Source organism: Phyllobates terribilis, unplaced genomic scaffold (assembly GCF_046119375.1).
Source record: "Phyllobates terribilis strain yellow unplaced genomic scaffold, ASM4611937v1 Scaffold_9__5_contigs__length_417890890, whole genome shotgun sequence".
NCBI classification, from domain to species: Eukaryota; Metazoa; Chordata; class Amphibia; order Anura; family Dendrobatidae; genus Phyllobates; species Phyllobates terribilis.
In genome coordinates, this window is record NW_027362769.1 from 285,399,518 (window position 1) to 285,543,696 (window position 144,179).

Sequence of the window (144,179 nt, forward strand, 5' to 3'; positions counted from 1 at the left end):
GCCTGCACGGTATGCCCTTTGATGCCGACGGACAATAAGATTGTCCTCCCTCTTTTCCCAACACAGATCCCGTTGCGTGACTATTGCAACTGCAAAACAAGGAACCTTGTATATGCGATAGTATGCGGATGCCCAAAAATTTAAGTGGGACAAACAACACAGGAGCTAAGGCGGAGGATCCAACAACACCTGTCTAGTATCAGCACGGCCAAAAGAGACAAGGAAAAGGGTAAGACCCTTACCTCAGTAGCTATGCACTTCTTGGATACACATGCATAAGGTTACGTATAATTGGTTTGGAAAGGGTTCATATGGACATCCGGAATAGGGACGTGATCCCGGAACTTTTACGCCAAGAATCCAAGTGGATCTTTAAATTGAACAGTTGTTCCCCTTGAATGAAGATCTCCTTTTTACCGGTTTCTATAAGGCTGTTTGGTGTCCGGTACTTATCCTTGTCCTTTTTTCTGTCCACACAGGTCTGCCCCTCTGGATGTATTTCTTTATGGCTGCCAATTGAAAATCCAGGACTTTGAATACGGGGGATTCTTGCTTTATTTGTTCCTCCTTGCAGAGCCTTTTTCATCTTTTTTATCCTTACTATGCTGCTGACAATTGGTTTTGCCCATTTGCACTCTAACCACCATGCTATTGACATGATCGGTCCCAACTATTATGCACTTTAACCATTAAGCTGCTCATACAATTTTCGCTTCTTTTTCTTGGGCTATATTGGCCAACAATAAAACTGACTCATTTACCTAGGAAACTCGGCTCCCATGTAGTTGAATGTGCCATTCTCTCACAAAATACTGGCCACTTAGTTATTTGACATTTTGTGTTGTTAAATGAGATGTGTACTAAAATCATTTTAATCTAATAAAGAATCTTTTTGTAAACCAAAACTGATCCAGCAACTCCGATCTAGTGGTGTCAGTGCTGGACTGTCTACATCAGTGGGAATTTTTTGAGGCCCTCACTCCAGCAACTCCGATTTAGTCTCCTCAGCAGTGAAGCGTCTATATCGGAGTGGCTAAAGTGAGGAGAACAAAAAATCACCTCCGATCTAGACACTTCACTGCTGAGGAGACTAGATTGGCGTTGCTGGAGGGACTCAAAAAATCACCTCTGATCTAGACTCAACCTTGCCGGGAGCAGCATTCAAATACATGAGCGGCGCCAGCAGTTAGTGAATGCGGTGCTGCCCCTGAATGAATAGCAGGATCACACCCCTATGACTGAATACAGCAGGTAGGACAAAGTGTATATAATTTTATAAAATCATTATACCAACACCAATTTTAATGAAAAAAGCTTGTTAGTGATGCACATTGCATCACTCACAAAGCAATGGGAGCAGTGTACATAGCAAGTAGAACGTGACAGGTTCCCTTTAAAGGCATCTGAATATGGTTGATACAGTTTATATAGGGAAAATATGGTGGCAGTAAATAGTTTTAAAAGAACCTATTTGTAACTATTCATAGTGAAACATGGAAGTGAAGATGTTAAGCCGTGTTCACACGTTCGGTATTTGGCCAGCATTTACCTCAGTATTTGGAAGCCAAAACCAGGAGTGGGTGAAAATGCAGACGTGGTGACGTGTTTCTATTATACTTTCCTCTGATTGTTCCACTCCTGGTTTTGGTAAAAAAAAAACCTCCCCAAATACTCATGTGCACCTTCATGTGCTCGTGCAGATTAAGGATGGTTGCAGGCACTGACTGCAATTGTAAGCACTGTCCTCTTTCACAAAAATTATAGTAATTTTTTCAAATTTTTCTAAAATGAATATGGAAAATTGCTCATATGCACTAGCACATTAACTACCACTAGTCACACAACACAATAACCAAAAATATACTGATCTGAACCCTGCCTTAGAAAAATAAGAGTCTTAATGTAGAATGAAATTTCATTTGCTATATCAAATTCAACATTTTACCAAATTTCTTGCAATGAAACATACTTTAATGGAGAACAGTTTTCAACTTATTTTCATAAAATTTTACAACAGCAAAAATCATATTGTGTTGCATATAATGCGCAATTGTTATACAACCATGTAATGCAAATACAAATCTACTTTGTGTAATTTAAACAATCTAAAGTATCCCCAAAACTTAACAGCAACACAGATCAATACAATCATTAAAAACTTACATGATTGCTATAAGACTCTAATCTAGGTCTATGCTTTTAGAACCTGTGCCTTGAGGTACATTTAATAGCCTTTTACACAAGCTATCATTCTGGATTAAGTTTTATCGCATTGGCTAAGTAGATGAAAATATTTGTCCTCCTGAGTGGATAACACATTTAAGAGATCTGCATCTAAAATTGGTTGTGCACAATATATACAGACACTATATTGAACAAAAGGAACTATTATAGCCATACATGCTAAAGGTCTGACATACAATAAAATATTTGTAGTTTGAAGCCAAGTTTTCCCAAAATTAATTTCCTCTGCATTAAAGAGGTAGTCCCATGAACAAAACTAGGGTCCATTAAAGGGAATCTGTCACCCTTTCGGAGTTATCAGACCTCTATGGCCAATACAGGTTATAGAAAGGTAAATCTATACATACCTGTATGGCCCATAGTAGAGGTTTGATTGCAGAGAAAAGTGTTTTTATACACTTTGTTTTCCACAGGCTTGGCGCCCTGGGGACGCCAAGAAATCCCAGCCTGTTTATTATTCCCCGAAATCCCCGCCTATATGCTTAGTTAGCATATTCCCCCATCCCCTGCACGGGCCCTGTGACGTGCACTATGCTCCCTGATTTCCTGGGCATGAACAAAGCACCGCTCACATAGAGCGCGCTTTGCTTCCTCCCGGCCCCGTCTGTCCGTGCACTGCGCCGCAGGGTCCTGTTACGCAGGCGTCGTGGAGTCACTGTCACTTCCCGGCGCCTGCGCAATAGAGCCTTGTGACGTGCAGGGGAGGGGGAGAATATGATAACTAAGCATATAAGCGGGGATTTGGGGGAATAATAAACAGGTGGGGTTTTCTTGGCGTCCCCAGGACGCCAAGCCTGTGGAAAACAGAGTGGATAAAAACACTTTTCTCTGCAATCAAACCTCTACTATGGGCCATACAAGTATGTATAGATTTACTTTTCTATAACCTGTATGCCCATAGAGGTCTGGTATATCCCAGGGGATGACAGATTCCCTTTAAATAAATGGATTATTGGGCGCTTTCACAATTGGATGAGCTACGAAAATGTTGTTGTGCAGATAAACTGAAAATGCTGCCCCTACGGTATCCCGTGTAGGGCTTGTGTCTGGTCATGTAAAAGGCGTTTTAGCTATTAGTCAGCATGTACTGTTTGTATTGGTTCGACATAAGGAGGAATGATAAATTAATATTCCCTTGTGATGCTGCTGTCAGGGGATATTCTATTTTATAACGTTACTCCTTCCTGCTTGTTCCTCTCATAAGTTACCCATCTTATCTGACATAGCAGAGGACCTTTAAACTCACCTCAATATATCGCACCCAACAGAACGAGAGCTCAGTAGAAGAACAAAAACTAAAAACAATAGGATATATGTCCAGCTAGTGGGCTCATTGTACTGCACTTGTGTGATTTATGGAGGAGAGTCCAGAGGTCCTCAGCTATAGCACATACCATCTCTACTTAGATGAAAGGAACAGGCAGATTAGAGCAAAAACATATCCCTTGCCAGCAGTATCAGTAGAGAAAATTCACTTATCCTCCCACCTTCCTTGTGAGGGAACAATACAAAGAATGTGCTGACCAGCAGTTAAAGCACCTCTACAAGATCAGACATAAGCCTTACACAGGATACAGTAGTAGCAACATTATCAGTTTTACTCTGAAAAGCAACATTTAAAAAAACCAAAAACATCCAATTGGGAAAATGCTTCATTTTGAATTATCTGTCAATTAAACAGCACTTTTGTTCATGTGACAACCCCTTTAAAATAAAACCACCATTTAAAATTTCAAAATGAAGAAAATCATAATGAATATTACAGATGCAATTATGCTTCACTTTCTCCAGCAACCAGTCTTTGAACTTCTTCCTCCAAGATGGGAACAATTAGATTATCTTTGGACATCAAATTGTACTTCATAACAAATTTGGTGAAACGATGACACAAGAAAGTTTCATTCTGCAAAAAATAAATAAAATATAAATAAAGCAGAGCTATTAGGATATCGTGTTTTAAAAATAAAAAAAATCATAAATAAAACATTACATAGTTCAATTTAATGCAAGGTTATATGGATGTAAGGCTCTATCGAGGCACCAAAAGGTCTATATTTTGACTCCATTCACTACTGCCCAGTTCAAAATCTCTAAATGTCTTTGTTCTCGGTCTCTGCATTTTGTAAATTAGAGCTGCTGACTGATAATTGTAAAATAGCCATATGAGGATTTGTTTTTGAACGACAAGTTGTAGTTGTAAAGGATAACATTAAAAAAATAGGTGATGTAAAATAAAAACAAACAATTCTGCCACTTTTGGGTTTTCGTTTTTACATCATTCATTGTGGAGTAAAAAATCATGGCGACATGATTCTTCAGGTCAGTACGATTATGGGGATATGGATAGACTGTTTAGATTCTTTTTATATTTTAATGGCTAAAAAAATATTTTTTTTTTACATGGAGACCTTTAACTTTTTTTTGTAGATCTTGATATAATCATATGCCAATTACCAATTACTCAATCACTTTTCCCTATGCCATAGAGAAAGGGAATATATGGAAACTGGAGAAAGGTGGAGGTAAATTCGTACTGCCAAAAGGCACAAGGTGCAGAAGGAGACTGTAGACGGTCCTTGGAAGCAACATGCTGAGAAGCTGCGAGATGACCATGAAGGTGTGCTTCGAAACAAGTTGATAAATAAAAACCACATTGACATCTTTATGGTCTCCTACTGCATCTTAAACTTTTGGCAGCGCGGATTTACCTCCACCTTTCTTCAGTTTCCATATGGTATACAGTTTGTCGATCTGCAGCAGCCAAGTTTTTCAAGCTAACACATGGGTTGTGCCTTTCACAACCTTTTCAGGTGAGCATTTTTCTCTGCCTCTGTTCCTCATTTTAATTCAGCTAAGACCATATTGCGCTCATTATCTTTCCAGTTTTTATTACAATCATTGAGAAAGGAATTGAGTTTCATAGCTATATATGTTGCAAAAAGACACGGGTCCATAAAGTTCAACCTTCCTCCATCAGTTATACATTCTTTAGCACTAGATTATTTATAGCCCACAATGACATTTGTTGTGAGAAAATCATCCAGCCCTTTTTTAAATGCTGTTATATCGGCCATTACTACTTCTTGTGGTAAGTAGGATATTCCACAGTCTGACTGCTCTAAGTGTAAAGAACCTTCTTCCTATTTAGCTGCCGGAATCACCTTTCTTCCACCTGTAATGAGTGCCCCCCTTGTCCTTTGTAAGATCTTTGGAAGGAATAAGTCATGTGCCAGTCCTTTGTATTGGCCACACAAGTATTTATTCATATAAATGAGATTTCCTCTGAGGCATCTTTTTTGTAAGCTAAACAAGCCCAACTTTTCCAACCTCTCATTATAAGAGACCTTCTATTCCATGTAATCTAATAGCCCACTTTTACACTAACTTCAAAATATCCTTTTAAAATGTGGAGCCCAAAACTGGATCCCATATTCTAGATGTGGCCTTACAAGTGATTAATAGAGTGGTGCTAATAAATTGGAACCACAGGATATTCTCTTTTTCTTTTTTTAAACACACACCCTAAAATCTTGTTTATTTTTGTGGCTGCTGCTTGACATTGAGTGCTGCTGCTCAGCTTAATTATAACCAGAACACCCAAGTCCTTCTCCTGTTCTTGATATTCCCAAATATATCTGGTTTACAGATATTGGGACCCAGCAAATATTGTCAAAGAATAAGATATGGATGCATAGAATTACTGGGAATGGTGACGGAAGAGCAGTATATACTGTGGAACACTTTACCAATTAAGAAGGAACCATTAACCAGGAACCACCATCTGCACATACTGTATATGAACTCAAATCTGAGCTGCTGTTTCTGGAACTAAGTGGAGCTGATAACTGATATATGGACTACTTACTTATTCTCATCGTCAAGGATGAGCAAGAGCCCCCTATATAAATAATTGTCATGCTTTACAATTTAAAAATTGCAAAATAGAAAATGGGCCTATGCAGGGATAAAATAAAGTTCTGCTCCTTCAATGCGAAGGGGCTAAACATTCCAGAAAAAGGAGACAAGTGCTGTATTCCAACCACAAACAACATGTCTCAGTATTAATGCTCCAGAAGACACATTTTAGAACAGGAGCCATACCCAATTGCGTGTCAAGGTATTACCCCAAGTGGTTCCATAGCTCCAATTCAGACTCTAAATGTAAAGGGGTAGCTTTTCACAAATCCTTCATCCCTCAGGTCTTAGAATTGCTAATAGACACTGAAGATAGATACATATTCTTGAAAGTATCATGGGCTACACGCAAACTTGTCATTGCTAAAGTTTATTTTCCTAACCAAGGTCAACAGAGGTTTGGCTCAGAGTGCAAAAGGCTTTTAGAAGGGTTCGCGGGCTCCTCTCCTGTGATACTGGGAGGTGACTTCAACCTCTCCATGAACCCCACAATGGATGTCTCCTCTGGTAAGTCTTCCTATCCTTCTTCTATTGTAAAGAAACAGTTGTTCAACATGAGATAGGCCTATATCTGGAGGGCTCTTCACCCAAACACTAAAGACTCTAGATTTTTCTCACAGATTCACAATATAGCAGAATCGACTATTTTTTTTCTCATAATTTATTAGATCTCCTAATGGAGGCAGAGGTGGGGTCAATATTGAGCTCGGATCATGCTCCAATATTTTTCTCGATTCCATTAGAATCTTACACAAGATCAGGCTTTTCATGGCGCCTAAATGAAAACCTGCTCCAGGACTCTATGTGAGTCAGAAGTGAAACAAGCAATTAATTTCATGATCGACCACGAGGGAGACCCACCACACCTTCAATTAAATGCAAAACTTTAAAGAGTATCTTGAGAGGCATATTTATATCCCATAGATCAAGTCTTAAAGAACGAGAGGCTGAAATAGTCAAACTCTCTTCACAAATCTCCAAACTTGAAGCACAACACAAACAAGACTTATCTGTAAACACTTTCTCCCACCTCTCTACAGTTAGGCAAAAGTTACTTTCAGTAATAGACCAAAAACGCATTGTCTTAGAGAACGGGTTAAAAGTCGCTTTTACAACCTGGGCAATAAAAGCAGCAAATTGCTAGCCAGAGTGTTATGCTCTTGCAACCCAAACTTGTATTCCTTTTATTAAAAACTCTGAGGGGAAGAAGGGTCATAGTACGAGAGACATACTCACGAGCTTTATTGACTACTATAAAATCCTTCTATAATATCGCTGGTTACTTTAAGGATCTACCTCGAAATAAAATTCAATCTTACATACGATTAAATAGGTTGCCCGAAGTGCCAAAGAAGACATCAGATTTGGGAAAAAGACTTCACATTAGAAGTTACTACAACCATAAAAGAATTAAAACAGGGGAAGAGTCCTGGCCTCGACGGGTACACTGCTGGTTTTTATAAACAGTTCTCAGACCTGTTAAAGTCCCATATTCCTAACTATGTGTAACTATTTCTTCAGGTGGTACCTTCCCAACCCAGGTTCTAGCAGCTCGTATCACTGTGATCCCGAAATTAGGAAACGATCCATCAATATGTAGTAGCTACCGTCCCATTTCCTTAATTAATATCGACATTAAATTATAAGCAAAAATGACCTCAAAAAGACTGTCACCTTCTTCCAGGCCTGATAAATCATGATCAGGTGGGTTTCATTTCGGGGAGAGAAGCGAGAGACCACACCATAAGGACTATCTCGCTATTAGATGAAGCAGAGAGGGGTGGGGAACCCATGTGTATCCTGTCGATCGATGCTGAAAAAGCGTTTGACAGGGTACACTGGGAATTCATAACCGAGACGCTCAAAGGAATCTGTTTAAAAGAAAATATGATAAGTAGAATAACTGCTCTATATACACTCCCATCTGCACAAGTCAAAGTTAATGGTTCCCTGTCAGGCTCGTTCCCAATTCGGAATGGTACAAGACAGGGGTGTCCCTTATCTCCCTTATTATATATTTTAACTATGGAGTATCTAGCAACGGCAATCCATAGCAACCCCTCGATTAAGGGAGTGAAGCCCTGATCTGAAGAATATAAATTAGCATTATTTGCTGATGTCCTCCTAGATATTACGTCCCCGATTACTAGCATACCAAACATTATTTTGGAACTACACAAATTCAGTTCTTTGAGCAACTTTAAAATGAATTCCCATAAATCTCAGATGATGAACATCTCACTACAGCAATCATTAGTGTCTCAGCTGTGTGCATCCTTCCCCTTTAAATGGCGCTCTAATTCGATCACTTATTTAGGCATAAAATTAACTGCCAAACCATCCCAGTTGTACGATGCAAACTTTAAAAACGCCCTAAACAAAGCAGGGCTTGATCTGGAGAAATAGGATAAACTACAACTATCTTGGTTCGGCAGGATCAATGCCATTAAAATGAATCTTCTCCCGCGTCTTTTATATTTTTTTTCAAACAATACTACTATTTCTTCCAGCTTCCTTTTTCTCCAGACTCAATAAAGCAATAATTAGATTCATTTGGTCTCAAAAGCCCACGTTTATCTTACTTTTTGTTAAGTAGATCCAAACAGGTAGGTGGTGTGAGCCTACCGGACTCTTGATATACGAGTAGTTATGCCTCTCTGGGAACATGCATTTTAGACTTATTTCAGCATGGTGGTAGCAATAAATGGGTTGGCTTGGAAAGGGATTTGTCCAGCTACGACCCCTTGGTGGTCCTCTGGACCACGAGGTCTGCAGGAGAGGGAGGGAGATCCTTCCCCTTCCTCACCAAAAATCTCAACCTTTTTCTTAGGAAGGGCAATAGATCTTTACACTTATCATCCATACCAGGCCCTTTAACACCAGTTTTCGACAGTCCAGCTTTTCCAGCAGGTTTTAACAAAACGATCTTCCTAAAAAAAAAAAAAAAAACAAGACTCACACCCCATTGTCTATGATTTTATAAATCAATCTTGAATGAGACCATTGCAAGACATCTACCTCGGAAGAGCCTCCTGCGGGTTCTTGATTTTTCTATGAACAGCTAAAAAGTTACATCAATTTGTTAACTAAACAGACATTCTCAGACCTCTCACTCCATTTGAAACCCTTTGCATATCTAGGAGCCCTATGGACCACGCCATTTCAGCACTTTATAAATGATATCAAGAGAGCCAACCAGCTCCACAAAATTTTCCCTGGTTTTTAAAAAATGGGAGAGAGACCTCGGAAGACCTTTACCACTAGAGGATCGTTCCAAAATTCTTTTGTTCACGTTTAGGTCGTCTCTATGCTCAGTATCACAGGAGAGAAAAGTTTTAAGGTTCTTTCAAGGTGGTACAGATGTCCTGACACCATTCACTCTATGTACCCCACAACTCCAGATACTTGTAGGAGGTGTCTTGAAGACAAAGGTTCATATACACACATCTGGTGGTCATGTCCACTTATCAAGAATCTGTGGATGGCGATATTCGATCTCTATAATAAGCTTTCAATACATAGAATTAACCCCACAATAGCGGTGGCTCTATTATCGTTAAGTGAGGTCTCAATTTCCAGATTTAAGAAAGGCTTGCTTACACATTTCCTCACAGCAGCTAGGAATCTTATCCCGAGGTATTGGAAACAAGACAGAACACCACCACGCTCGGAATTTGTGTCCGAACTTAACATTTATAGAATGGTACTCTTGATAGGCCAAATAGAGGGAAACTCAGACAAGATTTATAGAACGTGGGCTCCGTGGTTCGCCTTTAGAGAAACCCAAGATTAAAATACTTGGCTGAATTGAACTTTGACATGCGATGGAGAGCAAACAACATTCTGTTCTCTATTTTAGTTCTATCATATTTCACAATTGGTCATCTCAATTAATAAAGTGGCTTAGCCTCGTCTGGGGCAACCTGAGCGGCCTTCTCGGAGGAGAGATTCAACAACGCAACCTCCCACTCCCCTCTACCTACCCCCGCATTTCCCCCTTTCTAATATTCCCCTCTTCCTCTCACCTCTTTTCACTTTACCTCCCTCTGAGGTTACTTTTCTTCTTATACATCATTATGTTGACATTACTGTTCTAATCTAGAATATTGATAATTCTGAATTATAAGTGTATCCAATTGGTTATCTAATTACACGTGACAAACCGTGTTTTTGATTATATATGTACAACCAGTAGGAATGTAACATTCTTTTTCTGTAATTGTTCTTCAATTAATGACTGTTAATCATTTTTCGATAAAGTCTTGATTTACGAAAATGGTCCTACGCAAAAGTTTGGGCAACCTTGGAGATTTGTGTGCTCAGATAACTTTGACCAAGGTTTCAGACCTCAATTAGCCTGTTTAAGTTACGGCTTGTTCACCATCATCGTTAGGAAAGGCCAGGTGATGGAAACTTCGCAGCTTTATAAAAACCCAGCCTCCTCTAACCTTGTGCCAAAAAAACACAACAATGGTTTCTTCTAAGCAGCAGCCTAGAACTCTGAAAATGAAATGGTGGAGGCCCACAAAGCTGGAGAAGGAGTTTTAAAGTTGTCCTTTCCTCAGTTCAAAATTAAATTAAGAGATGGCAGTGAACATCAACAGTGGAGGTCAAGATAAAGTCTAAGACCAAGCAAAATTTCAGTGAGGGCTGCTCGTAGAATTGCTAGAGAGGCAAATCAAGGCTCCCGCTCAACAGAATGACCTTCAGAAAGATTTAGCAGACTCTGGAGCTGTGGTACATTGTTCTATTATTCAGATACACCAGCACAAATATGGCCTTTATGGAAGAGTTATCAGAAGAAAACGTTTGCCCAATGTCAGACACCAGGGACGACACCAATTATTATTATTCGCTGCCACCACCCTGACCGACTGACTGGGGATCCAGCTTTCTGATCACCCTGACGGGTTTGGGGTACATTTTCCCCACACCTCTGACCGGCTATGGCTACCTTCCTCCTATACTCTTGACAGACAGGGGGACAAACCTTTCTGTTACCTTGCCCGGTTGTGGGGCCTACCTTTTCACCCGTCATTGTTACCTTGGGAGCTGTGCTCACTATGGGGAGCTAAGACCAGCCATGTCACAGTCCGTCATGACACCAGTTGGCGGCACGGGACCACTTTCCCTATGACCCCCGTGTTTCTCCTCATTCTTTATCATCACCTCTGGAGCCGTGCTAGTCATGGGCAGCTACCATGACCATGTCACTATCTGGCGTGACACTGGTCACCTGCGCGGGACAACCTGCTTCCTGATGTTCGTGCCTGCTCCCCTTCCCCATAGCACTTATACTGGCTCGCTTTAAGGGATCCTCAGCAGCATCACCCTACGGGGTGAGGTGGCCGAGTTCCCCTTTACCACAACACACACTTTTATTATACATCACATTCACATTTGACAGTGGCAATATATGACATATCAGATCTGGGAGGGTTGTCAGGAATGTATCGAGCAACCAACCGTCCCAGATCAGTTCCCAATAGCACATTAGTGGGGACATTCTCCGACACCCTCACTTCCCTTAACCCCCCCTCCCCGCACCCCAGTCCAGGAAATCGCTGGGGCCATCGGTATGGGACAGTGAACACCCCCAAACCTGGTGACAGGGTCTTCCCAGGAATGAGTTCTTCGGGTAACAAGAACTCAGGGCGGATGAGGGTGCGTTCTGCGCCAGTGTCCTTCAGGCCAACAGTAACTGGTTGTAAGTTCTCACGGGCACGGTCAACCGCTTCACCCACAAAAAGAATGGCTGCAGTAGGCCCCGGTGCCTCAGATGTGGGGTCCATCTTCTGCCTCTCTGGGCAGACCAGGCTGATGTGACCCGTTTGGTTACTAGTACTTACGGGAGTCAAATGCAGGCCGGGTGCTGGAAGATGAGGCAGGACCCACTGAGGGCCGGCTGGCTGGAACACTGGGGGTGGCTGTCGGCGTAGCTCCTTTCCAGCTGGCGGCGCTAGACTTCTGCACCTCTGGTGTGCAGTTGGCCTCATAGGCAACTGCGATCTGGGCTGCTTTGGCGGCCTCTTTTGGCTCCCGGTCAAGCACAAACTGTCTCACCTCCACAGGGCAAAGAAGAAACTGGTCCTTCACCATCAGATCCTTTAGGTCCTCGAAGGTGGTGACTGACAGTCCCTGGACCTACTGCTCAAAGTTGGTCCTGAGCTCATCCACCACATGTGGTCCACGTTGGAGGGCTCTGAACTTCTTCCGGTAAACCTCCGGAGTCAGCTAGTACTTTATCAGGGCCTGCTTGACGGCCTCATAGTCTCCATCTTGGTCTCAAGGGAGAGAAGCAAACACCTCCAGAGCTTTTCCTCTGAGCCCTGGAGTTAAGCACCTGGCCCACTGGGCTTCAAGCAGCTGATACAGTCTGCAGGCTTTTTCAAACAATATATGTCCAAGTCCCCATCCTTTTCCACCACAGGGAAATTCTCAGGACGGGGTTTAAAACAGTTGGCACTGTTGGACTCATGGGTCTGTGGGGAGGATGTCTGCAGCTGGATTCGGGCTAAATCCAGCTGGTACCGCTGCTCATCTTGCCACTTTCGCACAGCAGCCTCAGGGTCAGCTTGGGCCTACCGCTCAGCAGCCTCACGGTGAGCTTGGTCCTGTCACTCCTCTTGGTCAGCTTGCTCTGCTCGCTCCTGGAATTTCAGGATCAGCTGCAGTCGTCCATCACAGTTGTCTGCGACGAGCTGCTCCAAGGCCATCGGCAGGTCGAGGTCCACACTACCCTGGCTGCGGGTATGGCTGGCAATCACTGGTGGGACCCTTGCAGCAGAGCCATCCGTGCTTTGGCTGGCCGCCCCATCGTCAGGGCTCTGCTGTAGGACTGGCTCTGTGGCACCTTGCAATAGTTCAGCAATCAGTTGAGCCTTGTATTTGCCTGTGGGGTCAATCTGTCGCAGCTCACAGAGGGCAGTGATAGTGGCCTTCGACTGCTGGTGATACCATAGCCATCATTGCCAAATAAAAGTTAAGGACAGAAAAACAAGAGAAGGGAGGGGATGCAACTGCTACAGATACAGTAATGTCCCAGATAAAAATATTAAAACACTGGAGTCTGATTTGTTAAAACTTTGCACAGAGTGCAAGCTTTCAGTGACGGAAATGATTGCTCAATCCAGCCACTGATGTTCTATAATATCCCACCGCTGCCTCCAATTTGTCAGGGATTCGGCACACGCACAATCCATATTACTCACTACGTAGTTATCAGCAAGCGAGCAGTGAGCGTATAGCGTACACACCTCCGAATTCCAACGCATGGAATATGTGTATATGCCCCCGTACGATCACTGCCAGCTTCACGATAACCCAATTAAGATTATTCACTGCCACCACCAATCAATTCTGGCCGACTGGACGCCTCATAGGTAGTGTATGGCTTCGGGGGCGGAACAATTACAGGACAGAAGAAACAGAACTATTAAATTTTATATTTAATCCAAAGGGAGGCAGTGTTTGTGAAAAAAATATACTAAAGGTTTTACAAAGGGGGACAATACAATACAGAATATACAGTTACACAAAATAAAAAGGGATTAACAGAAGAAACTTACTAGACAAATCGCAGAGACGATTCAGTTTAGCTGGAGGGAGCCGCTCCAATGGACAGTTATCGAACGGGAACGGTGCTTACAAAATATGTATCTCCTGGAATGAGTACGGACCCATCTTCAGTTGGATCTTTTATGCCGAAGGGGGGCCCTGCCCACACACTCCCCTCTGATGACCTCACGTGGGCTGGTCTCCACCCTTCATGGTTTTAATAAAATTTCTAATTTCTGCAATAACTTCGCTGGTTGATTGCAGAAGTTTGCAAGTGATAACATTTTTTATTACAAATTTACCTTTCTTTAGAGACCAAACATGACCTGACTGCTGTCTGTTATTTGGTACTTTTGCGTTATAGCTCACTGGTGGGGGCGTACAGATATGGAAAAATATGCGTATTGTTCCTTAGTTAACCCCGCCGCTAAAAATGTGTGTCCAACCACAATCAGAATTATAGAACTTCCGATATTCCATATTTCATGTTGGAGCCTGCGAGACTGCAGATTTAACACATATGCAAATGGGGATGTGTGGGGTAGGGTAGATTTCCTTTGAGGCTTTCTTTCAATCTTTGGCCCCTGTGTTCGGGTGTCTATTTATCACAGGTCTCTGCTAAGATCTCCATTTGTATTGTAATTAGCCTGGAGAATTGAGTTTACCACCTTTTTTGTACACAGCTATATGCATAGTAGCAACTGGCTAGAGTGAGCTCTAGCTCCTTGTAGGATAGGGGAGGGGGAATGAGGGGTTTGGAGGAAGATGGATTCCAGAGGAGAAATTCCTCATATTTTTTATGACAGCCACCATAACAAAAAAGTTTAATCAAGGATTTTTAAGGTTTTAAGAAAAAAAAATCAGTTGCGCTATAAAATGTTTGCTTAGACTTCAGCTTAAAGAAGGGAGAAAAATTCAAATCCGCCTAAAATCTGTATGGTTTCTTTATCATAAAAAATGCTCTCTTCTACACCATGCAATACTTTAAAATTACTATACATACCTCATATTCATCAAATGTTTGTCGATGATGGAAATATGCATGAGAAAATATCCTATAGATTCTGCGGCATACGGATCCTAATTTAGCCACAGAAGATTCTTTTATGCTAACCCTGTAAAAAAAAAGAAATTTTCTTTTAATATAAACAATTGGTACATTTAGATATACGTTGAATATCAATATTCTTTGCTGATCTGCTGGAGTGGTAATATCATGTCTATAGTGTTTGTAACGGCTGCAGTTAATCACGAACCTCAGTGCCTCTGCCAACAGACTGCACGAGCCACTAAACCCACTGCTTAGCTGTAGCTTATGAGTTTTGTAAATATGATGTCATCACTGTAGGCAGGCAACTAGATTACAAGGGATGGAAGGCTTCCCATATGATGAGAGGTTGGAAAAGTTGGGATTGTTTAGCTTACAAAAAAGACGCCTCAGAGGAGATCTCATTTATATTTATAAATATATGTGTGGCCAGTACAAAGGACTGGCACATGACTTATTTCTTCCAAAAACAATACGAAGGACCAGGGGGCACTCATTATAGGTGGATGAAAGGCGATTCTGGCAGCTAAACAGGAAAGGGTTCTTTACAGTTAGAGCAGCCGCACTATGGAATGCCCTACCATAAGAAGTAGCAATGGCAGACTGTATAACAGCTTTTAAAAAAGGGCTGGATGATTTCCTCAATACACATAACATTGTGAGTTATAGTTAATTTAGTGACAAAACGTATAATTGGTGGAAAAAGGTTGAACTCATCAAACTGAAATCATCACACTGCTGTGCTCTGACTCCGGACTGGGACTGAAATTCAGCCCTGGTATTTTCAAGAACACAGGCCCACTTCTTTTAACTTCGGTAATCTATGCTTTCTAGATAGTGGAACTACAGCTCAGCAGCATACAATGAAAATGATGTGTATAGCTAACAGCCACTGAGTTATGGCCAGGGCTGTGGAGCTGGGATAAAATGGACCGACTCCTAAAATATATAATAAATTGGGTACAGTATTTCAATGCAGTATGTGCCGAATATTTTTTTATACGATTTTGGGAAAGGGTTTCTAATGCACTATATAAGAGAGAGTAGAGAATGGTAAGTATTCATAAATTCAGTAAATAGCAACGTGCACCAGATGGAATGTGTAACAATAGTTATCAGGACTTGCTTACCCTTACGCGCATTTCGTGTGATAGCTTCTTCCTCTCTGAAGAATAATTACCATTCTCTACTCTCTGTTATATAGTGCATTAGAAACCCTTTTGATATCTTGTGGTGGGGGCTCTTTTATGTGATTAATGCAGTGTATCCAGCATTAATTGAATTGCTACCTGCATGCTGGGCGAGTACCTGTATTTGTCTGACATACTTTGTGGGTACATAGTATGACTCCACTAAAGGGATTTGATGAGTAAATAGATCTATACCACACAACTGAATGATCATATGTCCTGTATAAGTTTTATATTTGCACTGAGCACTTTACAATAACCCATATTTGGGAATTTATTATAGTGTTGACTACATACTACTGGTATACTGCATGTTTCCACCAGAGGGCGCTAAAGATTAGGGAATTAGATATCTATTTTTAATAGCCTATATGTAATGTATAAATTTTGCATTTGCATAGAGCACTTTATAATGACCTATACTTAGGAATTTGTTGCATAGTGATCCTATACACAATAATCTTATTGCACTGGCAATACTGAGGTGGTATTGTATCCTTCCATGTGGAGTGTGTCAAATCATACATGATAATAACAGGATTATTCTCACCAGGACTTGTTCTTTGGCTGTATGTTCTTTTTTGCATTTTATTTAATGTTTTAACTTGTTTGTTATTGGTATACTAGCAGCCTGAGTTTCAAAACAAATAAGTTTCGGAAGCTAGAAATAAGTGTGCTCTACATAATAAAAACGAACTCAAATTACCCATGTCTATTCACTTTCAGCCTTTTTACACGATAAACAACAAAGTTGTCATAATTAATAAATTAGTAAATGGCATTACGGAAAGAAAAAAAAAATAGAAGATTACAGAGACGTTTGCGAATTCAAAAAGTGATTTTCCCACGGCAGATCGCGTGGAAATCTCTGTATTCTGCTCCTCTGGCCTACTTAAGTAGACGTATGCATGCCCCCCCTCATCCCCAATCCCGGCACGCATGCCCCCCCCTCATCCCCAATCCCGGCACGCATGCCCCACCCCTCATCCCCAATCCCGGCACGCATGCCCCACCCCTCATCCCCAATCCCGCCACGCATGCCCCACCCCTCATCCCCAATCCCGCCACGCATGGCCCCTTATTCTCAATCCTGGTACGCATGGCCCCCCATCACTGCACAAATTAAAAAAAAAAAAAAACACTTTACTTATACTCAGCTTCCTTCCTCATCTCTGCTCCAGCGCTGCGTCCTGTCTGCCAGCAGCTCATGTCAGCCTCTGAGTAGCGCATTACATCACTGCCATACGCCCTCAGATGCCGAGGTGAGCTGCGGGGATATTCACTCCTCTCCACACCGGGACTATGTGCATAGAGAGGAGTGAATATGCATTTTCTTTCATAGCGGGCACTGTCAATCGCAGCCGCAGCTCAGCGCTCCTCTGTGCCCACTATTAAAGAAAATGCATATTCACTCTTCTCCATTCCCATGGGCGTGGAGAAGAGTGAATATTCATTTAACTTTAGCAGCAGGCACACGTGGTAGCTGCTGCAGCGGCTACTGCCTGTGCTCGCTCCTCCGCCGCCACAACCCCCCTCCACCTCACCACTATCCACCACTAGAACATATATACTCGAGTATATACAAAATATATACAATAAATGTGCTGAAAAATGGTACAATGTCAGGTGATGTTTTTCTCGGACTCACCTCAACATTAAGCTCTTTATGTAGTAAGATAAGTAAAAATATATGCTTATTAAAGTGTTTTTGAATTTCCTCTTATTCTTGTTCATATGGGAGGCTCTTTTTTGGTTTATTAAATACTGACCAAATACTGATAGTGGGGGCATGGCCTAAGCCGCATATCCGATGTGTTGTTAAGAAATCATCTTTTATTATTTAATGTAAATGAGCTCTTCCAGGCTATGAGGAGGACGCTGTCGGGGAGATAACTGCGCCTCCTGAGCATATTTTACATGAAGGAGGAGTTACCAGTGTGAGACATGGAGACAGGAGAACTGAAATTTGTCTTCTTGCAAACACATTTTTGCAGCTCTTGATCTCTGCTGTATTATAATAATATTGTAACCCTGTCTGCCTGTGAGCTGGAGGCTGGAGCTGAGAGGAGCCTGCAGATGTGTCAGGTATAATCACACACAGCTCTGCAGTGAGATCAGGAGAGCAGAGAGCGGCCATTACACATCACACTGGGAACTCCTCCTTCATGTAAAATAATCCCTGGAGGCGGAGTTATCTTCCAGGTACAAAATAGAATTGATTAAAGCGCTTTTCTCTGCAATCAGACCTCTGCTATGGGCCATACCGGTATGTATAGATTTACTTTTCTATACCCTGTATGCCCATAGTAGAGGTCTGATAACTCCAAAGTGGTGACAGATTCCCTTTAAACTTGAAGCAATAAAAAATGAGATTAAAGAACGTGAAAGGGACAAGTTTTTATGAGATAAATCAGATTTGGACTTGGATCTAATATTCACATGGAAGTCGCAACAAAAATTCTAGACGCAAAACAAGAGGATGCAGAGGAAGATAACACCCAAAAATGAATGCTGAATATTGGACCACAGATTCTGGATCTGATTTGAGTCCATCAGAGAAGTCAGGACCATCTGGACCAGGGACAAACTCATACACAGAGGGCCAAAATTAAAAACTTGGACAAAGTAGCGGGCAAACCTTATTATTTATTGAAAAAAATGTTTAAAATTAAGGATGTTTTTCCTCATCATTCTTTACAAAACAGTGAACCCACATAGTCAACCATACAGAATCGTGAGGCCCACATAGTCAACCATACAGAATCGTGAGGCCCACATAGTCAACCATACAGAATCGTGAGGCCCACATAGTCAACCATACAGAATCGTGAGGCCCACATAGTCAACCATACAGAATCGTGAGGCCCACATAGTCAACCATACAGAATCGTGAGGCCCACATAGTCAACCATACAGAATCGTGAGGCCCACATAGTCAACCATACAGAATCGTGAGGCCCACATAGTCAACCATACAGAATCGTGAGGCCCACATAGTCAACCATACAGAATCGTGAGGCCCACATAGTCAACCATACAGAATCGTGAGGCCCACATAGTCAACCATACAGAATCGTGAGGCCCACATAGTCAACCATACAGAATCGTGAGGCCCACATAGTCAACCATACAGAATCGTGAGGCCCACATAGTCAACCATACAGAATCGTGAGGCCCACATAGTCAACCATACAGAATCGTGAGGCCCACATAGTCAACCATACAGAATCGTGAGGCCCACATAGTCAACCATACAGAATCGTGAGGCCCACATAGTCAACCATACAGAATCGTGAGGCCCACATAGTCAACCATACAGAATCGTGAGGCCCACATAGTCAACCATACAGAATCGTGAGGCCCACATAGTCAACCATACAGAATCGTGAGGCCCACATAGTCAACCATACAGAATCGTGAGGCCCACATAGTCAACCATACAGAATCGTGAGGCCCACATAGTCAACCATACAGAATCGTGAGGCCCACATAGTCAACCATACAGAATCGTGAGGCCCACATAGTCAACCATACAGAATCGTGAGGCCCACATAGTCAACCATACAGAATCGTGAGGCCCACATAGTCAACCATACAGAATCGTGAGGCCCACATAGTCAACCATACAGAATCGTGAGGCCCACATAGTCAACCATACAGAATCGTGAGGCCCACATAGTCAACCATACAGAATCGTGAGGCCCACATAGTCAACCATACAGAATCGTGAGGCCCACATAGTCAACCATACAGAATCGTGAGGCCCACATAGTCAACCATACAGAATCGTGAGGCCCACATAGTCAACCATACAGAATCGTGAGGCCCACATAGTCAACCATACAGAATCGTGAGGCCCACATAGTCAACCATACAGAATCGTGAGGCCCACATAGTCAACCATACAGAATCGTGAGGCCCACATAGTCAACCATACAGAATCGTGAGGCCCACATAGTCAACCATACAGAATCGTGAGGCCCACATAGTCAACCATACAGAATCGTGAGGCCCACATAGTCAACCATACAGAATCGTGAGGCCCACATAGTCAACCATACAGAATCGTGAGGCCCACATAGTCAACCATACAGAATCGTGAGGCCCACATAGTCAACCATACAGAATCGTGAGGCCCACATAGTCAACCATACAGAATCGTGAGGCCCACATAGTCAACCATACAGAATCGTGAGGCCCACATAGTCAACCATACAGAATCGTGAGGCCCACATAGTCAACCATACAGAATCGTGAGGCCCACATAGTCAACCATACAGAATCGTGAGGCCCACATAGTCAACCATACAGAATCGTGAGGCCCACATAGTCAACCATACAGAATCGTGAGGCCCACATAGTCAACCATACAGAATCGTGAGGCCCACATAGTCAATCATACAGAATCGTGAGGCCCACAGTCAACCATACAGAATCGTGAGGCCCACAGTCAACCATACAGAATCGTGAGGCCCACATAGTCAACCATACAGAATCGTGAGGCCCACATAGTCAACCATACAGAATCGTGAGGCCCACATAGTCAACCATACAGAATCGTGAGGCCCACATAGTCAACCATACAGAATCGTGAGGCCCACATAGTCAACCATACAGAATCGTGAGGCCCACATAGTCAACCATACAGAATCGTGAGGCCCACATAGTCAACCATACAGAATCGTGAGGCCCACATAGTCAACCATACAGAATCGTGAGGCCCACATAGTCAACCATACAGAATCGTGAGGCCCACATAGTCAACCATACAGAATCGTGAGGCCCACATAGTCAACCATACAGAATCGTGAGGCCCACATAGTCAACCATACAGAATCGTGAGGCCCACATAGTCAACCATATAGAATCGTGAGGCCCACAGTCAACCATACAGAATCGTGAGGCCCACATAGTCAATCATACAGAATCATGAGGCCCACATAGTCAACCATACAGAATCGTGAGGCCCACAGTCAACCATACAGAATCGTGAGGCCCACATAGTCAATCATACAGAATCATGAGGCCCACATAGTCAACCATACAGAATCGTGAGGCCCACATAGTCAACCATACAGAATAGTGAGCCCCACAAAGTCCTCCATACAGAATAGTGAGCCCCACATAGTCCTCCATACAGAATAATGGGTCCCACATTAACAGCTTCCCGACCGCCCACTGTACATAAACGTTGGCGCTTGCTGGGCTCCGTGCCATGGCAATGTTTATGAACGGTTGGCAGTCTCCCAGCGCTCAGGACCCCCTGAGCATATGGAGTCCGCAAACTATTCTACAATAATTTATTCTCCAAGAGTCAAATAGCGCTCCGTCCCTCCCGGGTCTCGCCGTATGGCTAAGCGGTACTGTACAGCCACATATGGGGCATTGCCATGCTTAGAAGAAATTGTGTGACACATTTGGGCACCATTTTTACCCATTGCCCTGTGTGAAAATGTAAAACCTGGGGCTAAAACAATTTTTTTGTGGTAAAAATATTTTTCTTCACAGCCCAATGGTACAAATTTCTCAGTCACATGTGGTGTCAATATGATCACTGCACCCCTAGATGAATTCATTGAGAGGTGTAATTTGTAAATTGGGGTCACTTATGGGGGGGGGGGGCTTTCTGCTGTTCTGGGACCTCAGAGGCTCTCCCAGTGGGTCATGTCACCTGCAAACCACAACAGTAAAAGCACTGTATTATGGCGCTTCTTCCCTTATGAGCTTTGCAATGTGCCTGAAAAGTAGTTTTCGACCACCAATGGGGTATTGATATACTTAAGAGAAGTTCTGTAACATTTTCTCTTATTACCCCTTTTGAAAATTGCAAACTTGGGGTCAAAGCAACATTTTAGTGGAAAAAAACAGTAATATTTAATTTACTCAGCCCAATGTTATACAAGTTTGTGCATCACCTGAGAGTTAAAAAATACTCACTACTTCCCTAGATGAATTCCTTGAGAGGTGTAGTTTACAAAATGGGGTCACTTGAGGGGGTTTCTGCTGTTTCGGCATGTCAGCGACTCTTCAAATGTGACATGGTGTCTGCCACTTATCCCAGCCAACATAGCACTCCTTCCCTTCCAAGCCCTGCACCAAAGGAGTAGTTTTCCACCACATATGGGGTAACAGCATACTCAGAAGAAATTGTACAACAGTTTTTGGGGTCCATTTTCTCCTTTTACCCTTGTGAAAATAAAAAATTTGGGGCTAAAAGAACATTTTTGTGAAAAAAGTTAGATTTTTTTATTTTTACGGCTCAATATACATAAACTTCTGTGAAGCACCTGGGGGTTCAAGGTGCTCACCACACATCAGGATAAGTTCCCCGAGAGGTCTAGTTTCCAAAATAGTGTCACTTGTGGGGGGTTTTTCCCACTGATTAAGCACATCAGGGGCTCCCCAAACGCGACATGGCGTCTGCTAATTATTTAAGCAAATTTTACATTCAAAAAGTCAAATGGTGCTCCTTCACTTCCGAGCCATGACGTATGCCAAAAGAGTGGTTTTCCCCCACATATGGGGTATCGGGGTGCTCAGGAGAAATCGCACAACAAATTTTGTATTCCGTTTTATTCCTGTTACCCTTGCGAAAATTAAAAAATTTGGGTTTAAAGTAACATTTTTGTGAAAAAAAGTTAAAATGTTCATGGTTTTCTTCCACATTCTAAAAATTCCTGTGAAGCACCTGAAGGGTTAATACATTTCTTGATTGTGGTTTTGAGCACCTTGAGGGGTGCAGTTTTTAGAATGATGTCACTTTTGGGTATTTTCTGTCATAAAGGCCCCTCAAAGTCAGGTGTATGAAGAAAAAAAAAAGGAAAATTTCAGCCTACCATACATATGCCATAAGGGTCCACTGGTGCACAGAAATCATTGGTAGCAAATCCAGGGATGAGAAGCAGTAAGAAATAGATTAGAAAAACTCCAGCACCTTCTCCATATCCATCACAAGAGATGTAAAGTTAAAACGTCCATTTTATTAGTTCCATTAAAAAAGCGCCATATGTAAGGCAGACCTTACGTGTTTCGAACCAAACAGGGGTTCTTAATCATAGATTACATTGCTATAGTTAAAAGACATATATATACATATGGACTAAAAACAAAAGAGAAAATAGGATGGAGACCAACAAAGAACAGGAAGTTCATTAGTGAATGAAAAACCTCCTGAGGATAATTGCTCAGTAATATGCATAAATTAAACTTATGTGCATGGTATGCTAGCAAATTATCTACACCATTAGAAAAAAGTATCAAAAAATTTACATTAGATCATTGCGAAAATTGAGACCATTGGGAATGCGAGAGTTAAGTTTAAGAATCCATGAGCTTCTCTGACTAAGAGAAGCTTGCCTCCATCTCCTCCATGCATTTGTCTTTGCACCTTATCTATACCAATAACCTTAAGGCTGTGTGCCCACGATGCGTTTTTTAAGCATTTCCGCAGCGGCAAAATCGCTGCAGAAACGCTTGAAAAACGCATATTAGGCCTGCCATGTTCCCCAATGATAATCCACATGTGCTGTGCACATGCTGCGGAAATTTCCGCTGCGGATTATCATTGCGGAAAAATACGCAGCACTACCAATTATTTTGCGGAAGCGCGGCGTTTTCGCTGCCATTGACTTGCATTGAAATGCATGGATTACACATCACTGCATATGTAGATGCGCATTCCACGCGTTTCAATGTGCGGATGGTACCCGGGTCTAGAGGACAGGAGACTCCCCTCCGGACCTGGATACCATAGAACCTGTGAAAAAAAGAATAAAATAAAAAATAAATATTACATTTACCTTCTGATGGCCCCCGATGCGCTCGTCCTCCCATACCGGCAGATCGCGGTGGACTGAAGGACCTGCGCTGACGTCATAGTCATGTGACGGCAGGTCCTTCAGTGTAAGACTGCGGGGGCCATCGGAACGTAAGTATAGATTTATTTTTTATTGTTAACCATTCTTTAAGGTCACACTATATAAATCCATGCCGTTTGCATGGATTTATATAGTGTGACCAAGTTGTCAAGCACTTTTCCAAGTGATGCTAAAATCGGTTGGAAAGCGTTTGTCAACCCGCATGCGGAAATGCATGTGAAGAAAGCTTCACATCCGCATGTCCCTGGCAGGAAAACCGCATGTACAATCCGGATGCGTTTTTTTCTGCCAGAGAGATGCAGAAACGCTCAGGAAAAATCCAGAGCATTTCTGCATCGTGGGCACATAGCCTTAGGCTGTGTGCCCATGATGCGTTTTTTTTAAGCGTTTCTGCAGCGGCAATTACGCAGCAGAAACGCTTAAAAAACGCTTGGTAGAAGGCCTGCCATGCTCCCCAATGATAATCCACATGTGCTGCGCACATGCTGCGGAAATTTCTGCTGCGGATTATCATTGTGGAAAAATCCGTAGCACTGCCAATTATTTTGCGGAAGCACTGCATTTTCGCCGCCATTGACTTGCATTGGAACGCATGGAATCCGCATCACTGGATCTGTAAATGCACGTTTCAATGTGCGGATGGTACCCAGGTCTGGAGAGGAGACTCTCCTCCGGATCCAGGTACCATAGAACCTGTAAAAAAAAAAAGAATAAAATAAAAAATAAATATTATACTTACCTTCTGATGGCCCCCGGTGCACTTGTCTTGTCTTGCCGGCAGATCGCGGTGGACTCAAGGACCTGAACTGACGTCACTTAGTCATGTGATGTATCACGCGACGCTGACGTCGGCAGGTCCTTCAGTGTACCGCGAGCTGCCGGCAAGCCGAGACGCATCGAATAAAGACTCTGGGAGCCATCAGAAGGTAAGTATGATATTTATTTTTTATTTTTTAACATTCTTTCGGTCACACTATATAAATCCACGCTTCACATCTGCATGTCCCTGGCAGGAAAAACGCATGTACAATCCGCATGTACAATCCGCATGCTTTTTTTCTGCCAGGGAGATGCAGAAACGCTCAGGAAAAATCCGGAGCATTTCTGCATCGTGGGCACATAGCCTAAGTGAGGAAAGCAGTGAAAAATCAGCAAAATGTTTGCCGATTCCTGACATGGAGGACTCACTGCATTAGGATTCGGAGTCGCTCCAGCAACATGCTCTGCAATGCGTCTTTTGAGCATGCGGCTTGTGCAACCCACATAAAAATTTTTGCAAGATGTGCACAGTGCTTGATAAATTCCATATGTACTAGAGCAATTAATAAAGTGCTTGATATTATATATTTTGCCTGCACTGTCAGTAAATGTCTGGGTCTTAAACATAAATTTGCAAATGTTACACTTAGTGACTCCACATTTATAGGATCCAATAATATGAAGCTATGTGTCTGACCTTGGGCGTTCGGTGGACAAAAAACTTTGGGGAGATAATAAATTTCCTATATTGGGGGATTTTTTAGCAACAAAATTAATGCCTTCCTTAAAGATGTGCTGAAGTGCTTTGTCCTGATGTAATATACAAGCATATTTCCGAATTAAATCTGTAATAGCCTGATAGTCTGTACTATAAGCTGTGGAGAAAGTAACTTGTTGCTTATTTCTCTTACATACCGTGTTATTCTCCTGTAAAGATGTTTGTGTTTTGTGAAAGGCTATATTACGGGCTCTGCAGATATGTGTATTTGAGTAGCCTCTATGTTTAAACCTGCGCTTCAATATGTCACATTCATGAAAATAGCTCTCATCTGTAGACATAGACGTCTGGCTCTAATATGTTCACCTTGTGGTAGGTATTTAATAGTATGTGCTGTGTGACAGCTGTTTGCCATCAACGTCGCATTGCCACTGGTTGGTTTTCTGTACAGACATGTATGGATGCAATTATTGCTGCGGTCTCCAGTTTAATATACATCCAAAAAGACGGTCTCATTGTGACAGATGTTAATGGTAAATTGTAAATTAAATGTATTGTCATTTAAAAACTGTAAAAACGTGGATAGCATACAAAGTGCCTCATCATCAGGGGTACGCCAGATCATGATGACATCAATGTATCTGGCGTACCACCTCATGTAAGGCAAAAAAGGATTGTCAAGAGTGTGAATATGAAATAATTCCCACCAAGCTAGGAATAAATTAGCTAGTGATGGGGAAAAAGACGCACCCATGGGGCAACTGCAGGTCTCCATTAAGGTAAAAAAAAAAAAAAAAACTGTTTTCAAGTAAGAATTGTATCAAATTTAATATAAACTCATATAATTCTTTTGTATAGATTGGTATGGTTAAGGTGATAGGAGATAGATTGTAATGAGAGATGGTGCGGGATGCTAGTGTATAATGACACAATATCTGTGGTAACCCATCTATCATTACATTCCCGCTCAAAAGATTTCACAGCAGATAATAAATGCTTGCTATCCCTGATATATCCTGTAGTGGCCAAAACTATAGGCTGTAGTAGCTGATCCATCCATGCTGCAGTTCTTTCAGTAAGTGAACCAAATCCTGCCACAATGGGGTGGAATGGGGGTGGAAATGTTTCTTTGTGCAGTTCAGGAAGGGCGTGCAGTATTGGGCACACTGGTGACTCAGTTAATAGATATTCATACAATTTTTGATTAATGAGTCCCTTTTGCAAGCCTCCTCTTAGGATAAAATCCAATTTTCCTTTTACGTGATTAGTTGGATCTTCTGCTAGTTTATTAGGTTTTTACATCCGATAGCATGGAGTTAATCTCTCTGATGTATAATGCCTTATCAAGGATTACAAGAGAGCCACCTTTGTCGGACGCTCTAATAATAATATTGTCATTGTTTTTTAACAATTTCAGTGCTTGTCGTTCTTTGGTGGTCAGATTATCCGTTGTGACTGATTCACTATCCAGTATATTTATCACCTCTCTTTCAATCATATTTTGAAAACTGTCCATCCCAGGTGTTCTAGAGGCTAATGGATAGAATAGTGGATTTGGAAACAATGTTGCGAATGAGTCATTTGGCATATCTGTTACAAAATCAGCATCCAAAGATTCCAACTTTTTACTGATATTTGTTCAAGTAAATTCCTAGATAGGTCAATGGGAGGTGCTGTGGGGAAAGATTGATCCACAATGTGTTGTTTTTTATCCCTGTTCGCTACAAAGAAATGTCTCTTGACTGTCAAAGATCTTACAAATCTGTTGACATCCGCAATAGTTTCAAATAGATTTGCTCTAGTTGTAGGAATAAATTTATTTCCTTTGCTTAATAACCGTAATTGAGACAGAGAAATAATATTCGTAGAGAGGTTAACTACAGCAACCTCCTCATTGTTGATTTTCATTTTAATTTTCTGCTTGGATACCTCCAATTTTTTTGCAGATTTGTGTTTCCTTCCCGCTCTATGAAGCCCCCGTTTTTTGACAGGTTTCTTTTGGAAATATCAACAATCTGTAAATTCTCCTGCTGTATCCAAATCAGCCTGTGGAAACCCAACCTGTTTTTTCTTATTTGGAGTTTTCAGTTTTGATGCTGGAGTCTTTTTAAGGATTGACTTCGGTTTGTGCAATTTCTAGGTGTAGACCTGGTTAGACTCAATCTGCACAATCACGAGCAAATTTTTTTTTGGTCTCCATCCTATTTTCTCTTTTGTTTTCAGTCCATAAATTTATATATGTCTTTTAACTACAGCAATGTAATCTATGATTAAGAACCCCTGTTTGGTTAGAAACGCGTAAGGTCTGCCTTACATATGGCGCTTTTTTAATGGAACTAATAAAATGGACATTTTAACTTTACATCTCTTGTGATGGATATGGAGAAGGTGCTGGAGTTTTTCTAATCTACTTCTTACTGCCCCTCAAAGTTACTTCAAATATGATGTGGTCCCTAAAAAAATGGTTTTGTACATTTTGTTGGAAAATGAGAAATCAATGGTCAACTTTTAACCCTTTTAACTTCCTCCCTCTACCCTCCCCACCGTCCCATTCCTTCCCCCAGTCCCCAGTTGCTCTAGTCTCTGCAGCTCTTCACTGCTTGACACAGTGGGCACGAAATCCAGTTGGGGGTGCAATGCCAGCGCCGCGGGCCAAATATATTCACCCTGCGGGCCAATTTTGTCCCACAGGCCAGAGTTTGACATATGTGATCTGGATTAAATAGTCAGGATAAAACCCACAGCAGAATCAGTCCTCCTTTTAGGCTCCACATTCGCCAAGGAGGGGAAGGAATAAGAGGAAAAAAATCACTTGTCAAGAGGGAGTATGAAATGGAAACAAGTCTCCTAGTGCAAATAGAGACTCTTCACACTGAAGGTAGTATAGGAAATAATGTCATTAATTTAACTGATATTAAATTGTCCAATGACTATCTCTTCTCTCTAAAGGTTTAAATTACTAACTAATAACTTTAGTGAAAATAATTATTGATTTAAGTACATCTTTACACAAGTTAAATCTATAATAAAATTATAAAAATAAAACGGACCCTGTTGGTAGGGACTTATTAGATGGTGATATACCAGGCTACATTGGACCACTTGGTACTAATACTACACCTGAAGACCATCATACTTTCATAGAATTGTATGAACTATTGATGAAAATTCTGCTCATGATCCCGATGTAGGGCGACCAGATAACATTTTTAAAAGGTAGTGTGAAGCCATCTGTGTTCCCTCCCTTGTCACTGGGTAGAGCTCTGGATAACTTTTCCAGAGCTGTAACCAGTGAAATAAAACCCCTTTTGTATCCTATATCATCTAGTAATATTACAGAAAGAGAAAAACGGGCATTGAAATGGTGAAAATGCATAAAAAATTGATTGTAAAACCAGCTGACATGGGAGGGAACATAGTGGTTATGGCTATGAGAAGAGATTATTATGAGTGAACCTATGCTTCAATTACAGGATAAATCCACATACACCAGATTAGCTAGCGATTCCACTTTGTTTATACAGCAAAAATTACATACAATTTTACGAATAAGTTATGAATAGAATATTCTCCCTAAAAGTTTGTCTGAATGTTTACTTCCAAACAACTCTTCCAAACCTGGTATTTCTTGCCAAAAATTCATAAAACTACTGAAAATTCCCCTGGCTGACCCATAGTAGTGGGGTGTGATTCCATAACAGAGCCGCTATCCTGCTACTTGGATTGGTATTTAAGACCAGTTCTGAAAATTGTACCTTCATATCTATTAGATACAAAAGATATATTGCGTAACCTAATAATAATAACAACAACAACAACCACCTAAAAATAATCTATATTTAATTGACAAGAAAGAGATAAATTGGCCACTACTGATGTGGTCAGTTTGTATACTAGGATTCATCACAAAGATCATATTTCTGCCATTAGAACCCTACTACAGAGATCTGGTAAGAAAAATGTGTGGATTTTATTTGTGATGGCAGAGACTTTGTTCCGTCTCATCACACTTAATTTTGGTGACCACTGCCATGCCCAGAGGATTGGAACAGCGATGGGCACGCCAGTGGCGCCAACTTTTGCAAATCTTTTTTTTGCCAGTTTGGGAGGAGGAATATGTTTAACATCAAAAATCTGTTTGTATGTTATATACAGTACTGGTAAGCAGGGCAGAATAGCTGGGCGTGTGTGTTCAAAAGCACTCAGGTAATTAGGTGGACATGCAAATTGCCATACACTCAGAACACAAGGTGGTAACATATAAAAATGTAAAGTAATACCTTTTCAATGGATCATTTTTTTAACAGCATGAATTATATGTCGAATATATATTGGTTGGACAATGTCTTAATCATATTTTTTATTTACTTAGTTTATCCTCAATTTTATGTTTATTCCGTATTTGTAGAAAGATTGGATAACATGATAACATGTAGTCCTGTGCATGCAGATTCGATAAAACGTACAAAACTTACCTGCTAGGAAAATATTTATTGCTATTCAAAAGACATGCAGCACCATCCAGAGTGTGTCTTGTGTAATCTATAGCGGGGCACTAAATAAAACAAGAGGAAATATCATATTTGTAAGGAGAAGAAAAGCGTGCTTAGTCATGTACAAAAAAACCCAAAACATATATGGATATTCATATATACTTGTATTCATGAGAAAAACTAAGTGACCCACTGAATTCTAAAGACTTTACATATCACGACTAGTGATGAGCTGAAGTACTCGTTACTAGAGTTTGCCTAGGGTGCTCTTGTACGCACAGAATATTGCGGGTACTCGAGTGACATGTTAAGAGTCTCCGCGGCCGCATGTTTTGCGGCTGTCAAACAACCACAAAACGTGCAAGGATTGCATGTATTTGTCAGGCAATCCCACAACGTTTTGTGGCTGTCTAACAGCCACGAAACATGAGGCCGTGGAGACTAACATGTCACTCGAGCACCCGCGATACTCTGTGCATACCAGAGCACCAAGCACTTGAGCTCATAAATCACAACTTAAAAAAACATGTAGGAGCTGATTCATCAAACTTTTTATACCAGAAAACTTTAGAACAAGAACTTTAAAAGTTGCAACACTTTTGAGCAAACATTGAGCGTTTTTAACACCAGTTTGAAGCAGAGTCATCAAAAATGGTTAAAACTGGAAGAAGCTGAGGTTGAACAGGGAGTGACAACGCCCAACCAAATTCATTTTCATTCAGTGCAAGCATTATGCCAGAAATGCTATTCCAGTTCTCAACTGAAGTAGCACTTCTGGCGAGGCGCACACACCACTGAAAAGATGCACCAGATTCATTAAATGGCGTGCACCTCATACTGAATTCAGCGCATCATACTCCATTGAGCCCTTCATTAAAGCTTGCGTGCGAAACGCTAGGCTTAAAGAGGTTGTCCACTACTTTTACAATGATAGACTATTAAGATAGGTCATCAATGTCTGATCGGCCGGGGTCCAACACAAGGCACCCCCATGATCAGCTATTATGGGTGTCGACCGCCGGCGGAAATACTCACTTGCCAAGCTTCTCAATCTACTTGTAGTGGCTGGGGCTTGTTACTGCACATCTGCCCCCTATTGATTTTAATAGGAGGCAGATGAGCAGTACCAAGACCGAGTAGACTGAGCAGCTCGGCACATGACTACTTCCTGGCAGCGGCCACTGCCGCCAACACAGATAACAGCTGAGCAGTAGAGGGTGACGGACCCCAGCCGAACAGACAGTGATGTCCTATCCTAAGGATAGGCCATCAATGTAAAAGCAGTGGACAACCTCTTTAATGAAAGGACCCCCAGTCCTTCAATAACGTTAAAATTCAATAAATGCAATCTTAGTTGAACAGCAGCACATCACAAATTACACTGTGTAATTATTTAACAAAAACTAATCAGATGGAGAAGCAGGGAGTGAAAAATTAAGTACACCTTTACTGCACCCATTGGAAATAAGAGGATGTGTTGCAGCTAGGTGCTGCTAATAAAAATGTCCTTAATTAAATAACCAAGGATGCCCATCTCTATAAAAGCAGAAGTTTGGGAGTTTGCTGGTCTGTAACATTCAGGCATGTGTTAACACAATAATAAGGAAGAAACACATCAGTAATGATTTTAGTAAAGACATTCTTGATACCCATCAATCTACTAAGGGTTACAAGGCTGTTTCGAACCAATTTGAAGTCCATCATTCTACAATGAGAATGATTATTTATAACTGAAAAACAAATCAAGACAGTTGCCAAAAGTTTTCGGAAGTGGACAGTCCCAGAAAATTCAACCCAGTGTTAGACCGTGCAATGCTCAGAGAAACTACAAAAAAAACACAAGAGCTAAAGCTCTGACTCTAAAGCTATAGCATGATAAATGTTCAAGTTCATAACCGTACAATCAGAAATAAACTGAATTTGAATGGCTTGTTTGAAATGGTTGCCAAGAGAAATGAAGATTTTGGTTCTTACAGTAAAATCTCTCTCTACCTTCATTGGGGAACACAAACAATGGACTAGTCTGCTGCCACCTGAAGACGGACACCAACAATAAATCTTAACAAAATAAAGTAGGCTCCTCCCACTGGAGACTGCACCTAGCCTGCTAGCACCAAACCTGCTCCGTTAATGAAGAGGCAGTAGGAGAAGCAAAAGAACGAAATAATGAAAGAGTAATCATCCTGAGAGAGAAGAAAAACTTTAATGCACACCCAAACGGGCAACCAAGGGAGGGTGCTGTGTCCCCCAATGAAGGCTACGAGAAAGATTTTATGGAGAGTACCAAAAATCGTAATTTCTCGCTGCTTCATTGAGGAAAAACAGGAACCAGAAGAAGGCCTAAAGTAGTTCCTGGGATGGGGATAACATAAAAATACTATATATTATACTAGACTGTTATGACAGAAGTATTCACTTTTGCTTAGGACTTAGCGGGAGATTCCACAAAAAACAAGATTAACAACTGAGTAGCCAAGAATCAGTGGTAACTGAAAGAACAGATGTAGGTATTATGGAGTGTCAGGAAAATATGGAAGAACATCTTCCTGACAGGCTGGAGACCGGCCCACATGATGTCACCACAGTGGGGCGTGTGGCCAGATCTCCCCTTAGGTATAAGAGAACTCATGGACAGTACAGACTCACTCATTGCCAGGGGAAAATAAGAATTATAAGCAACGGGTCCTGATCGATAACAGCATAATCAAACTGGGGAGCCCCTGCTTCATCTATACTGAGTCGTCAAACTTTATAGTGTAAGTTTCACCTTTTTATCCTGTTTATTTTATGTAACTGCATATGTACAGTATTTTTAATGTCTCTTTTGTAACATACTTGTATATATCTTTCTTAAACACAGCCTCCCTTTCGGATTAAATATAAAATTTAATAGTTCTGTTATCGTTCCCTTCCCCGAAGTCATACACGCTACCAATACGCAGGCGTGCGGCCAGGCCTGTATTATATTCCAAACTTGGCCGGTGGTGGCAGAGAATAATAATTGGGTTATCGTGAAACTGACAGTGACCGTACGGAGGGCTTAAACATGGAATCCAGGCTTTGGAACACAGAGGTGTGACGCCATACTCTCACTGGTCGCTTGCCGATATCCATGTAGTGAGTAGTCGGGATCGCGTGCTCGCGATTCTGGATAAAATACTGACAGTATGTTAGTGTTACAAAGTAGCCATTAAAAATACATAAGCAGTTACATAAAATAAACAGGATAAAAAGGTGAAACTTACACTATAAAGTTTGCTGCGACGACTCAGTATAGGTGGAGGAGGGGCTCCCCAGTTTGATTAAGCTGTTATCGATCAGGACCCGTTGCTTATAATTCTTATTACCCCCTGGCAATGAGCGAGTCTGTACTGTCCATGAGTTCTCTTACAACTAAGGGGAGATCTGGCCATAAGCCCCCTGTGGTGACATCATGTGGGCCGGTCTCCAGCCTGTACATTTTTATTAAAAAGGCTAACTTCTGCAATAACTCATTGCTCATTGATCGCAGAAGCTTGCAAACATTTTTTTCCCTTCATTTAGAGACCACACATCGCATAGCTGCAGTCTGCTATTCTGGTGTTTTTGAACTACAGCTCTAGGTAGCGTTTTTCAGTGCCAAAAAAATATCCGTATCATTCCCTAGTTGATTCTATCTCTAAAGATATAGGTCCCGTTATTATTGAATGCATGGACCTTACAATATTTCATATTCAAATTTTGAGGCACGGGAAGCAGCCTCACGGTTACACGCAAATTAGTGCAAGCCTGCGCTTTAATTACCTCCTGCGTCTTTCAGGGAAAAGATGCTTGCTTCCTAACGAAGTTATAATACTACTTGGCGGGCATTTGTGTAAGCCATTTCTCAGGATTGGGGCTTTTGTGCTGAGCCAAAGGGAACAGCTCGGTGCTGACAAGTGGTGAAGGGAATAAGGGAGGGGGGTGAATATCTATGTCAGGCAAATATGGAAGAACATTTTTCCTGACATTAATATTTCCCTTACATGGAGTAATATAATATAATGTGTAGATAACAAGAAGGTCTGAACATCCACAGGATATTCATTACATACAGGGTAAAAAAGATAACAGTTAGCATAATGAGAATAAAAGATGATCTGTACCTGATTGCCCAAGAGAAACCTTTTAGCTTAGAGTACTAGCGACAACTGACTGGAGGGACTCCATCGTCAAGTGACACAGTCAGACCTTCACGTTCAGAAGCCTTAGGTCCAGAAAGTGCCACACAAAGCAGTCCTTTTTGGGTATGATGAACAGTTTTGAGGATGTCGGGCACCCACCTATCTGCTACTGATGACCTATCCTGTTTATAGGTCATTAATACCCATGCCTGGGCAACTGCTTTAATCTGACAGCATTGAAACAAAAAAAGAGCTCACCTCTTTTGGGGTCTTGTGAGCAGCGCAAAGAAATATCCATTGTTCTGTGGCAGTCATCTGAGTGCAGGTTTCAGGGTGACATTCAGCCTGCAAAAAAGAGAAGTTTTGCAAAATTTTCAAAAAGATTGTTTTAACAGTTTGATTTCCGCTGTGTATTCACATTGCGCAAAACACTCAACTGAATGAGGTGTTGGAGGGGCAAGAACATACTTGGAAAAAAATATATACTAAAGGAGTCCGGCAACTAGTATACAAATTTAGATAAAAACATTATTTAAATATCGAGGTATAAAAATAATAAAAAACAAGACATCCTGGAAAATGTAGTGATGAAGAGCAGTATGACCTAGAATGCTGTAACATGGACTACAGACTGAGACAAAGATCATATTCTGATCTAATGAAAAACAAAGCTGATTTTAAAATCTGTGATAATTGCTTGTTTGATGACAAGAAACAATCTAAGGAGAATGTACATCAGTCCAGAGTTACATTTTATTACTAGTTCTAGTCAGGATTTTTACATCATAGTTAATATTGCCGAAAAAAAATTTACCAAGTCAATACACAGACTGGGATCTAGAGGAGATATTGAAACCCGGATATTTCTTTATTGCCAAGAGAGATGTTACTATAGGCAACACCATATCACCCAGTTTATACCTGACAACTAAAAATGAACAGGATAAGGCCTTTGTGCTGATGGCACATCAAACTAAAATATTTAACCTACACCAACATAGAAGCACAAGCCATCACAATATAAATATATCAATCTTTATTTCATCAAATTTAAATATAAAACTATATTAAAAGGGGAAAACATAGCAGAATTAACTAATCAACTGGCAATACCAATTCATTCCACAGGAGGGAGGTCAACCTCCATACAAAAGCTACACTGACTATCAGGACAATGAATCTTAGTAACTACCAAAAGGTTAGTATATCAAGATACTTCAGAGTAACTACAGTGCTGCTCACCATTATTCGCACCCCTTCATTTTTTTCATAAACTGTACAATATCTTCAGAAATAAATGGGAATGTACCAAAGTTATATCCTTGGGATTTTTTAATTAGTGGTTCAAAGTAATATAACAATAAAATATTGTTTTTCAACTTCCATGTTGCAATTTTAAAGAAAAAACAGAATAAACAGCATGTGCAGCAATAAAGGCAACGCTAATACTTGGTTGCAGACCCTTTGGCATTGCTGACAGCCTCCAAACGCTTTTTGTTGCCATCTATAAGCTTCTTCCACTTCTCAGCTGGAATTTTCTCCCACTCTTCCTTTGCAGTTTTTGTTCAAGCTCTTGAATGTTTGCAGGGTTCTTTTTCCCAACGGCAGATTTCAGCTCACCCCAAAGATTTACAATGGGATTGAGATCAGGACTCATTGCAGGCCATTTTAAAAAACAGTCAGTCAATTTTTTTTCTTTTAATCATTCCTGTGTACTTTTGGATGTGTGCTTTGGGTCATTGTCTTGCTGGAGGACCCATGATCTTTGACTCAAACCGAGATTTCTTACACTGGGTAGGGCATTTTTTGCTCCAAAATCTGTTGATAATTCTCCGTTTTCATGTTTCCTGTGATACGGTCAAGGCCTTCATTACCAGACGCAGCAAAGCAACCCGACAAGCATTATGGATCCTCCACCATGCATAATTGTTGGTAAGGTGTTCTTTTCCTTACAAGCTTCATTGCGCCATCTGTAAACAAACTGTTGCTTTGCATTGCCAAAAAGCTCTATTTTTGTTTCATCTGTCCACAGAACATTTTCCCAGAAAGATTGTGGTTTGTCAAGGTACTCTTTGGAAAATATCAGTCGTTCCTTTTTATGCCTTTTCTTCAGCAATGGATTGTTGCTTGGTAGTGTTGAGCAAGTATGTTCTATTAACCCTTTCGCAGAGTATGCTCGGGCCGAGCTCCGAGTATTTATAGCTGCTCGGTGATCAGGTTGAATCGCTCCCGTGTGCATGATTTGCAACTTTTTGACAGTTTTATTACATGTGAGGAATGTCTATTTCTTACACATTTCTCACATGTAATAAAGCTGTCAAACAGTCGCAAATCATGCACACAGGAGCGATTTAACCTTATCACCGAGCAGCTGTAAATACTCGGAGCTCGGCCCGAGCATACTCGGACAGAACTTACTCGCTCAACACTATTCCTTGGCCTTCGCCTATAAGGCTCTGCCTGGTTTAGTGTGAGGCGTATGGTACTTCTTGAAACCATGACCCCAGACTGTTCCAGGTTGGTCTTCAGGTCTTTGGTTGTTTGACGTGGTGTTTTTTTCCACCATTCATACTAACCTTCGAAGACATCTCCTGTCAATTTTACTCTTTCCACCACATCTAGGGAGGTTCTTGACAGCTCCATGCTTACGCTTAGCAAACTTAACTTTGCGCACTGTTGAAACTGGGATACCAAGGTTTTTTGAGATCGCTTTATACCTGCTAATAATAGCAGTTCTGATGTCCTCAGACAGCTACTTTGTCTACACCATTGTGAAAACGGAACAGAGCCTACCATGTGGATTTTTAAGACACTGAAGTCATCATTCATTGGCTAATTCATGTCACATGGGCACCGACAATCACAGAAGAATCTCTTTTGTGATTTACCACAGGCAAGGCAAAATGTGTTTTCCATACTAAATTAATGTAAAGGATGCCACTACCAGTAACACAGCAAGCTTTAGGTTCATTTTCCATCCCATTGTTTTTGGCTTTAAACTGTTTATCATTTGCGCTTTTGTATTTAACACGAGTGCTCTATAGTTTTTTTCTATTTCACTTGATTCATTTTTTTTCCCAGAGATCATAGAATCATAGAATGGTAGAGTTGGAAGGGACCTCCTGGGTCATCTGGTCCAACCCCCTGCTCAAAGCAGGATTCACTAAATCATCTCAGACAGATGTCTGTCCAGCCTCTGTTTGGAGACGTCCATTGAAGGGGAACTCACCACCTCTCGTGGCAGCCTGTTCCACTCATTAATCACCCTAACTGTCAAAAAGTTTTTTCTAATATCTAATCTGTGTCTCCTCCCATTTAGTTTCATCCCATTGCTTCTAGTCTTTCCTTGTGCAAATGAGAATAAAGATGATCCTTCTACAATGTGACAGCCCTTGACATATTTGTAGACAGCTATTAAGTCTCCTCTCAGTCTTCTTTTTTGCAAGCTAAACATTCCCAAATCCTGCAACCGTTCCTCATAGGACATGGTTTGCAGACCAGTCACCATTCTGTCACCAGTCATCAGTCAGATATTCCACATTATGTAGTTAAACTTCATGGGTGCCAAAAGCGATGAGCAGGACTGTACATCCCAAATAGAGTAAAAATATAAATAAAGTTCATATGTGCAAAATTATATATTAAACAACCAAATCCATAAGGTTATGTACACCAAAGGAGTGCATAAGTATAGGAGCAAGCTGTGCCCAATTATACATGTATATTAGAGGAAAAGGAGATCCAAGATGCTTACGCGGATAATCAATCCTGCCATCTGTAATAAGGAGTTTTACCTAGGTATGCATCATATTATCGCACATTACAAAGTGCCTAGCACAGTGCAAAAAATATATATAATAGAATGCAGATATGGTGTGCACTTTGCATGCTATTATATACACCACCTTATGGATCTGGTTAATATATAAATTGGCACATATGCACTTTATTTATATTTTTACTCTATTTGGTATGTATTTACTCTGTGAAGTATCTTGATATACTAACCTTTTGGTAGTTACTAAGATTTACTGTGCAGACAGTCAGTGTAGCTTTTGTATGGAGTTTGAGCTCCCTCCTGTGGAATGAATTGGTATTGCCAGTTGATTACATATTTATTATTGTGATGGCTTGTGCTTCTATGTTAGTGTAGGTTAAATAAAAGATGAACAGGTAACATGGCTGAATACATAGGTTTCATTTGTTTGTTTGGTTTTTTTAACTATGGTAGACCCAAATATGTTCATAAAATAATTTTTGTCTACAAAGTAAAAAACAATACAACATTAGGCACTTCATTAATTGCTGTTCCACATGACATTTACAGTGCTTTGAAAAAGTATTTATATCCCCTGAATTTTCTACTTTTTTCATGCAACACCCAAAAACCAATGTATTTTACTGGAATTTTATGTGATATACCAACACAAAAAAGCAAGTATTTGTAAAGTGTAAAGACAAAGATACATGGTTTTCTAATTATTTCAACTGTTTAGCGACAGAGAATATTTTAACCTTAAAGGGAACCTGTCACCAGGTTTGACTGATATGAGATACAGCACCTTTCAGCCCTTATATGCAGCATTCTATAATGCTGTATGTATGCCCCCGATCCGACCTGCAAGACAAGAAAAAAAGCTTTTATTATACTCGCCTGCAGGGCAGTCCGAGGGGTGTGGCTCGTCTCGGTCCAGCGCCTCCCTCCTTCTTGTGACACCGTCCTCCTTCTTGCGGATGACGTGCCCCTACGTCATACACACAGGGTCCCAAGCATCACGCTCCTGCACAGGCGTACCTCTCTACTTTGACTAGGGCAGCGTAAAGTACTGCAGTGAGCATGCGCTGGGGCTCTTTGATCTTTCCCGGCACCAGCGCACTGCAGTACTTTGCTCGGCCCTCATTAGGGCACAGAAGTAGGCCTGCGTAGGAGAGTGATGCTGGGGACGGTGTCACAAGAATGAGGGAGGCGCCGGACCAAGACGAGTGACACCCCTTGGAAAGACCACCCTGCAGGTGAGTATAATAAAAGCTTTCTATCTTGTCTTGCAGGTCAGATCAAGGGATTATATACAGCATTATAGAATGCTACATATAAAGGGCTGAAAGGTGGTGGCCGTATCTCATATCGGTCAAACCTGGTGACAGGTTCCCTTTAATGACCAAGCCTCATTTTTATGTGGTAATAACTCAGGAACACTTCTATATATCCCAGTGATTTTGAGATTGTTTTTCATAATAAACTGTACTTTCTTAGCGGTAAATTTAGGTTGATAAGTTTTTCAGGGGGTTTTTTTTGTGAAAATATCTGAAACGTCATAAAATTTTAGAAAAATTTAACATTTTCAAACTTTCAATGCTTATAACCTTAAACCAGATTGTCATACCACACAAAACAGTTAATACATAAATATTTCCCATGGCAAGAAAGATTTATCCAGCACAAAATCCAAGGAATTAATTAAAAACTTGAAATTCATTTAAGCATGATTAAAAAAGGGCATGTTAAAAAATGCTCTAAACAGCATGTTATCTTCTAACAGCATTCTGTTTAGAGCATTTTTTAACATGCCCTTTTTTAATCATGTTTAAATGAATTTCAAGTTTTTAATTAATTCCTTGGATTTTGTGCTGGATAAATCTCTTTCCTGCCGTTGATCTACCCTGCTGCCAACACAGGCTCTCTCAATCCCTGCACGTCCTGAGGAACAGGGCAGTGGAGTCAGTAAGCCAAACCTCCGACCTCCTCATACATGGCTCATGTTTAAGTGATAAATTTACTGCAGCACAGATTCATCTCAGCTAAAAGTCTAGACCCTTAGATCAGGAATAGGACAGACATTTATAGGACATTTCATAACTTTCCCAAATTCTTATGAAAACATTTACAGCACATCTTGCATTGAACTACTGTATCGAATATTTTAGGAGTTGGAGTCGGTCCATTCTATACCGAATCAACAGCCCTGATTTGCAGAGCCCCCAAGTTATCAAAAAAGCAGAAGTCACCAAAAGTGACCCCATTTTGGAAACTAAACCCTTCAAGGAATTATAATTTCCATGATGGGCAATAAGAGAAATGGACAGGAAAATTCATTATGCAATTTTTACCAAAAGTGACAATGCCCCATAGGTGTTTGTACACTCCCGTTTGAGCACACAATAAGGATTGTATGGGAAGGAGCTCTACTCAGCAGCTGACCCCCAAGGGACAGGTAGCTGGAACGGCTCGGTAGGAGAGTACAGCTGATACAGGCAGGCATGGCAGGAACCACAGATGCAAATGGGTCCAGCTGATATACAGACTGGCAAGACTGGTGAAGGCGGATCCGGCTGACATGGGACATGGGAAACATTTCTATTGAAGAGTGGATCTTCTTGAATTGACAGGGAAGATCTCAATTAAAACGGCACAGAGTAGGTCCCAATTATTTCTGGTGCACAGGATGTAAAGGACCCCCAAAGCATTATGCAAGATGTAAGCATGCCTGCGCTTCTCAGTGTCTGCGGCATGGAAGCTGGATGGCAGCTTTCGGCTGCGATCCAGCCTGTCATGTGAATGTAGCAGAGCTGGAGCCGTCCTGGGAACCATGGAAAGGTAAGGATGAGGTTGCTTTATTATTTTACTTTTACTGCAGAAGACATTGGCTTCAGCTGGCATGGGCGTGACGGTAAGTATGGTTTAATTTAGAACAATAAAGAATTGTGTGTTTATTTCAATTAAAAGGACTTTATTCTGGGTGTTTGTGGGTTTTTTTTTACTTTGACTATGGGGTTAGTAATGGAGGTGTCTTATAGACGCCTCTCCATTACTAACCTGGGCTTGATGTCAGCTGGCACTATAAGCTGACATCAACCCCAGCCCTATTACCCCCTGCCACCGCTACAGGGCAGTGGGAAGAGCGAGGCTAAGTGCCAGAATTGGCGCATCCTATGGATGCGCCATTTCTGGGGCGGCTGACGGCTGGTGTTTCTAGCCTGGGAGGGGGCCAATATTCATGGCACCCTTCCTGGGCTATTAATATCAGCCCCCAGCTGTCTGCCTAGCCTTTGCTAGCTATTAAAATAGGGTGGACCCCACGTCATTTTTTTGGGGGGTCCCCCATTTTAATAGCTAGTAAAGGCTAGGTATTCAGCTGGGGGCTGATATTAGTAGCCTGGGAAGCTCCGTGGGTATTACCCCCTTCCCAGGCTTCAAACATCTGCCCCAGCCGTCTGCTTAACTTTCGCTAGAGACTAAAATTACGGGGAACCCCACGCCAATTTTTTATTTTTAATAAATCCTTTATTTTAACACTAAATGACAAGTACAGTAATCAACACTGTCCCTGTACTTCATATATATGTGACTGACATATTTCTATCTATCTAATGTATGTGTGATGCTCTATTCTTTCTGTTCTAAATTGTCGGGTACCGGTGTATGCCGCTGCTGAATTGCCGGCTTTTCATGTTTCACTGTGAGCACTGTTCCCATCGATTTGGGAAACCACTGTAATGCCACAACCACCATGGCTGTGACATTACAGTGAGTGGCAGACAATCCCTGCATGATGTGAAAAAATCCAGTTACGCTTTTGGTGCACGAACAGTTATCGAACATAACCTCGAACAGCCGCATTTTTTGCAAATCGTTCGTGTTCGTCGAACGACTCGAACACCGCCCAAAACAGCTCGAATTTGAGATTGGCGAACAGTTCTAGTCGAACACCGCTCAACTCTATTCACAACCCTTGCATCTTCGTTACCCCACAACCCCAAACAGTTATTCAACACTTAACTCCATCCTCCGCACTACCTCATCACTGCAGAAAACTTCGCTGCACATTCAAAAATAAGGTTGAAAAAAAACTAAACAAGTTTTTACTGCCCATCCACCACAACCCCTTTGTATAAAAGGCCACTTATGCTCTCCCATAACCTTCCTCCCCACCATCACTGAATGAAAGCCAACTCCTCTCCTTTTGAAATCGCACCCCACCACTTATGCACTTGACACCATCCCATCTCCTCCCCAATCTCACCACCACACTTATCCCAGTCCTAACCCATCTTTTCAACCTATCGCTAACGTCTGGTACTTTTCCCACTGCTTTCAAACATGCCACTATCACAACTATCCTAAAAAAGCCCTACAGCAACCAGACCTCTACGTCCAGCTGTCACCCCATATAGCTGCTTCTGTTCACCTCCAAACTCCTCAAACAGTATGTCAATGCTGAACTTTCCTCCTCTCATTTAACTCATTAAGTTGGACCGCATGCAGATGACATCCAGGTTTGGTCCGATTTTCATGGACTATCAGAATGAAGAAGGGGGGGGGGGGGGGATTTTTAAAAATTTCTTCACGTATGAGAAAAATCGGATGGTACTCATAGCACACGCTGATCAAACTCTGATCAGAGTCTGATCAAAATAACCAGTCCGATTTTCTCATATGCAAAATAAAAAAAAAACACATCTGAATGACTTTGAAAATACCATCCCCACTATCAAACAAGGTGGTGGTAGCATGCTGTGTGGATGCTTTTCTCCAGCAGACAAAGGAGAGCTGATCACAATTGATGGGAAGATGGATGGAGCTTAAGACAGAGAAATCCTGGAGGAAAACCTGTTAGAGGCTGCAGAAAACTTGTGACTGGGGCGTAGGTTCACCTTCCAGCAGGATAAGGTCACTGTCCTGCTGGAAGGTGGACATACTGCCAGAGCTACACTGGAATGGTTTAGATCAAAGCATATTCATGTGTTTGAAAGGCCCAGTCACAGCCCAGACCTAAATCCCACTGAGAATATGTGGCAAGACTTGAAAATTGCTGTTCACAGACACCCCCCCCATCTAATTTAACTGAGATAGAGCTAGTTTGCAAAGAAGAAAGGGCAAAAATTTCAGCCTCTAGAAGTGCAAAGCTGGTAGAAACACTCAAAAAGACTTGCATCAGTGTTTGCGGTGAAAGGTGGTCCTACAAAGTATTGACTTGGGGGCTGAATACAAATGCACATTGGAATTTTCAGATTTATATGTTTTAAATATTTAAAATAACCTGCATCATTTCCTTTACACTTCACAATATTAGGGATATTCTTAGTCCCAAAACACATCTGCAGCATCACAACATTTTGTACAATAAGATAACAGTCATTTAAACCATTTTAGGGTCATAGACAATTAAAACGCTACCAGACTTATCAGGTGGGGTAATTGGTATAGAAAAGTCCATAGTAGGCAAGTCATTTGGATTCTGAATGGAATTCTAGATTTCCCAATGGAATGAATCTTCGTTCAGATCTCGCACGAATATATTGAAATAATTTTTCTACGTAATTTTGCATAAAATTGTATATACACACATATATATTTTATATATATATTTTTTATTTTTTTCACACACACACATTATATATATACACACACACACACATACACTACCGTTCAAAAGTTTGGGGTCTTCCATGAAAACTCATACTTTTATTTATCAAATGAGTTACAAAATGAATAGAAAATATAGTCCAGACACTGACAAGGTTAGAAATAATGATTTTTATATGAAAGAATAATTTTCTCCTTTAAACTTTAATTTCGTCAAAGAATGCTCACTTTGCAGCAATTACAGCATTGCAGACCTTTGGCATTCTAGCTGTTAATTTGCTGAGGTAATCTTGAGAAATTTCCCCCCATGCTTCCTGAAGCCCCTCCCACAAGTTGGATTGGCTTGATGAGCACTTTTTGCGTACCATACGGTCAAGCTGCTCCCACAACAGCTCAATGGGGTTGAGATCTGGTGACTGCACTGGCCACTCCATTACAGATAGAATACCAGCTGCCTGCTTCTTCCCTAAATAGTTCATGCATAATTTGGAGGTGTGCTTTCGGTCATTGTCCTGTTGTAAGATGAAATTGACTCCAATCAAGCGCTGTCCACAGGGTATGGCATGGCATTGCAAAATGGAGTGATAGCCTTCCTTATTCAAAATCCCATTTACCTTGCACAAATCTCCCACTTTACCAGCACCAAAGCCACCCCACACCATCACATTACCTCCACCATGCTTGACAGATGGCGCCAGGCACTCTTCCAGCATCTTTTCAGTTGTTCTGCATCTCACAAATGTTCTTCTGTGTGATCCAAACACCTCAAACTTTGATTCGTCTGTCCATAAAACTTTTTTCCAATCTTCCTCTGTCCAATGTCAGTGTTCTTTTGCCCATATTAATCTTTTCCTTTTATTAGCCAGTCTCAGATATGGCTTTCTTTGCCACTTTGCCCTGAAAGCCAGCATCCCAGAGTCGCCTCTTCACTGTAGACGTTGACATTGGGTTTTGCGTGTACTATTTAATGAAGCTGCCAGTTGAGGAGCTGTGAGGCGCCGATTTCTCAAACTAGAGACTCTAATGTACTTGTCTTGTTGCTCAGTTGTGCAGCGGGGCCTCCCACTTCTTTCTACTCTGGTTAGTGCCTGTTTATGCTCTCCTCAGGAGGGAGTAGTACACACCGTTGTAGGAAATCTTCAGTTTCTTGGCAATTTCTCGCATGGAATAGCCTTCATTTCTAAGAACAAGAATAGACTGTCGAGTTTCACATGAAAGTTCTCTTTTTCTGGCCATTTTGAGAGTTTCATAGAACAAACAAAAGTAATGCTTCAGATTCTCAACTAACTCAAAGGAAGGTCAATTTTATAGCTTCTCAAATCAGCCAAACCATTTTCAGCTGGGCTAACAGTTGTGCAAGGGTTTTCTAAACATCCATTAGCCTTCTTACACAGTTGGTAAACACAATGCATCATTAAAACACTGGAGTGGTGGTTGTTGGAAATGGGCCTCTATACACCTATGTAGATATTGCAATAAAAACAAGACGTTTGCAGCTAGAATAGTCATTTACCACATTAACAATGTATAGAGTGTATTTCTGATTCATTTAATGTTAGCTTCATTGAAAAAAAATGTGCTTTTCTTTCAAAAATAATGAAATTTCTAAATGACCCCAAACTTTTGAACGGTAGTGTATATACCCACACACAGTTGTGCTCAAAAGTTTACATAACTTGCTGCATTCTGCCGGGGTATCAGCAAATACTGGAGAAAAATTTGCACTCATCAGCCCGGAAGCTGCGCATGGGACGTACTTGGACGTTCCAACATGACAACGATCCAAAACACAAGGCCAAGTCGACCTGTCATTGGCTACAGCAGAACAAAGTGAAGGTTCTGCAGTGGCCATCTCAGTCTCCTGACCTCAATATCATTGAGCAACTCTGGGGAGATCTCAAGTGCGCAGTTCATGCTAGACAGCCCAGGAATTTACAGGAACAGGAGGCTTTCTGCCAAGAAGAATGGGCAGCTTTACCATCTGAGAAATTAAAGAACCTCATCCACAACTACCACAAAGACTTAAAGCCGTCATTGATGTTAGTTGGAGCAATACAAGGTATTAAGAACTGGGGTATGTGAATTTTTGATCAGGGTCATTTAGATGTTTTTGGTTGTCATTAAGATTTAGAAAGAGAAAACACAGTACTTTGACAATAAATGGCTTCACCTAACCAATAACCATGAATGGAGAAAAAGCTTTCTTGTTATCATTCATATTCTCTGAAATAAAGCCAAGAAAGCAAAAATTCTGCCGGGGTATGGAAATTTGAGCACAACTGTATGTAGCTGTGCAGGATCAAGCACTAACTAGCAACTGTAAATATCAGCCGGTCTCAGAAGGCTAAAAAAGAATGGAAAGAAAAAAAAAAGAATCCATAACAAGTATTACACAAAAAGGCATACAGATGATAAATTAAACATTTGTGTTGTGATGCCTGCAAAAACAACAAAATAATAGATACCTGAAGCTTGACAGCAAGTCCATTAAGTTCGAGACAAAATTGCCTAAAAGTAAAAATAAACTGAATTAGATATTTGAAATTCTTCAAAATAAAAACATTTAATAAATAACACAAAAGTACAGCAAAAGTTTTTGTTAAAGACTCAATCTCATCTTATAAAATGATAGTATATTGCTTGCCCATACCATCACATTAAAGGTGGAGGTGGCCTATCTTACCATTGACTGGAGAGTAGGATAACCAGGAGCACTGCTGTTCAGGGATATCTTGGAATAGGATACAGCAATTAAAAGGGAATCTGGCAGCAGGTTTTTACTATCCCATCTCTCTGATTTGAGAGATATAGATCACTTACTGGGCTCCTGGCTACAGTTTTGATAAAATAACTTGTGCTGTAGATCTAGCAGTGCTCTGAATGCTGAGCTGTGAAAATGCAAAAACTGGATTCTTAATGTACCATATGCTAGGTTTCAAGCTTGAGAAAGGCTCCATTGAGCAGGAGCACTGTCATTTTTAACTGAAGTGCTGTCTCCTCTATATTATAAATGTATGTGTGCTTCCATGTGCATAGTATATAGACTAATTACACAGATTAAGCTTATGTGTTATAAATGTCAGTCACAAGGACAATGAACATATGCAAGCCACATACACACTAGATATGTGCCATATACACGCCAGTCACGCACTAAACACATGCACCATAAGCACCAGTCACACACACAAGTCACATATTAACCAAGTTTCTGTGATACTATATAATCCCAGAAAGAAGAAGTAGAAAGAAGCAAGCGAGGTGAAACGCGCATAAGGGTAGAGGGACACACCAGCCTGTCACATCTTTAGCAGCAGCAAAATCCCTGACCATAGGCAATTACGGTATATCATTCACATTTAAAAGGATATTTGTATTTGAGGAAATAGGACTGTTTGGATCATTAACAGTGATAAGCTAACGTGCTCACCACTACTCTGTACTCGCCCGAGCATCACGGTTCTTGACAAGCTCGGAAAGTAATTCCGGGTTGCTCGGGCATGAGCCGGGGTCCCCGCCCTGCATGTTTGGCACTCTTTAGAGAGCCAATAAACATGCAGAGATAGCTTGCCGCGCACTGTAATGCAGTAGCCATGTTGGTTGTGGGCATTGCAGTGATTGGCTGGCAGCATAGAGTCATCGGGTCTATATAAGACCTGGTGCCGCTATGCTCATCTCAGGCTACCCCGGAAACAGGCAGAGAAGGGAGAACTGCAGCTGAGTGCTGAGTCAGGGAGAGATTTGCTAGTTTATACTTAGTAAAAGTATTCTACAGCATATTTATATATCCATCTGAACTAACAGTCCTTCTGAGGACTAATCCAGCTGCATATATTCAGTAGTGATAGCAAGAGTTAGGCAGGCAGGCTATGTGGCAGACTGCAGTGCATATAGTGCAAGAGGGTCCATTAAACGTTCCTGCTGCTGCTGTTCTTACAGATATTTGTAGACATAACCAGGATTTAGATACCTGGGGCTATTTGCTTAAAAAGCAAGGCAGGCAGGGTTTGTGGCAGACTGCAGTGCATACAGCACAAGAGGATCCACTGCACGTTCTGACTCATCCGGCTATTAGATACTTTTAGACATAGCCCCAGGTATCAGGGGCCAGGGCTAATTTTTTTTTTTATCTTAATCTTGATTATTTGCTTAAAAAGCAATCCAGAGTACACCATTTTTCTGCTCCATTTGCTTGTTAGCACTGCAGAATACAGCCAGATTTTTTCCATAATACAGCAATAAAAATCCAGAAATTTGAACTGAATGTGGAAAATATTGGCCTCCATTTCCATTTTGTTGCAGTATGTCGGTGAAGCTATTCACACGAGGTTGCTGTGAAGAATAGTACTGGCAAACTACAGGCCCGCTATTTAAAACCGTGGTTGTCAGTCAGACGTATCACATATAACTGTGGTTCAAATCCAGCCATTTGTAGTGAATGTGGAAAATCTTGTCCTCCATTTAAAATGGGCAAGGTGTGTGGCAAGGGATGGGGGAAGTGGACGTGATGGTGTATGCCGAGGCCGTGGGCAAGCTGAAATTGTGCCACAACAAACACCCACATCTTGTTGCTCGATCTTCCTGTCCCAAATTACTAGGGGACAGCAGAACACCACTATTGAACACAGAGCAGTGTCAAAAGGTTGTTGGCTGGTTAGCAGATAATGCTTCCAGTCACTTTTGCCACCACCACCCTGTCTTCCACACCGTCAAGTCTCAGTAGCCTTGAGTCTCGACCGCATATTCCTCACCCTGATCCACCTTCCTCCCACCATGCCAAGTGCCCAGAGACAACTGATCCCACACTTGGACACTCAGAAGACCTGATCACTTTTCCATTTGTAGATTCGGGCCTCTCACCCGGCCAGCTTCAAGCGGTTGAAGAGGAGAACGCGTGCAGCGATGCCCAAATATTTAAGCACCCACGGTCACACGAAGGCAATGGTGGGTAAGTGCAATTACTGTCACAAGAGGTGGATGATGATGATGAGACAATTGCCAGAAAGTCAGGAGGAGGACCAGGGTGCGGAAGTGGAAGACGAGGTGATGGATGATATAACAACTGACCCAACCTGACAGGGGGACATGCAGAGCAAAGACAGCAGCACACAGGGGTAGGCGTAGCACCACAAAAGGCAGGAAGGAGCAATGTGGTGGCTGCAGACACAAGGCGGGCAACCGTTCCCCGTAACACCAACACGACGGAAGTTGCCAGTACAACTGTTAGGTCTTCCAGAGTCTGGTTGTTTTTTAAAGACTCTGCAGATAACCCCAAAAAGGCCATTTGCAACCCCTGCCAGGCCAGCCTCAGCAGGGGTAGCAAAACTTGCAGTCTGCCCACCACCAGCATGATCAGGCACATGGCAGCAAAGCACCCAACTAAGTGGGCCGAACCCCAGGGTCCAGAAACAGTGTCTGCGGGTGACACCACTGCTTCTTCCGCAGTTGTACGTGCACGCCAATCCCCTGTCCATGGCGCATGCGAAGATGCCTCCCGCCCCTGTCGTTGCACACTCTCAACTAGCACCATCACAAGCATGTCTACGTCCCAGCGCATAGTTCAGTTGTCCCTACCCCAGTCTTTGGAATGCATGCGCAAATACACAGCTAACGCCCCACAGACCACTGCTAAATTTACACATTTCACGAATGCTTGCGCTCGAAATGTTGCCTTTTAGTCTCGTTGAGACGGAAGCTTTCCGCAACCTGATGGCTACTGCCGTACCTAGGTACTCAGTCCCCAGCCGCCACTATATCTGCCAGTGTGCCGTCCCTGCATTACATGAGCACGTGTCCCATAACATTAACCGTGCCCTCAACAACGCAGTTACTGGGAAAGTCCACCTAAACACGGACACGTGGACAAGTGCTTGTGGGCAGTGACTGTACATCTCGCTGATGGCACACTGGGTTAATACAGTGGAAGCCGGGACCCAGTCAGACCTTGGGACGGAATAAGTCCTCCCGACGCCGAGGATTACAAGCCCTGGGTCAATCAGGGTTGCCCCTACATTTTACAGCTCGTGCACCTCCTTTTCAGCCTCCATCTTCGAAATGACCACATCAGTCAGAAGCTGGAAGCACTGCAGCACTGCCTCGGCCAATCGGCGACAGGCTGTGCTGAGGCTAATATGCTTAGATGACAAACCGCACAATGCTGAAGAGTTGTGGCAGCTCTGAAAGAGCAGGCAGATCTGTGGCGGACACCATTGAACATACAGCCAGGCATGGTCATGTGTGACAATGGCCGGAACCCTGTGGTCGGCTCTGAAGCGAGGCGAGCTCACACACGTACCATACCTGGCCCATGTGCTTAACCTCGTGGTTCAGCAGTTTCTCGCAACCTACCCAGATCTGCTTGTCAAAGTATGCCGCATGTGTGCCCATTTTAGAAAGTCAGCTGCAGCTTCCGTCGCCCTTGCCGTGCTTCAGCAGCGTTTGCAGCTTCTGGCTCACTGACTGGTGTGTTGGAACTCTACACTGCAGATGTTGGGAAGGATTTGTGAGCAGAAGAGGGCAGTTGTTGACTACCAGCGTTAATGCGGTCGTCGGTATTCAGTTCAGACTCTAGACATAAGATCCCAGGAGTGGACATGGATGCCAGACATATGTGTGGCACCCCTGCGGGGGATTACCACAGGATCCATAGGTGCAGGGAGAGATGTACACTTGGGCACACACAACACCTTCCACCCCAGGTCTGAGGGGAGGAGTCAGTTTCCAGGGAGACAGCAAGGTGGCAGTTAGTCTAGAGACGGGTAAAGGAGGAGAGACAGAGAGCTGTTGGCTGAGGACCAGTTAAGCCCTGAACTAGGAAACAGGTCTGTGTTGTGAGGCGCCCTAGAGAGAGGGACGGAGGCTAGAAGGAGAAAGAAAGAGATAAAACTATTATCCCTTTAGCTCACTCGGACACCGGAGTCCGAGATTGCTATTAATTCAGGAATAGCATAGAAAACCCGGACAGATCAGGAGGATCTACTACCCCTGAAGAAGAAGGGGAAATAGTTGCCAAACTTGACCAAGTATAGGACCAGGGGCCCAGAAAGAGAATTGGTAGCCCCAAGGAAAGGTCCTCATTGTCAGTTGTGGAGAAGGACCCCAAAGAAAGTGAAGGTGACACGTTCAGCTTAAGGCAGGACTGATCCCAAACAACGCACACATTGTTAGAGGAGGCCTCACAAATCTCCAGAGTGAATATCTCTACCTGCACCGGAAACCTGGTTACCCTCCTGAACTGTACCTGTTACCGGACATCAGTAAAAGAAAGGTACTGAAACAAAGACTTAATGTGTGTGTGTGCCTACTTTGACATTACTGCCTATAGCGTTCATACAAGCCGTATGTCGATCACCTCAGCAACCATACACAGTGCTGGTAACCGACTTTACCAGTTACCACAGGAGGCGTCAGGACACAATTCTCCCATCATCCTCACCCCCATCCCTTTACTGACGGTCCAGGGCACGGAACCGGGAATCGACCAACCGTGATCCCCACAGAAGTAACCCATCCATCCCGGTATCAGAGTACCCCTACCCCTGTCGGCCGACTCAGTTTGGCGTCAAGAACAGGATACCGGGCCCGATAGAACCGGGTACTGTGTGCTTAAATTGGACTTTATTGGAAGTTTGTGTACTGTAAAAAGGGCCGTCATTACTGCGTCATAGAGAAATTAAACTGCATCACAGAGCGGAGAGAGTCGCGGGGGCGCGGCTAAAGGAGAGCGAGGATAGCCCCGCCGTTTTTGGGTTTTTTTAGTCACCGGTTACTGAAGGAGTTAATCGTAGCGACTGGCAACGGTTAACTAGGGGAGCACCGTCACGAGTGAAAGAGATGATGTCCGAGACCTTGAGGGAGGGGATGCCCAAGACGCAGCAGCAGCCGATTCCTCAGCTGGTGAGGGAGCAGCAGCATCTGGAGCGATGGCCCCGATAATGCCAATTGCCTTGCCGTATGTACCGGGGGCCAAATGGTTACCGACGTATGAAGGTAAACCCGGTACCTTAGCAGCTTTTAAACGTAAAATGTGTGCGGTGCTGGACATGTATGCAATGACAGGAAAGCAGCGAGCCTCCGTTGTGCAGGGACAATTAATAGGTGCAGCGGAGCTAGAAGCTGAGACTTGGAGCGATGCTGATGGAGACTCTATAGAAAATGTGTTTGATAAGCTCAAAGCAGCTTTTGAAAAACGCACACAGTCTGAACTAAGGATGCTATTCTACCAATGCAAGCAGAGACAGCAAGATACCATCAGAGACTTTGCCCTACGTTTACAAGCGGCACTCCGTTCCATAAAACAGGTAGATCCAGCAAGTGTGCAAGAGGAGGATAAATTGCTTGCAGAACAGTTTATGAATGGGTTGAGATCAGACTTTCACAGTCAGCAGGTGCACATGTGGGTCCTAGATCATCCAGATGTTGATTTTAATACCTTAAAGGACCGTGCTATAACTGTACTAAGAGACCCATTACCTGCAAAACCTGCAATTCATCCTGGCAGGTTAATACCTCTCACATGACCTTAGAGCCTACCCCTAAAAACTCTGTAGAAGCAGTAGGACAAGCTGTCTCACCCGAATCTGCTGATGACCTACGTAATCAGGTGTTACAACTAACCAAAAACATGGACTACGTGCTAAAACTCTTGCAAGCCAGACCGGAGGCACAATCACCAAGCAAAATCCAGTTAGCGGAATCCCCTGAGGATGTTCCGTGGATGAGGAGAAAGCTCGTGTCGCCCATGCAGGGGACCAACGCACCATTCCGACGCAGAGCCATGTCGCCCGTGGAGGGGTTCAACAAGTCGCCCGTTCAGGGGACCAACGCACCATTCCGAAGCAGAGCCACCGACCACACGGATTCTTCAGGACAACCTGTTTGCCTTCGTTGCAACAAACCGGGCCACTTTGCAAGAGGATGTCATTTAAACCCGAGATTCCTGGGTCCGCGGGCCAATCCCCAGGAATAAAACGGCAGGGCCCATATGACTGGCATTGTCGGTATGTGGGAGGCCGCCCGTACCTCAACATTACGCTAGAAGGAATCCCCACATCGGCCCTATTGGACACTGGGTCACAAGTCACCACTATCCCACATATCCTTTACAAACAATTTTGGTCTGATGCTGATCTTAGCCCCCCAGACTCTAGTCTTGTCATTTTAGCAGCTAATGGTCAACCACTGAATCAGGTGGGGTTTAGAGAAGTGACAAAGCTGGGGAGGGTGGAATTGAGAGGCCAAGGGTTATGTGTGGTAGAAGATGACCCCAATAACAAATGTCCTTACATGGTGCTTGGTACTAATGTGATTGAAAACTGCCTTGAAGAAGTGATGTTTTTACTCCAACAGATTACAGAGACTGCTGGCATTGGGCAGAGGAGAGTCCTTCAAAGAGAAATCCGTGCCTTAATTCACAAGCAACAGGTAAATCTGTCTGGGGGGGGGGGGGGGGGAGATTGGCGGTGCGCGGGTAACAGACCAGTTTCCCATTGTATTACCACCAAACAGTGAAATGATGATATGGTGTCGAGCAGCTATGGGTATCAGAAGAAAGGAATACCAGGCAATTGTAGAACCGGTATATTCAGAGCATAGACCTACACTGCTGACAGCTAGAGGGGTGGTGGATGTACACAGGGGAAGAGTACCAATCCGTATGTTGAATTGCGGGGAGGAAGAAGTGAAACTACCCTACCCCGGTATGCTACTGTAGCAAAGCTGTACACTGTCAGTAATAACAACATACAGACATTAGAGCCCTTGCCCCCGTCAAGTCAGGCGGAGGACAACAACCCCAAGGGACAGCTGGAGGAGTGGTGTCAGCAGTTGCACATAGGGACTGATGCCACTCCCGACCACCAGAAGCAAGGAGTTTACCGGGTAGTACAAGAGTTTAGCCAAGTATTCAGTAAGCATCCATTAGATTTTGGGAGGATAAAAGGGGTACGCCATCACATACCCACAGGAGATCATCCCCCGATTAAAGTGAGACATAGACCCATCCCACCAAACCACTACCAGTGTGCTAAAGAGATGCTGCAGGACATGAAGGAGGCCGGGGTTATAAGAGATAGCTGTAGTCCCTGGGTGGCCCCCTTAGTCTTAGTCAGAAAAAAGGATGGCACTATGAGGATGTGTGTGGATTACAGGGAGGTCAATAAGATCACTCACAAAGATGCTTACCCGTTACCCCGGATAGAGGAGTCTCTTGCTGCATTAAAAACTGCTAAGTATTTCTCCACATTAGATCTCACTAGTGGGTATTGGCAGGTCTCCGTTGCAGAAGAAGACCGGGAGAAAACAGCATTCACAACACCAATGGGCCTATGCGAATTCAATAGCATGCCATTTGGGTTATGCAATGCACCGGGGACGTTTCAGAGACTCATGGAGTGCTGCCTGGGACACCGGAATTTTGAGACGGTACTTTTATACCTGGATGACGTCATAGTGTATTCCAAAACCTATGAAGAACATCTGGAACACCTGGTGGAGGTATTTACAGCTCTAACAAAGTATGGAATGAAGCTCAAACCATCTAAATGTTACCTGCTGAAGCCAAAAGTCCAATACCTAGGGCATGTGGTCAGCGCGGGTGGCGTAGCACCAGATCCGGAAAAAGTGACAGCTATCCAGGACTGGCAGAGGCCGACCACCGTCAGAGAGGTACGTCAGTTCTTTTGTTTCAAACTGAGTCGGTCGACAGGGGTAGGGGTACTCGGATACCGGGATGGATGGGTTACTTCTGTGGGGATCACGGTTGGTCGATTCCCGGTTCCGTGCCCTGGACCGTCAGTAAAGGGATGGGGGTGAGGATGATGGGAGAATTGTGTCCTGACACCTCCTGTGGTAACTGGTAAAGTCGGTTACCAGCACTGTGTATGGTTGCTGAGGTGATCGACATACGGCTTGTATGAACGCTATAGGCAGTAATGTCAAAGTAGGCACACACACACACATTAAGTCTTTGTTTCAGTACCTTTCTTTTACTGATGTCCGGTAACAGGTACAGTTCAGGAGGATAACCAGGTTTCCGGTGCAGGTAGAGCTATTCACTCTGGAGATTTGTGAGGCCTCCTCTAACAATGTGTGCGTTGTTTGGGATCAGTCCTGCCTTAAGCTGAACGTGTCACCTTCACTTTCTTTGGGGTCCTTCTCCACAACTGACAATGAGGACCTTTCCCCAAGGAAATTGGGGCTACCAATTCTCTTTCTGGGCCCCTGGTCCTATACTTGGTCAAGTTTGGCAACTCTTTCCCCTTCTTCAGGGGGAGTAGATCCTCCTGATCCATCTGGGTTTTCTAAGCTATTCCTGAATTAATAGCAATCTCGGACTCCAGTGTCCGGGTGAGCTAAAGGGATAATAGTTTTATCTCTTTCTCTCTCCTTTTAGCCTCTGTCCCTCTCTCTAGGGCGCTTCACAACACAGACCCGTTTCCTAGTTCAGGGCTTAACTGGTCCTCAGCCAACAGCTCTCTGTCTCTCCTCCTTTACCCGTCTCTAGACTAACTGCCACCTTGCTGTCTCCCTGGAAACTGACTCCTCCCCTCAGACCTGGGGTGGAAGGTGTTGTGTGTGCCCAAGTGTACATCTCTCCCTGCACCTATGGATCCTGTGGTAATCCCCCGCAGGGGTGCCACATATGTACCATCCTCCAAAACTTTGAGGACTCCACCAAGATGGTGAGCGGCAATCAGGGCTGTGGAGTCGGAAAGCCAAACCTCCGATTCCTCAATTTCCATGTCACCGACTCAGACTCCACGACTCCCTCATACATGGCTCATGTTTAAGTGATAAATTTACTGTAGCAGAGATTCATCTCAGCTAAAAGTCTAGACCCTTAGATCAGGAATAGGACAGATATTTATAGAACATTTCATAACTTTCCCAAATTCTTATGAAAAAAATATTCCCCACAAACTGCATTGAACTACTGTACCCAATTTATTATATATTTTAGGAGTCGGAGTTGGTACATTTTATACCGACTCCACCAAAATAGGCACAGACTCCCGACTCCACGACTCCGAATCCACAGCCCTGGTGGCGATGACGTCATAATTAGCATCACCATCCCGCTTCTCTGTCTTCTGAAATGCAATTGAGCTCAACAGTTCAGCTCAACTCTTTAATGCCCAGGTTTACCCCCTCTGGGTTAGATACATTTATCTAAAGACATATGTTTTTCTCGAGTCGCTCAATTCGGGGCTTTATATGGGACCAGAATTTATTTCATGATGAGGTCAAGATCATGACCTGGGCCCCATTTTGAGTGACACATGATGGTGTGCATTCTGTATAACAGCAGGATCTTTCTTGAATAGTTATTATAATGTGGGTGTACACACATTTGATGAATGGGATCTGGTAAAGGTCTAAAAAAAAAAAAATTTACTTTTACTTTACATATATATTACATGTAGATTTAACTTGCCCTGTCTTTTCCCCCTTCTCTTTCCTTCCCGCATATAATGTACTTGGTTTATTTTTTGTTGTTCCTACCATGTGTCGGGGTTAACTCTATATATTGAACTGATGGTATCGATGATTTCCAAACATGTATTGAACTGTCACTAACCTTGTCCCGGTACCTGGTTAAATGGCGCTGCCCAGTGGACTACTTGAAAATGGCGCCAACACTCACATGCGCACTGCGCCCGTTGTCCGGACATCAGAGAAGGCCTCTTACCAGTTCTGACGTGTGCCAGTGACGTCATGGGGGCATTCCCCTCAGCGCATGCCGAAAAGGAGTGCCGGATCTAGATGAAATCGGGACCCGGGGGCAGCGGTGACATGCGCGCATATGGTTGGTGCAAAAGTGGCAGCAATATAAAGGTGGGATACCGGTGAGTTAAAGACACACTCCCCTTGAAAAAGCACGCTAAGCGAAACGCGCGTCGGCGATGGTGCCATGTGAACATGGGTAGGTGATGAGGGTTCTTCCCTTCACTTGTATTGAACCTTATGTTGTTTTAATACATCTATTCAGGTTTGACTATGCATTTGTGTGTCAGATGGATAATAATTTGTGCTGAGCGAGTATGTTCGGTTAACCCTTTCGCCGAGTATACTCGGCCAGGCACCGAGTATTTATAGAATGCTCGGGCTTTAAGTTTTCGTCGCTCCGTGAACATGATTTGCGACTGTTTGACAGATTTAATACATATGAGGAATGCCTGTTTTTCCAGCATTTCTCACATGTATTAAATCTGTCAAATAGTTGCAAATCATGTTCACGGAGCGACGAAAACTTAAAGCCCGAGCATTCTATAAAAACTGGGTGCTCGGCCGAGTATACTTGGCGAAAGGGTTAACCGAACATACTCGCTCAACACTAATAATAATCATGTGCCTGACTCCGTAATGATTACTGGATTATTGGTTTCGTTTTTGTATGTTTTATAGCGAGTCCGTAATAAAAGTGGCGTAATACTCTGACAACATTGTTCAGAGCAGTGACCTGGGAATCACAGATGCTTCAAAGGGTCTCCCCCATGCTGTTCCCATATCATTTGAGCACTGTTCCCATCGATTTTGGCAATTTTTAGGCCCTCTGCAGACTGCCGTAGGGGGGCCGCCGGAAAAATGCCAGAGTTTCCCATAGACTTACATTGGGTTCGTTGCTCGGATCGAGCAGTCGAGCATTCTAATTTGCTCAACCCGAGCAACGAGAACTAGAGCATTTTAGTGCTCGCTCATCACTAAACATTAACCCTTTACCCCCGAGAGTGGTTTGCACGTTAATGACCAGGCCAATTTTTACAATTCTGACCACTGTCACTTTATGAGGTAATAACTCTGGAACGCTTCAACGGATCCCGCTGATTTTGAGATTGTTTTTTCGCGACATATAGTACTTCGTTATATTGGTAAAATTTCTTCAATATGACTTGCGTTTATATGTGAAAAAAAATCATAAATTTGGTGAAAATGTTCAAATTTTGAACATTTTCAAATTTTGAATTTTCATACCCTTAAATCAGAGAGATATGTCACACAAAATAGTTAATAAATAATATTTCCCACAATGTCTACTTTACATCAGCACAATTTTGGAACCAATATTTTGGTTATAAGGGTTAAAAGTTAAAAGTTGACCAGCAATTTCTCATTTTTCCGCTTTCTCTGAAGAGGCAATTTGCATATTAAATTTCCCAGAGGAGCATTACACTGTGAATATGTTTCTCCACAAGGGGAAACGTTACCCCTTAGACCTCATTTTTCCAACAAAATTTACAAAACCATTTTTTTTTTTAGGGACCACATCACATTTGAAGTGACTTTGAGGGGCTTTTATGACAGAAAATACCCAAAAGTGACACCATTCTAAAAACTGCACCCCTCAAGGTGCTCAAAACCACATTCAAGAAGTTTATTAACCCTTCTGGCGGTTCACAGGAATTTTTGGAATGTGGAAGAAAAAAAATGAACATTTAAATTTTTTCACAAAAATGTTACTTTAGACCCCAATTTTTTTTATTTTCGCAGGGGTAACAGGAAAAAATGGAATTCTTCCTGAGCACGCCGATACCCCATACGTGGGGAAAAACCACTGTTTGGGCGCACGGCAGTGTTCGGAAGTGAAGGAGCGTCATTTGACTTTTTGAATGTAAAATTGAACACCATGGACACCATGTTGCGTTTGGGGAGCCTCTGATGTGCCTAAACAGTGGAAACCGCCCACAACTGACCCCATTTTGGAAACTAGACCGATCAAGGAACTTCTCTAGATGTGTGGTGAGCACCCTGAACCCCCAGGTGCTTCACATAAGTTTATAACGTAGAGCCGTGAAAATAAAAAAAAATAAAAAAAAAACTTTTTCCACAAAAATGATCTTTTAGTCTTAAAATTTTTTATTTTCACAAGGGTAAGAGGAGAAAATGGACCCCAAAAACTGTTGTGCAATTTCTCCTGAGTAAGCCGATACCCCATATGTGGGGAAAATACACTGTTTAGGCACTCAGCAGGGTTCAGAAGGGAAGGAGCACTATGACTTTTTGAACGTAAAATTAGCAGGAATCGAGAGCAGATGCCACGTCGCGTTTGGAGAGCCCCTGATGTTCCTAAACAGTGGAAACCCCCCACAACTGACCCCATTTTGGAAACTACACCCCTCAAGGATTTTATCAAGGGGTATAGTGTACATTTTGAACCCAGAGGTACGACACAGAATTTGATAACATTAGGTCATCATATTGAATAATTTGTCATTAGTCTTTCGCGCAAGTGCTCGCTACTTGAGTTTGCATCGAGTACTCTGTTTTGCACCAAGTATTGCAGGTGATCAAGTGACATGCTCGAGTCCCCGCCCTGCATATTTCATGGTTAATAGACACTCCAAAAAAAAGCATGCGGGGATCGCTCACGCATGGCAGGCAATCCACGCAAGGCTTTTTTTTGGCTCTATAACACCTGCAAAACAGGCGGAGGCTAGAGCATGTCACTCGAGCACCTCGGTGCATACCCGATCACCCGATGCATTCTCAAGTAGCGAACACTTGTGCTCAACACTAGTCGCCATATCGTCATTTTTTTTCTTTAATTTGAAAAAATCCCAACCCCAACCCTAGCCCCCACCCTAACCCTAGAGATCATTTTTTTAAGCCTTTCCTTGTGTGGTATAAGTGATTAGACGACGTTATTCTTCGAGTCGGAGCGATTACAGCGATAACAGATTCATATTGGGTTTTTATTATTGACAGCTGTCACACACTAAAAAAAACTTTTTTTTGCATCGCCATATTTTGAGCGCTATAATTTTTCCAAATTTCATCCGACAGTCATGGGACGGTTTGTTTTTTGCGGGACAAGTTGACGTTTTTATTGATACCATTTTCAGGCACGAGACATTTTTTGATCGCTTTCTATTCTGATTTTTGGGAGGCAGAATAAACAAAAAAACAACAATTCAGGAATTGTTGTTTTTTGTTGTTTTTTTTTCATGCCATTCCACATGTGGTAAAATTGATAAGACAGCGTTATTCTTCGGGTCAGTATGTTTACAGCAGTACCACATTTATATAGTTTTTTTATGTTTCGGCGCTTTTATACAAAAACTTTTATAGAAAAAATAATTTTTTTTGAATCGCTTTATTCTGAGAGCTATAACTTTTATTTTTCGGATGATGGAGCTGTATGGCGGCTTGTTTTTTGCAGGACAAGATGACGTTTTCAGCGGTACCATTTTTATTTACATTCATCTTTTTTATTGCTTTTATTTATTTGTTCGGCGGTATGATAAAGCATCATTTTTTGCTTCGGTTTTTATTTTTTTTTACAGTGTTCACTAAAGGGGTTAACTTGTGGGACAGTATTACAAGTCATGTCGTTACGGATGCGGCGATACTAAATGTGTACTTTTATTGGGGTTTTTTTTCATTATAATCTTTACTTATGGGTACAGCATATTTTTAATTTTTGGATCATTTATCCATTTTTTTAAATATTCTTACAATTTTTTGATATTATTTATTTTTTTGTTTTTTAACTTTTACACTTTGTCCCACTATGGGACTTTCATTTTTTGCAGTCTGATTGCTTGCACAGCATAAGGATGAAGCATTATCCCCTATGCTGTGCAGGCTGTCAGCCCCTGCACACACAAGCTAGGTAGATCGTGCTCAGTGCGCAATCTACCTATCTTGCTGATGCCTGGTGACTCAGATGTCGTCATGACGGCATTGAGTCACCATGGCAACTATCTGGACCAGACATGCACAGCGCGGGACGCCGGATAGAAGGCAAGAGGGGGTGCTGGGAACAGTGCGCGATCGCTCCTAGCACATAGCTGATCGTCACAGCTGACACCTGGTACTGACACCTGGCGGTGATCGCGCCAGCACAGCCTCTGTGCTGGCGCGATAGCCAGGGCATATAAATACGCATTTGGTCCAATAGGCCCAGGGCGCAGATATGTATTAATACGCGCCACGTCAGAAAGGGGTTAATCTAAGTTGAGACCCTGGCCAACCAAGAGTATAATGGAATGGATATAATGTTCTTTATATGCACCAGCATTATATTACCCTGTACCTCCTAAAGGCTTAGCCAATTGGTCTATACTTTTGTTGTTATATACAGGCTTTTTTGGTGTCCCTCAACTACAGATGCTCCTTGTTTTACATAATTAAAAAACTATGGTTTTATATTTATTCTCAATAAGCTTTGAGTTTTTTTAACCATCTCATAGATCTCCTCTTCTTTCTGGGATCATATAGTATCACAGAAACTTGGTTTACATGCCTCATTGAAGTGCTATGCGTTATCAACATTAATGACATTAGACACATATATCATACGCTGCTCAACTAAGCCCCATCTCTCCACAATTAAGCTCCGTCCAATCATCTGCTAAGCCCAACCCACCTCACCTAGTGACTGCATACATATTTGCACCGTCCTTTAGTGGAGCCCTCATTAAGTTAGTTGTGATATACACTACCGTTCAAAAGTTTGGGGTCATTTAGAAATGTCATTATTAGGTATATAGAGGCCCATTTCCAACAACCACCACTCCAGTATTTAATGGTACATTGTGTTTGCTAACTGTGTAAGAAGGCTAATGGATGTTTAGAAAACCCTAGAAAACCCTTGCACAACTATGTTAGCCCAGCTGAAAACGGTTTGGCTGATTTGAGAAGCTATAAAATTTACCTTCCTTTGAGTTAGTTGAGAATCTGAAGCATTACTTTTGTTTGTTCTATGAAACTCTCAAAATGGCCAGAAAAAGAGAACTTTCATGTGAAACTCGACAGTCTATTCTTGTTCTTAGAAATGAAGGCTATTCCATGCGAGAAATTGCCAAGAAACTGAAGATTTCCTACAACGGTGTGCACTACTCCCTTCAGAGGTGAGCACAAACAGTCTCTAACCAGAGTAGAAAGAAGTGGGAGGCCCCGATACACAACCGAGCAACAAGACAAGTACATTAGAGTCTCTAATTTGAGAAATCGAAGCCTCACAGCTCCTCAACTGGCAGCTTCATTAAATAGTGCACGCAAAACGCCAGTGTCAACGTCTACAGTGAAGAGGCGACTCCGGGATGCTGGCCTTCAGGGCAAAGAAAAAGCCATATCTGAGACTGGCTAATAAAAGGAAAAGATTAATATGGGCAAAAGAACACAGACATTGGACAGAGGAAGATTGATCCGTCTGTCCATAAAACTTTTTTTTCCAAAGTCTGAGGTGTTTGGATCACACAGAAGAACATTTGTGAGACGTAGAACAAGTGAAAAGATGCTGGAAGAGTGCCTGACGCCATCTGTCAAGCATGGTGGAGGTAATGTGATGGTGTGGGGTGGCTTTGGTGCTGGTAAAGTGGGAGATTTGTGCAAGGTAAATGGGATTTTGAATAAGGAAGGCTGTCACTCCACTTTGCAACGCCATGCCATACCCTGTGGACAGCGCTTGATTGGAGTCAATTTCATCTTACAACAGGACAATGACCGAAAGCACACCTCCAAATTATGCATGAACTATTTAGGGAAGAAGCAGGCAGCTGGTATTCTATCTGTAATGGAGTGGCCAGTGCAGTCACCAGATCTCAACCCCATTGAGCTGTTGTGGGAGCAGCTTGACCGTATGGTACGCAAAAAGTGCCCATCAATCCAATCCAACTTGTGGGAGGGGCTTCAGGAAGCATGGGGGGGAAATTTCTCAAGATTACCTCAGAAAATTAACAGCTACAATGCCAAAGGTCTGCAATGCTGTAATTGCTGCAAAGGGAGCATTCTTTGACGAAAGCAAAGTTTGAAGGAGAAAATTATTCTAAGAAAAATCATTACTTCTAACCTTGTCGATGTCTGGGCTATATTTTCTATTCATTTTGTAACTCATTTGATAAATAAAAGTATGAGTTTTCATTGAACACACAAAATTGTCTGGGTGACCCCAAACTTTTGAACGGTAGTGTAGGTGATGTGGGGAGTTCCTCAGTCACCCCTAACAGATGCTTGTCCCTTTCCAACACCACTCATAACCCCTAAATGACTTTGCTTCGAATAACTTAAATAGACAGTGGTGGCTTTTGGGGGTCCTTGTGTAGTACTGGTGGCCGAGCCTGCCTAACATTCTACTTACTGACACTGCGATGCAGCAGCACAAATCTTCTTGCATCTCCCTCAGGCAGCAGCACAGTCCACCTCCTGACCTGAACTGAGGGGATGGAGCAGAGAAAATGCAACCCTAACAATGATTGGCTATTTTACAGCCTATCAATGTTAGGCTAAATAATGGCAGCTGTACCATTCACTAGGTTTTTAGCAATCAGGTGGCCAGAGTAGGCAGCCATCTGCTCAGTCTGAAGTGAGCTACAGCGGTTCAGGTTTCATAACTGCAGCACCGCTCTCGTGGGTTGTCAGGATAAGAACAGTGAGCAAAGCGAACGGAAAGTGAATTGCTGCAATAAAGTGACTGCCAAGGTCCTCCTGTGGGTCAGTCCGATGCTGGTTACATACTTACCTCATCTGTTGGGGTCATACACTGCTCAAAAAATAAAGGGAACACTCAAATAACACATCCTAGATCTGAATGAATGAAATATTCTCATTGAATACTTTGTTCTGTACAAAGTTGAATGTGCTGACAACAAAGTCACACAAAAATCATCAATGGAAATCAAATTTATTAACCAATGGAGGCCTGGATTTGGAGTCACACCCAAAATTAAAGTGGAAAAACACACTACAGGCTGATCCAACTTTGATGTAATATCCTTAAAACAAGTCAAAATGAGGCTCAGTATTGTGTGTGGCCTCCACGTGCCTGTATGACCTCCCTACAACGCCTGGGCATGCTCCTGATGAGGTTGCGGATGGTCTCCTGTGGGATCTCCTCCCAGACCTGGACTAAAGCATCCTCCAACTCCTGGACAGTCTGTGGTGCAACGTGACGTTAGTGGATGGAGCGAGACATGATGTCCCAGATGTGCTCAATCAAATTCAGGTCTGGAGAACGGGTGGGCCAGTCCATAGCTTCAATGCCTTCATCTTGCAGGAACTGCTGACACACTCCAGCCACATTGAGGTCTGGCATTGTCCTGCATTAGGAGGAACCCAGGGTCAACCGCACCAGCATATGGTCTCACAAGGGGTCTGAGGATCTCATTTCGGTACCTAATGGCAGTCAGGCTACCTCTGGCGAGCACATGGAGGTCTGTGCGGCCCTCCAAAGAAATGCCACCCCACACCATTACGGACCCACTGCCAAACTGGTCATGCTGAAGGATGTTGCAGGTAGCAGATCGCTCTCCATGGCGTCTCCAGACAGGTCTGTCACATGTGCTCAGTGTGAACCTGCTGTCATCTGTGAAGAGCACAGGGCGCCAGTGGCGACTTTGCCAGTCCTGGTGTTCTGTGACAAATGCCAAGCGTCCTGCACAGTCTTGGGCTGTGAGTACAACCCCCATCTGTGGACGTCGGGCCCTCATACGACCCTCATGGAGTCGGTTTCTAACAGTGCTCCTCCCGTTCCTCCTTGAACAAAGGCGGATGTAGCGGTCCTGCTGCTGGGTTGTTGCCCTCCTACGGCTCCCTCCACGTCTCCTGGCCTGTCTCCTGGTAGCGCCTCCAGCCTCTGGACACTACGCTGACTGACACAGCAAAACTGCTTGCCACAGCTCGTATTGATGTGCCATCCTGGATGAGCTGCACTACCTGAGCAACTTCTGTGGGTTGTAGAGTCCGTCTCATGCTATCACGAGTGTGAAAGCACAACCAACATTCAAAAGTGACCAAAACATCAGCCAGAAAGCATTGGTACCGAGATGTGGTCTGTAGTCCCCACCTGCAGAACCACTCCTTTATTGAGTGTGTCTTGATATTTGCCAATAATTTCCATCTATTGTCTATTCCATTTGCACAATAGCATGTGAAATTGATTGTCAATCAGTGTTGCTTCCTAAGTGGACAGTTTGATTTCACAGAAGTTTAATTTACTTGGAGTTATATTCTTATGTTTAAGTGTTCCCTTTATTTTTTTGAGCAGTGTACATTATACTCATACTTCATGTCACAATTTTACATCACATGTCCACTGTAGGGCTATGTTCACACATATTGGGTTTTTTTCAGTGTCACAAATCTGCAGCAAAACCCAACTCTGACAGAAAATTTTTTTTTTCACAGAACTTTATGTACATGCATAAATAAAGACAGAAGGACAGTGGAAAAAACGCACAAAAAACACACAAAAAAACACAGTAGCACCAGGTGCTACTGTGTTTTTTTGTGTGTTTTTTGTGCGTTTTTTCCACTGTCCTTCTGTCTTTATTTATGCATGTACATAAAGTTCTGTGAAAAAAAAAATCTCATTCAGGTTTTGGCATAGTGGGGGAAGTGAATTGTTCAGGAATAGTTTATAGACACTACCAATGCATTGAGTTTGTATGACACTATTTATTTTCACACTATGGGGTCTGCCATTGAGTTGCACAGACATTGTTCAATTTCACACCTCAATGAGCCACAGGTAGCTCAACCAATGTTTAAACTGTACACATCAATAATTTAATTAAACACTCCTAATATAAACAACCATCTCAGTGACCAAGACAAGATGGTAAAATCCCAAAAATACTGCTGTACTTGCTTACTTTCACTATAAACGAAGCAAAACCTCATAGCTATGTTCACACATGATGTTTTTTTCAGTGTTTTTTCACTACCCATTACTTCCACTGGGTGAAAAACGCTGAAAGAAGTGACATGCTCTATTTTCCAAAAACCCAACCAAGGCATAAAATACGCAAAAAAAAAAACACAAGATGTGTGAACAGAGAATTCTGGGTTTCTCATAGGATTTAGCTGGTACTGCAAAACGCAGCTGAAAATTTTCATAAAAATCTGCAGTAAAAAACGCTGAAAAACCCAACATGTGTGAACACAGCCTAAACCTAAACTTCAGAAAACAAACTAGAGCCAAATTTATCCAAACATAATACCTACCGAAGATGCTCATACTTCCAAACCCCCTCATCTTGACCTTCAGGAGGTTCTAGAATTTTATCAGTGTTGGAACAATCTGTTCTTATATTCTGCTGGATATACTGCAAAACAAAAATGATAAGTATCATGAGGCCTATGCAAAACATTATGGAAGCAGAGTTAGATTTTTAGCGTTTATAGGGAACCTGTCAGGTCCTTAAACACGGTTACACGACCACCATTATGTTGTTCTACTTTATTCCAGCAACTAAACAATTTCCTTCATGTTCCAAATACACAAATAAGTGCCAATATAGCCTATAAACAATTTTTCTGGAGAAATGCAGATGTGCCCATTTGGTGCCCATACATTGTGTCCAGCTTGTGCTTCTGGAGACACGCACCCTGTAAATTGTTAAAGCGCACCTGTCAGCAGGATTGTGCTCAGTAAACCACATACACTGTCAGGTGGGCGACATCACCCTGATTAAAATAACTTGGTTGATGAAATCCGTCCTATGGTTCTTGTGTAATCTTTACAGTACTGCTGACAGATGCACTTTAAGTGCACTCCCCACTACAATAATGCCACACATGTGGCCGCTTACTGCGGGTTTAGGCGCAGTGGGGCTCAGAAGGAGGGGGTATTTGGAACTGGGAGCACAGATTTCACTGAATTTTATTTGTGTGGGTGGGAGACATGTTGCATTTCCAGAGTCTTTGTTCTACCAGTAATGTGGAAAACCCCTTATTTTTACAATGAGAGACCTCAGTAGAGGCTTGTTTAGTTTGTAAAAGTTAGGGGTTTTAACGGTAACATTTTGGGGTACGTAACATTTTCAGTATATGGCTATGATCATATTCTTGTGTTCTATGCTGAGCACTTGTGTCTTTTATATTTTGGAGGTATAATACAATAAATAGTATCTTTTTTTTGTTGCCATATTCTTAGAGCTGTAACTTTTTTACAATTTGGCAATCAGCGCTGTAGGAGGGCTTATTTTTTGTGGAACAAATTGAACACTTTTTTGGGGTAAGAAAGGAAACAAGCATGACACCAATTAAACAAGCAAAAAAAGTATATATACATAGGTAGTAAAAGGAAAATTACTAGAATAGTATATTATAATATGCAGGGAATAAATATGCAAGTATATCAGTTAGTTTCAAGGAATAAGGATACTAAAAATCCCTGCACGGTCCAAAGTATAGTGGAGGGCACAAAAATCAACCATATAATAGTCTTGAAATAAAACATATGTTAAGCAACCCCCTTACATACATCGAACATCACTATGCACAATGTGAAGTAGCCAGGAGTCCCTTAACCATGATAATGGTGTATGTCTCACATACACAACATAGGGTTGTGAGGCATATGCCTTTATCATGGAAAGGAACTCCTGGCTACTTCACATTGTGCCCAGTAATGCTCCATGTATGTATGCAAGGGAGGAGCTTAAAGGGAACCTGTCAGGTCACCCATGCCCTCCAACCCAGCAGCATTCCCATATGTATGACTAAAATCCCTGCTCAGCCAGCCCTGTATAATGGTATTCAGTTAAATCAATGTTTAAAAACAGCATTGATAAGGTCTGCTTTTTCTATGCCAATTAGGGCTTTGACAATTTGCAGGAGCCAGAGTCATTTATCATCTTTAACATTGTGTGTGCACACTTTTTTCCCTTACAAGCTCGCTCTTCTGACTCGATACTTGCCCATGCAATGTTTGTCTAGCACCCCAAGTTATTTGCAGTGCCCACCTTTTTCTACCACGCAGAAATTAGTATCTGCCTCATGGGGTTTTTGTCAACATGTTAGGCTATGGGTTGAACTAGATGGACTTATGTCTACCGTCAACCTTAAAACTATGAAATGTTCTAAAATTTAAACACCCTCATATCAACCTAGGTCAACATTTTTTCTTTCCACTATTCCTTTTTACATCTTCATATTTTATTATTTTACACACTATGTATATCATCCTTTTTTAGGTGTTAATCATCCTCTTCTGAATGACACCACTGCTCTTCAGACTCTCCGGGTCACGTGGTTATGCTGCACTCTGCGTGGCCCAGAAATGACTTTTATGCTATGTGCCCACGATGCGTATTTCATGCGTATTTTGTGCGGAAAATTCCGCAGCGTAAACGCATGAATTACGCATGTTAGCCTTCTGCCATGGTCCCCTATGGCATTCCGCAATTGTAATGCCCACGATGCGGAATTTTCCGCAGCGTTTTGTTGTGCGGAAAATTCCGCAGCATGTCAATTCTTTGTGCGTTTACGCATGCGGAATTGCCATCTACAATGCAGTAGAAAACGCAAGGCAATTCCGCATGTGCAAAACGCGCGAATTACGCGCGAAAAACGCATGACAAATTCCGCATGCGTTTTCCAGGAAAAAGGACATGCGGAAATGAAGCGGAAATTTCCGCTTCAAATACGCATCGTGTGCACTTAGCCTTACAACATAAGTCTATGCAGCATCAGAACAAGGCTCCATAAGATTACATTGTAAAAGAGCCTTTTGCCTAAGCCACTGACACCCCCTTACAAATGTAGCAAGACTTTCTTTCAGGGTGGATAAAAATCAATGTTTTTTTTTTTAAAAAATAAAAAAAAAAATCGGATTTTTTTGATTTAAATCGGATTTTTTTCAATAAACTGCTTTTTGAGGAAAATATTTTACCATCCAAAGGTTCTTCCATCATGAGATAAAGCTGAGTTGTTTAACTCAGTAGAATAAAGGCTGTATATGTGTAACATTCACAATGCCATGCTCTTCCAGAGGTTTCTGTAGGATTAGTGGGCAGTTTCTCTCCTATATTATCACAGACGCTCGCTTTACTTACGCAGTTCTCAAAACTGAATTTGACTCCGCAGAGGTCCCAGCCTCTTCTTCACGGCAAAAATGTTACAACATGAACAGAGTTGAGAAAAAGACCTTAATCCTATTGTTCTACAAACCTATGAATACAGAATCAACCCCTTCAGTGCCAAGTCCAAGAAGTTAAGGCCCCTTCACACATAACGAGATCGCTAGCGAGATCGCTAAGGAGTCACGGTTTTGGTGACGCAATAGCGATCTCGCTAGCGATCTCGTTATGTCTGACAGGTAGCAACGATCCGGCCCCTGCTGTGAGATCGCTGATCATTACAAAGCTTCCTGGACCATTCCTGGGTCGTTGCGCTCCCGCTGGGCAGTGTGCATCGCTGTATTTGACACCTAGCCAACGACCTCGTTAGCGATTCAGAACTGAGACATGTAGGCGTGCATAAATTGGACTTTTCTGCGCTCCTCGTCCCCGATTGGTGGTCGCTACTGCGTCCTTGTTTTTTTCAGATCCCACCAGCGTTCTCCGGCTGTGACTCCACTTTGAAGAAATCAGGCATCTTTAGCGAGGTAGGTATTGTTTGGGGTCTCAAATATGTTTCCATTTTTAATGGAGACGCAGTAGAGATCCCATCTGACCGGAGACGCAGTGTTACACCAAGGCCACCCAATCAGAACGCAGTAGCGTCCACCTATTGGAGATGAGGGGGGTGCGGAAAAGTAATTTTATGCACGCCTTTCTGACACAATACAGTCCCTATCAAGGTGTGGATCGTTGAAATAGCTGCTGTGTGAAAGCATCCAACGACCGCCGAGATCGTTGGTTAGATCGCTTGGGCGGCCGAGAACGTTGGAAAGTTCTGCATGTTTGACATCTCCCCAGCGATCCCAAAACCGTGACGCAATAACGATCTCGCTAGCGATCTCGTTATGTGTGACAGGGCCTTTAGACAATATGTTTCTGATTGTTTGGAGTGGAATAGATCTGCACAGCACAAGAAGAATGTGAATCTAAGTGTGAGGAGGAGGAAGGGCAAGCAGACAAGAAAATGAAAGTGAAACTTTGAGCACAATACTGCAGCATAGCCACAGACAGACAAGTCAGGATCTGTTTGTGTGTACGATCTGAGGTTTATTACATTCTTTCCTTATAATGGCAGCAGGCCGTAAAAGAGACCCAGTTTGGGAATATTTTAATGAAGCTCCTTCGCCTATCGGTAAGGCAGGCATGCGTGCAAAATGCAAACGATGCAACAAAGAGATGCAAGGCCTGGTGGCGCGAATGAGGCAACATCATGAGAAGTGCGGTGATGAAGATGACCAAAGAAACACTTCTGAACAGGCAGGATCTGTTGGTAAACATTTTTATTGAATCCTATTTCTAAAGACTGAACTGTCATGTGTGAGAAAAATTATATTTCTTATTATTACTGCATGTTACTGTCATTTGGTACAGTTATGAGGAAAAACAAATATTCCTTTTGGGGCAGGGGCAGTGATGTGTTGTGTACAATAAGCAGAAATTGTATAAACAATAAAATAACAGCATTGACTTTTTTTGTTTAGGGGAATTCATGGATTCTGGAAACTATCCACCTCCAAGATCACCATCATCCTGTTCTACAGTTTCAGAGTTATCCATCCAGGATAGTGCTTCATTAGCAGCAGCATCATCATCAGACACCCACAGCCACATATCACCATCACCCAAAAGGAAGAAAAAACCTTTACCTCCTGGAACCACCATAGATAGGTTTGTGATAAGAACTAGCAGATTAGAAAAAGAGTTGATTGATGAAAAAATTGCCCAGTTTATTTATGCAACAAACTCTTCTTTCCGTCTGACTGAGAACCCACATTTCATTAATATGGTTCAGTCACTGAGACCAGGATACAGTCCACCCAGCAGAGCTGATGTTGCAGGGAAACTGCTGGATCAAGTGTATGACAGAGAAATGGAGCAATGTGCAACAGCTCTGGAGGGTAAAATTGTTAACCTAAGTATTGATGGGTGGAGTAATGTCCACAATGATCCTATTGTATGTGCTTGTATAACAACAGAAGAAGGTAAAGTCTTCCTTGCACAAACAACTGATACGTCAGGAAATGCACACACAGCAGAATACTTACAAGAAGTGGCAGTAAAAGCTATAACAACATGTGAACAAAAATTCAAATGTCTAGTACACAGTTTGGTCACTGACAATGCTGCAAACGTATCCAAGATGAGAAGAAATTTAGAAGAGCAGGGAGGGAATACAAAGCTGCTAATAACATATGGTTGCAGTGCTCATTTGCTGCACCTCTTAGCCAAAGACTTAAGTGTTCCAGAAATAAAGGCTAATGTTGTTGAAATTGCTAAATACTTCCGTAATAATCATTTTGCTGCAGCAGCTCTGAAAAGGATGGGTGGAACCAAGCTAACGCTCCCACAAGATGTTAGATGGAACTCTGTGGTGGACTGTTTTGAGCAGTATATCAAAAACTGGCCTATTCTGATGACACTTTGTGAAGAAAATCGAGATAAAATAGATGGCACTGTCACGGCCAAAATCCTCAACATTGGGCTTAAGAGAAATGTTGAACATATGCTGAGCTTCCTGAAACCCATCTCTCAAGCTTTAAACAAAATACAGAAAAATAGCTGTTTTATTGCGGATGCTGTTGAAATTTGGAAGGAACTGAGTGAACACTTAAAAACAGAACTACACATGGACAGAATTAAATTACAAGCAGTAAACAAATGAATGGGACAAGCACTGACTCCAGCTCATTTTTTGGCAAATATTGTCAATATCCAATATCAGGGTCAAAACCTAAGTGCTGAGGAAGAGGAGTTAGCTATGACATGGGTATCCAGCAATCATCCATCTTTAATGCCAACTATAATAAACTTCAGAGCTAAGGGGGAACCATTCAAGAAATATATGTTTGCTGAAGATATTTTAAGGAAGGTCACACCAGTAAACTGGTGGAAGTCACTTAAGCGCTTGGATTTAGAGACTGTTCAAGTAATGATTTCACTTTTAACAGCAGTAGCTTCTTCTGCAGGCGTTGAAAGAATATTCTCTTCCTTTGGACTCATTCATTCTAAATTGAGAAATCGGTTGGGACCCAATAAAGCAGGAAAGCTTGTTTTTCTTTTCCAGATTATGAATAGGAACAAAGAAGATGATGATGAAGATGACGACGAGTGAGCTACAGAGGACAGCAGGGACAGTAGTATTTAAGTTTTTCATGTGTCGGCTGGGCTGACAGTCTAAGTTTCTTAAAATATATATATATTTTGTTTAGGCAAATTAGCTAACAAACATGGATGTTTGTTTAAGCAAATAACTTATGCTGTAATGTTGTTATTGTTTCAGTTGAATAAATCTATTTAAATTGTTATTAAGGTCAGGATTATTTTTCTCCTTCCTAAGTACAACAGAACAGTGGTGTCCAAATATGAATGATTAACCCATTAAACTGGGGAGAAAAAAGTAATATAAAAAGTGATTCTAAATGTCTTCATCTACTTGCATGTTAAAGTAGCAAGAACTAGTTTAGGTAGAAACTTTGATTTAAATCACTGATTTAAATCAAGCCTTACTGACTAGTGATTTAAATCAGTTAGATTTAAATCAAATCCACCCTGCTTTCTTTAAATGGCAATCTTGTTTTTATCCTTAGAAAACATCTTTTTATATTCCCTCTCTTCGTACAGCTTCTCTCATTATGGACAAATTCATTTACTAATTTCCAAGGTATGGGAAGAATAAAAACAAAAGCCAGCTCCCCCAAATGTCACATACACCTTCTACACCCTTCAGCAGAGCTGACAGACACGTTACCAAAGTACCAGATCTGAACACTAGATCTCCTTTGCCTAACCTACCCAAATCGGACATAAGTGCAAATCAAAATCTGCAAATCTATCAACAAAGTGATTCCTCCAAATCTCCTGAAGTCAAGAACACGCCTGAGGTATCCGTAGCACAAGAGGGCACTCACCTGATTATGCCTCTTCGCGATTAAAAACTTGATCTTTTGCACACTACAACAAACAATTCCCTCACACAAATTGCGTCAGTCAAAAAAATAAATGAAATGGAAAATAGTGTTTGAAATAGAAACCTCTATGGACTCGCACCAAGACAAGCTGGCCTTCCAGGAAGACACCACCAGACTCTTACAAGAAAAGATTGATGACCTGGAGAACAGATGTAGACAGAACAATTTTAGATTCTTAGGAATTCCTGGTTGAGATCGGTGAAAGGAAACAATCTCATCCAGTTCATGACAACAGAAATTCCTACAGCTTTAAACATATATCTAGCCCTTCCTACCATGGCTACAGAGACAGAACACAAAGACCATCGATCTCCACCCTGTCAGGTCATAGCAAGATCTTCTACTTTCAAATGAAAGAAATCCTGCAAGCAATTACAAAACACTGCCTTTTCTTGGAAGTACAAAGCCAGTGAATTCTAATTTTCCTAGACTACTCAACTTTAGTTGCTCAAAAAAAAAAAAATACACGCCTTTCCTCCAATCTGCAAATTCTTGATCGTGAAAAATCTATGGATTCCAGCTTCAGTTCCCGGCTAGACTCAGATTGACAAACCATTAGTGTTTGACAACCCATCAATGGCTTGTAGAGATTTCCACCTTCCAGATCCATGAATGGAACATGTTCTAACGATACTGGACGGTTTCACACAGCCGTCCTACCTACAGTCACCCCACTACACTCTTGTCTAAAACTTGTTATTGATTCTATTTTTCTTATTTCAGATGATGGGCCCTCATGACCACAAGTTCAAATCTAACTTTATTTTTTCTTCATTCCTAATTAGCCTAACCACTCCTTCCATTGTTCACGAATTCTTACTCATGTGATGCTTCACCTAAGAGACTGCTCTTCTTGCTTGCTGGGACAGGTCTGAGTAGTCACCACACCAACTCACCTGCCCCTCCCATTACCGCTTTTGCTGGAAAAAGGATGAGTACTGACTGCCTTACAGGTGCTCCCACAAGCATTCACCTACTTTCATGGAATGTGGCAGGAGCGGTGTGATGGCTTATTTTTTGGGATACCATCTTCTGATCAATTGTGCTATATACACACACAATGATGCCACAGCATCGCTGTATATAATAGAAATCATGGTTTCCTTTGAAGCCCGGCATCATACTGCAGGTACAGTGCACCATTGGGCACATGGAATGACACCCCCCCATGCCGCCACATGTTAAATGTCGCTGTCCGTTTGATAGTGGCATTTCACAGGTTAATTGTGGACGGGGCTTCGCTCCACCAGCGATTGTTAGAGGCAGGTCCTAGCTGTAACACAGCCATGACCTGCTGGATATGGGGTGAGCCCGCTCCATACACCCACTTCAGTGCGGTAACTCCACATTGTTCACTGAACACATGCGGATTTGCCTGCGTGATTAAAACGCAGCGTTTTGGAAGCAGCAAAAATACACCGCTATATCCTGATTGTGGGCACATAGCTGGCATCTGTCTCTAAGGCTATGTAATACACAGCCAGCATCTGGCCAGTGTGGAGCACTGCTTCTGAGCCAGCTCCATACCTGTTATGGAGCATTAGGCCACAGCCCCACTGTCAGTATTTGGTCAGTATTCGGTCAGTATTTTTCTCTGGAGTAGAAGACAAAACCAGATGAGGAACAATCAGAGAAAAGGTATAAAAGAAACAAGTCACCAATTCTGCATTTATCACCCACTCCTGGTTTTGGCTCCCACTCCTGAGAAAAAATACTGACCGAATACAGATAGTGGGGCCGTGGCCCTAAAGTATTGTGCAACGCTGTTTTTTAACTCTGTAGACACAGTGGGGGAAAAGTCCCCATCGATCCCTGAGAGACACCAAGATGACTCCAACATTTTTAGTTGCTTGGCTATAAGAATTTATGCAGACAACACTTGAGAACATCTCAAAAAGTTAGGTGGCAGTATTTGTAGGTTTATTGGTGTCCTGGCTCTTAAGATTTGACAAAATGTAAAATGTTTTTACATGGACCACACGATTTAGTGTTCCTAAGCTGAAAGACTTAGCAAAGCAAAGTAAAAAAAATAAAAAAAATTCCTCCTGCAATAGCAAAATTCTATCGGCCTCTACGTAGTTTCTTTATCTCCACACTATAAATTTACCAGTCTTGCTTTACCTGTTGAACTGCAAGTGTACTGTCCATTTCGTCAAAGGATTCATCTGGCCAGCTGTAGAAGTCCTAGAGAGAAAATAAAACGATAAAAATCAGAAAACAAACAAATTTGATACACGTTTATATACTCCTAATTGGGCCTTTCAGACTATTCATGCTGCCCAAACCGCAGGCAACAAATTGAAGGGATATTATGCTCTGAAACGTTTTGGAGAAAATATACTTTTATGACCGTCCGTCTCTTCCCAGTGCTGCTGAAGATGATTGACAGGTCTTTTCTTATGTATACACAAGGGATTAATCTGTCTATCATCTGCAATGGCACTGGAAAGAGCCAGCCGGGGTATTTCAGAGAATATATGTCTGGCTGCTATTGTGCAGCCAGGCTGCGATACATGCTGCCCACAGACTGGCATGAATCGCCTGACATGTTCCCTTTGAAAAGTCAAATATTAGAAGACATTTAAAATCAGCAAAGTTTGTATTTTTTTATGTAAAATTCATGAAAAACTTTAGAAGTTTTTAAATTTCAATGTAGAAGTACAATGCATTTAAAAATGCAAAAATACAGACCACATACGTCAGTAACGTCTCTGCAGACCATCATGCACAACACAGATGTGAGCAGCGTGTAAACCGCCTTCAGCTCTTCAGTACTAGCAGGACTTGTGCCTACACCAGAACTGCTCCTCTGTGCAGTTTTACTTTGCCACTAGCGGTTCCAAGTCTGACCATCCTCAACAACTGTCGTTACTGGGATTTTTATACTAGATTTTTTTCCCTGTGAAGTACATTTTCACCTCCTGTTCTAGTAATCTTTCTTTAGGAGAGAATCCCTTCTCCAGCTTCAGAGTGACGCTTGCTGTCTCTAAAGCATAACATCTGCAACCAGCCACCAAGACGGGGACGTAAACTGTAGAACTAAAAGTCCCTCTGCTCTTGAAAACAGAGAATATTTTTAATAAAAGGCAAAGTTGTTTAAGCACCTGAGACAAAACCCTTACATTTATAATTTGTATAGACACTCCCCAACACAATACACATTTAAAGAAACTACAAATGTACACCTGTGTCTTAGGCTATGTTCACACACGTGTTTTTTTTCTGCTGCTAACTTTTCTCCGGCAGGAAAACAGCTGCGTTAAAAAAAAAGGAGGTTTTGGTGCATTTTTGCTGTGTTTTTTTGACCATCCATTACTTCCGATGGGTGAAAAAACGCTGCAAATACGCAGGTGTGTTTTCTGCTGCAAAAACACTAAAAGAAGTGACATGCTCCATTTTCCAAAAACACAACCAAGTCACAAAATAAGCAGCAAAAAAAAAAAAGGCCAACATGTGTGAACAGAGCATTCTGTTTTTTCATAGACTTTGATGGTACTGCAAAACGCAGCTGAAAATTTGCATAAAAATCTGCCGCAAAACCCAACGTGTGTGCACATAGGCTTGGACAATACTGAAGTGAGTTTATGTTATATAATGAACCAAGTTTCCACCTGACCATGACCGAGCCATGCGGTAAAGGGAACCTCTGGTAAATTATGATGCCCGTGGAATAAGAGACAAGTTCAATCAATACAAATATTTAAGACTTAAACAAACATACTTTGAACCGGAAGATGGGAATCCGGTAACAAACCGAGCTGGGTCCTCACCAATTTCTCTCCACCCTACTCAACTGACCTGTCCATAATCCCCCAAATTTAAGTGTGTAATCTGTGTGACAATAATCCCACAGTTGAATCCTTGAGTGCCCCTCTTTCATGGGAGAAAGGTTAAGTGGGATTGTAGACTTGTGAATGCCCACATTGATCACAAAGAGCACTGAGGATTCTCCAATTCCAACATGCGCGTGATTTGCATACATGCAGTCACATGCCGACTAGACGTGTGTAGACTTACTCAATGCAAGTGTATTGGGCAAGGCTGGAGAAATCTAGTCGGAATGTGGCCGGAAGCATGCAAATCACATACATTCGATCACATGACCACGCACTCACGGCACTGGTGAATCCTTAGCGCACGTAATCCGAGATGTGAGAATTCACAAGTCTGCAGTCACATAATAGCATCGAACTCTTCAAGTGTCGGTATAACAACATGCAGCACTGTACAAAAACAGAGAAGACTCCAATGGTCACTAACTGTAGAGGGCCCCGGTACTGGATCAGGGTGATTTTTTTCCCCAGTGAAATCCTCAAACTGTGTAGCTATTATGTCTTTCCCTTTTGAACACTGCAGCATTGCCATTTGCAGTAATCTACGAGTACCTATAAGAAATTCCCTGATGGTTGTACTTACTAAAACCCTCCTGCTTTGAATTCTATGGTTTTACATATTAGGAAATAATAAAACATCTGGTCCCTAGAAGGTATTAAATGGGAATCTGTCAGTACGTTGAACCCTCCTAAGCAGTCTATATGGCCAATCAGGTCAAGGAAGCAGCATAAAATGATACCTAGATATATGTAATCCAAAATCTTATTCCGGAGAATTCACCTTTTTTTATATATGTAAATGAGCTGTTAAGAACTATGGTCCGGAGATGGATCTCCTTTAGAATCTGCCTTCAGAGATTACATTTTAAATAGATTTATTTTAAATAAAAGGAGGAGTTCCCAGTGTGATGTGTAATGGCCGCTCTCTGCTCTCCTGCTCTCACTGCAGAGCTGTGTGTGATTATACCTGACACATCTGCAGGTTCCTCTCAGCTTCCATCTCACAGGCAGACAGGACTGCAATATTGTTACAATACAGCAGAGCTGTAAGAAATACAGCAAATGTGTTCGTCTCTTTACAAAGTTCATTTCTACTGTTCTGTGTTCATTACACATCTCACACTGGTAACTCCCCAAGAGGAAGCCCACGCGAAACGCACATCAGGGCTGTAGGCAAGAGGTCACCATGAGGAGATATGGGTAAGAGATAATCGTATCTTACTGTTGAGATCTGTTTCTACTATGATGTTAAAAGTCTTTCATTGCAGCATTACTATGTTCTAGGCTATAGGCACACACCAATAGCTGCTATATATGGACTGCTTCCATGTTTTGATTTCTTGATTGGTAGATGGGAATATACACACCTCTGTTTTGCTGCTACATATTACCTCAGCACAAGCACTTTATCGCATTTTGTTACTTGCAATTTGATACACTCTCGCTTCTCATTATATATGTCTAGACCACAAGCCACTACTACCCAAGTCTATTTGGCTGCTGATTTTGTTTTTATACATGTAATTCTTTGCCAACTTTTTGCTATAAACTAAAATAAAATCTATCAAATATACATTGATGGACTATTGACGCCCATGTTTTTCAGTATTATATAACATATGATATGCATGGTACACCGGTTAAAAAAGATACTTTGATAAGATGGCATGAAATGGATAGGGATGATGCAATCAGCACCTTAAATTGTGGCTGGAGAAAAGTAGAAATAGCTGCAATACAGCGCAAGCTGTGATTTGTGCAATGATGCTGTGCAGTGTCTGCTGGATGTCAGGCAGCGTACTGAACACTCCCCTTTAAATTGTGAGTATTGGCCAGAAGTAACGTCACCGGCCAGATGCGGGTCATAGCGGTTGCTACTGATGCAAGTGGCTGTGTGGCGCACGTCACCAAACAACGAACGTGCCGTGGGTGGGGTAGTGGGATGGTGATTAGAGTGGTGGAAGCTGCAATGAACTGAGCGTATCAGCAGCCCAGAGTATAGGTAGGAGGCGAGTACTAACATGAAGGTGGCATACAATGATGCAAACAAGTTATAAAGTAGGGGACAAGAAGAGTAGTGGAATGATTGTCTTTCTGCACCGAATATAGAGGACACATAAGACAGATGAGCCATCATCCCTTGACTGGAAGATAGGATTCAATGGGTCTAAAATATAGGCTCTCACATTAGTCTCAATGTTTATATGATATATCTATAACAATAAATCATTCTCTATTGAGACCTCATGGTGATGGACTTTGAAGGGTGTGTACCCAATAGGATTCCCTCAGTTCAAGCACTCTCACGGTTACCACCCTGTCTCGCTCTTGGAATCTCAGTGTGACTTGCTTCTTTGAAATGGTGTGATATTGGTAACCATGTTTTGCCATAGCATATGGTAGATTTGTAGCTAGCAATTTCGGTCTGTAATGTGTGGTGTAGTCTCACCTACATACAAATAGGCCACAGGGGCATCTTATTAGACAGATCAAGTAATTTGTCTTACAAGAGAAGAATGTTTTAATGCGTTACATTTTATCAGTGTGAGATATTCAGATTTGATCACATTGGATCAGCTGAAGCAGTGGAGACAGGGGTCTCTGGAGACACATTAGTTTGAGACTTGTATTCTGGGATTTGGGGATATGCCCTGCCTAGTAGAGGCCCGTGTATATGGATGGTATGCGAAATGGATGCTACAGTAGGATGGTATGCGTGGACACATGGAATGCAGGCTTCATTATTGGATGGCGGTTTTTGAATATGGAGATTAGTTTTACTTTTTTCAAAAAATACGTGAAGGGGAACTTGTAGCTTGGAATTTATAGGATATTTCACCCAGTCTAGTTTGTCTAAGGCTGTGTGCCCACGATGCAGATTTAATGCGTTTCCGCGGCGCCATTTCCGCTGCGAAGACGCATTAAAAACGCATGAACTTTGAACACATTTTATAAGTGGTCATAAACTTGTAAAAAACTCCTGAAAGAATAAAGTTACATTAAAACCAAGCACATCATTGTTTTTCTTATGAAATTCTCAATAAGTTTGATGTGTCACATGACCCTCTTCCCATTGAAAGAAATAAAGTTGGATCCAAAATGGTCAACTTCAAAATGGCCGCCATGGTCACCACCCATCTGGAAAATGGTCCCCCCTCCCATATACTAATGTGCCACAAACAGGAAGTTGATATCACTGACCATTCCCATTTAATTTAGGTGTATCCATACAAATGGCCCACCGTGTGTGTGTGTGTATATGTATGTATGTATGTATGTATGTATATATATATGTGTGTGTATGTGTGTGGGTATGTGTGTGGAGCATAGTGTGTAATACGTATGTCAGGTTGAAAAAATGACTGAATATATATTTATTTTCATATCTGCAGGAATATGTAATGTCAAACTATCTGTAATACCTTTATAGAGAAACACACACACATGGAATAAATATAAATACAAACATTCTTGCCAGCGTATACGAGTCAGACCAGACTGCTGTATGTACAGTATTCCTATAAGATCTTCAATGTGACGGTCAGAGTAATGCACATAGAAGCAGATTGCTGGTTTACAGTGAAGAGGCAGTAATAAAAAAAAATATGTCAGCAGGTTTACGCTATGTAATATGAGGGCTGCATGAGGTAGGAGCTGAGACCTTGATTTCAGGGATGAGTCACTTATGTTATGTGCTGCTGTTTCTATACAATGAGTGTTTTATCAGCAGATTAACAATGCCCAGATGCATCCAGCACTGATTAGCAGCTTATTGTCAATACACAGAAAACAACTAACAAGGGGGCTGGACGGGGCTAGCTTTTGAGCTCTGCTACATCTAAAAACTGATAGTTTACTGGCTGCAGCAGTTGTGATACATCACTGGAATCAGGGTCTCTTTTCCTATATTATACTGCTCTCAGATGACATATCAAAACCTGGTGACAAATTCAATTAAAGGAGTCCAAGTGGAGGTCATGGTGTACAGTAGAGAACCAAAACAGATATACCAGTAATATATTTTCTATAATCCCTTTTGTCTCTCTCTCGCTATAAATGAAAGGGATAGGGGACACTTTTAAAGCTACACTCCTGAGTTTTTATCCCTTTGTTAGGGATCATGTATGAGTGTAATGCATGTAGTCACATTCTCACCCGTAATCAGCCCCGCTCCGGCACCATATGAGTGCAGTTGTGACATGCCAAATCACACAGTGTTTGCTGTGTGAAAAGGAGGTCACATTTTTAAAATCTTCATTTTGAGTCCCATAGACTTGTATTGAGAAAAAAAAAAAAAACTACTGGAACACACAAGCGATCCGGCACCTTACAAAAGCAGTTAAGTGGTCCCAGAGCGACCGGAGCAGGGATGAAAATAGATGAAGACACTGACCGGTGAGTATATACCGTATTTTTCGGACTATAAAACACACTTTTTTCCTCCAAAATTTTGGAGGAAAGTGGGGGGTGCATCTTATAGTCTAAATACTATACACATGGCTGTGCGTGGTGGTGGTGGGGGGGGGGGGGGGGGAAGGCAGCGGGGGAACAGCGGGGCACAGGAGGCAGTAGCCGCCTGCTGCAGACTGCGCTGTGCACGTTACTAAAGAAAATTAATATTCCCTGCTCCCCACGCTCATGGGCGTGGAGAGCAATGAATATTAATTTTTCTTAATAGCCGGCACACTGGAGCCGCAGCACGACTCCTGCTGCCGCTCTGCAGTCTGTGTCTCCGCTATTAAAGCTCATGAATATTCTCTACAACCCACTCCCAAGGGGGTCCTTAATAGCAGGCAAACTGACCACAGAGCGGTAGAAGGAGCCGCGCTGCGGTACAGTGTGCCGGCTATTGAACAGACTAAATGGTCACTGCTCCCCACGCACAGAGTCAGCGTCTCACACTGTGTAAGGGCGCATGGCAGCGAGGCCATGCGCGCCCTGCCATGAGCGGCTCACACAGTGAGAGTGTCGGCAGCAGAGCGGGACAGGGCTGGAGGAGAGAGGAGGCGAGTATGATTGTTTATTTTTTTTTTTTTTGTAGGCAGCGTGATGGGGGATAAAAGGGGTGCCGTGCACACCAGGATGGGGGATAAAAGGGGTGCCGTGCACACCAGGATGGGGGATAAAAGGGGTGCCGTGCACACCAGGATGGGGGATAAAAGGGGTGCCGTGCACACCAGGATGGGGGATAAAAGGGGTGCCGTGCACACCAGGATGGGGGATAAAAGGGGTGCCATGCACACCAGGATGGGGGATAAAGGGGTGCCATGCATACCAGGATGGGGGATAAAGGGGTGCCATGCATACCAGGATGGGGGATAAAGGGGTGCCATGCATACCAGGATGGGGGATGAGGGCCAGGTATACCAGGATGGGGATGAGGGCCAGGTATACCAGGATGGGGATGAGGGCCACTTATACCAGGATGGAGGATATTAACAGAATTGGGGGACATTACCCCAATACCAGTGTCAGCAGCAGAACCCCTCCCCCATAACAGGGCATCATGACCACATTTTTTGCTTACATTTTTTTTCCTATTTTCAACCTTTAAAACCTACAGTAGGTGCATCTTATGGTCCGGAGCGTCTTATAGTCCGAAAAATACGGTAACCACATGTATCATATTCACATATGTGATCCCTAACAAAGGGATCAAAGAAGAAAAAAAAAAAGTGATGCTTAAAATTTAAGACAACTACCCCCCAGTAGGTTTGTTTCTCCTCGCACAAGGGCTGTGGGAGAGCTCAGTGCACAGTCAAAATGAGTTTGTCATGAGCTGCTGAGCTCTGAATAGAGAGCCTCGGAAATCACAACGCTCATTTCACTATTCACGATTGTGCAGAGTGCAGCAGCCAATGTCAAACACATCTTGACTGCTGTGCTCTTCATAGCAAAATGAAGGAGTGTGTGTGTACACAGCTTCATGAAAACGGAAAAGAGTGGCAGTGATGTCTCACCGGGCGTGCACATTGGTTTCCCTGCAGATCGTAACCATCAGCATGCTTAGAGATGCGTGCTCCTGAGCTCAGATGGGAGGCACCTGGCATTTAGCTTAACCGACTGATTTGGGCAGCAAAGTAACAGGGCAACTTGCAGAGTGTGGAAACAATAGCAAACTTCAGAAGATAAATGGTACTATGCACTACTATTTCACTTATATATTGCTCCTCCAATTGGATTTGGAGAATTATCGGGAAAACATAATACTGGCTGCAAGAGGTCATGTTACTTTCACATTAGCGTAAAGGTGCACAACCTGCAACCAACGTGCAGCCCGCCCACCCTGCACCCGGGCCCCGCCCACCCTGCTCCGCCCATCCTGCTCCCGGGCCCCGCCCGCGCAGTGCAGACTAGAAACAGCTGATCCTGAACCTGTGCAATCTGCAGTTTGTGCGTCACTGCCTGAAGATGGCTGCGGGCTGGCAGTTACGGAGATGCTCAGTAACCAATGGGCGATTTCCTTCACTGCATAGGAGAGCGCTCATTGGTTATTACAGGCTCCTATCAGTGGCTGAGACTCTGTGGCAGTAGCTTGCATTAACCAATGAGCACGCTCCCTCATAATATCAAATGGCTTATTGGTTAGTGAGAGGCTCCCATCAGTCACATCCCTGCACTGTGTGACAGGAGCTCCTGCAGGTACAGAATGCCCAGCTGCTGCTTAATAAGGGGAGGGATGTCCCTCCTCTACTTGTATAATGTCCTGTTCATCCTTATGGTGGGCACAGCGAAAGTGGTTTCTTTTTTCCCCACCCACTCTGCAAGGGGGAGTGGCTTAACGGGCATCAGGGCTGGAAACTGGCAACCCATGGACCTGTTACTACAAAAGGGCAGATGTATATATCCGACCTGCAAGAGAAGGCAGGCAAGTATATCACCGTGACCGAGGGCCCATTTACACTGACCACAAATCAGCTATATGCAGCCTAATCGGTTCCCATTTGTTTGCTTGTTTAAGAAGGCCGCCCGCACTTGCATGGGTACACAACTGATCATTCTGTGGACACAGAACATCATATTATGGGCAGCACAGCACCTGGTTACACAGGATGATGTGCTGCACAAATGAATGATTTATAAATTAAGCCTAAAGCACACTCCAAGGTTTTTGTTTATTATTATCACCGCAGGTCCCGTGGCCAGTCATATACGGTACTCACGCTCTGGCATCTTCACGGCTTTTCAGCGTCGCTCCGGTCCCGCAGCAACATCTTGTGAGCGGAGCTTCTGACTGGCCGCAAGTCAGAAGAGACGTCACAAGATCTCAATGTAGGTCTATGAGAGCCAGAATGAGGCCAGAACAAGTCTCTCATAGACTTACATTGGTATTGACCGCTGCCTCGCACAGAAAACACTGGAGCAGCCGACAGGTCACAAACTGCAGGAGACTGAACGGAGCGGTGGCAAAACCAGATGAAAACACCAGAACCTGAGCATCAGACGGGGAAATGGATTTTAAAGCGAACCTGTCAGCAGGATTTTACTGAGTAAACTACAGGCAGTATCATGTTGGGGCTGCTGCACTGATTAATCTGATACCTGAGGTGAAGAAATCAGTCTTGTGGTTCTCGTGTAATCAATGTTTGCAGTTAAGAGTTAAGAGTTGTCCAGTACTTTTTTCAATTGCCCCAATGTATTTAGCATGTACCCATAAGTGTCTTTGTAATTACCTTTTTTCGTCCTTCTTGCCTGTGAGCGGCCAAGGATAGCGCCGCTCACAGGCAAGAAGGACAAAAAAAAGGTAATCACGTGACCCCCAGCAAATGGAGCGGAAAAATGACGTACTCTTGTGCTGTATCATGCACTGCAGTCTGTCACATACCCTGCCTGCCTTGGTTTTTAAGCAAATAACCAGGATTTACCACTTTACTCTCACTCCCCATGTACAAAACAGATAACCGGAAGTAGTGAGAACTGCTGCCGAACTCCTCCGAATGTCACTTACATCCAAAGGAAGCGAGAGTGAAGCGGCCACTCATTGGCTTAACAACGTCACGTGATCCTCAGTGCCAATGTTGCAGGAATGGCACCAGAAGCAAGTATTAGGGTCAGTCAATAAGCAATGCCTCCTATTTTTTTTTCTTCTTTTAATTGCAACAAATTCAAATGCAATTACATAGGTTGAAAACCACAACATTAACGATTAATTTGTCACTTTTCAATATAATCTCCATCCATTTCCACAGTCTTGGTCCACCGTTTAACAAGGGCATGTATTCCAGCATGGTAAAAAGCATTCTTGGGACCCACCGTGCACAGACTTTTCTGTATCCCAGTTGTCCAATAATTTTCATCACACTGCCTTTACTGAGGCAGATAATGCCACACAATTCATCTGCAGTCACCCGGTGGTCACCACGAATGATGTCATCGACTCGCTGAATGTTACTTGGAGTCACTGCGGTTACTGGCCTGCCACTCCGCATTTTGTCAGCCAACGGTGATGGCCCTTCAGCTGTGTTACAGCGACGAACCCATCGTCTAACAGTACTGACATCCACTGTTGCATCACCGTACACATTTTTCAGTCTCTCATGAATTCGAATGGGCGTTTCACCTTTTGCATGCAAGAATTCAATCACAGAACGTTGTGTAATACGAACATCGATGTCAGCCATTTTGCAAACGGATACAGTCCTGCCACCTGTTGGTGCAGGAAGTTGCAATTGCTGTGGATTGGAGAAGAAGGTTTGAGGAATTGTGTCAAATTCAAATATTTAACATGACTACCTTATTTAAGGAGAAAAAAAATAGGAGGCATTACTCATTGACTGACCCTCGTATATGCTGTTTTTATTCTATACAGGGAATATAGCAATTGAGAAAGGTGTTTTCTGACTTGTGGACAACTCCTTGAAGTGATGTCAGTAAAATGATGTACATCAAGAATTACAAACAACTTTCTAATGTACTACTGATTAAAATATGACATGTGCTATATGTGAGCGCTGCCCATGTCTGACATGTGAGCGCAGCGCTCGCGTGTGTGCATGCTGCCCGTGTCTGATATGTGAGCGCTGTGCGTACCTTAATAGAACAGGACATAAGCAGCAGCAGACAGGGAATAATGAGCAATTCTAAGGGCACAGTCAGACGGCAGTATAACATGGACGAGGAGGGCATCGCAATGCTTGGACTGGCCGGCAGATCTCCTGGCCAGAGCATGGCATGGCCCGTTCATAGAAATACATGCTATCACGCTCGGGTCAGGAGAGCTGCCAGCCAGTATGGAGCGTTATATGCGGGCCATTATCCTGTATGGAGCGATTCGCCGGTTTCTGAGCTATTGTGGAATTTACAAGGGATATCACTCATGTAATGTAAGAAGTGAAATCTTCAGCCTTGTACTAATTTATATATTTATAAATATATATACATACACACACACACATAAATTTATATATTTATATATATATATACATACACACACACACATACATATAAGTTTGGACGCACCTCATTTAAAGATTTTTCTGTATTTTCTTGACTATGAAAATTGTACATTCACATGAAGGCATCAAAACTATGAATTAACACATGTGGAATTATATACTTAACAAAAAAGTGTGACACAACTGAAAATATGTCTTATGTTCTAGGTTCTTCAAAGTAGCCACCTTTTGCTTTGATGACTGCTTTGCACACTCTTGGCATTCTCTTGATGAGCTTCAAGAGGTAGTCACCGGAAATGGTTTTCACTTCACAGGTGTGCCCTGTCAGGTTTAATAAGTGGGATTTCTTGCCTTATAAATGGGGTTGGGACCATCAGTTGTGTTGTGCAGAAGTCTGGTGGATACACAGCTGATAGTCCTACTGAATAGACTGTTAGAATTTGTATTATGGCAAGAAAAAAGCAGCTAAGTAAAGAAAAACGAGTGGCCATCATTACTTTAAGAAATTAAGGTCAGTCGGTCCGAAAAATTGGGCAAACTTTGAAAGTGTCCCCAAGTGCAGTCGCAAAAACCATCAAGCGCTACAAAGAAACTGGCTCACATGAGGACCTCCCCAGGAAAGGAAGACCAAGAGTCACCTCTACTTCTGAGGATAAGTTTATCTGAGTCACCAGCCTCAGAAATCTCAGGTTAACAGCAGCTCAGATTAGAGACCAGGTCAATGCCACACAGAGTTCTAGCAGCAGACATCTCTACAACAACTGTTAAGAGGAGACTTTGTGCAGCAGGCCTTCATGGTAAAATAGCTGCTAGGAAACCACTGCTAAGGACAGACAACAAGCAGAAGAGACTTGTTTGGGCTAAAGAACACAAGGAATGGACATTAGACCAGTGGAAATCTGTGCTTTGGTCTGATGAGTCCAAATTTGAGATCTTTGGTTCCAACCACCGTGTCTTTGTGCGACGCAAAAAAGGTGAACGGATGGACTCTACCTGCCTGGTTCCCACCGTGAAGCATGGAGGAGGAGGTGTGATGGTGTGGGGGTGCTTTGCTGGTGACACTGTTGGGGACTTACTCAAAATTGAAGGCATACTGAACCAGCATGGCTACCACACCATCTTGCAGCGGCATGCTATTCCATCCGGTTTGCGTTTAGTTGGACCATCATTTATTTTTCAACAGGACAATGACCCCAAACACACCTCCAGGCTGTGTAAGGGCTATTTGACCAAGAATGAGAGTGATGGGGTGCTACGCCAGATGAACTGGCCTCCACAGTCACCAGACCTGAACCCAATTGAGATGGTTTGGGGTGAGCTGGACCGCAGAGTGAAGGCAAAAGGGCCAACAAGTGCTAAGCATCTCTGGGAACTCCTTCAAGATTGTTGGAAGACCATTTCCGGTGACTACCTCTTGAAGCTCATCAAGAGAATGCCAAGAGTGCTTAAAGCAGTCATCAAAGCAAAAGGTGGCTACTTTGAAGAACCTAGAATATAAAAGACATATTTTCCGTTGTTTCACACTTTTTTGTTAAGTATATAATTCCACATGTGTTAATTCATAGTTTTGATGCCTTCAGTGTGAATGTACAATTTTCATAATGAAAATACAGAAAAATCTTTAAATGAGGTGTGTCCAAACTTTTGGTCTGTACTAATTATATATATATAGATCAAAAGCAGCACAAGAAAAAGATTTTTTTTAAAAAAAAGGTGCAAAACCTCCCAGGTACACACCAGTCCTTTTAATATCCAAGAAAAAGAATGGAGGTAGCACTCGAATGCTGCCTCCATTCATATATATATATATATATATATATATATATATATATATATATATATATATATATATATATATATATATATATATATATATATATATATATATATATATATATATATATATATATATATATATATATAATTTTTTTTTTTTTTTTTTCTCAGCGGTATCTGTGCATCATGAATCGTGGAATGTGTTAAATGGACCACTGAGACTCTTTCGCCCGGGGCCCACAAAAACCTGGAGCCCGCCCTGGCCATAGTAGTACAACACAAAGCAGTTTAAGTTTTATTGTGGTCCCTTAAAGTAGAAAAAGGTGACAATGAGGTCCTCGTAGTATAAAAGTCTTGTGCCCCCTGGTGTACATAGTGTGGTGCCCTGTGTGGGCACAACCAGTGAAAGCGATCCTTCTGTATGATCTTCTAGCCTGATGCTACACTTCCATAGCTGGCCTGCTTGTCTCCGGACTGCCCTCCCCCTTTTTTTCTGGAAGGAAAAATTCCAGTTTGGTAAAATCTGAAAATTAAAACTGTCTGGCAAGAAGAAGCCAGAGCACAGTGTGTGTCAGGTAACAATTAATGGGTTTCTCAACAGCAAAGATCACAAGTTTTGGTGGCCTTAAAGAAAAAACATTGTTTAGGTTTGTTTTCCATCATCACTTTGAAATATTCATAACTATTTTTTTTCCAGTGACAATTACTAGGACTTGGGGGTTTGTTTTGGGTTTTTTTTTGCAAGATGCCATGTGATGTATGGTTGTAAATGTGGCGTTTTGTTGTGCATTTAGTTTTCTGAACTTTTTTTTTTTTTTTTTTTTTTTTAACTCTTTCTGGGAAGTGGCTCTCCTCCAGTGCATGCACTAGAAGTAAAACATCACAGCTTACAGGCCCTATACACTCTACCAACTCTGGCTCTGAGGACACAACAAAAGCCGCTGCCAGAGACTTGTGTCTTGTCAATTCAACAGGCTGGCTGGCTGGCTTCTGCTCTCCCCCATATTCCCCACAGATGGTGGTGTTACAGCCAGTAGGGGTAGTGCCACTGCACAGCCTCCCACTGCTTCCTGTACAGCCCTGCGCTCCCTCTGTACTCCTCCACAGGCATCAGGGCGACCTCCTCGGGCTCCGCTCCTTGTGGCTGGCGCAGCCTTCACCGTCACACGGATACACACGGCCATACTCTTCTGTAGCAATGGCTCTTGTTACATGGGCAGGGTAGCAAAACAAAGTATGGCGGCCGATACTGTGCAAATGGCGCTTTTCTGCTCCCAGCCGGCTCCTGATTACACAGGAAAAGGCTCCGGAAACCGCAGGAAGCCGCCACACATTCCCGGAGAACCGACACCGAACGCGCCGTGTAGCTCGTACCTGGCTCCTGGTGCCCGGCCTGTTTCTTCTCAGGACTGTAGCTCCCTCCGCCATGACCATAGTGACAAAATGTAGGTCCAAGCAGAGGCACCGTCTCCAGAGTAGGCGGAAGCAATGTCTCTGCGGTCCGGCCCCGTAGTCTGACGCGTCTGCTGTGCGCCTTCCCATAGGTCGGACTGCAGGGCGTCATCCAGCAGGCACTAGGAAGTGTGGATTCACATACAGGGGTTTGGGGAAATGCTCTGTAGAAGTGGAAGGTATCCGACACCACTGGTGAATTCCGTACTGGAGAGCGATGCAGTCAGACGGCTATATAGCACGGAAGGTATAACACGGAGGACAATCGCATCGCAGTGCTCGGACTGGCCGGGGCTCTCCTGACCGGAGCGTGACAGGCTGTACTTATAGTCTCAGGTCAGGAAAGCTGCTAGCCAGTCCGAGCACTGCGATGCGATTGTCGTCTGTGTTATACGGCCGCCATCGTACTCCGTGTTTTACGGCCACCATCGTACTCCGTGTTATACGGCCGCCATCGTCATCCGTGTTATACGGTCGCCATCGTACTCCGTGTTATACGTACTCCGTGTTATACGGCCGCCATCGTACTCCGTGTTATACGTACTCCGTGTTATACGGTCGCCATCGTACTCCGTGTTATACGTACTCCGTGTTATACGGCCGCCATCTTCATCCTTGTTATACGGCCGCCATCGTACTCCATGTTATACGGCCACCATCGTACTCCATGTTATACGGCCGCCATCGTCATCCATGTTATACGGCTGCCATCTTCATCCGTGTTATACGTCATCCGTGTTATACGGCCACCATCTTCATCCGTGTTATACGGCTGCCATCTTCATCCGTGTTATACGTCATCCGTGTTATACGGCCACCATCTTCATCCGTGTTATACGGCCGCCATCTTCATCCGTGTTATACGGCCGCCATCTTCATCCGTGTTATACGGCCGCCATCTTCATCCATGTTATACGGCTGCCATCTTCATCCGTGTTATACGTCATCCGTGTTATACGGCCACCATCGTACTCCGTGTTATACGGCCACCATCGTACTCCGTGTTATACGTATTCCGTGTTATACGGCCGCCATCGTCATCCGTGTTATACGGTCGCCATCGTACTCCGTGTTATACGTACTCCGTGTTATACGGCCGCCATCGTACTCCGTGTTATACGTACTCCGTGTTATACGGCCGCCATCGTACTCCATGTTATACGGCCGCCATCGTACTCCATGTTATACGGCCACCATCGTACTCCATGTTATACGGCCGCCATCGTCATCCATGTTATACGGCTGCCATCTTCATCCGTGTTATACGTCATCCGTGTTATACGGCCACCATCTTCATCCGTGTTATACGGCCGCCATCTTCATCCGTGTTATACGGCCGCCATCTTCATCCGTGTTATACGGCCGCCATCTTCATCCATGTTATACGGCTGCCATCTTCATCCGTGTTATACGTCATCCGTGTTATACGGCCACCATCGTACTCCGTGTTATACGGCCGCCATCATCATCCGTGTTATACGGCCACCATCTTCATCCGTGTTATACGGCCGCCATCTTCATCCGTGTTATACGGCCACCATCGTAGTCCGTGTTATACGGCCGCCATCGTACTCCGTGTTATACGGCCGCCATCGTACTCCGTATTATACAGCCGCCATCGTCATCCGTGTTATACGGCCGCCATCGTCATCCGTGTTATACGCCATCCGTGTTATACGGCCACCATCGTACTCCGTGTTATACGGCCGCCATCGTACTCCGTGTTATACAGCCGCCATCGTCATCCGTGTTATACGGCCACCATCGCACTCCGTGTTATACAGCTGCCATCGTCATACGTGTTATACGGCCGCCATCGTCATCCGTGTTATACGGCCGCCATCTTAGTCCGTGTTATACGTCCACCATCGTACTCCGTGTTATACGGCCACCATCGTACTCCGTGTTATACGGCCGCCATCGTCATCCGTGTTATACGGCCACCATCGTACTCCGTGTTATACGGCCACCATCGTACTCCGTGTTATACGGCCGCCATCATCATCCGTGTTATACGCCATCCGTGTTATACGGCCACCATCGCACTCCGTGTTATACAGCTGCCATCGTCATACGTGTTATACGGCCGCCATCGTCATCCGTGTTATACGTCATCCGTGTTATACGGCCGCCATCGTAGTCCGTATTATACATCATCCATGTTATACGGTCGCCATCGTAGTCCGTGTTATACGTCATCCGTGTTATCCTGCCGCCATCGTACTCCGTGTTATACGTCATCCGTGTTATACAGCCGCCATCGTAGTCCGTGTTATACGGCCGCCATCGTAGTCCGTGTTATACGGCCGCCATCGTAGTCCGTGTTATACGGCCGCCGTCGTAGTCCGTATTATACGGCCGCCATCGTAGTCCGTGTTATACGGCCGCCATCGTAGTCCGTGTTATACGGCCGCCATCGTAATCCGTGTTATACGTCATCCGTGTTATACGGCCGCCATCGTAGTCCGTATTATACATCATCCGTGTTACACAGCCGCCATTGTAATCCGTATTATACATCATCCGTGTTATACGGCCGCCATCGTACTCCGTGTTATACGTCATCCGTGTTATATAGCCGCCATTGTAGTCCGTGTTATACGGTCGCCATCGTAGTCCGTGTTATACGGCCGTCATCGTAGTCCGTGTTATACGGCCGTCATCGTAGTCCGTGTTATACGGCCGCCATCGTAGTCCGTGTTATACGGCCGTCATCGTAGTCCGTGTTATATGGCCACCATCGTACTCCGTGTTATACGTCATCCGAGTTATACGGCCGCCACTGTCGTCCGTGTTATACGGTCGCCATCGTAGTCCGTGTTATATTGCCGCCATCGTCGTCTGTGTTATACGGCGCCATCATAGTCCGTGTTATACGGCCACCATCGTAGTTCGTGTTATACGACCGCCATCGTCGTCCGTGTTATACGGCCGTCATCGTAGTCCGTGTTATACTGCCACCATCGTAGTTCGTGTTATACGGCCGCCATCGTAGTCCGTGTTATATTGTCGTCATCGTAGTCCGTGTTATACGGTCGCCATCGTCATCCGTGTTATACGGCCGCCATCGTAGTCCGTGTTATACGGCCGCCATTGTAGTCCGTGTTATACGTCATCCGTGTTATACGACCGCCATCGTAGTCCTTGTTATACGGTCACCATCGTAGTCCGTGTTATACGGCCGCCATCGTAGTCCGTGTTATACGGCCACCATCGTACTCCGTGTTATACGTCATCCGTGTTATACGGCCGACATCGTAGTCCGTGTTATACGGTCGCCATCGTAGTCCGTGTTATACGGCCGCCATCGTCGTCTGTGTTATACGGCGCCATCGTAGTCCGTGTTGTACGGCCACCATAGTAGTTCGTGTTATACGACCGCCATCGTAGTCTGTGTTATACGGCCGCCATCGTCGTCTGTGTTATACGGCCGCCATCGTAGTCCGTGTTATACGGCCGCCATCGTAGTCCGTGTTATACGGCCGCCATCGTAGTCCGTGTTATACGGCCGCCATCGTAGTCCGTGTTATACGGCCGCCATCGTAGTCCGTGTTATACGGCCGTCATCGTAGTCCGTGTTATACGGCCGCCATCGTAGTCCGTGTTATACGGCCGCCATCGTAGTCCGTGTTATACGTCATCCGTGTTATACGGCCGCCATCGTAGTCCGTGTTATACGTCATCCGTGTTATACGGCCGCCATCGTACTCCGTGTTATACGTCATCCGTGTTATACGGCGGCAATCGTAGTCCGTGTTATACGGTCACCATCGTAGTCCGTGTTATACGGCCGCCATCGTGTTATACCTCTGCCATCGTAGTCCGTGTTATACGGCCGCCATCGTAGTCCGTGTTATACGGCCGCCATCGTAGTCCGTGTTATACGGCCGTCATCGTAGTCCGTGTTATACGACCGCCATCGTAGTCCGTGTTATACGGCCGTCATCGTTGTCCGTGTTATACGGCCGTCATCGTTGTCCGTGTTATACGGCCGTCATCGTAGTCCGTGTTATACGGCCGCCATCGTAGTCCGTGTTATACGGCCACCATCGTAGTCCGTGTTATACGTCATCCGTGTTATACGGCCGCCATCGTAGTCCGTGTTATACGTCATCCGTGTTATACGACCGCCATCGTAGTCCGTGTTATACATCATCCGTGTTATACGGCCGCCATCGTACTCCGTGTTATACGTCATCCGTGTTATACGGCGGCAATCGTAGTCCGTGTTATACGGTCACCATCGTAGTCCGTGTTATACCTCTGCCATCGTAGTCCGTGTTATACTGCCGCCATCGTAGTCCTTGTTATACGGCCGCCATCGTAGTCCTTGTTATACGGCCGTCATCGTAGTCCGTGTTATACGGCCGTCATCGTAGTCCGTGTTATACGGCCGTCATCGTAGTCCGTGTTATACGGCCGTCATCGTAGTCCGTGTTATACGGCCGCCATCGTAGTCCGTGTTATACGGCCGTCATCGTAGTCCGTGCTATACGTAATCCGTGTTATACGGCCGCCATCGTCGTTTGTGTTATACAGCCACCATCGTAGTCCGTGTTATACGGCCACCATCGTAGTCCGTGTTATACGACCGCCATCGTAGTCCGTGTTATACGGCCGTCATCGTACTCCGTGCTATACGTAATCCGTGTTATACGGCCGCCATCGTCGTCTGTGTTATACGGCCACCATCGTAGTCCGTGTTATACGGTCACCATCGTAGTCCGTGTTATACGGCCGCCATCGTCGTCTGTGTTATACGGCCACCATCGTAGTCCGTGTTATACGGCCACCATCGTAGTCCGTGTTATACGGCCGCCATCATAGTGTGTTATACGGCCGCCATCATAGTCTGTTATACGGCCTCCATCATAGTCCTTTTTATACGGCCGCCATCGTAGTCCGTGTTATATAGCCGCCATCGTAGTCCGTGTTATTAGGCCGCCATCGTAGTCCGTGTTATACGGCCGCCATAGCCTCAATTAAATAATCAAATCACTTTTCTTGTGTACTTCAATTAAAAATTCCCTACACTCCATCTCTACTCTTCCTGTCTTTTTTTTAATGTTTTGTTTGTGTCTCGCAGCTTGCACTGGGGATTTTGAAGAGGGCCTTCATCAGGGGTCAGGGCCACGGTCACCACCCTGAATCAAAGCGTCATCAGTAATGTCCATTTCAGGGTCTGGGCTAGTCCCTGCTCTGCTGAGCATACGCCAGTTGTCAGCAGCGACGCACGCTCAGTATCCGCACCCTGCGCTTTATTCCTATGTATGCGCAGTGGCCGGATCTAAAGAGAAGTGATGAGCTGGCAAGAGAGTACACTATCAGTGCGCATTGAAATAGACGTGGCAAGCAGGGAGAACAGAGCTTCCGGACATGGAGGTCACCACTCTGAAATAGAACGTGGTCAATGACGTCTGTTTCGGGAGCCAGGCTGGTCTCTACTCTCCCGGCTTGCCGCTTTCTCTCCTTTTCAATGCGCACTGACAGTGTACTCTCTTGCCACTTTTTATACCCAGCAAGGGAGCACAATGTCAGTGCGCATTCTGAGGAATATAGTGCTGGGATTGCAGTCTGAGCATGCATCAGAATTGACAAGCGGTGCATGCTCAATATAGTATTTTTATATTTTTTATTACCGCAAAGGACTGTTAAAAATACATTCTAAATTGAATACCCATCTCAAACTTTGGGCCAAAATTTTAGCCAATAGAATACACTTAGTATTGGCTGACCTGGTTCACCCTGATCAGGCTGGTTTCGTTCGTGGAAGAGAGGGAAGGGATAATACTACTAAAGTCTTACAGGCGATCTCTTATGCCAGGCACAATCGTCTGCCGCTTATATTACTCTCCACGGACGCCGAATAGGCATCCGATTGCATCAGTTGGCGCTATATGGCGTGCGTTCTGCATAGATTCGCCTTTCCCCCTCCTTTCATAGACGCAATCATGTCACTGTATACCTTCCCTACGGCCCGGGTCAGGGTGAACGGGACTTTGTCAGCACCCTTTAATATCACTAATGGCACTAGACAGGGTTGCCCTCTCTCCCCTTCTTTATTCGTCCTTGTGATGGAATCATTTATTCAAGCAGTCAGGCAACAGCCTAAGATTGAAGGTTTTAAGATCAACCATTTGGAGTTGAAGGCGGCTGCCTTCGCGGACGACCTCTTACTTCTTTTATCCAATCCCAAAATGGCAGTCCCCAAGATTTTTTAACTCTTCTCCTTATTTGGAGAACTCTCCAACTTTAAGATTAATCTCGATAAATCGGAGGCTCTGAATATCTCGGTACCCAGAGAGGACGTACAAATTCTGAAAAGCCTTGCCCCCTTCAAATGGCAACAAAACAAACTTAAATATTTGGGGATATATATAACGGATGATGCTAGCACACTTTTCCAACACAATTTCTCCCCATTGATAGGACAAACGGAAACTCTCCTACGCTCCTATGATACCCCTCTTCTGTCCTGGCTCGGTAGGATTAATGTGTTTAAGTCCTATGTTTTCCCCAAGATTTTCTATGTGATGAGCATGATCCCAATCCAACTCCCCGTTTCCTTCATACGCTCTCTCAACCAATTAATAGCCAAATTTGTTTGGAAATACAAAAAAGCCAGACTACCTTTGAAACTCTTATTACGCTCTAAATGCAGGGGAGGGGCGGGTTTACCTAACCTAGCCTTCTATCATCAAGCCATCCTCCTAGCAAATTGGTTAAAATTAATAAGATGGGCGGAGAAGGGTCATGATTCACACATTGAAATACAAATCTTGGGAAAACTTGCATCGAAATATTTATGGACAGATTGCCCCCTTCCAAGGGAGGGATTGGGGGATATTCTCCTAGCCACTCTACAAATCAGACGTGCACTGATTCCAATCCGAGCACCAACTTGTAATTTTATAGACAAAATTCCAATAGGACTTATCCCCTACCTCTTCTCTCCGGATTTCACAGATCCCTATGAACTGTGGTCATCCCTACCACAAAAACCCATTTCACATTTGCTACAGGGGCAAATTCCTTGTGTTAACGGTTGGCCATTGGAGGCCGGGAAACGCCCACTCAATTATTTACAACATCTACATATTGCCCATTATATGAATTTGACTAAAAAGCTACCTCAACCCCGCTCTAAATGGCTCTGGCTAGAGATTCTAACAAAAGTTAACCATCCTGTTTCGAAAATTGTATCTAAACTTTACTCTAATCTCTCGAATATGGCAGACAATGCTTTACCGTTATTCTTACACTCCTGGGAGACTGAACTGAATATCCATCTCTCTCCACAGGATAAACAAAAGATATGCCTCAATTCACATGGTTTTTCACGTTGTGTGGTATCCCAGGAAATGGCGTACAAATTGCTCTCGCGCTGGTACTATATGCAGGATAAACTTTACCATTTAGGGCTAATTAACTCCCCTCAATGCTGGAGGTGTGAGGGAGCGCGAGGCACTTTGTCCCATATCTTCTGGTTTTGCCCGGCCCTCCGACAATTTTGGTCTGGGGTTATGGGGGTCATGCGTTCTCTCAAAATACTTGAGTCAGATTTGACGGCTGTAGAGGTGCTTTTGTCCCTTCCCACAGATAACTTCCACCCAAAAAAGCATGAATTGGCTCCAAGAATCTCCGTGACTATCTTGTACATAGTCACTATCAAACTGTATCTGGCACGTCTACTATTTTTGGTGCATTGAGTCCTGAGTGTGGTAGTTTTCCGTGCGGTCGATGCGTCGCTTGCCCCAATATGGATAGAACCAATATTTTCTCCAATGCAGCTGGCACTAAAACCTATGAAATAAGGAGCCGCATTACATGTACCTCACGCTTTGTTATTTATTACGCTACTTGCCCCTGTGGGCTCATTTATGTTGGCCTAACAACGCGCCAACTCAAAGTGAGAATAAGAGAACATGTATTGGGGATATCGGCGGCGATCGACTGCGCGGATCCCTCCACACTCAGGACTATACCAAAACATTTTAAACTCCATCATGACTGTGACAGCTCCCTCCTGAGGGTTCGGGGGATAGACGCGTTAAGAGTTGGTATTCGTGGAGGGAAACTGAGCCAATGTCTGGCTCAGCTCGAATCTAGATGGATTTGGCGATTAAATACTGTACATCCCAATGGACTAAATGAGAATCTCAGCTTCGCTCCTTTTCTTTAATCTCTCCCCTGTCACATATTTTGTTGTGGTTTTTATGATTTTAACATTCTTTTATTATTATTTTTTAGTATTCTTCATCATCCATTTGCAATTTACTTCCTCTGGCGAGTTGTGTCTACATCATGGCTGATATTATATGGATGAATATGCGAATAAGAATATACTGAATAATCTATTTCATCCGGGAACGACTACTGTGGTGTATATATATATTGTGGATCTTCCTCTCGTGTTCAAAGATCTTTATATGTTAATGTGTTTAAATGGAAGTTATATCTGGGAAGTTCGCCACCCCTACATTAGATATTGTTTCCCTTGATTTAATCATGATGATATATAGGATGTTGTCTTTTGATGTTCCGCCTACTATGTATTATACTAGGACAATATGGCTTTTCCACATTCCTTTATATACATATGGGATTGAACATGATCTGTATGGGTATCTTGTCATGTTGCTATATATACTACTTGATGTGATGATACATGGTATGCGGATTGTCATATTGTTAATTTTTACTTGGTTGGGATACTATCTTTATCATATGATCAATCTATATATCTATGTGGTGGTAGTGGAAGTATATACGTCATTTAATTGAGCTTATACCTCTTGTTATAGTTCCTGACTATGGGAGGTTTAAGGACCTTACGCGCGAGCGTCGCCGCTCTCTGAGTGCCCCGTGCCGCCTGGCGTCTCTATGCAAGGACCTGCATCACGTGGGTCCATGTGACTACCACGTGATCCCTTACATGACGCCCGCGCCACCGGTTGCTTGGTAGCGGGGACGCTGCGCGCGTTACTGCGGGTCCACCCCCTCCACCTGATTGGCCAACACAACATTTAAGTACACACGCCCCTAGAGGAAGTTGACGCCCCCTGAAGAAGGCAAACGCCGAAACGTGCGTTGGGGTGGATGAGCGGTCCACATGTGGGTGCCCTGACATCGCAGCTTGTGGCCCAGGTAATTCTCCCCTACATAACGCAGCACTTGCTTTTTACTCACCTATCTTCATACTCACTTGGTATACACTCTGGCAACATAACTCTATTAATTGAACCTTCCTAGCCGCCATACTTTGATTATAATAGTGCTATAGTGGCCATTATTAGTGTCCCTTATGTGGCGTTTTGATATGATGAATGTATATCCTAGCTGCTGGTATATGGCACCCTGACAGTATAGGTTTTGAGTTCCCTATGAGCTATTGCCAAATATTTGATATTATTCTTACATATACATTTGTTATATGCACTACCATATGGGTATTACTATGGGTATTATACTGTGGTCATTTGATAATCCTCTTTATTGGTCTGTCATATGAAGGAATATATATATGTTTTTTTGCTGTGGTGCCTCGGACCCTATAACATGTGGACCGGATCGTCCCTTCAGTGAGATGGTCATCCTACATGATATGTGTCTTTCTGTATTGCTGTACTGTGCCCTATATTGATTATGAAGTAACTTTTTATACTATTTATGAATAAAAGTTAATTTTTAATATTATTTTGGGTTGATATGGTCGTATTTTTCTCTTCAAGTATTTAGGTTAGAAGAGCTGACAAGTTGGGACTCTTTGACCCACGATAAGTTCATGAAGATCTGGGCACCGTGGACACAATATACGGGGTGACATCGCCTCTTGATCCCTGAGTGTTTGGGGGACGCCACAGTGTTCTACAGAATAGCCAACCACTATCGGGTGTTGTAGGTAACAATATTAACTTTCCATATACAGTACAGACCAAAAGTTTGGACACACCTTCTCATTTAACCCCTTACTTACCGGGGACTTATTAGTACGCATATTTGCGTACTGCCCGTTCAGTGAGGGCTGCTGCGCTGAGCCCTCACTGAACGGAGCACATGTCAGCTGATTCTTACAGCTGACATGTGCCCGCAACAGCCGCGGGTGGAATCGCGATCCACCCGCGGCTGTTAACATGTTAAATGCCGCTGTCAATCTCCGACAGCAGCATTTAACGCGCGCTTCCGGGTAGCGCGTCATAAGTCCCGCCCACCGGCGACCCCGTCACGTGATCGCGGGTCGCCGATGGGTGGGCATGACAACCCAGGGTCTGCAGCAGACGCCTGTGGTTGTCATGATCTTGTCGCTATGAGCGCCACCTAGTGGTCGGCGCTCATAGCACAGGACCATTTCTGCTGCATGCAGGGGACCTGCTCGTCCCCTGTATGTAGCAGAGGCGATCGGATAGTTGCTGCTTCTAGTCTCCTATGGAGACTATAGAAGCATGCAAAAAGTAAAAAAAAAAAGTTTTTAAAAATATAATAAAAATAAAAGTTTAAATCACCCCCCTTTTGCCCCATTCAAAATAAAATATAAAAAAAAAAAAAAACACATACACATATTTGGTATCGCCGCGTTCAGAATCGCCCGATCTATCAATATAAAAAAAGAATTAATCCGATCGGTAAACAGCATAACGAGAAAAAAATTCTAAACGCCAGAATTACGTTTTTTGGTCGCCGCAAAATTGCAATAAAATGCAATAACGGGCGATCAAAACATCGGATCTACCCCAAATGTTATCAATAAAAATGTCAGCCCGGTGCGCAAAAAATAAGCCATCAACCAGCCCCAGATCACGAAAAATGGAGACGCTATGGGTCTTAGAAAATGGCGCTATTTTTTATTTATTTTTTTTACCAAATTTTGGAATTTTTTTTCACCACTTAAATATAAAAGAATCTATACATGTTTGGTGTCTATGAACTCGTAATGACCTGTCAAATAAGAAGGGCAGGTCAGTTTTAGCATTCAGTGAACGTGGTAAAAAAAATAAATAAAAAACAACTGTGGTATTGCACTTTTTTTGCAATTTTACCGCACTTGGAATTTTTTTCCCGTACAGGATATGGTAAAACTAGTAATGGCGTTGAAAAGTACAACTCGTCCCGCAAAAAATAAGCCCTCACATGGCCATATTGACCAAAAAATAAAAACGCTATGGCTCTGGGAACAAGGGGAGCAAAAACGAAAATGCAAAAACGAAAAATGCTCCGGGGCTTAAGGGGTTAAAGATTTTTCTGTATTTTCATGACCATGAAAATTGTACATTCACACTGAAGGCATCAAAACTATGAATTAACACATGTGGAATTATATACTTAACAAAAAAGTGTGAAACAACTGAAAATATGTCTTATATTCTAGGTTCTTCAAAGTGGCCACCTTTTGCTTTGATGACTGCTTTGCACACTCTTGGAATTCTCTTGATGAGCTTCAAGAGGTAGTCACCGGAAATGGTTTTCACTTCACAGGTGTGCCCTGTCAGGTTTAATAAGTGGGATTTCTTGCCTTATAAATGGGGTTGGGAACATCAGTTGTGTTGTGCAGAAGTTTGGTGGATACACAGCTGATAGTCCTACTGAATAGACTGGTAGAATTTGTATTATGGCAAGAAAAAAGCAGCTAAGTAAAGAAAAACGAATGGTCATCATTACTTTAAGAAATGAAGGTCATCAGTCCGAAAAATTATGCAAACCTTGAAAGTGTCCCCAAGTGCAGTTGCAAAAACCATCAAGCGCTACAAAGAAACTGGCTCGCATGAGGATCGCCCCAGGAAAGGAAGACCAAGAGTCACCTCTGCTTCTGAGGATAACTTTATTCGAGTCACTAGCCTCAGAAATCGCAGGTTAACAGCAGCTCAGATTAGAGACCAGGTCAATGCCACACAGAGTTCTAGCAGCAGACACATCTCTACAACAACTGTTAAGAGGAGACTTTGTGCAGCAAGCCTTCATGGTAAAATAGCTGCTAGGAAACCACTGCTAAGGACAGGCAACAAGCAGAAGAGACTTGTTTGGGCTAAAGAACACAAGGAATGGACATTAGACCAGTGGAAATCTGTGCTTTGGTGTGATGAGTCCAAATTTGAGATCTTTGGTTCCAACCACCGTGTCTTTGTGCGACGCAGAAAAGGTGAACGGATGGACTCTACATGGCTGGTTCCCACCGTGAAGCATGGAGGAGGAGGTGTGATGGTGTGGGGGTGCTTTGCTGGTGACACTGTTGGGGATTTATTCAAAGTTGAAGGTATACTGAACCAGCATGGCTACCACAGCATCTTGCAGCGGCATGCTATTCCATCCGGTTTGCGTTTAGTTGGACCATCATTTATTTTTCAACAGGACAATGACCCCAAACACACCTCCAGGCTGTGTAAGGGCTATTTGACCAAGAAGGAGAGTGATGGGGTGCTACGCCAGATGACCTGGCCTCCACAGTCACCAGACCTGAACCCAATTGAGATGGTTTGAGGTGAGCTGGACCGCAGAGTGAAGGCAAAAGGGCCAACAAGTGCTAAGCATCTCTGGGAACTCCTTCAAGATTGTTGGAAGACCATTTCCGGTGACTACCTCTTGAAGCTCATCAAGAGTGTGCAAAGCAGTCATCAAAGCAAAAGGTGGCTACTTTGAAGAACCTAGAATATAAGACATATTTTCAGTTGTTTCACACTTTTTTGTTAAGTATATAATTCCACATGTGTTAATTCATAGTTTTGATGCCTTCAGTGTGAATGTACAATTTTCATAGTCAAGAAAATACAGGAAAAACTTTAAATGAGAAGGTGTGTCCAAACTTTTGGTCTGTACTGTATATTGCCAAATTTTGTAAGGAGACTCGGGGGCACGTTGCCCTCTAGATGATGGGAATGGATTTGTCAGTTCCTCTTTTTGTATACTCAACATCGGTATACCTCAAGAATTGGCTAAATTTTTAAGGATGTGTTAAAACATCACTGATACTCTCCTGTAATTGGGTTTGTTTTTTGACTTGTTTTGATTTGCATTATTTCTCTGTTTGTTAAGAGAAAATTGTTAAATTCTGTATTTACTGTGTCATAATTGTGTAGCGCAGTAATTATGTTTTCTCTATTAGTGGTTCAAATCTGTGTCTTTGTGTTACGTAGTATCTCTTCTTTGATTCTAAAATAAAAATAAAGAATTGGAAAAAAATACATTCTAAATTGCTGTCCCCTTTCTGTAGAAATTTTTGTAAAAACAACTGGATATATCTGTTTTTGCCAGTGGCAGGGCTAGAAACCAATTTGAAACCAAGTGGGAGCCAAAACCAGGTGAGGAACGATCAGAGAAAAGGTATAATAGAAACAAGTCACCAATTCTGCATTTATCACCCACTCCTGAGAAAAAAATACTGACCGAATACTGATGGTGGGGCCGTGGCCTTAGATTTGTTTTCTTTATTTTTTCCTTGTTTTTTTTACGTTTTCTTTTTTTCATTTATTTAACAAACTGTTCCCATTTCTAAAGGTCTTAAAATACCTTTGGGGAGCCATTTTAACATATTAGTACATTATATTTATTGAGGATTTTCACTAACTGGGGCTGGTATATTGGCTACAGTTTCAGGAGAAATCCAGCCTCCTGCCTGCACAACAGATCTGACTGGGATCCAGCAACTCCTGCTCTCTCCCTACACTAGTGATCACGTGATTACTTAGTCTGGAGGAAGAAGCGCTGTCAGTGCTTCCTAATCTCTACACAGCCCTTGTTCAGTTCTGTGTATACAGCAATCAGGAAGGCAGATGATAATAAACCATCTCTGCCCTCTCTATGGTAGTCCGACCATCTTTGACGGGTTGCCTTTTGCAGCCTCTGTGTTGTACTGTTGGCTGCAGAATGAGTTAGCAAAGTCTGTATAGTGCTGCTACCGGCGCCCCTGTATGGTGTCCCCTTCTCCCCCATGCAGGGACGCAGGCTTACTCACCTCCTTGGCCTTCGGCTTGGTTCCCAGCCATCTTGCAGGACAAAATGACAGAATTTTAGACAAAATGGGACCCTGGACAAAAGTTAGAAGTAGGGCCCCAACTGGTAGTATATTGCACCATCACACATACAAACATGTAAGCTGCATTTACAGGAGCTGATTTCAGACCTATAAATGAGCGGCATCAACTATATTAGTCCCTGAGAGCATCGGATGCGATATGCTAATGACACTCGGCTCCTGCTCTGCTGTCAGTGCTCTGTGCTCCGATCCTCTCATATGAGAGGCTGTCAGCAGTCTGTTGCTGGCATCGGCAGGAATTGCGCTGCACTTGGGTTATATCCGAGTGCAGTGCAATGTTTCACACGCACCCATAGACTGATATTGGTGCGTGCAATTTGAATTCAGCATGCAATCGCAGCATGCTTTAATTTATTTTTCAGTCCGATAGGAGCTAAAAAAAAACGCATATGAGCACACACTCATAGATTTATATTGGACCGAATGCAATCCGATTTTTTTATCGGATTGCATTTGTCCAATTTAATGGCAAGTGAGAGCCCTTAAAGGGAATCTGTCACCCCCCTGGGACCTATCAGACCGCTAATATGGGCATACAGGTGATAGAAATGTGAATCTATACTTACCTGTATGGCCCATATTAGGCTGAACAGCCCGCGCATGCGCAATGCGCCTATAGCATAGCACACAAGACCGCTAATATGGGACATACAGGTAAGTATAGCTTCACATTTCTATAACCTGTATGCCCATATTAGCGGTCTGATAGGTCCCAAAGGGATGACAGATTCCCTTTAAAATTATCATCTGGCGCTTGTGTGCCAGCCTTTATACATATGCTGTATAAGAATGATGGGGTTAGCACGATCACTCTGTCTCCATACATATTATGTTGTTATGCCGGCCACTCGCTCACCTTCTAAGCACCGCCCCTCTCACCGCATATTTCGCTCTGCTCGGCCCAGTACCTGACCTTCTGTCACCCCCCTGGGACCTATCAGACCACTAATATGGGCATACAGGTGATAGAAATGTGAATCTATACTTACTTGTATGGCCCATATTGGGCTGAACAGCCCGCGCATGCGCAATGCGCCTATGGCATAGCACACAAGACCGCTAATATGGGACATACAGGTAAGTATAGCTTCACATTTCTATAACCTGCATGCCCATATTAGCGGTCTGATAGGTCCCAAAGGATGACAGATTCCCTTTAAAATCATCATCTGGCGCTTGTGTGCCAGCCTTTATACATATGCTGTATAAGAATGATGGGGTTAGCACGATCACTCTGTCTCCATACATATTATGTTGTTATGCCGGCCACTCGCTCACCTTCTAAGCACCGCCCCTCTCACCGCATATTTCGCTCTGCTTGGCCCAGTACCTGACCTTCTGTCATGGGTGTGTCAGAAGTGACAGTTGCCCTGCAGTGGGTTATTATTTGTTATTATAGCGCCATTTATTCCATGGCGTTTTACATGTGAAAGGGATATACATAGCACAAACAATTACAATAAATTTTGAACAATACAAGTCGGCGACTGGTACAGGAGGAGCGGAGACCCTGTCTGCGAGGGCTCACAATCTACAAGGTAAGGGTGAGGATACAGTAGGTGAGGGTAGAGCTGGTCGTGCAGCCATATGGTCGCTCTGAGCTGTCTTGTGCTTCCCTTCCAGCTATGTTGTTTGTGAGCCATAGGTGGCGTAGCTGAATCCTGCAGGAATTCATATCCATTCTGTCCTGGAGAGATCTTCTTCCCGGCCTATCACGTGCCAGCAGTTTATGTGTAAATTGCGGAAGAGTGGTAGTCGTGACCCAGCTCCTGTCCGGTTTCGATCTGGCACTTACAGACAAGGGGTGTCCCAGTCCCAGTGTGCTGTAGGGTGTGGGGTGCATCACACTCACTTGTAGGCCGCAGGCCTCTGCTGCTTCCAGGCTTCTGTCCTCAGGAGCTGCCGCACACAATTCATGGGAAACCAAGCTCTTTTAAACAGGCAAACATTTACTAAACAGTCAAAGTTCATCAGGTAGGGTAGGGCACAGCTATTCACATTTTCTTCCTCCTTAGTACAGCTGCTCTTCAATTCTGTCGCTAGCTCATCCTGGACTATCCCCAAGCCCACTGAGTCTGTCAGTGTCAGGGATTTCTCGTCCACCTTGGCAGTGCACCCGGGACTGGCCATCACCTTCAGTGTACGCGGGTCCCTGTCCATTTTCCACTGTATGTGTCCGGCCAGACCTTAGGCTCCGGCCATGACAGGAGCGACCGCTCGGGTTCCGAGTAACACCTTTCACTGCTTGGAATAAGCGACACATACTGCCCCTAGCAACCCACAGCACCTGAACTTGACCTTCACTGTGCACTTCACTAACTCTCTCTGAATTCACACTATCAGGAAGTGCCCCCCTTTTTGTTAACACTAGTCCCCCCCACTGAGCTTGTTCTATCATTAACCATTTCCTTATCTCATATGCCATTACTAAACCACTTACTGTATAAGCTTACTTATGTTATTCTAAGTTCATCCTGTACTATACTCTACCCACATTATGCATTAACACTTCACATGAGGTATATTACTACACTGTGTGCAGAATTATTAGGCAAGTTGTATTTTAGAGGATTATTTTTATTATTGATCAACAACTATGTTCTCAATCAACCCAAAAGACTCATAAATATCCAAGCTTAATATTTTTGGAAGTTGGAGTGGGTTTTTTTTTTTAGATTTGTCTATCTTAGGAGGATATCTGTTTGTGCAGGTAACTATTACTGTGCAGAATTATTAGGCAACTTAATAAAAACCAAATATAATCCCATCTCACTTGCTTATTTTCACCAGGTAAACCAATATCAGTGCCCAAAATTTAGAAATAAACATTTCTGACATGCAAAAACAAAAAAATTAGTGATCAATATAGCCACCTTTCTTTATGATGACACTCAACAGCCTTCCATCCATAGATTCTGTCAGTTGCTTGATCTGTTTTCGATCAACATTGCGTGCAGCAGCCACCACAGCCTCACAGACACTGTTCTGAGAGGTGTACGGTTTTCCCTCCCTGTAGATCTCCCATTTTATGATGGACCACAGGTTCTCTATGGGGTTCAGATCAGGTGAACAAGGGGGCCATGTCATTATTTTTTCTTCTTTTAGACCAGGGGTCTCAAACTGGGCATATGGGCCGCACACAGAAAAACATTTAATTTGGGGGGCCGCATTATTTGCATGACAAAGTGACATTTTTAGTGATACCATTTTATTTTCTATACACCTTTTGAACTGCTCCTCATCTTGCAGACATGGTTTCCCATCCAGGTCCTTCATATTGAAGACATGGTCTCCAATCCAGGTCCCTCATATTGCAGACATGGTCTCCCATCCAGGTCCCCCATATTGCAGACATGGTCTCCCATCCAGGTCCCCCATATTGCAGACATGGTCTCCCATCCAGGTCCCCCATATTGCAGACATGGTCTCCCATCCAGGTCCCCCACATTGCAGACATGGTCTCCCATCCAGGTCCCCCCACATTGCAGACATGGTCTCCCATCCAGGTCCCCCATATTGCAGACATGGTCTCCCATCCAGGTCCCCCACATTGCAGACATGGTCTCCCATCCAGGTCCCCCACATTGCAGACATGGTCTCCCATCCAGGTCCCCCATATTGCAGACATGGTCTCCCATCCAGGTCCCCCATATTGCAGACATGGTCCCCATATTGCAGACATGGTCCCCCATATTGCAGACATGGTCCCCATATTGCAGACATGATCTCCCATCCAGGTCCCCCATATTGCAGACATGGTCCCCATATTGCAGACATGGTCTCCCATCCAGGTCCCCCATATTGCAGACATGGTCCCCCATCCAGGTCCCCCATATTGCAGACATGGTCCCCCATATTGCAGACACGGTCCCCCATATTGCAGACATGGTCTCCCATCCAGGTCCCCCATATTGCAGACATGGTCCCCCGTATTGCAGACATGGTCTCCCATCCACGTCCCCCATATTGCAGACATGGTCCCTCATACAGATCACCCATATTGCAGACATGGTCCCCCACCCAGGTCGCCCATATTGCAGACATGATCCCCCATATTGCAGACATGGTCCTCCATCCTGGTCCTTATCTTGCAGACATGTCCCCCATCCAGGTCCCCCCCATACTGCATACAGGGTCCGTCCGTCCCCCATACTGTGCACAGGGTCCGTCCGTCCCTCATACTGCACACAGGGTCCGCCCCCCATACTGCGCACAGGGCCCCCCCCATACTGCGCACAGGGTCCCCCTCCCCATACTGCGCACAGGGTCCCTGTCCCCCCATACTGCGCTCAGGGTCCCCGTCCCCCCATACTGCGCTCAGGGTCCCAGTCCCCCCATACTGCGCTCAGGGTCACCGTCCCCCCATACTGCACACAGTGCCCCCCCCCATACTGAGCACAGGTCCCCTGTGCTGTATTTCACATGACAGAGAAGAAAAAAAAGATTCTCATCTGTACTCCGTTCCCTCGGCGTCCTTTCTGCACCTGTGACCCTCAGGCACAGACCCCGTAACGATCGCGCATGGCAGTGATGCCATACGCCTGGGACGCAGATGTCAGCTGCTGGCCTCTGATAGGCCGGCGGCTGACACTGGTATTGCTGTGCAGAGAGCCGGTCTCTGCGCGGCAATACATTGCATTACAGCGCTGATGTCGGCGGCTGCTGGAGAGAGCCGCGATCGTTACGGGGTCTATGTGCCTGCGGACCGCAAGAAGCAGCCCGCGTGCCACGTGTTTGAGACCCCTGTTTTAGACCTTTACTAGCCAGCCACGCTGTGGAGTAGTTGGATGCATGTGATGGAGCATTGTCCTGCATGAAAATCATGTTTTTCTTGAACGATACCGACTTCTTCCTGTACCACTGCTTGAAGAAGTTGTCTTCCAGAAACTGGCAGTAGGTCTGGGAGTTGAGCTTCACTCCATCCTCAACCCAAAAAGGTCCCACAAGTTCATCTTTGATGATACCAGCCCATACCAGTACCCCACCTCCACCTTGCTGGCGTCTGAGTCGGAGTGGAGCTCTCTGCTCTTTACAGATCCAGCCTCTGGCCAATCCATCTGGTCCATCAAGAGTCACTCTCATTTCATCAGTCCATAAAACCTTTGAAAAATCAGTCTTAAGATATTTCTTGGCCCATTCTTGACGTTTTATCTTATGTTTCTTGTTCAAAGGTGGTCGTTTTTCAGCCTTTCTTACCTTGGTCATGTCCCTGACTATCGCACACTTTGTGCTTTTTGATACTCCAGTAACGTTGCAGCTCTGAAATATGGCAAAACTGGTGGCGAATGGCATCTTGGCATCTTCACGCTTGATTTTCCTCAATTCATGGGCAGTTATTTTGCGCCTATTTTGGCCAACACGCTTCTTGCGACCCTGTTGGCTATTTGCCATGAAATGCTTGATTGTTCGGTGATCACACTTCAAAAGTTTGGAAAATTCAAGACTGCTGCATCCCTCTGCAAGACATCTCACAATTTTGGACTTTTCAGAGACCGTCAAATCTCTTTTCTGACCCATTTTGCCAAAGGAAAGGTAGTTGCCTAATAATTAAGCACTCCTTATATAGGGTGTTGATGCACACAGTGTATAATACATTACATAAGACGCACATCACTTTTACATATAAAACCACATTACCACACAAGTGATCTGTTGTCTTCAGGAACAGGAGCAGGGTAAGACATTCCACATCCCTACAGATATATTAGGGAACTCCACCGTTCATTCATCGCCTGAACTTGGGTTCTAGTTTAGTGTATTGGAGTAGTCCTGTTTTGTCTCACCTGTTTCGACCCGGCTTGCCTTCTCGTTAACCCTGATCTCTCCACTCTCTTGACCTCAGCTATGAATTCTGAACGTGTGCTACCTGCCCCGATCTCAGACTGTCTGACTACGCTTTTGTCTTGCCTCCTGTACCACGTACCCGAGTCTCTGACCCTCCAGTCAGCTGCTGCAGTCCCGGGGACTGCCCTGGAGTGGTACCTAGTGTCAACTTTCCCTCACCATCAGAGGCTCTAGGGAATACCCGGTAGACACTTAGTCACACCCCTCCAGGGTAAGCTCGGCCCGTAGCGAGTGGGTCCACACCCACAGCAGCACCTCGTTTATATAATAAATATATATAATTGCTTTGCCATTTTTTCTGTAAATACTGTTTCTCTATAATCTGCCTCTAATAACAATCTTTTATTCATATTATTCTGTTAAGCAAATAAAAGTAGATTGTTGTTCCACTTGGTCTCTCTGCTGTTGCATACAGTTCACCTGCTTATATTTGGCGTAGTCAGCAGAATGCAACATTCTAGTGCGGAAATGGCAGAACAGTCTGAAAATGGGTCCACCCGGGGAAGTATTCCCCTGAGGGCCATGCTCACTAACCTCACAAAGTTCACGGGGAATAATTTACAATTGTGGGATTGGGTGGAGAGACTGCGGAGCATGTTGCTTACATATCCCATGACCCCCACCGTACAGGCAGAGCTTGCCCTACTGACCCTCGACGGAGAAGCGCGACAGACAGTTAAGTACCAATAGCCGATGGATCGTGACACTGCAGAGAAAGTGATTAAGATCTTAGAGGACATGTACGGCGGCACTACTGACCTTGGCAACTTACAGATGTGCCTATTCCAACCCAGGAAGAATAACAGGGTCTGGGGCCTTTAGACTGAGTGTTGTGGAACCAATTAATTGCCGGCCTGAGAGATTCCTATTTGAGACAGGCTACGTACTAATTCTGAAATGAGTTTCGTGCAGGTTGGGGCTGAGACTCGACTCCAAGAAAGAGAAGCGCCCGCCCTAACGGGTGTGGTCCGGAGCCACCAAGTGGCCCCAACATTAGAAGCAGCTAGCAGGAAACCTGACTAGGCCCAAGAACTGCATCAGGAAATCAGAGATAGCTGAGGGGAATTACGCAATATAAATGAAGCCCCTGGCCACCGTCAGAGGAATGACCCCCAGATTCGGTATAGCGGAAGAGATCAAGGAGAGTATTATTCTCCACCTGGCCCATCGTCTCAAGCCCATAACTGGTCGAAAAACGTAGAGTGGAGTGTTGGACATGCAGCGGATGGGGACACATCCCAAGACTGCCCGGGGAAGTGGAAGAAGGAGCTGTCCTTTAAACACGGTCGAGGAGCGCACCATAGGGCGCTGTGTAACAGAAGAAGGGGAGGAAGACTCCGATGATATTGTTTCCGAGAGGCCTATTACCTGGGCCATTGTGACTCTGGGGATCCTAAAGGAGGTAGAAGAGTTCCTGGCTGATGGACGACAAGGAGGTCCCTGGAATTGTGTGACTATGTACCATGCCAGTCAAAGAGTGTTCCAACAGCCTATCCCGGTAAGTCAGGTCCGGAAATTACCTGACACCTCCCAGCTCCTCGGCAAAGTGGTCCTACCCACCGAAGCTACGGTAACCTTGCCTGCCAGGCAAAATGTACTCACCATGCCAGTGAGGGCCTGCGTAGAAATAGCAGGGGTAGAGGTACAGATTGAGCCCATAGAAGGAGATGAGACTCTTAATCACCAACACACTGGCCACGGTACGGCAGGGGCATGTGTCTGTACGCTGCGTCAATTTGAGCAGAACGAACTTAGAGTTAAACCCTCGAAAAGAAATTGGTTATGAGTACTGTTTAGTGATGACCAACCACTTCACCAAATTTGCTGTGATCACTCCAACCCGGGATCAGACGGCAGAAACGACGGCCAGTGCAATCTGTTGGGACTTCATTTGTGTGTATGGATGTCCAAAAAGGATTCATTCAGACCAAGATGCCTGCTTCCAAGGGAAGATAATGGAAGAAGTGCACCACCTCTACGGTATTGATATGTCCCGAACCATGCCCTGCGACTCACAGGGGAATGTAGCTTGTTAACACTTCAACAGAATCCTGTTGCAGATGCTGTGTACTCTGGAGGAGAACCAGAAGATGAGATGGCCTGAATTCATTTCCAAGCTGGTGTGGGTGTACAATATAATACACACCCTACATATTACTATTCGGACTACGTGACCGAGAAATTACTGAGTAAGAGCTAGATCCAGAGGACACGTACCCGGAAAGCAGCCCAAACACCTGGGTTCAAGGACATTAACACCAACTCCAGATGATGAGGCGAGTGGTAGAGCAAAAACTCAGGGAGGTGGAGCACCCAGACAAAACCCCGACACAAGAAGAGCCCCTTCGGACAGGGGATTGGGTGTTGATACGGGCCAAGCGGCCCAGAAGTAAGCTGAACCATCGATGGGAGGCGTTACCCTACCAAATTGTCCATCCAGATGGCTAGGTTTATAAGGTCCAGCCTGAAGATGAAGAAGAAGCTCCGACACGGGTGCTGCACAGGAATAAGCTTCAGCCATGCCTTTCCAAGATGGAGAAGGGTGAAAGGGCGGCTCCTCTAGAAATTTCATCGGAAACCAATACAGAGACAGCGGCTGATCAAGAAGAGTGGATTGATGTGCCGGTGGAACCACAAAGGTCAACACCCTCACCCCTAACCAAGTTAGAGAATGGGTCAAGGGATAATACACTCAGTGGGGTAGCTGAAACCCCGAATCTCCATGAAGGACCTTTATCAGAGGAACTGCGCAGGACAGAGCGAGCCAAATCAGGCATTTCTCCTAATCAGTATTTGCAAGATGAGTTCGTCTGGGCACAAATTCTACAAAAGACCCAGGAATGTAAACGGCTCTTAGCAGAAGTTGGGTTACCTCCGAAGAAGCATCGGTCATTTAGATACTCTCCTCACCCGAGGACTGGCGAGATAAAATGAGGGAGGAATGTAGGAGAACAGGGGATAAAATGCTGCAATGCCGTGCGGCTTCCAGGCTTGAACAAAACACTGTGGAACTGATCTGGAGGAGAAAAGTTGCAGGAGGGACGGAATTAGCCAGTGGTCCAAGTCAGGTGACAGCAATGAAGCCAGCCTTGGATACAAAAGGCCAGCGTGCCAAAACAGAAGAGGATTTGGCGCCAAGGGAAGTCACAGTTGGTCCTGCTGCTGTTATGATCTGCAACAAGTAATAAGGAAAGATAGGGGAAAGCTGTCTCTACAGTAAGACTAAGCTGAATCCCTACGATGTAGCGGGCTGCCTGTTCCTAGTGAACAGACCCGTCTTAGTCCTCGGCTAGTCTGAACGAAGACCTATAGAATTAAGGGAGGGGTCCCTAAAAGAACTAAGGACTGGGACAAAAATGGGATACCTCCTAAACAGAGAAGTTGTTGCAGAACACAAAAAGACAAACTGACAAAAAAGTACTAGAGGTCCCAGAGGACCAAGCGAACTTGACAGAGAAAGGCACCGAAGCACCAGGCTAGAGAAACAGTCAAACACTGAAGTCCAGCACAGCCACAATGTCAGAGCTGGAATATAAAGGAAGATGGTCACGTGACCACAAAACACAAGGTGGAAAAAACAAACAGGAGAGTTCTAACAGTACCCACTCTTTTATGAGGATCCTCCGGATCCTCCAGACCCAGTCCTATCTGGAAACCTCCTGTGGATAGCTTTAACAAGCCTAGGAGCAGAGACATCATCCGTCCTTACCCAGGAGTTTTCTTCAGGACCGAAACCCTTCCAGGAGACAAGATACTGTAATCTCCCTCTATGCCATCTAGAATTCAAGATACGAGAAATTTCATATTCGCCGTCTTCCACAACAGGAGGAACTGTGACAGTGGCGTCCCTATCACATACATCAGCCTTTTTCAACAAGGAAACATGAAACACAGGATTAATCTTCCAGGAAGTAGGGACATCCAACCTAACAGCAGACGGGTTAACAACCTGAAGCACTTTAAATGGACCCACAAACTTAGGACCCAGTTTTTTAGAGGGAATCCTCAACCGCAGGTTCTTCGAGGACAACCAAACCATGTCACCCACAGTAAACGAAACCTCCTTACGTTTCCTGTCAAAATACTTCTTGGACTTCTTGTTAGCCTCTTGAAGGTTGCAACATACATTAGTCCAAACTCTCTCCAAATCACCGGAAAAATTCTCCTCCTCCGGCACCGCCGACCCCAATTTGGAGAGCGAACCAAAAGACGGATGTCTCCCAGTACAACAAAAAAAAGGAGAACACCCAGCAGAGGAGGATGTATGATTGTTAAGAGCAAATTCTGCGAGAGGCAGAAACTCAGACCACACCTCTTGATTGTCCGCCACGAACCAACGCAAAAACTGTTCTACATCCTGGTTCTTTCTTTCAGTCTGTTCATTAGACTCAGGATGATAACCAGACGAAAATGACAAATGGACTCCCAACCTGTCACAAAAAGCACCCCAAAAGCGAGCCACAAACTGAGGTCCTCTATCAGAAACAATATCCGTGGGAACGCCATGGAGCTTGACAATCGCCTTAGCGAGTGTCTTGGCGCAGGGCAACTTAATGAATGGAACCAAATGACACATCTTACTAAAACGGTGCACGATCACCCAGATGACAGTAAAACCCTCGGACACAGGAAGATCAGTAATAAAATCCATTGTGAGATGCGTCCAAGGCACACTATGAACCTCCAGAGGGCAAAGCAACCCCGCAGCAGGAGTATGTGAAGCCTTTGACCTAGCACACACCGTACACTGACGCACCCACTTGATGACTTCCTTCTGCCATCCAGGCCACCAAAAACTGCGACTGATAAGTCTCTTAGTCTCTGAAATTCCTGGATGACCTGCCAACCGAGACTCATGACACTCCACAAACAAATCTCTCCTAAAGGCTCTAGGCACGAACAGCCTCCCATGGGGAGTGTTAGATGGAGCATCATCCTGAGCTTTCAGAATCCCATTCTCTAAAACGGAGTCCAATGCCGCCACCGCAACTCCTTTCTGTAAAATGCTCTCCTCCTCCTCGGCACCGACCATAGGAGAGAAGCTGCAAGATAAAGCATCGGCTTTAACATTCTTAGTACCAGGGATATAGCTAACAGAAAAATGAAACCGAGAAAAAAAAGTGCCTAGCTTGACGGGGATTCAAGCGCTTGGCAGCATCCAGATAGATCAAATTCTTATGAACTGTGAAAACCTGAATAGGAAATCTAGCGCCTTCCAAAAAATGACGCCAATGTTCAAACGTAAGTTTAATAGCAAGCAACTCCCGACTTCCAACATCATAATTCAGTTCAGTTTCCGAAAATTTTTTTGAAAAGAAGGCACAAGGATGTACTCCACCCTTGTTCTCCTGAGACAAAACTGCTCCGACCCCCACCAATGAAGCATCGATCTCGACCAAAAAAGGCTTGGTCTCATCAGGCTGCATAAGGATAGGGGCAGAACTGAACCTCTCTTTGAGGTACTCAAATGCTTCAATGGCCTCAGTAGTCCACTGGGCCATATTTGCACCTTTCCTGGTGAGATCGGTTAGAGGTTTAACAATTACAGAAAAATTCTTAATGAATTTCCTGTAATAATTGGCAAAACCCAAAAATCTCTGTAAAGATTTCAAACCAATAGGCCTAGGCCATTCCTGCACAGCCTCAACCTTCACAGGTTCCATCTCAAAGCCCTCGCTGGAGACAATGTAGCCCAAAAAACTAATTTTCTGCACAGCGAACTCACATTTCTCCAGCTTAGCAAAGAGTGAATTATCACTAAATAACTGCAAAGCTTCACGTACACTCTGCCAATGGGACTCTAGATCTGGCAAATAAATCAAAATGTCATCCAAATACACAACCACATTCTTACCAATCAAAGGTCTCAGGATGTCATTAATAAGGTTCTGAAAAAATGCAGGTGCATTGGTAAGACCAAAAGGCATCACCAGATTCTCAAAATGACCTACCAGAGTGTTAAAAGCAGTTTTCCATTCATCAACCTCCTTCACTCGTAACAAATTGTATGCCCCCCGGAGATCAATTTTGAAGAACCACTTGGCCCCCACCAACTGGTTAAACAAGTCAGGAATTAACGGCAATGGGTAGGAATTGCGTACGGTAATCTTATTAATTTCACGAAAATCCAGACATGGACGTAAACCGCAGTCCTTTTTTTTTAACAAAGAAAAATCCAATTGCCACAGGCGACTTAGAAGGTCTAATGTGACCAGCAGCCAGGCTAGTCTGTATGTACTCCTCCAAGGCCTTTCTTTCAGGAATAGTCAGATTAAACAAGCGACTCTTGGGAAGAGTAGCTCCCAGAACAAACTCAATGGCGCAATCATAATCCCTATGATGAGGTAAAACTTGCGACTCCTCCTCCGAAAAAACCTCCAAAAATCTGGAATAGGTACCGGTTATTCCCCTTTTTCCACAGTCGCAATGCGACCATTACAACATTTATCATAGTACTTCGGACTCCAAGACTTAATCACATTAGTAGACCAGTCCAGTACAGGATTGTGCAGTTTTAACCAAGGCAGTCCTAGAACAACTGGAGAGGGTAAATTATCTAAAACAACCAAGTCCAAAATTTCTTGGTGAACTCCATTGATAGTGAGGGGAAATGCAGCAGTCTTGTGAGTAATACATTTCAAAGGAGTGTTATCAATTGCAATCACAGAAAGAGGTGATGACAAAGGTTTGGATTTCAATTTAAGGTTTTCCAAAAACCCTTTATCAATCACATTAAGTGTTGAACTACAATCCACAAATACCTGAAATTCAATCAAATCTCCCTGCAGAGTAGTACTCCCAGAAAGAAATACTCCTGCAGAGCGTAAACAAGCTATACGGGCGTAACTGACCTTTTTTTTTCTTTACTTAAACGACGCTCACAATACTTAATCAAATGGTCAGCTTTACCACAATAAAGACACAATCCCTCGGTAAACCTCCGGTCTCTATCCTGAGAGCGGAGTGACATCGCCCCAACTTCCATCGGTTCTCCGCCGTCTGAGCAGATTTTCTGGGGCCTAGGACCTGGCATTACAGGAGTCTTTACCTCATTGAGCCTGCACCTCAGTCTCCTGTCTATACGAACAGCTAACTGCATAGCATCCTGCAGAGTCTCAGGTGCTGGGAATGCAATTAGCAAATCCTTAACCCTTTCACTCAGACCAGCAAGAAATAAACATCTCAGCGCAGGATCATTCCACTTAACTTCTGAAGCCCATCTCCTGAAGTGTGTGCAATAATTTTCAACATCATCTGACCCCTGATTCAAATGCCTGAGTTCTGATTCAGCAGATGAGATTCGATCAGGATCGTCATATAATAGCTCCATAGCAGAAAAAAAATCTTCAACAGACCTTAAACACGGATCATTAGGTTGGAGAGAAAAGGCCCACCCCTGTGGTTCATTGCGCAAGAGTGACATAATAAAACCAATGCGCTGTGATTCATTCCCAGAGGACCTTGTTCTCAAACGAAAATATAACAAACAAGCATTTTTAAAGGAAAAAAAATCTTGCTGTTTACCATAAAAAACATCAGGCAGTCCTACCTTGGGTTTGACAAAATACGCTCCAGAACAGCTTCTCACGTGTTGCTGAAGCTCAGCCACCTCCAGAGACAATCCCTGCAGACGTTGAGCCAAATCCTGGACGGAAACCATACTGATCCCCGAATTTCTTTTCTTCTAGTTTTTTTGGGCTGGACTTACTGTTATGATCTGCAACAAGTAATAAGGAAAGATAGGGGAAAACTGTCCCTACAGTAAGACTAAGCTGAATCCCTACGATGTAGCGGGCTGCCTGTTCCTAGTGAACAGACCCGCCTTAGTCCTCGGCTAGTCTGAACGAAAACCTATAGAATTAAGGGAGGGGTCCCTAAAAGAACTAAGGACTGGGACAAAAATGGGATACCTCCTAAACAGAGAAGTTGTTGCAGAACACAAAAAGACAAACTGACAAAAAAGTACTAGAGGTCCCAGAGGACCAAGCGAACTTGACAGAGAAAGGCACCGAAGCACCAGGCTAGAGAAACAGTCAAACACTGAAGTCCAGCACAGCCACAAAGGCGGAGCTGGAATATAAAGGCAGATGGTCACGTGACCGCAAAACACAAGGTGGAAAAAACAAACGGGAGGGTTCTAACAGCTGCAGCTTCAGCAGCCGTGACAGTTTGCTGCAGCCATGTGTACCAGCAAGGCCCAGACTCAGACGACCATGGCCAAGCACCGAAGACCAGAGTTACACCAGTCAAGGTCAAGACTTCACCCATTGACGGTCAGGCACCGAAGACCCGAACGACGTCGATCAAGGCTCCCGACGCAGATGACGCCGGTCAACAGCCAAGGACCATCCCCATCGGTACGGATTAGGAGACACAGGTTGACGGTCAAGTACCGAAGAAGCCTTGAGAATACCAGGCCAGAGACCCATGCCTGGGCTGGTGATTGGAGGAGACGTGTGGGATGGGCCGTTACTTTCAGTAGAGACTTACAGTACCTGCCGTGGGCAGAGGGAGGGCTGCGGGCCAGATGGGGTCCTGCTGACGCTAGAGCGGCCCAGAGAGAACTGATAGATTTTGTTAGCAAAATGTGCGGCTAGTGAGATGGAACAGCGGCCCTTGTCGGGTCCAGAAAGCCGCGGAAGTTCTTAGAGACTGTTCCCGCCAAGTACAGCGCTTACCCCACACCCAACTTGAATTAGGTTGGACTGTAGACCCCAATTTTATCCTGATATTCGCCATTGAACATTAACCAATATATTCCTGTTTATATAATTGTTTTGCTATTGTTTCTGTGAATACTGTGTTTGTATAATCTGCCTCTAATAATCTTTTATTCATATTATACTGTTTAATAAATAAAAGTAGATTGTTGTTCCACTTGGTGTCTCTGCTGTTGCATATAGTTCACCTGCTTACACACGCACACATAGATGCACACATAGCACACTGCATATGCACACACGCACGTATATACACACACTGCACATACATGTACAGTACAGACCAAAAGTTTGGACACACCTTCTCATTTAAAGATTTTTCTGTATTTTCATGACTATGAAAATTGTACATTCACACTGAAGGCATCAAAACTATGAATTAACACATGTGGAATTAAATACTTAACAAAAAAGCGTGAAACAACTGAAAATATGTCTTATATTCTAGGTTCTTCAAAGTAGCCACCTTTTGCTTTGATGACTGCTTTGCACACTCTTGGCATTCTCTTGATGAGCTTCAAGAGGTAGTCACCGGAAATGGTCTTCCAACAATCTTGAAGGAGTTCCCAGAGATGCTTAGCACTTGTTGGCCCTTTTGCCTACACTCTGCGGTCCAGCGCACCCCAAACCATCTCGATTGGGTTCAGATCTGGTGACTGTGGAGGCCAGGTCATCTGGCGTAGCACCCCATCACTCTCCTTCTTGGTCAAATAGCCCTTACACGGCCTGGAGGTGTGTTTGGGGTCATTGTCCTGTTGAAAAATAAATGATGGTCCAACTAAACGCAAACTGGATGGAATACCATGCCACTGCAAGATGCTGTGGTAGCCATGCTGGTTCAGTATGCCTTCAATTTTGAATAAATCCCCAACAGTGTCACCAGTAAAGCTCCCCCACACCATCACACCTCCTCCTCCATGCTTCACGGTGGGAACCAGGCATGTAGAGTCCATCCGTTTAACTTTTCTGCGTCGCACAAAGACACGGTGGTTGGAACCAAAGATCTCAAATTTGGACTCATCAGACCAAAGCACAGATTTCCACTGGTCTAATGTCCATTCCTTGTGTTCTTTAGCCCAAACAAGTCTCTTCTGCTTGTTGCCTGTCCTTAGCAGTGGTTTCCTAGCAGCTATTATACCATGAAGGCCTGCTGCACAAAGTCTCCTCTTAACAGTTGTTGTAGAGATGTCTTTGCTGTTAGAACTCTGTGTGGCATTGACCTGGTCTCTAATCTGAGCTGCTGTTAACCTGCGATTTCTGAGGCTGGTGACTTGGATAAACTTATCCTCAGAAGCAGAGGTGACTCTTGGTTTTCCTTTTCTGGGCCGGTCCTCATGTGAGCCAGTTTCTTTGTAGCGCTTGATGGTTTTTGCAACTGCACTTGGGGACACTTTCAAAGTTTTCCCAATTTTTCGCACTGACTGCCCTTCATTTCTTAAAGTAATGATGGCCACTCGTTTTTCTTTACTTAGCTGTTTTTTTTTTGCCATAATACAAATTCTAACAGTCTATTCAGTAGGACTATCAGCTGTGTATCCACCTGACTTCTGCACAACACAACTGATGGTCCCAACCCCATTTATAAGGCAAGAAATCCCACTTATTAAACCTGAAAGGGCACACCTGTGAAGTGAAAACCATTTCCAGTGACTACCTCTTGAAGCTCATCAAGAGAATGCCAAGAGTGTGCAATGCAGTCATCAAAGCAAAAGGTGGCTACTTTGAAGAACCTAGAATATAAGACATATTTTCAGTTGTTTCACACTTTTTTGTTAAGTATATAATTCCACATGTGTTAATTCATAGTTTTGATGCCTTCCGTGTGAATGTACAATTTTCATAGTCATGAAAATACAGAAAAATCTTTAAATGAGAAGGTGTGTCCAAACTTTTGGTCTGTACTGTATATGAACACACGGCACATGCAAACACATGCACTGTATGTTCCACATTCTGGATTCCTTCCTGGTATATATGGGCCTCTTTCAGGTATATACTGTATGTCCCCCATCCTGGGCACCTTCCAGATATATATGTCCCTGATTCTGGGCCCTGTCATGGTATATACAGTATGCCTCCCGTCCAGGACCTCTTCCAGGAATATATGTACCCCATCTTGGTCCCCTTCCTCGTATATTTATTTATTTTATTTATTTATTTTACTCACTTATATAGCGCCATTAATTCCACAGCGCTTTACAGACATTATGGGCACTGTCCTCATTGGGGCTCACAATCTAAATTCCCAAGGTTATCCCTATCAGTATGTCTTTGGAGTGTGGGAGGAAACCGGAGAACCTGGAGGAAACCCACGCAAACACGGGGAGAACATACAAGCTCCTTGCAGATGTTGTCCTTGGCAGGATTTGAACCAGGACCCCAGCGCTGCAAGGCTGCAGTGCTAACCACTGAGCCACCGTGCTGCCATATAGCCACCATGCTGCCCTATGCCACTGTGATGTATATATGTCCCCCACCCTGGGTTCCTTCCTGGTATATATATGTCCCTCATGCTGGGCCCCTTTTTGGTATATTTCCTCATCCTTGCGTATATGCCCCTACCCTGCGTTCCTTCCTAGTATACAGTACAGACCAAAAGTTTGGACACACCTTCTCATTTAAAGATTTTTCGGTATTTTCATGACTATGAAAATTGTACATTCACACGGAAGGCATCAAAACTATGAATTAACACATGTGGAATTATATACTTAACAAAAAAGTGTGAAACAACTGAAAATATGTCTTATATTCTAGGTTCTTCAAAGTAGCCACCTTTTGCTTTGATGACTGCTTTGCACACTCTTGGCATTCTCTTGATGAGCTTCAAGAGGTAGTCACCGGAAATGGTCTTCCAACAATCTTGAAGGAGTTCCCAGAGATGCTTAGCACTTGTTGGCACTTTTGCCTTCACTCTGCGGTCCAGCTCACCCCAAACCATCTCGATTGGGTTCAGGTTTGGTGACTGTGGAGGCCAGGTCATCTGGCGTAGCACCCCATCACTCTCCTTCTTGGTTAAATAGCTCTTACACAGCCTGGAGGTGTGTTTGGGGTCATTGTCCTGTTGAAAAATAAATGATGGTCCAACTAAACGCAAACTGGATGGAATAGCATGCCTCTGCAAGATGCTGTGGTAGCCATGCTGGTTCAGTATGCCTTCAATTTTGAATAAATCCCCAACAGTGTCACCAGTAAAGCTCCCCCACACCATCACACCTCCTCCTCCATGCTTCACGGTGGGAACCAGGCATGTAGAGTCCATTCGTTCACCTTTTCGGCATCGCACAAAGACAGTGGTTGGAACCAAAGATCTCAAATTTGGACTCATCAGACCAAAGCACAGATTTCCACTTGTCTAATGTCCATTCCTTGTGTTCTTCAGCCCAAACAAGTCTCTTCTGCATGTTGTCTGTCCTTAGTAGTGGTTTCCTAGCAGCTATTTTACCATGAAGGCCTGCTGCACAAAGTCTCCTCTTAACAGTTGTTGTAGAGATGTGTCTGCTGCTAGAACTCTGTGTGGCATTGACCTGGTCTCTAATCTGAGCTGCTGTTAACCTGCGATTTATGAGGCTGGTGACTCGGATAAACTTATCCTCAGAAGCAGAGGTGACTCTTGGTCTTCCTTTCCTGGGGCGGTCCTCATGTGAGACAGTTTCTTTGTAGCGCTTGATGTTTTTTGCAACTGCACTTGGGGACAGTTTCAAAGTTTGCCCAATTTTTCGCACTGACTGACCTTCATTTCTTAAAGTAATGATGGCCACTCGTTTTTCTTTACTTTGAATTTGTATTATGGCAAGAAAAAAGCAGCTAACAGTCTATTCAGTAGGACTATCAGCTGTGTATCCACCTGACTTCTGCACAACACAACTGACGGTCCCAACCCCATTTATAAGGAAAGAAATCCCACTTATTAAACCTGAAAGGGCACACCTGTGAAGTGAAAACCATTTCCGGTGACTACCTCTTGAAGCTCATCAAGAGAATGCCAAGAGTGTGCAAAGCAGTCATCAAAGCAAAAGGTGGCTACTTTGAAGAACCAAGAATATAAGACATATTTTCAGTTGTTTCACACTTTTTTGTTAAGTATATAATTCCACATGTGTTAATTCATAGTTTTGATGCCTTCAGTGTGAATGTACAATTTTCATAGTCATGAAAATACAGAACAATCTTTAAATGAGAAGGTGTGTCCAAACTTTTGGTCTGTACTGTATATGTTCCCATCCTGGTATATATGCACACTAGCCTGGTATATATGCCAGGATAGGGCGTATATATACTGCGCAGTTCAGCTAGATCCTTTCCAGCTGCATGGTTGTGTAAGAAAGTGGACAAGAGAGAAGAAGAATACAATTGAAGTTGATGCCTTGCTAAGTAATTGCAAGCGAACATCGCCATCTGCTGGTCGAAGGCGAAAGTATCACGCAAGGCGAGGGAAAGACTATGTGCAACACGAAGGGAAGAGGGGGAGGAAGCCCAAACACTAAGGAAAGGGGGAGTGGAGACCGCTTGGCAGATCTAATATCACCCTGCCGACCCTACCGTTCCTATATAGGGTCCACACCTATCGCCGAGAAGGAACCGAAACCCTGAATGTCCCTAGAGCTTGGCCCTAGATAGGGAGGGGAAGGGTGAGCACTAGTCAGGCCCCACTACAAACTAAAGACAACAAGGTTGACAAACAAAGGGGATACACTTAGCTTGAGCAGACACCAGAGAGATAACGCCAACTGTCCTCAAAGGGCACCAGGGAAGAAACTAGTCGACTGCTAGTGCTCCAAGCCTGCACAGAGGTACATAGAACTATCACCGGCAACTTTCTGGAGAATCTCAGACTATTTAACTACCCAGCAAGGGTGTGTCAATCAGCAGCAGAAGGTAGAGGTCCCTTCTGGGTCCTAAAGGTTGAAGGATATAACTATACTACAGAGATGAGGGAATCAAGAAGGCGTCTGCAAAGCTAAGCTCAATGACCTTCTACAGCCGGCTCCAGAGTGACTGTCTGTCACACCTGACACACCCGTGACAGAAAGTGAAAGTAAAGAAAGAATTACAGTACTAGGAACCTAATAGAGGGAACCTATGTTCCCACAGGAAGAGATTGAAGATGATACCAGGTCAGGTGACACCTGTGTCGCAGTGACTAATTATAAAAGGCCTGGCCAGGCCGAGAAGGGGCAGTTGGTGCCAGAACCTGTACCAGGACAGGTGGTGTGGACCCACAGAGGGGTCAGAGAGCAGTCAGATGCCAGAGAAGCCCTGGGCTGTGAGGAAGATTTTTGCCTCGCGCCAGTAGAAGTCCATGACCAGCGCCAGTATCAGTAAAAGTAGAAGATCTGTGAGCAGGGTCAGTAGAAGATCCCAAGGTTAGCCCAGGGTTAGGGTTAGCCCAGGGTTAGGGTTAGGGTTAGCCCAGGGTTAGGGTTACGGTTAGGATTAGGGTTAGGGTTGTGCTAGGGTTAGGGTTTGGGATTTTTTCAAAAGTAAAGAAAAAAAATGATGACAATAGGGCGACTAGTGTTGAGCGCAAGTGCTCGCTACTTGAGTTTGCATGAGGTGCTCGGGTATGCACTGAGTATCGCGAGTGCTCGAGTAACATGCTCGAGTCCTCGCCCCATATGTTTTGCGGTTGTTAAACAGCCAAAAAAAACTCCACGGGGATTGCCTGCTATACACGAGCAATCCCCGTATGTTTTTTTTGGGTGTCTAACAACCGTGAAACATGCAGGGCAGGGACTCGAGCATGTTACTCGAGCACCCGCAATACTCGGTGCATACCCGAGCACCCAATGCAAACTCAAGTAGCGAGCACTTGCTCTCAACACTAGTGACAACTTATTCAATATGATCACCTAATATTATCAAATTCTGTGTCGTACCTCTGGGTTCAAAATGTTCACTATGCCCCTTGATTAAAACCTTGAGGGGTCTAGATTCCAAAATGGGGTCACTTGTGCGGAGTTTCCACTGTTTAGGCACATCAGGGGCTCCCCAAACGCAACATGGCGTCCTCTAATTATTCAAGCAAATTTTACATTCAAAAAGTCAAATGGCGCTCCTTCCCTTCCGAGCCCTGCCGTGCGTCCAAACAGTGATTTTCCCCCACATATTGCGTATCGGCTTACTCAGGAGAAATTGCACAACAAATTTTATGGTGCAATTTCTCCTGTTACCCTTATGAAAATGCAAAATTGGGGGCTTAAATACATTTTTGTGGAAAAATGTGAAAATTTTATTTTTACGGCTCAATGTTTTAAACTTCTGTGAAGCACCTGGGGGTTCAAGGTGCTCACCACACATCTAAATAAGTTCCCTGATTCCCTGAGGGGTCTAGTTTCCAAAATGGTGTCATCTGTGGGGGGTTTCCACTGTTTAGGCACATCAGGGGCTCCCCAAAGGCAACATGGCGTCCGCTAATTATTCAAGCAAATTTTACATTCAAAAAGTCAAATGGCGCTTCTTCCCTTCCGAACCCTGCCGTGCGCAACAAATTTTGTGGCCCATTTTCTCTTGTTACCCTTGAGAAAATTAAAAATTTGGGTCCTAAAGTAAAATTTGTGTGAAAAAAGTTAAATGTTAATTTTTTCCTTCCACGTTGCTTCAGTTCCTGTGAAGCACGTGAAGGGTTAATAAACTTCTTGAATGTGGCTTTGAGCACCTTGAGGGGTGCAGTTTTTAGAATGGTGTCACTTTTGAGTATATTCTGTCATGTAGACCCCTCAAGGTCACTTCAAATGTGATGTGGTCCCTAAAAAAAATGGTTTTGTAAATTTTGTTGGAACAATGAGAAATCGCTGGTCAACTTTTAACACTTATAACTTCCTAACAAAAAAAAATGTAGGTTCCAAAACTGTGCTGATGTAAAGTAGACATGTGGGAAATGTTATTTATTAACTATTTTGTGTGACATATCTCTCTGATTTAAGGGCATAAAAATTCAAATTTTGAAAATTTCAAAATTTTCAAAATTTTCGTCAAATTTCCGTTTCACAAATAAACGTAAGTCATATACACTGCTCAAAAAAATAAAGGGAACTCTTAGGCTATGTGCCCACGATGCAGAAATGAAGCAGAAAATTTCTGCAGCATTTCTGCATCTCCCTGGCAGAAAAAACGCATGCAGATTGTACATGCGTTTTTCCTGCGTAATACATGCTTATTCACATGCGTTTCCGCATGCGGATTGACAAGCGCTTTCAAAGCGATTTTAGCATCACTTTGAAAGTGCTTGACAACTAGGTCACACTATATAAATCCATGCAAACAGCATGGATTTATATAGTATGACCTTTAGAATGGTTAAAAATAAAAAAATAAACCTTGATACTTACCTTCCGATGGCCCGGCGTGTGTTGCTGCGCTCCTTCCTGGCTGCCAGCTGATCGCGGGACACTGCACTGAAAGACCTGCCGTCACATGACTGTGACGTCAGCGCAGGTCCTTCAGTCTGCTGGCAAGCACAGGGAAGGAGACCGGGGGCAGTCGGAAGGTGAATATAATCTTTATTTTTTATTTTATTCTTTTTTTTACAGTTTCTATGGTACCTGGGTGTGGATGAGACTCTCCTCTCCTCTACACCCGGGTACCATCCGCACATTAGAATGCGCCAATTAGCAAGTACAGATGCAGTCTTGCGGAATTGGCGCGATCTAATGTAAGTCAATGGCGGCGAAAATGCAGCGCTTCCGCAAAATTAATGGACATGCTGCGGATTTTTGAGCACAGTATAAACGCTGCGGAAAAATCCGCAGCATGGGCATTGAAAGTGCGGAATTGCATAGGGGACCATGGCAGAAGGCTTACCATGCGTTTCCCAAGCGTTTACGCTGCGGAAAATTCCGCAGCAAAAACGCTTGAAAAACGCATCGTGGGCACACAGCATTAAACAACAGAATATAACTCCAAGTAAATCAAACTTCTGTGAAATCAAACTGTCCACTTAGGAAGCAACACTGATTGACAATCAATTTCACATGCTGTTGTGCAAATGGAATAGACAATAGATCGAAATTAGTGTCCAGAGGCTGTAGGCGCTACCAGGAGACAGGCACTACACCAGGAGACGAGGAGGGGGCCGTAGGAGGGCAAGAACCCAGCAGCAGGACCGCTACCTCCGCCTTTGTGCAAGGAGGAACAGGAGGAGCACTGCCAGAGCCCTGCAAAATGACCTCAAGCAGGCCACAAATGTGCATGTGTCTGCACAAAAAGTTAGAAACTGACTCCATGAGGGTGGTATGAGAGCCCGACGTCCACAGATGGGGGTTGTGCTCACAGTCCAACACCGTGCAGGACGCTTGGCATTTGCCACAGAACACCAGGATTGGCAAAGTCGCCACTGGCGCCCTGTGCTCTTCACAGATGAAAGCAGGTTCACACTGAGCACATGTGACAGATTTGACAGAGTCTGGAGACGCCATGGAGAGCGATCTGCTGCCTGCAACATCCTTCAGCATGACCGGTTTGGCAGTGGGTCAGTAATGGTGTGGGCTGGCATTTCTTTGGAGGGCCTCACAGCCCTCCATGTGCTCGCCAAAGGTAGCCTGACTGCCATTAGGTACCAAGATGAGATCCTCAGCCACATGAGGTCTGGGTTCCTCCTAATGCAGGACAATGCCAGACCTCATGTGGCTGGAGTGTGTCAGCAGTTCCTGCAAGATGAAGGCATTGAAGCTATGGACTTGCCCACCCGTTCCCCAGACCTGAATCCGATTGAGCACATCTGGGACATCATGTCTCGCTCCATCCACCAACGTCACGTTGCACCACAGACTGTCCAGGAGTTGGCAGATGCTTTTGTCCAGGTCTGGGAGGAGATCCCACAGGAGACCATCCGCAACCTTATCAGGAGCATGCCCATGCATTGTAGGGAGGTCATACAGGCACGTGGAGGCTACACACAATACTGAGCCTCATTTTGACTTGTTTTAAGGACACTACATCAAAGTTGGATCAGCCTGTAGTGTGTTTTTCCACTTGAATTTTGGGAGTGACTCCAAATCCAGGCCTCCATTGGTTACTAAATTTGATTTCCATTGATGATTTTTGCGTGATTTTGTTGTCAGCACATTCAACTTTGTACAGAATAAAGTATCCAATGAGAATATTTCATTCATTCAGATCTAGGATGTGTTATTTGAGTGTTCCCTTTATTTTTTTTACCTTATAAAGTGACAGTGGTCAGAATTGTAAAATTTGGCTTGGTCATTAATTACATAATTGGCTCCGTCCTTAAGGGGTTAAATAGTGTTGGTTAAGTACCACTGTCTCTTCATTGTCTGCGCTGTTGCAGCCAAGTAACCTGCTTGCAGTTGTGCCACTGCTCCAGATTTAGATTGAAACCCCAAGGTGAGTGCCCAGCGTAGAGCGCAGAATAAATGTGAATCGAGCCTTATACTGATCTCTCGGAGCCTGAATGAACAAATAAATTCCATCATGTGGAATAAGAGATAAGGTAACTTTATTTTTTGTCTCAGTACGATTACAGTGATATCAGTTTATATAGTATTTTTATATTATGCTACTTTATTCCCATTAAAAACGTTTTTGTTTCTGTTTTTGCAACATATTTTGATATCGTTTTTATTTTTATACCCACAGAGGCATATGAAGGATTATTTTTTTTCTGGACGAGTTGACATTTTCAAGGATACCATTTTTCTTTTACATACAACTTTTTGATCGCTTTTTATGCCATGTTTTCATGTGGTGATATAATAAGAAAACATCATATTTTATGTGAACATAATGAGACAGTTTGTTTTTAAAGATGCAAGAAAAAATGGAGTAACCATACACAACCAAGAGTGAATAATAAAATATACAAGTTTTTATTTACCAATCATATTAAAAAACAACCAATCAGTAAAAGTGTCAATGCATTATACATAAGGAGAACATGTGGACATAGACCCACTGAATCAATCCAATATGTTATAACCATAAAGTGTATGGAATAGCTTGAATCTATATGCCCAAAGCACAATAAGGTATATCAGGTAAAGTGACCCCCGGTAAGTAAAGGCAAAAGAGGTAGTATGCTTACCCATAGTGGGGAGAAGAGAGATCAGATGGAGTCCTGTCAGCACTACCCCAACGCGCGTTTCGCAGTCAGCTTTCTCATGGGGAGGTGTCCGGAGTACTCCACTACATGATTCTGTGGCATTACTGGGGGGGACATTAGACGCCAGTCCCTGATCCATTTAATAACATGTATTGGAATACTATTGCATAATGAGACAGTTTTATAGTTCAGGTCCTTCCGGATGCGGTGACACCAATTTGTGTACATATTTTTCTTTATACATTTAAATCTGTTTAATGGCAAAACTGATTTTTGTAATATTTTTTCAGTACTTTTTTTTACAAATTTTAATGCACTTTTTCTTCACTTAGTCTTACTGTGGACCAAAGTGCCACAACACCTTTTGGGCAATTAAAGTTCACACAATGTCACTGCTACATTGCAGCAAAGTACAAGTGAATGGGGTCACCTGCAGGTACTTTGGCTAGCAAGTTATAAAAAATCTGATGCGGTTGGACTTCTTGCAACTTCCTTTTCATGCTTACAATACCCTGGGGGTCGCAATGTGACCCCATTCACTTGTATTGCGCTGCGATGTAGCAGCGACTCCTAGTGAACATTGGCCACATGACGTGTCGCGGCCAAAATCACTGTGTAGCCCCAGCCTAACATGGCCTGAAAGACCCAGTTTAAATTGTAAGGTGGAATTGGAGTGAAAGAGGGAGACCCTTCCCTCTATTAACTATAGATATGCTGGGGTCACTTTTAACAGCAGTATCTATGTGGTTAAACAATCACACTCAGTGCTATTGCCTTTGCAGCAGGGTGTCATCTGTAACCTACAGCTGACAGACGCTCCATCCTAGCACATCGGGAGGCGCTATATTCTTATTCCTTTGCATCATAAAATGTCGGCCCTTTAATGACCGCTAACACAACTTTTTATGGAGGTCATTCCCGAACTCCGATATTGGCGGTGTAGTGTGGCAGTGTTCACATTGTGCGGTAATGAGGCAGTGACCTAGTAAAGTTCAACTTAAATGTCTTTATTTTCTAAATACTCACAAAGTAAAGGTAAACGGTATCCTCCGAATCGCAGCCGCGTCGTAATACAGTCCGTCTCCAAACCCGTTACCGTGGGCGACTGCACCGCCGTGTAGTGCTGAGGTGCGCCAGGAGTTTTGCTTTCCTTGGCTCTGTGTTTACTTCACACAGGCCTGTGTTGCAGAGCCACCTGCTCTGCAGCTTGCAGACAAAACACTGACATACCCAGTCCTTTGCTACAGGTTTTTTAAATGGAATCTGTGGCCATGAGTCACGTGTAAGACCCAGCTGGAGGGAGTGAACCGCCCCACTGCCACCAAAAGTTCACTCCCAAATTAAAAGCTCATGCCCGGTTTTCTTAAATCCAACTTAGCCAAATAGCTTGACCAAGTTCAAACTTTACTTTTATTCTGCACTGCAATCGCAGATGGGTCTGTGATTGCAATGCACTCCAGCGGGTTCAATATGCCTCTATGCACATCCTAGGAGACACATACCATCCCTCGCATATGATCCCTCTCAGTGCCTCACATATCCCTCCCCTCTGTTCAAACTTGTAGGGTTGAACATTTGTCACCATACAGGGTGCTGTGACACCGAGCCCATACATTTCCCTGCGACTTCCCAGCCCGATGTTCCACTGAAAAACTAAAATTTTGTAGGGAGAGGAACCATCTGGTGACCCGAGCGTTCCTGTCCTTTGCATTTCTCATCCAGACAAGGGGCGAACGGTACGTTACCAAACGAATCTGTCGCCTGAGCAAATAATAGCGTAGGGACTCCAAGGCCCACTTAATAGCCAAGCACTCCTTCTCCACTACGCTATAATTTTTCTCTGCCGGGGTATATTCCTGCTCAAGTAGGTAACTGGATGTTCATCTACGTTCACCTCTTGCGACAGTGCCGCATCTAGGCCTACCTCTGAGGCATCCGTTTGTACGACAAAGTTTTTCTTGAAGTTGATTCTGATGAGGACCAGCTGTCCACACAACGCCGACTTCATGGACTGGAATGCTTCTTCCGCTTGAGGGTTCCACCATACCATAACCAACTTCTTACCCTTTAACAGATCGGTTAGGGGTGCCAATCTCCCAGCAAAATTAGGTATAAACTGGCGGTAGTACCCAATGATGCCGAGGAACGCTCAGTATAGGCTCGGTGCTGACTGTCCCCGGCAGAGGAACGCGACTCTTTCCCCGGCTCCTGGGCTTGCAGGGTCAGTCGTGACAGCCGCAATGGGGCAGAGTCCCGTATGAAGTCCTGAGTGGCCGTGTACAGCTCGATCAGGTGAACCACCTGGTCTAGAGTGCCCGGGTCCTCTTGCCCCACCCAATTCTGTATAGCGACTGGCAGAGTTCTCACCAGCCGGTCGACCACCACCTTCTCCACCATCTGGGCTGGAGTCAAGGTCTCATTCTGCAGCCACCTTTTTACTAGCTGCAGCAAGTCATATGCCTGAGACCTGGCGAGTCGGGCCTCCACAACGGTCCATGAAAACACCCGTTGGCCTCTCACATATGTACTAACCCCCAGTCGGGCAAGGATCTCACCTTTCAGTTTCCCATAGTCCTCGGCATCCTCCCGACTGAGGTCAAAATAGGCCTTCTGCGCATCGCCCATCTGGAACGGAGCCACCACTTCAGCCCACTGGGATGTTGGGAGGTTCTCCCGCTCCGCTGTGCACTCATAGACGGTGAGGAAGGCTTCCACGTCATCCTCAGGACTCAGCTTCCTCAATGCAGAACGGACCTTGTCCCGGGCCTCACGACATTCCGGGGTCGGAGATGGTGGGGTCTCTCGCAGAGCCGCAATCTGCTGCACAATCAATTCATTGGTGCACTGCTTCTGCTGGAAATGCTCCTGCTGTTGCCGCTTAGTAAGGACCAATTGCCTTAGCAGTTCCTCTATTTTGTCTGCGGGCCTTGGCTGCTCTGTGGCAGGCCTAATAACAGACATGCAGCTGTCGTTGAGGTATGCCTCAGTTCACACTCCCCACATTCTCCACCATATTGTAGTGCCGTGGTGTTCACACGCTGTGGTAATGAGGCAGTGACCCAGTGAAGTTCAACTTAAATGTCTTTATTTTCCAAAAACTTACAAAGTAAAGGTAAACGGTATCCTACGGATCGCAGTCGGGTCGTAACAAAGTCTGTCTCCAAACCCGTTACCGTGGGCGACTGCACCGCCATGTCGCGCTGAGGTGCGCCAGGAGTTTTGCTCTGTGTTTGCTTCATGCCGGCCTGTGTTGCAGAGCCACCTGCTCTGCAGCTTGCAGACAAAACACTGACACACCTAGACCTTTGCTGCAGGTTTTTTTAAATGGAATCCTTGGCCATGAGCCACTTGTAAGACCTGGCTGGAGGGAGTGAACCGCCCCACTGCCACCTGTAGTTCACTTCCAAAATAAAAGCCCATGCCGGGTTTTCTTAAATCCAACTTAGCCAACTAGCTTGACCAAGCTCAAACTTTACTTTTATTCTGCACTGCAACCACAGCAACAAAAGCAATTGTTTAGTTTTTCACCAAATGTGCATTTACACGTTGTATATTAGTGGCATATTCTCATTCCACCACTTTCCTTCCGCTACACATATAAATTAAATCAAAAGAAGGAGGAAAATAACTCAGCAATATATTGTAAAAATATTTTATTTGAGTGCAATACACAAAAAATAATAAGATAGAGGTTCAGACAATGAGGTAGTATCAGATGATAAGGTGCTTCCAGGTAGGGAAAATATAATAATACATTTATAATAAATCCGTGAAACTGAAAAAATTGCTCGTTGCCCACAAAATAACTTAATTGTAAATAATATTACAAGAAAAAGTATCAATAAACTGGGGCGAGAATCACAGGATTACTATGAGTTTCCTCGACCATGGGAATAATAATCTCACTAGGTGCTATATGAAGAGAAATCATAGATTAAGAGATGAGGATGTAAGTATTTTTGGTATATAACCATATGCCCATCTCCATAACCACAAACATATAACAAACAGTAGGAAGAAGGAACTATAAAAGGATCACTGGTAAGAAAAGGTAAAAAATGTGCCTATAGTCTTAGGAGTGTGCTGTTATGGAAGGTGTAAAACTGGAGGCTTACCGGATTGCTAGTAGAAGATAATGCCAGGAAAACTAGCGCATCCTAAGTAACAACCTTAGTTACATACCTCCCACTCAGATATCGTGATCAGACAACATTCAATACTTTTCATACTATTATTAACAATGATTGGTTATCTGAAGCACCCTAAAGTCCCTCACCATTATAATATCTTGATTCTATGAATGTTTTCACTGTGAATACTTGTTTATTTTGCTACTGTAAGTGTGACGCCTCTACTCGAAAGCCCTTTTCTTTACCCTGGGAGATGGGGGACTCGGAGTCGGGTCCTGTGATGGAAAGATGGGGTGCAGCCGTGGCCCGGACCCGACCCGTGCTCAGGGCCCTCACATTAAAAGGATGGTGTGGGCTTATCCGGGTTGAGTGGCTGATTCCGACTACGCCACCTGTGGCACCTGGTGAAGGCAACCAGCGCCGCTACAGTCCGCTGAGGCATAGTGTTCTGGCGGCCGTCGTTATTGGAAGTGCATTGAGGTGAAGGGTACATTGCTGGAAAAGGAAAAAAAAAAAACTCTTTAAATCTCTTAGTTTGCGAGTGTGAACGAGCTGCGTGTGTCCGGAGCGTAAGTGCGAACGAAAGTAAGTGTGTGACTTGTTTTTCAGTGAAGAGGTATTGGGAATCCTGCAGAAAATACCTGTGTATTGCGGTGAGTTGCTGCATTGTGACCTGCTGAGTGCTTTTCTACCTGTTTAGATTTATTGGGCTTTTTAAAACCTATTTTCTCACTACAGTTTTAGTTTCTTAGTTTACTACCTGTGTATTTAAGGGTTAACAACACTGCACTAAAATCCTGAGGTGTAGATTTACTCACAAGGGGTTAATTAAGGGGAAGGGGTCATAATTAAGGGTTTATAAGGGGCAGCTGGTTGGGCATCAAGTTCTTTGGAAGTGCATTGAGGTGAAGGGTACATTGCTGGAAAAGGAAAAAAAAAACAAAAAACTCTTTAAATCTCTTAGTTTGCGAGTGTGAACGAGCTGCGTGTGTCCGGAGCGTAAGTGCGAACGAAAGTAAGTGTGTGACTTGTTTTTCAGTGAAGAGGTATTGGGAATCCTGCAGAAAATACCTGTGTGAATTGCGGTGAGTGCTGCATTGTGACCTACTGAGTGCTTTTCTACCTGTTAAGATTTATTGGGCTTTTTAAAACCTATTTTCTCACTACAGTTTTAGTTTCTTAGTTTACTACCTGTGTATTTAAGGGTTAACTACATTGCACTAAAATCCTGAGGTGTAGATTTACTCACAAGGGGTTAATTAAGGTGAATGGGTCATAATTAAGGGTTTATAAGGGGCAGCCGGTTGGGCATCAAGTTCTTTGGAAGTGCATTGAGGTGAAGGGTACTTTGCTGGAAAAGGAAAAAAAAACAAAAAGCAAAAAAAAAAAACTCTTTAAATCTCTTAGTTTGCGAGTGTGAACGAGCTGCGTGTGTCCGGAGCGTAAGTGTGAACGAAAGTAAGTGTGTGACTTGTTTTTCAGTGAAGAGGTATTGGGAATCCTGCAGAAAATACCTGTGTGAATTGCGGTGAGTGCTGCAATGTGACCTGCTGAGTGCTTTTCTACCTGTTAGGTTTTAAAAAGCCCAATAAATCTAATTTTCTCGCTTCAGTTTTAGTTTCTTAGTTTACTACCTGTGTATTTAAGGGTTAACTACATTGCACTAAAATCCTGAGGTGTAGATTTACTCACAAGGGGTTAATTAAGGAAGGGGTCATAATTAAGGGTTTATAAGGGGCAGCTGGTTGGGCATCAAGTTCTTTGGAAGTGCATTGAGGTGAAGGGTACATTGCTGGAAAAGGAAAAAAAAACAAAAAAAAAACTCTTTAAATCTCTTAGTTTGCGAGTGTGAACGAGCTGCGTGTGTCCGGAGCGTAAGTGCGAACGAAAGTTAGTGTGTGACTTGTTTTTCAGTGAAGAGGTATTGGGAATCCTGCAGAAAATACCTGTGTGAATTGCGGTGAGTGCTGCATTGTGACCTGCTGAGTGCTTTTCTACCTGTTAGGTTTTAAAAAGCCCAATAAATCTAATTTTCTCACTACAGTTTTAGTTTCTTAGTTTACTACCTGTGTATTTAAGGGTTAACTACATTGCACTAAAATCCTGAGGTGTAGATTTACTCACAAGGGGTTAATTAAGGAAGGGGTCATAATTAAGGGTTTATAAGGGGCAGCTGGTTGGGCATCAAGTTCTTTGGAAGTGCATTGAGGTGAAGGGTACATTGCTGGAAAAGGAAAAATAAAAAAAAATAAAAACTCTTTAAATCTCTTAGTTTGCGAGTGTGAACGAGCTGCGTGTGTCCAGAGCGTAAGTGCGAACGAAAGTTAGTGTGTGACTTGTTTTTCAGTGACTTTGGTTTCAGGGAGTTTGGAAGGGAGGACTTAGGACTGAATTGCTGACTGTATTTCATTCTTTCTTTACTTTACTTTTTACTTAATTAATCCACCTGACCTACTTATCTGATTCCCACGTCCATACTTGATACTTAATTGATCCCCCGTCCATACTTAACTGATCCCCCACCGATATCTAATTGATACACTTGCACATCCCTAATTGATCCCCGTCCATACACCTATATATAAATAATTGTGTTTTGTACTTGTATATATATACTGACTGTATCCCCATATTTAGAATGACGTCCATGTTGGCCGGAGCCGTGCAGTGTACATCTTGCGCAATGTATGCATTCCGTGAGCAACCGCTCGAGGATCCATACTGCTGCGAGAGATGTGAGCATATCGTGCACTTGGAAGCCCAAATTCTGGATCTAAGTGCTCAGATAGCGATACTGAGGAGCATCGACAACATGGAACGGAGTTTGCTGCTCACCGAGCAGACACTCAATGGGTCAATACTGGGGGTGGAGCATAGAGGGGAAGTGCAGGCTGAACAGGCAGGGAGCTGGATAACAGTTAGGAGGGATAGAGGGAAGAAGTATAGGAAGGCTGGTTCAGAACCGGCATTATTGGAGCACGACAGATCCTCTGACCGCCGGGGGAGTGTATGCTCCAGTATTAAGGGGGAGGGGGGAAGTGTAGGGCAGGCAAGACAGGTTCTGGTAGTGGGTGACTCTATTATTAGGGGGACAGACAGGGCAATCTGTCACAAAGACCGGGATCGCCGAACGGTGTGCTGCCTCCCCGGTGCTCGAGTCCGGCACATCGCGGATCGGGTTGACAGGTTACTGGGTGGGGCTGGCGAAGACCCAGCGGTCATGGTCCACATCGGCACCAATGACAAAGTGAGTGGTAGATGGAGGGTCCTTAAAAATGATTTCAGGGACCTAGGTAGGAAGCTTAGGGCAAGGACCTCCAAGGTAGTTTTCTCAGAAATACTACCAATCTCGCGAGCCACACAGGAGCGCCAACGGGAAGTTAGGGAGGTGAATAAGTGGCTAAAGAGTTGGTGCAAGGCAGAAGGGTTTGGGTTCATGGAGAACTGGGCCGACTTCGCGGTCGGCTACAGGCTCTACCGTAGGGACGGGCTGCACCTCAATGGGGAGGGTGCAGCGGTGCTGGGGAAGAAGATGGCTAATAGGTTGGAGGAGTTTTTAAACTAGAGACGGGGGGGGGGGAAACCAAGGAAATAGGTGGGATGTGAGGCAAGCAAGGGGGAAGGGGAGAAGTGAATATAATGAGGGTGGAGAGGGGGGTGGGGATAGAACAGTTAGATCGTTAGAGAAGAATAGGATGCTAAATAACCCCAAAGTTTTATCTTGCATGCTGACCAACGCAAGAAGCCTGACCAATAAGGCGGATGAGCTGCAGGCACTTATATCGGAGGAGAGGTATGACATCGTAGGTATAACAGAGACTTGGCTAGACGATAGCTACGACTGGGCGGTAAATTTATTAGATTATAGTTTATTTAGAAGGGACCGGAAACAGGGGAAAGGCGGAGGAGTCTGCTTATATGTAAAGTCATGTCTAAAACCCAGACTAAGGGAAGATATAGGAGAGGGAGAAGAGGGGGTCGAGTCCATGTGGGTAGAGATAGAGGGGGCAAAAAATAATAATAAAATATTACTGGGGGTCTGCTATAAGCCACCAAATATAACAGAGGAGAATGAGAATCTGCTATTAGGACAAATAGACAAAGTAGCAAAACATAATGAAGTGATTGTAATGGGGGATTTCAACTACCCGGATATTGACTGGGAAACAGAAACCTGTAGATCTCAGAAAGGAAAAAGGTTCTTGACAAATATTAAGGATAATTATCTCTCCCAACTAGTGCAGGAACCAACGAGAGGGAAGGCCGTGTTGGACTTAATATTGACTAATAGGCCTGATAGAATAACTGAGGTACAGATAGGGGGGCACCTAGGTAATAGCGATCATAATATTATCGACGTCAAAATGCCCTTCAGTAGGGTTATCAATAAGGGAACAACAAAAACATTAAACTTTAGGAGGGCGAAGTTTGATCAGCTGATAGAAAACCTTCAACTTATTGACTGGGACAAAGTACTTAATCAATGGAATATGAATAGTAAATGGGAAACCTTCAAAAGAATTCTGAATACTCAGTGCGAGAGGTATATACCGTATGGGAATAAAAGGGCCAGAAATAAGAGGAAACCAATATGGTTGAACAAGAACGTAAAAGGGGCGTTAAATAGCAAAAAAGAGGCATTCAAGAGATTAAAACAGGAAAACGGTAAGGAGGCACTAATGTGTTACAAGGAAAAAACGAGAACCTGTAAAAAACAAATAAAAATAGCGAAGGAGGAAGCAGAGAAACGTATTGCTAGGGAAAGTAGATCAAATCCAAAACTGTTCTTTACGTATATAAATAGTAAAAGGATTAAATCGGATAATATTGGACCGATAAAAAGTGAGGAAGGCAAAATCATGGATAAAGCTAATCTATTAAATAATTTTTTTTTCGACAACTTTCACAAAGGATATAGAACTAACAGGAGAAATGAGAAGTGACAAGCTTAATCCTCCACTAAGTATGACTAATCTAACCCAAGTTGAGGTACAGAAACGCCTCAGTAACATTAAAATAAACAAATCACCAGGACCTGATGGCATACACCCACGGGTACTAAAGGAACTAAGTAATGTGATAGACAGACCGTTATATCTTATATTTAAGGACTCTGTTGAGACTGGGTCTGTACCACTTGATTGGCGACAGGCGAATGTAGTGCCAATATTCAAAAAGGGAGCGAAAAGTGACGCCGGAAACTATCGGCCGGTGAGTCTGACGTCCGTTGTGGGCAAAATTTTTGAAAGCTTCATTAAAGAGGCAATTACGGAGCATCTTGATGCTAATAATCTTTTAATCCCGAACCAACATGGATTCATGAGGAATCGCTCCTGCCAAACAAACCTGATTGACTTCTACGAGGAGGTTAGCTCTCGAGTAGATCAGGGGGAACCAGTGGATGTCGTGTATCTCGACTTCTCAAAAGCGTTCGATAGCGTGCCACATAATAGGTTGGTATACAAAATGAGAATGATGGGGCTGGGGGAAAATGTCTGCTAGTGGGTAGCTAACTGGCTAAAGGATAGAAGGCAGAGGGTGGTTATAAATGGAATATTCTCAGATTGGGTAAGCGTCACTAGTGGGGTACCACAGGGGTCTGTACTAGGCCCAATGTTATTTAATATCTTTATTAACGACATAGTCGACGGGATAAATAGTAAAATGTCAATATTTGCAGATGACACAAAGTTATGTAAAACAATTAATACAAAAGAGGACAGTGCAGACCTACAGAGGGATTTGGATAAGCTGGGTAGGTGGAGCATTAAATGGCAAATGAGGTTTAATGAGGAGAAATGTAAGGTCATACATATGGGAAGGAAAAATGGAAGTCACCAGTACTCACTTAATGGGAAATCATTGGGGAATTCAGAGATGGAGAAGGACTTGGGCATCTTGGTTGATAGCAAACTAAATTGGAGTGCCCAAAGTCAGGCCGCTGCTGTAAGGGCAAACAGGGTAATGGGATGTATCAGAAGAGGTATAGCTGCAAAGGATGAGAACATTGTTCTTCCACTGTACAAAGCACTGGTCAGACCACACTTGGAATACTGTGCTCAGTTATGGGCCCCAATATATAGAAAGGATATAAATGAGCTTGAAAAGGTACAAAGGAGGGCAACAAAATTAATAAAGGGAATGGAGGGACTGCAATACCCAGAGAGGTTGGCAAAACTAGGACTATTCAGCCTGGAAAAGAGAAGGTTGAGGGGGGACATAATAAATGTGTACAAATATGTTAGGGGACAGTGTAGAGATCTTGCCCAGGATTTGTTCAAAAGGAGGGATATTACGGTAACAAGAGGGCATTCACTAAGACTGGAAGAGAAAAGGTTTCAGCACCAGCATAGGAAGGGGTTCTTTACGGTAAGAGCAGTGAGAATATGGAATTCACTGAGTGAGGAGACGGTAATGTCAGATTCACTACACCAGTTCAAGCGGGGACTGGATGCATTTCTAGATACCAGGCAGATTTCAGCATATACTTAAAAATAAAATAAAATAGTAGGTTGATACAGGGATTTATTCTGACTGCTGGTTTCAGAGTCGGGAGGGAATTTTTCCTCAGGTGAAGATTGGCTAAATTATTTGGGGTTTTTGCCCTCCTCTGGATCAACTTTAGCAATTACAGAACTAACAGGTCAAACTTGATGGACGCAAGTCTTTATTCGGCTTTACAAACTATGTTACTATGTTACTATGTTATTACTACTCCCCACAGGCGGAGCAAGGCCTCAGGGCAGAGGGACAGGATGGAGGGGGTAGTAGAGGAGGAGAACGGGCGCCGCGTCGTGCAGTGTAGCGCAGAATAAAGAATCCGGAGGCCATAGGGGTGAACTTTCAAGGCTTTACTCGCATAAGAGATGGCAAAAGGAAGGCGACTCCCTGCTCCCCGCGGAGTTCTGCAGTCACCAGGAACGGGGGTCCGACAACTTCCGAGTAAGTCCAGCGTTCGATCAGTTCCCTACACTAGAGTGTTCCTGAACTACAGACCGTATCCTTTCCTGTCCGTGTGTGTAGATAGGCCGGGTCTCCCTCTGAACTCCTCTCAGAAAAAGGGTACGGGTGGCAGCTCCGCTCCTTCCGATACCCGGTGGGATCCTCAGGGCCTACTGGGCTTTCCCGACCAGGACATGGAGTAGCAAGGTCGGGTGTCGGGGGCCGGTACCCCTCTTCCAGCCGGACTCCCTCTGAATATATCAGGTCGGCGAGGACAGGTGGCGTACTCCGCTCCGTCTGCATCCTCCCTGGGATCCATTTGCTGTGGAGCTACACTCTTAAGCTCTGGGCCTTCTTGGTCGTGGTCCTTGACCGGGTTGAGACATTCCTCGTCTGCAACCTGCCCCTCGCCCCAAGGCCGTGGTACGAGCGCTGTGTCCCCATCCGCTGCAGGTCCACACAGGATCCACGCTCAGGGTGGTGAAATCACAGTACTTCACAGTCCAAATACAGTCAAAGAACCCCAACCAAAGATGGCTCTTTATTAAATATGAAATTTAAAGTGTCACTAAATTGTGAGTCCTCCACCCTCACCCACTAACTTGTTCCCCTAACTCTTGGTTCCCCAGTCTCCCTGTAACCAGGAGGGCAGCACCTAGTGCATTCTAGCCCCCTCTGGTGGAGAAATGTGGTGTTGGATGTAAAGGAAGGGTCCTGATCATCACACTGTTCTTACCTCACAGGAGGAACACTACACTCCATTAGAGAAGTGCAGCATCCCTGTGGCGGTCGAACCCTCAGGGGCGCCACATTCCCCCCTGGTGAAACACAGCACGTCCGCGGGCTGCAAAAGAGTAACACCCAGGAAATTTTCTTTTTATATAACCATAAACTATCTTCCCTTTATGGGAGGCACATCTTCTTAAACGTTGCAAATATAACGGTACATTATAAAAGTACAAAAGTATAAAATTATAAAAGTGCTAGCATTTTCCAGAGACATTATGTGCAGACAGACGGGTTAAGGTGCAAAGACGCAGAGTCAGTTAAGAAGTGTGAGGGACCTGTCCCAAACCCTCAACGTGGGCCCTGGGGTGGCTGCAGGGCATGAAGATCCCGAGTTGGACCTCCCGGACAGCCACCCTGACAGGTTTTCCTTCTGAGGTCTTGAGGTAGAAATGTCCGCGGTTTCGTATAAAACCAATATGGAGCACCTAAAAAGATGCAAACTATATACAAGAAAGGAGTCTGTCTGCTGCCAGTCCGCAGGGACACATGTCTCTAGAAACCGGGGTAATAAATCAAAATATAAATGTCTACATATTAACTATAAACAAGTTGCAACCGCCGGGGCTGCTTAAACCTCGGGTTCCCTCCTGGGAAAAGGCTCATTCCTCCCGACGGAGGCTGACCGGTCCCCTGAGGCTGAGCGCGAGGGGTGTCACTCCCGGACACTTTGTGTACATCCAGGGCATACCACCCCCGCACACCCTGGTGGCGAGAATAAGTTACTATATCGCCCGGGAAGAGGTTCCGGCCAGGGTGTCCCTTCCTTAACCGAGGCTCGACATCCCGCCTGCTGACAAACACGTCGTCCTCGTGCTGGGGACTTCTGATGAACCCCCACCCCACCTCATGGTGGAAGCGGAAGACTTGCCCTTCCACACGGGGACTGGGAAGGGTGGCCTCTTCCTGACGAGCCCGGGATTTGGCAGCTTTGGCCCGTACCTCGAGGCATTCGCAGCGGAGTTCCCGTTGACGTTGCTCCCGAGCGAGTTGGAGTATCTGCTCACTGCACCGCTGACTCCTCCTCTGCGCTTCAGCCCGGGTCTCCTGGGGGAAGCCCATCAGGTCCCCCCCCTGGTTGTCCCAGGCCCACTCCTCAGCCTCCGGCCAGGTGACTGCTGGTGCGGGTAGCGGTGTCATTGGGGCCTGCTGCGGGTCCTCTGCAAGCGCGGACCAATCCGGGTTAGAGCCGGTGGACACCTCTGCAGCTTCAGGCGCTTCGGGTTCGGGAGTAGGGCGGCATTGCAGGTCCCCACCTATAGCTGCCGCTTGCAGCTCCAGAGCCAAGACCTGCTCCCAGGTGGCCGCGCCGGGCAGGAGATATTCGGCCATGAGGTCTAGGATAGGAACGGTAGGCTCTGCAGCCGGGGCAGGGGTAGTGTTATGATCTGCTACAGGGACTAAGGAAAGACAGGAGAACTGTCCCTACAATAGAACTAAACTAGATCCCTACGATGTAACGGGTGTAGCTAGGCAGGGACGCTGTTTCCCTCACCCCTCTGCTCCGAGCCCGGCGTCCTCCTCCCGCTCTGCTGGCAGCGCGCGCTCCTTCCCGGTCACTGTGCTTAGGGCGCGCGCGCTCCCTCCCTCTTAAAGGGGCCGCGCGCGCCGTCCTAAGGAGTCCCCGGCCAATGGCCGGAGGACTTCACCATATATTAGGCACCTCCTCCAAAATGGAGGTGCCCGAGCAATGTTGTTGCACTGTTCACTACTCTGCTTCAGCCCTCAGGTCCCGTTGCCAGTTACCTGCCAGATTCCTGCCAGTTTGCTGTCTGATTCCTGCCTGATATTCTGCTACCTGCCTGCTAGCCTGAGGTCCGACGGTCTGCCCTCCAACTCCTGTCAGTCTGTCTATGGACCAGCTTGCCCGCTCACCTGGGAGCGCACATCTGCTACCTGCCTGCTAGCCTACCTGGAGGCTCCGCCGTCACGTGCTGTGACCACCTGCCATTCCAGAGACTCCTGCCCGCTCACCTGGGAGCGCACACCAGTTACCTGCCTGCTAGCCTACCTGGAGGCTCCGCTGTCACGTGCTGTGACCACCTGCCATTCCAGAGACTCCTGCACGCTCACCTGGGAGCGCACACCTGTTACCTGCCTGCTAGCCTACCTGGAGGCTCCGCCGTCACGTGCTGTGACCATCTGCCATTCCAGAGACTCTCGCTTGCTCACCTGGGAGCACACATCAACCATGCCATCACAGGTCGTACCTACCCTTTACCCAGAGACTGCCCCGGTCACTTGCCGTGACCTCCTGCCCGTTCATCCAGAGACTGCCCCGGTCACTTGCCGTGACCTCCTGCCCGTTCATCCAGAGACTGCCCCGGTCACTTGCCGTGACCTCCAGCCCGTTCACTCAGAGACTGTCCCGGTCACCTGCTGTGACTGCCTGCCCGTCTTCCCTGGTCGCCACCCGCTCCCTTACAAGGACCGCCCCCTTGTATAGTAGCTCAGAGGTTCCGCCTCCCAGACCCGTTACAACGGGGAACCTGATCCTGCGATCAGACCCGCTAAAGTCCTCAGCTAGTCTGAACGAAGACCTATAGATGTGAGGGAGGGATCCCTACAAGAACTAGGGACTGGGATAAGTTTGGACACCTCCTAGCAGAAATAGTAGCAGTCAAAGACAAACACACAACAAAAAGCATAGAGGTCAGAAGACCTAGCAAAACTAACAGAGAACGGCAACAGAGCACCAAGCTAGCTCAAGAGTAGTAAATACAATGAAGTCCAGCAAGACCAGGAGGGCGGAGCCGGATTAAATAGGCAAAAATGGTCATGTGACCAGCAAACTAAAAAAAACCTAACAGGAGAGTTCTAACAGTACCCTCTCTTCTAAGAGGATCCTCCGGATCCCCTAGGCCCAGGCTTACCAGGAAACCTCCTGTGAAACGCTCTGACAAGTCTGGAAGCAGAAACATCATCCGCCCTCACCCATGAGTTATCCTCAGGTCCGAAACCCTTCCAAGCGACGAGATACTGCAAACTCCCTCTATACCGTCTAGAATTTAGGATGCGGGAAATTTCATATTCCCCGTCCTCCACCACCGGAGGAACAGTGGCAGAGGCGTCACCATCAGACACATCAGCTTTTTTCAACAGAGAAACATGAAACACTGGGTTAATCTTCCAGGACGTAGGAACCTCCAACCTAACAGCAGATTGGTTAACTATCTGAAGCACCTTAAAGGGCCCTACGAACTTGGGACCCAATTTTTTAGAAGGAATCCTCAATCGCAGATTCTTAGAGGACAACCAAACCATGTCACCAACAGCAAACAAAACCTCTTGCCGTTTCCTATCAATGTACCTCTTAGATTTTTTGTTAGCCTCCTGAAGATTACCACGCACATCCGTCCAAACTCTCTCCAAATCACCGGAAAAACTCTCCTCCTCAGGCACAGCCGAAACCAATTTGGAGAATGACCCAAAAGACGGATGTCTCCCAGAACAACAAAAAAAAGGCAAACACCCAGCAGAAGAGGATGTATGGTTGTTAAGAGCAAATTCAGCAAGTGGCAGAAACTCAGACCACCCCTCTTGATTGTCTGCCACAAAACAACGCAAGAACTGCTCAACATCCTGGTTCTTCCTTTCTGTCTGGCCATTAGACTCAGGATGATATCCAGATGAAAACGACAAATGAACTCCCAACCTGTCACAAAAGGCACGCCAAAAACGAGCCACAAACTGAGGTCCCCTATCAGAAACAATGTCAGTAGGAACACCATGTAGTCTGACAATTTCCTTGACAAAGGCCTTAGCGAGTGTCTTAGCGCAAGGCAGTTTGATGAAGGGAACCAAGTGACACATCTTGCTAAAACGGTCCACGACCACCCAGATGACCGTGAAACCTTCAGAGGGGGGAAGGTCAGTAATAAAGTCCATAGCCAGATGTGTCCAAGGTGCACTAGGAACCTCCAGAGGGCAAAGCAACCCCGCAGCAGGAGCATGCGAAGACTTGGATCTAGCACACTCAATACATTGGCGCACCCACTTAATAACTTCCTTCTGCCATCCAGGCCACCAAAAACTGCGACCCACAAGTCTCTTGGTCTCAGAAATTCCTGGATGACCTGCCAACCGAGACTCATGACACTCAACAAACAAATCTCTCCTAAAGGTCCTAGGCACAAACAACCTCCCATGGGGAGTGTTAGATGGGGCATTCTCCTGAGCTTTAAGAATCTCATCCTCCAAAACGGAGTCCAAAGCAGCAATCACAACACCTTCTTGTAAAATGCTCTCCTCTTCCTCCTCAACACCGACCATGGGAGAAAAGCTGCGAGACAAAGCATCCGCTTTAACATTCTTGGTACCCGGGATGTAAGTAACGGAAAAATTAAACCGCCAGAAAAAAAGTGCCCACCTAGCCTGACGGGCATTCAAGCGCTTGGCAGCATCAAGATAGATCAGATTTTTATGATCAGTGAAAACCTGAATGGGAAATTCAGCACCTTCCAAGAGGTGACGCCAGTGTTCAAATGCGAGTTTAATCGCTAGCAATTCCCAATTACCAATATCGTAATTAAGTTCAGTCTCAGAAAATTTTTTTGAAAAAAAGGCACAGGGATGTACTCCATCCTTGTTTTCCTGAGACAACACCACACCGACCCCCACAGAAGAAGCATCAACCTCAACCAAAAACGGCTTAGTCACATCAGGCTGCATAAGGATGGGAGCAGAGGTAAACCTCTCCTTTAGAAACACAAAAGCTTCAATGGCCTCAGAAGTCCACTGAACAGCATTAGCACCTTTCCTGGTGAGATCGGTCAGCAGTTTGACAATAATAGAAAATTTTTTTATGAATTTTCTGTAATAATTGGCGAAACCCAAAAACCTCTGTATCGATTTCAAACCAATAGGCCTAGGCCATTCCTGCACAGCTTGAACTTTAACCGGGTCCATCTCAAAACCTTCACTGGAGATAATGTAGCCCAAAAAACTAATTCTCTGTACAGCGAACTCACATTTCTCCAGCTTAGCAAAAAGCGAATTGTCCATTAATAACTGTAATACCTCACGTACGCTCCGCCAATGAGACTCCAGATCAGGCGAATAAATCAGAATGTCATCCAAATACACAACCACATTTTTGCCG

At 44.0% G+C, this 144,179-nt stretch overlaps 2 protein-coding genes across 2 annotated transcripts; one reads left to right on the top strand and one right to left on the bottom strand.

Moving 5' to 3' along the window:
• Positions 1–3,988: 3,988 nt before the first annotated feature.
• On the bottom strand, positions 3,989–88,651 carry MOB4 (MOB family member 4, phocein). The gene is made up of 8 exons (XM_073647854.1): positions 88,496–88,651; positions 74,239–74,301; positions 65,250–65,350; positions 45,773–45,815; positions 34,202–34,288; positions 29,784–29,863; positions 14,720–14,831; positions 3,989–4,147 (listed from the first exon to the last, which is right to left on the bottom strand). Exons 1-8 carry the CDS (start codon positions 88,553–88,555, stop codon positions 4,016–4,018), a joined length of 678 nt encoding a protein of 225 aa, XP_073503955.1. The 5' UTR covers positions 88,556–88,651; the 3' UTR covers positions 3,989–4,015.
• LOC141160956 (uncharacterized) lies at positions 69,141–71,448 on the top strand. Its single transcript, XM_073645748.1, has 2 exons — positions 69,141–69,419; positions 69,631–71,448. Exons 1-2 carry the CDS (start codon positions 69,218–69,220, stop codon positions 70,809–70,811), a joined length of 1,383 nt encoding a protein of 460 aa, XP_073501849.1. The 5' UTR covers positions 69,141–69,217; the 3' UTR covers positions 70,812–71,448.
• Positions 88,652–144,179: the final 55,528 nt, after the last annotated feature.

Excerpts from the sequence above, each read along its gene's own strand:
- LOC141160956 (XM_073645748.1), top strand. The coding sequence starts at position 69,218 with ATGGCAGCAGGCCGTAAAAGAGACCCAGTTTGGGAATATTTTAATGAA. Across the intron at positions 69,420-69,630 it reads TGAACAGGCAGGATCTGTTG|GGGAATTCATGGATTCTGGA; the intron begins GTAAACATTTTT and ends TTTTTTGTTTAG.
- MOB4 (XM_073647854.1), bottom strand. The coding sequence starts at position 88,555 with ATGGTCATGGCGGAGGGAGCTACAGTCCTGAGAAGAAACAGGCCGGGC. Across the intron at positions 74,302-88,495 it reads GGCCGGGCACCAGGAGCCAG|GACTTCTACAGCTGGCCAGA; the intron begins GTACGAGCTACA and ends TTTTCTCTCTAG. Across the intron at positions 45,816-65,249 it reads TGGAAGTATGAGCATCTTCG|GCAATTTTGTCTCGAACTTA; the intron begins GTAGGTATTATG and ends TTTTACTTTTAG.